The sequence below is a fragment of the Pithys albifrons genome, chromosome 5, assembly GCF_047495875.1.
Source record: "Pithys albifrons albifrons isolate INPA30051 chromosome 5, PitAlb_v1, whole genome shotgun sequence".
Taxonomy (NCBI): Eukaryota; Metazoa; Chordata; class Aves; order Passeriformes; family Thamnophilidae; genus Pithys; species Pithys albifrons.
The window spans coordinates 67897636-68041814 of record NC_092462.1 but is presented as its reverse complement, the minus strand read 5'-3'; the positions used below and the strand labels follow the sequence as shown (position 1 = coordinate 68041814).

General features: G+C 44.1%; 1 protein-coding gene across 6 annotated transcripts; it reads left to right on the top strand.

The window, feature by feature from the left end:
• The first annotated feature begins 60157 nt into the window (after positions 1-60157).
• On the top strand, positions 60158-116640 carry FGFR3 (fibroblast growth factor receptor 3). 6 transcript variants are annotated; one of them, XM_071556968.1, is made up of 18 exons: positions 60158-60272; positions 60467-60696; positions 81588-81851; positions 86212-86265; positions 92269-92438; positions 97067-97190; positions 97615-97805; positions 102258-102402; positions 105031-105218; positions 106109-106254; positions 106348-106469; positions 107673-107783; positions 107928-108118; positions 109532-109654; positions 111239-111309; positions 112721-112858; positions 113333-113438; positions 113523-116640. In XM_071556968.1, the coding sequence occupies exons 2-18, from the start codon at positions 60519-60521 to the stop codon at positions 113685-113687; spliced, it is 2487 nt and encodes an 828-aa protein (XP_071413069.1). In that variant the 5' UTR covers positions 60158-60272; positions 60467-60518; the 3' UTR covers positions 113688-116640. The 6 variants fall into 6 exon arrangements, with proteins under 6 accessions (XP_071413069.1, XP_071413068.1, XP_071413067.1 ...); XM_071556967.1 differs by having other exon boundaries at positions 106106-106254; XM_071556966.1 differs by having other exon boundaries at positions 105031-105225; positions 106110-106254.
• The last annotated feature ends 27539 nt before the right edge of the window (positions 116641-144179 follow it).

The following is a 144179-nucleotide window of genomic DNA, read 5'->3' as shown; positions in this document are numbered from 1 at the left end:
TAAGGACTAGAGGCCTTGCCCAACAGATGGAATTTTAAAAATGGGCCAACATGCTTGAGTTTAAAGCTGAAAATCTTAACATGAAAGATCATCAAGTCTAGAGGTGATTTCAGAAGCAGGAGGATTGTTAAAATTCACATGAAATGCAAAACAATTTTTGCAATGGTTCATTTAGCCCTTACTGCCTTGCAGTGCTGTCTCCCAAGGCTGCAGGGGATGTCCTGCTGGGCTGCAATTCCTCCCTTGGTGCAATCTTCCTTTCCCAGCAGTGCAGTTAAAGTCCTGCCTCCACTGCTGATCCTCAGCTACACCCACAACCCACCTTCATTTTCCACGACTTTATACCTCATTTCTTAACCTTATGACGTGCCAGGGTCAAATAACTTTTGATGTTTTTAGCAACTCAAGTGCATGTCTCTCCACCATTCATTTATGACTATTCAAGCATTACACATTTGCAAAGATGTGACCAGGCCGAGGAAGTACTTACCCTTTTCCTATGCCCTTTGTTGTCACTTGTGACTGGATAAGGTTTGGACATGGGGTAGTGGGGTTCCAGGGTCTTTATACAACCATTCTTATGCTCTTGAGCACTTATAATGAATCATTTATTCTATTGGTATAATGACTGCAAATCTGTGTGAGTGATGAGGTTGTATTACTTTCAGGAAAAAGGATGTTTCTACTTTTAGGTGGAGCATAGATCCATGTGTGTTTATAAACTATTCTTTATGTCTTATCCACAAAGGAAATGAATCTGAGACTGTTGACTTGGCAAAAGGCGTGACTGCAGCCATGGCAGCACAGTCTAGGCAGAATGTTAACAACAGCACTGATGATACTGTGGTGCTGGATTTAGCAATGGCACTGTCAGTAAAGATCATGGTCCCAGGAGAGTTGTCACCAAAGCTCTTGTTGTGGGATCTCCTCTGCTACTGCAATTGAATCCAAATATGTACCATCTGATTCAATTTCCTGTTGGAAAGACAGGCCTGGCTGTAAAGATTGCTGCTTTTTCAAGCATGATACCCAATGTGAGCCCAAACTAAGGGCATCCCAATGGTCAAAGCTGTTCCACACTTCATTCGCAACTTGACTTCTGCAGCATAAACTAAACTCAACCCACAGACACCAGATGGATGAAAGCTCTGTTGAAACCACATGGCTTCACTTTCACAGGACTGCAGCAGTCAGCCCTGAATTCTGAAAAGCCCTACACCCTTTGCAATGCCAAGGTGTTCTGGGGCAGTCACAGAGGCTGAACCAATACTTCCTTGTCCCACTCCGCCATTACATGACAAACAAAAGTTTGCCATGTCATATTGCCCAAGCTGTTAAAGACCAGCATGAAATGACACATGACAAATTCCCCTCCAGCCAATAGATTACCAACATGTAACCATGTGAGATTTAATGACAGGAAAAGAAAACAGCTATTTTGTCTTTTCTAATGATAAATATGCTTATGCTGCTACAGTTATAATGTTTATCTCATCTTGGCCAATCTGTGTCAGTAAATATCATTCAAAGTACCTCCTAGAAAGTGTTGAGGACACTGAAGAGTTTGGAAATTTTCTAGGATAAATCATAAACAAAACAGTTTGCCTTCTAAATTAAAAGCCAAGCTGATGGAGGAGTACAAGAGGGATTTCCAAATTACAAGCTCGCCTGTGTTGAGTTGTACACCCATTATTGCTGGTGAAATAGCAAACCACCTGCAAGGGAAAAATCCTTTCAGGTCCTGGATGGGAGGGTAGATGGGAAAGGAGCAGCACTGTCAAGGCTTGTGTCACTTGATCTGCACCTTTCTTTTCACATTACTGCATAAGCTGCCTGGATAAAGAAGCTGTTTCTCTGCAGCACGAGGGTACTGTGTCTCTGGAAAGTCTCAGTCATTTGGAAACAGAAGTGTCAAATGCTGGCAGTGTTGAAATAGTCATTTTTCCATCACCAATGCTGAAAGTTGTTTTCTGTCTCCAATCTCTTCAACATAAATAGCTCGATTTTGAAAAAAAAAGTATGTGTACGCAAAGAAAACCACGGAACACAATAGGAAGAAAACTTGTTTAAAGTGCTGCCATAACTTGTGTATTTTCAGCATTCACAGGTTAATTTCTCCATACTATAAAAATCATAGATAAAACTTTAAAAATTCCTGAGATCATCTTTAAAAATCAAGAAATGTTTGAAAAATAGGCAACAAACTCTTACTAATTTGAATTTGAAACATTAAACCGTCATGAACCATATTCTTGGCCTCTTCTTTGCAACCACTGCTCCTTTTTTTGGTTTTCATTTAAAATTTATGATTTTTTGTGTAGGTGCCCATAGGAAAACAGTTATAAAAAGTTCATAGAGACTTTTGGGTTCAGTCAGACGTTTACCCAGACACGTGCAAACAAAAATGCCATGGTCCTACTACAGGTCTCACAACATTCTGTGGTTTTGCTAAAGGTCCATCAGCTGGAATGAAGAGATGTGTATGAAAATTCATCTTTCAGTTAGGAAAAAAAGGAACTTCTAGGCATTAACATTACAGAGAAATATTCATATGTGTGAATACGCTCAGATGATGATTCAGATCTTAAAGACATGACTTTTATAGTGAGGTGTCAACATTTCCAACATTTCCTTGGATCTGAAGACCCAGTTCAGGGGTTAGACCATGGTGTTGGGATCTTAGTGGTACTCCAAAATTCTGAACCAATCTGGGAAAAATCAGATCTGAAGTCAGTTGCACAAGCAGGACACCAGTTTATATTTGTGCTTCTGTTACAGGAACAAGTGTATTAGAACAGAGCAGTCTGTGCATAATTTAAAAACACCTGTGCATTAACAGCATCTAGTTCTGGGTGAATTGAGACTACTGTAATGGTGTAATGCAATGATGGTCCTGGTTTGCAAACCTGGGATGCAAAACAGCTGCAATCAAGGAATGCACAGCCTGGATTTGTCTTAAGCAACAGTGAAATTTGAATCTTAAAGCTGCTATGTAAACAGCAGCACACAGAGCAAGTTCCCAGCAGAACTGAGGCTGTAGCAAACTTCCCTTCTTGCAAAAGGGAAGGGTCCCCAAGCCCCAGCAGATGGGATTCAATCCCAAATACAACAATCCTGATTCAAACGGGGCCTTCCCAGTAAAATGTTTCCCAGTTCATTGTGTCACCCTCAGAGCCATCCTGCTCTTGTAGGAGGATCAATGTTATACACCTTTGAACCTTGCTGTTTGGAGAGTTACTGTAGGAAACTAAGTTCTGGTGCTTTCATACCATCCAGAGACAGAGATACAAAAATCACCACTCAAACACATCTGCAGCTGAGCTCTGAGTCCAGGTCTGAAAGGAAGAGCTCACACCAGAGTGGCAATGATAACCACAGGCTAGCACAGCATCCTGGCACGTGAAAGCTGAGATTTTGTGATGTATATCAAACACTCACAATGAATACATCAAAATCTCTGAAACCCGTTTCCCTTTATGGTTTGTATAAGTCACCAACCAGGTTTAAAGCTACAGTCTTTCTTCCTCAGCAATTAGTATCTGCCCTTTATGGTTATGGTGCAGGTAGCATCTGTCCCCAGTGTTCCCAGTGTCCCCACCAGCACAGGATGACACAGGCATATATGCTTACACAATTACTGGCAGGATGCAGTATGATACCAAGTGCTGTGATTCAGGATATGCTTCCCTGTATCACTGAGCAACCCGCAGACAACAGAATAGTGCCTTTTCTTGTCACTTCTGCATAGAGGAAACAGGCATCACCCCATCTCCAAACAAAAGCTGAAAAATGAGTTCTCCTGTGACAGTCACAGAGAGAGATTTATCAGTAATCATAATCTGTATGCAGTGTCTATATCATAGAATTGCAGAATGGTTTGGGTTGGAAGGGACCTTAATTATCATTTAGTTCCAAGTCCCCTGCAGGGACACCTTCCACTAAACTAGGTTGCTAAAACTTGCATCCAACCTGCCCTTGAACACTTCCAGGGATGGGGCATCCATGACTTCTCTAGGCAACCTCTTCCAGTGTCTCTCCACTCTCATAGAAAAGAATTTCATCCCAATGTCTAATCTAAATCAAGTCTTCTGCAGCTTAAAGCCATTTTCCCTTGTAATATGGGTATGTAGTCCAACACCAAAAGAAAGGTCCAACATCAGGCTGCTGATATAGCAAACTCAGCTTGTGTTTTCTGAAAGCTGTGGATGAGTCTGGCTATGGAGGGTCAGACCTTTGCTCAGCTCCTACCTTGGCCTGCAAGTACCCCATGAAAAGCATTTGTTAACTTAGGTGTCAAACAGGTGAATGATGGGCAGCTCCTCCACAGGGCAGAGGCATGAGGTCATGGCTCTTAACACGGCAACAAACAGTACATCAACATTCAGTCCATGATGCAGAAGTGCTGGGTCTTGCACAGCTGCTAGATGAACACATTCCTCCCAGTGGCTGCAAAGCCTCTTCAAACACAGGCTGGAGCTGGCCTAGCAGCCAGCAGCAAGGCCAGCTCCTGCTGCTGAGGAGGAACGCAACCTACAGCCCTGGGGTGGAGCAGCCTGAATTCATTTTCCCAGAGTTTTCTTTCGGGGGATGTTTTTGTTTATCCAGCTCACCCTCTTGCATTTGCTGCTTTGCCATTTCATCTTATAAGAGCTTGCTAAGCAATTCTTCCTGGCTGCAAGCATTGGCAGGGTGCACCCTTCCACCAGACGGTTGCTGGGACTCTTCGCCAGCTCTGTGGATGAGTCACTTCAGCATTCTCTCCTCCCCTCTACTCTTTCTCCCTATGCACAGAGACATTTGTGAGACACAAAAGGATAAAAGTCCTCCTGTGAACTGCCAGGCTAGTGCTGACACTTAACTGACAGGATTGAGTTTATGAAAATAAAACTCAACAATGAAGCGCTCAGGAGATTGTAAAACTCAAAAAGAAGTCTTTTGGAAAGCACCCTCCTAAGGGATTACACCCTGGTTTACTTCTGTTGAGCAAAATTACTTTCATTTTTATCAAAACAATTTCATGAAAGGGGTTTGATTGAATGAAAAATTTTAAAATTGATTTGAAAATGTCTTGCTTCCCCTCAGTAGTTTATGCTAAGGTTTAATCAGCCTTACTGTTTTAATTGGTTGTACATGCTTTATTTCCCCAGTGAATTTGACTGAGCTTCTTACTGGTTCTTGTTGTGCTGCTCTCTGTCTGAATTTGAATAGCCCTTGTAGTGCCTGGTATCTACTTGGACACTTCACCGAGTCAACTCCTCTGTCTTCCTTTCATCGTCCTATTTGTCTGGGGGACAGTAGAGAAATCATGGATATGGTGACAGCCCCAGAGAAGTCACAGGTGGGGCTCTGTGTACCACTGGGGGCATTACCAGCAAGTCACGAATCATAGAATCAGAATCATAGAATCGATTGGGTTGGAAAAGACCTCCAAGATCATCAAGTCCAACCCTTGGTCCAACTCTAGTCCATTTACTAGATCATGGCACTCAGCGCCACGTCCAATCTGCGTTTAAAAATCTCTAGGGATGGTGAATCCACCCCCTCTCTGGGCAGCCCATTCCAATGCCTGATTACTCTCTCTGGAAAGAATTTTTTTCTGATCTCCAACTTAAATTTCCCCTGGCAGAGCTTAAGCCCATGTCCCCTTGTCCTATTGCTGAGTGCCTGGGAGAAGAGACCAACCCCCACCTGGCTAGAACTTCCCTTCAGGTAGTTCTAGACAGTGATGAGGTCACCTCTGAGCCTCCTCTTCTCCAAGCTAAACAATCCCAGCTCCCTCAGCCTCTCCCCATAGGGCTTGTGCTCCAGTCCCTTCACCAGCCTTGTTGCTCTTCTCTGGACTTGCTCCAGTACCTCAATATCCTTTCTGAACTGAGGGGCCCAGAACTGAACACAACACTCAAGGTGTGGCCTCACCAACACAGAGTACAGGGGAAGGATCACTGCCCTGGTCCTGCTGGCCACGCTATTTTTGATACAGGACAGGATCCCATTGGCCTTCTTGGCCACCTGGGCACACTGTTGACTCATGTTGAGCTTCCTGTCAATTAGTACTCCAAGGTCCCTTTCTGCCTGGCTGCTCTCCAGCCACTCTGTGCCCAGCCTGTAGCACTGCATGGGGTTGTTGTGGCCAAAGTGCAGAACCCGGCACTTGGCCTTATTGAACTTCATCCCATTGGAATCAGCCCATCTCTCAAGTCTATCCAGATCCCTCTGCAGAGCCCTCCTGCCTTCCAGCAGATCGACACTCCCTCCCAGCTTGGGGTCATCAGCAAATTTGCTGATGATGGACTCAATCCCCTCATCTAAATCATCAATAAAGATGTTAAACAGGACTGGACCCAATACAGACCCCTGGGGAACACCACTGGTGACTGGCCGCCAGCTGGATGCAGCTCCATTCACCAGCATTCTCTATGCCCAACCCTCCAGCCAGCTCTTAATCCAGGAGAGGGTACACTTGTCCAGGCCATGGGCTACCAGCTTTTCCAGGAGTATATTATGGAAGACAGTGTCAAAGGCCTTGCTGAAGTCCAGATAGACACATCCACAGCCTTCCCTTCATCCACCAGGTGGGTCACCTGATCGTAAAAAGAGATCAGGTTGATCAGACAGGACCTGCCCCTCCTAAACCCATGCTGGCTGGGTCTAATCCCTTGTCCACCCTGAAGGTGCTGTGTGATTGCACTCAGGATGATCTGCTCCATAACCCTGCCAGGCACGGAGGTCAGGCTGACAGGCCTGTAGTTGCCAGGGTCCTGATTGCAGCTCTTTTTGTGGATAAACAAAACATAAATGAACATTCACTTGTGGCTTTTTATTTGCAAGTCAGAAGTACCTGGGAACCATTGTGGTGAGGGCTCCTTTCTTGATTGACTCTGAAAACCACTCCTGTCCTGGGGAGCATGTAGGTGATGTTACAAGGAAAGGAAGTGACATGATGGCATAGCCTCTCAGTGACAATGGAAGACCTTAAGCCAGGCTCAGTAACCAGTACTCTCTATCAGGACTCCATGCTTTGTTTTCATTACTTCATTCCCCTTTACACAGCCAAACAATGACCTTCCTTTGCATTGGCATCTTTAGCCTCCAGGTCTCTTGTCTTCAGGTTATTGTCCTTTCACTCTGACTCCTGGACTACAGATTCCTAGGAGAAGGATCACTATGTCTACACAGGCACCTGAGGCATGTGCTGCAATGTGGCAAAGTTGTATTCCCATTGTGAGACATACTACTTGTTGGTGCATGTGAGCCTTGAGCCCTCCTACAGTGCATTGCTCTTCACATGAGTCTGCTTGCTGACTTGTCTGGCAACTTTCTGCTGAAGTAAGGGTCTATGCCTCAGTTTTCCCAGCCAGTGAAAGTATTTCAGTGGGGTTATCATTGCTTATAAGGAAGGCATACACTTTCCTCATGGAAGTGGTACCAGAGGTCTGGTGAAGAGGTGCTCAAAGTGGTGGCACTCAGATATGGGCTGATTGGTTCTTCAGATTTCATAAGGAAAGGAACAGCACTTGTCAATGTCAAAAAAAAAAAGGCACAGAAATCCTTCATTTTGCAGACCTTTGACAACTGAATTTCACACCCTTTGACTCTGAAATGGACCTAGGATTTCTTTCCTCATTTTTTCCTGCCTCAAAATCCAGGTTGGTTTGTTGAAATAAGAAGCAAACATAGCGACTTTAATGGGATGAGCTTGCAGGGCTGTTGCCTGACTGAGGCCACCCAGCTAGAGTTCAGTGTGAGACAGCCTGCACCTTATAAGGCCAAGAGATGAAGGCATTTAAAACAAAAAAATAAAGGATCTGAACATGTTATTTAAATCATGGTGAAGGCAATTTTTTTAAATTCTTTTTTCCCCCTTCTGGTTCATGACAAAAACTGATATATGCAAGTGAATATAACATCTAACATTTGTTAAACCCAGACTGAAGGCCAGCCAGATAGCACTGAAAACAAACTGTGAATATTTTAAATGGAGTGAGATATACATGATGGAGTAAATAAAGGGCACATACCACATAAGAAAAATTGGACAAAGCTCAAATGCTATTCATCTTAGAGAAAGCCTTTTGAGCAGAACAGCGTAGTTTGGAAACACTTGCATGTGCATTAGGGTGTATTATGGTCAGCCAGCTTTTGGGGGCAAGGGGAGTTAAATCATTAAAAAGAAAGATTAAAAAAAATGACAGCTCAGGTATTGCGTGGTATTAAGTAATCACAGCTCTGAAGAGCTAGAGAAAGAGAATAAGGGTTGAATTAGGCAATAGATGGAAGTGGTCCAGTATGTCAAGAGTTCAATGCTACTTCTAGGACTTAAGTGCTAATAAAATAAGCTTCTAAACTGCTGAAGGCACATGTCCAGCCCCAAATGCTTTCCAGTTCTTTAGCAGCTATTATTTTTTCTGTCTGATATAGCATTTTTAACTCTACTTCTCCAAGGCCAGAGATAGTCCCAAATTTGGCTTATTCTGTCCTTCTCTGGGTGCTTTTTGAGTTGACACAACTTTGGAAATTGAAACCCTTGAACTGAAATTCCTGCTGTGCATAATGCCACTTTTCCAATGTTTAAAAACTTGTCTCACTCTACTTGTGGATCTGGTGAGAACGCCAGCTATGAAAAAAAGGCAACACACACAAGTCTAAAAAGTGCATAAAATTTAGCCATGTATCAGGAGTTTGATCTGTACAAGCAATACGTCCAACTCTATGACTGCAGAGAAGTTGCTCAAAAGAAAAAAAGAAAAAGATTTGTGAGAAAAATTTTTGGAAATGTTAGGACAGGGCTTTGGAACTGGAAGATATAAGTGGTAGTTCAACACCCCAGTACCACTGGTGGAAATTTTTAAGCTCACCACAGAGTTGAAACAAGCTGTCTAGGGAAGTTTGCAAGGAAGTTTTTTCTAGTGAGAACAGGAGACATGCTTATGGGGCAGCAGGAGAGTTCACAAAACTCCACCCGTGACTCCTGAGCCATCCTCACAGCCGCTTCCCCAAAACCTGGTGCATCAGTCTTCTTCCTCAGCCAAAAAGCTGACAGCTCTTGGCACCCCAGCTCAGCGTGGCTGTTGGTTTTAATCAAATTGCTTAATTTCTGTTTTCACTCCATGCTCATGTGTCTGTTGCCCATGAACTCTGCATTTCAATAGCAGCACATCAAAAGAGCTGTTCAGAAGCACTTTGGTGCATGAGCAAGGAACACTCATTTGTCATCTTCCACAATATCAGGCATCTCAGGCCTGTTTGACTATCTCCACGGGACCTGTTTGCCAGGGTAGAAGGCGACAATATTTTTCCAAAGACTCTTCTCTCAATCAAATGACAGGGGTCTTTGTGCTACCTCATGGGAGTCCCTCTCACCCCACACTGCCCTTGGAATAAAAAAGCAGAGAAGCACACGGTTTAAATATGCATATAAAGCTCGGCTGCACAATAGATTAACCGCCATCAGCTTTCTATTTACTGTGAGGAAAAAACAGTAGAGATTTTTAATTGATAATTCAGAAAGACACTCCATTGAATGGTGTTAATAATTACATCTGCCTATTCTGAGCTCTTCATCTACACAGGGGTAATAGAGCCTTGTCCCTCAGGGACTGGAGCCCAGCTGAGAAGGCGGGACACCAAGCAAAGGAGTTGTAATTTGTATTTTGTCAACAAAAGCTGCTTAATCCTCCAGAAAGGCATCCTTCAGAGAGGCAAGCCTTTGTCCCAGGGTTTTCAGAGTGGAGGGGGAGGATGGGGAGGGAGGGAGAGAAGGAGAAAAGGGAATTACTGGCCACATGTAATTTATGGTTGAAAAGGTTCATTTATAGCTATCCCACTGTTGTATGCTTAGCCTGAGACCCTACTAGCTTCTCATTCCCTCATCGTTTGCCTTTTGTGGCTATACGAATGGTAATGATTTGAGGAGAGGTTGGTCATGGTTGTTAAGAGTCATCTAGCATGATCAGAACTGAAGTCTCAAATTGATATTCATGTTTAAATACATTTCACCAGCATGAAATCTGGGTCTCCCTGCAATAATCATCTAGGAGCAGGCAATCATGATACAGTAGTATGCATATATGTATTTATTAGCCAGCTTTCAGTTAGTTTTCTTAGCTTCAGATGACACAAAGGGTCTTTAGCAAATGACAGAAATTATTAACTGTATATGAGGAATAAATAAATAATAAAAATATCTGAACTGGAAATTAAGCCCTGTGAGCTCTGGTGATCTGAACATACTGTCCAGTTCTGCATTCAGGTCAGATCCAAACCAGAACTCTATTTTAGTAGTGTAGTTTGGGTACAGTGAGAACCCCTGAAAGAAGGGGTTGCAAGAAGCATGAAGCAAGAAGCCTTGTAACTGCAGCAACTACTTGACATCGATGGCACACAGGGCTGGCATCTCATGGCAACAGACCTTGAAGCAGCATTACCATCTGACTTCCAGCCTGGACAGTCTGTACAGGTTCCCATCCATAAGACAGAGCATTGTATAACTTCATGGCAAGTATATCAGCAGAGTGGCCACAGGCTAACAACAGAGCTGGATGAAGTTGTAGCTCTGATGTACCCACCCTGAACCTTTGGCAGGTGTGATTCCTCATGTGTGGGGTCAGGCTCATGCCCAGAATGGTGCAGTGAGGATCCTCTATCCCAGAAGTCTTTCTCCAAAAGGTGCAAAATAGCTCAGAAGAAATGACCAGGAGCAATCTGCAAAAAATCTGGGCTGAAGTCAACAAAACTTCTGCCATCCTCAGCTTAAAGTCAAGGGCTCAAGTCCTTTACTGTGGCAGCACTTCAGAAAAGCTGTTTAGATGCACTGTGGATCATCATCCATCCACTGATGGCTAGGCTGGTGTTAGTAATACATCCTTTCTTGGCTATGGGATAAAGGCTGAGAGAGGAAGATCCTTCTTCAGTACAGGACAAAAAAGATGTTGGCAGCAAGGAAGGGCCATATCAGCATGAGACAGTTGCAAAGCACAACCTTGGCCAGCAAAATGTTTACTCTCCTCCATTCTCTGTGAGTTCAGAACAGGATATATAGAGCTATGGCTTAATGATTGTTCAGGCAAGAGAGAACGTGATGCCAAACTGCACATCTAAACACACCCAGATCGGAGGACACTTGAAATCCAAACTTGCACCTTGAACTGCATTTTGTCATGAGGCTCTGGGTCTGTGACCAGCCCAAAAGCCTCATTTCAATATATATCAATTAACAGCATAAAAATCTGTTATTTAAAGCTGGGCTGGTGCCAGTGTCAGCCAGGCTTCAGAAATGGATCTGAGCTTGACGCTTTTGATCCATCTTTGTATGCTTTCCTTCCTTCCAGCTTCCTCCTTTCTTCCTTCTTCCCCCACATCCTTCCCATTTTCCCTCCATCTTTCTAAATGAAATCGCACACCCTTGTCCCATTTCTAGATGATGACCTTGTCATAGAAACTAATTAATATGAAGTTCACTGGCCCAAGTTCAAGAGTAGTTGTAGGGTTTCCATTCTCTAAAAGAATTCTGTTTTAAAGGATGAACAAAACAGGAAGGGCATTTCTGGGGCAGAACAAAAACGCACTTTACAAACCAAATCAATAAGTGTTCCTGCAACAGACTAATCATTAATTTATGCATACGGCATGTTCATCCCTCAAACAGGAAACTCACAAACCAGAAGTTATCCTCCTCTTTAGTACATATAATGGATAATTTCTTCACTCAAAGGCATTGTTTGGGAGATCGATGGGACTAAACCACTGTCATGCCACACTTATTGCATCACCTTAGTGAACTTCTCACCCTCAAAACTTCAATGAGGTTTTACCTGGCTTGCAGACCTGTAAGACCAGTGCTTCTTTATGTCCTGACAGCTACCCACTCTGTAAGCATGTTAGTTTGCTTTTCCATCTCACTTTTTAGCAAATCAAGAGTTTAAGTCCATTGCCACATCTCTATATACTGTCTGGCTTTTTCTCACATTTCCCAGCAGATTTGAGTTTTGTAACTGCAAACAGGGACAGTTAATAGTATGTGCATAAGAACAGGGTAAAAATTATTTCTTGAGAGAATCTACTGAAGGCAAATACTAATGTAAAATCATTACCCAAATACTAATGTAAAATCATTACTTCACTCCTTCTGCATTATCCCTGCTAATATGTGCAGTAAATACCTCTGAGCAAATGTCTCTTAGCAAATGTCTCCTAGCGATGGGTTGTCATTCACTTCTGTGTTTTAACACAGCGGCTCCCTTGCCCAAGCCTTTCTAACCACCTTTGATCTTGCATTTGAACCATTAGGAACAGATTATTACCTGGTTACTAATCTTGCATCTGTGTAATTTTTCCATGGCATTACGTGAATTAAAAACTGAATCATAGGAAAAGAAGCACAGTGCTTCATGTAACTAGGGCAGAGACCTGGGACACATATGGCTGAAGTACATATGGTAATGGCTTATGGTACAGTATTGACTGCTATTGATTTATGTTTGCGTTGATACACTGCTCACAGTACTAGGGGTTACTTGTCTATTTAGAAGTGTCACGCTTGGTTTAGTCACTTTGGTCATTTAGTAACTATTTGCTTTACCTTTCTTTGCCTTTATTATTACTGAAGAGGGACCAGTTTGTACTTAATTGCAAAAAAAAAGTTCAGCAGGTACCTGAGAAACCAGAAAAACAGGATGGGAACAATGTCTTGAGGGAAACATACTGTTCTGACAGAGCCACCATTGACTCGGTAGAGGAACTGCTGAAAACAGGACCAAGATCTCGTCCTCCCAGTTATTTTCCTCGGTATCCCCATGTCTCCATGGAGTGCAACTAAAACCTGAACAGAGACCTTTTATTTTCTGTCCTCTCATCATTCACGAGATGAACATCAGATCACTTAAAAACCCATTAACCAAAATCCTTTTGCTCAGGCAAGAACAGAATCAGATTGACCAAAACACGCTGCTCTGCACCTGCGTTTGTGAGACTCCAAATAACACTTGAGGTTTACTCACAAAACAAAAACAGCGTGTTTCTGCTGAGCCAAAACCTGTTTAAAGATTTCATATGCATCAGACAAGTTTCAGCCAAAGAGACTGTGGCAGACTGCTGAACTTGCTCAAACTTTTCAGTTTGTCTAAATCAAAAGGGAAAAAAGGCACTTTCAGCAAGGGAATTAAATGTGCTAATTTACCCTTTCCCTGTTTTCCTTATGCAGTATGTCAAAGGGAAGTCCTTGTTCATGTTTTCAATGGGGAAGGTGAGAGAAAGAAAGAGATACATTAAGTTTATCCTTTCATAACTTACCAAATGCTGTCTGCTCATTGCTGGCAACTGAGGTGGTCCCTTTCCAGATTTATAGAATCTTGCCCAGTAAAATTTTTCTGGGTTTTATTGTATTTCAGGGAAGAAAGCTCATATTGTCATCAAGAAATGAGGTTTCGGGTCATTCCCTGTTCTGCTATCTGCTTCTTATATAAACCAGAAAAAACATTTCGCTGCTACTGCACATTTCATTATTTGTTCTTATTCTGCTGGTTGAAATTTTCTCACTATTTATTTCTATTCCATGAGAAATTATTTACCCCAGAAGCAATATTTTCCCAACAAACTGCCAGCATTGTTACAGTTTCCCATCTTCTTTCCTTCCCCCCTCACTTGTTAAGAAATATTTGCACTGACAGATGAAGGTGGGATAGCAGGATTCTCCCAGGGTCCTGAATTCAGCCCCAGCTCTCAGCACATGCCATCCCTGCTAGAAACTGCCCAAATGCCATTCGAGCTCAGTGCAGCCCTCAGTCCCTCCACTGCTGCTGAAAGCCTGTTCCAGAGCAGCACTGCTCAGGTGGCTGGAAAACATCTTCTAATTTCCTGACTATGTTTATTAGTGACCAGTTTATGTCCATTTGTTCTTGTGCCAACCCTGCCTTTTGCTTTAATAGCTCTTTTTCCCTCCTTCGTATTTACATCCCTGCTATGTTTATAAACAGCAGTCATGTTCCCTTCATCTTGCTGGGCTTAACAAGCCAATCTCATTTAGTCCTCTGTCATGAAACAGGCTTTCCAGGCCCTGATTATCTTCCATCCTAGTAGCTTTTCTCTGCACCTGTTCCTGTTTGAATTCATCTTTTCTGATAAAGTCAAAGTGGTTTAAAACCACTGAAATATCCCAATGATGGAAGGACCGGATTTGATTATGTTTTTTCCAGCCAGAAGCATTTTAATAAAGCTTGATACTATTTTATAAGAGCTATAAACAAAAGCTCCTTTTTTTTAGGTTTAGTTATAATCTAATTATTACTTGAGGACAACAACACTTATTAAAGCTACTATTCTGACTACCCAGGAGACACGTGGCCATGATTGGCATGAAGCAGATGCTTGCTCTGCCTGTGACATCACTCCATTCATTGCTGGGGGAGAATCTATTTATTTCACTTTACCAGTTAAACCTTTATTTTTTAAGGTTTGCCATATCATCCATCAAATTGGGAGGATTGCTTTTTACAGGTGCAAATGAGTCATCACATGTTTGCCATCCTGGAAAACATTTAGAAAATTAGCAGCTACAACTTAGGGGGCGGGTAGGAAAGGAAAGCAAAAAGGAACTACAGTCCGTCTCAGGCCCTTGTTTTGTGGCTGTCCTGCAAGAAGCAGAGATGGGTTTTCTTCCCTCACAGGTTTTGTGTTGGTTTCTGAGATCCTTGTCAGCAAACGTCAGTGGCTCTAAAGCTGAGCCCATCCCGTAATGAAGCAGTTATCCCAGCCTTAAAGGCAGGATTAGCTACCCGAAGTGGAGCAGAGAGCCCCTCTGCACTTTTTAACATCTCATGAAGAGATCTGGCTGCCAACAAAAGGAAAATCCTAATGTGTAAAAAATGCATAATAATAAGGACTTTGGCTGAGTGGAATTCCATCACGGATCAGAAGAAATTGCCTTGTGCAACTTGCTGAGGGCTCCATGCTATGCTAAATGACCTTTGTACCATGTAAAATGGGCACTGCAGCAGGATGTGAGGAGGACCAGGGGCTGGGCTGCTCTTTTATTTTCCCCCCTATGGAGCTCAAGCTTGTCAAGAATACAACAAAAATGAGAGGGAAAAAGAGGGGGAAGAAACATCCCATTGATTTGTTCATGAATGATTTTTGTCAGAGGAGAAGAAACATCTGTGTTTATGAAAGGTCCAGGAAGGGGAAGACAGTGAAAGCAGGATGCGACCGTCTGGTCCTCGGTACCCAAGAACATGTGCAATGCCTCATGCCAGTGGTAAAATCCAGCCTGTGCTGAAATTTAAAAGCTACAGCTGAAAAGATCCCTGCCTTTGCCCTCAGTGTTGCCTGCCTGAGGCTGCCAGCTTTGCACTTGTGAAGCATCAGTGATTGCCAAAGGATTTGGTTCTGAGGTTCAGTGGGTCCTGAGTGCTCAGCACCCTAAAAACCAAGCCCTTGCTGCCTCAAAATGATGAAAAACCCATGACTGCCCCATTTGTTGATGTGTTAAAGAATGGCTGTTGAGTGACCAGGCAATGTCATGTCCCTGTCCACACAGGACTGATTGTCACCCAAGAACATTCATGGGTGCCTGCAGAATCCATGAGGAGCTTTTCTTTCTTTTGGCTGAGGTTTCCTCACCTTCCTCAGAGGCACCTGAGGCTGCCAAGAGCTGGAAAGGTGAAGCAGGGAAGAATGTAGGGACTGATTCTCACTGAGGTGGTAAACACTGTCTTGGATCACACAACTCAGGGCTACATTAGGGATTCAGAAATCAGCTCAGACTGACAGAAGCTGTGGGGCTCTTTCCTTTTGTTTGAAGTAAGGGCTGTGAGCCTTTCTGTAGAGTCAAGGGGGAATTTTACTTAACGATTTCCCTGCTATGTCATGACTGAAAATGCCCTTGAGCAATCCTGCATCTACTGTGCAGCTCTGAGTCTTTTGACTGTAAGTCTGCAATTTGTTACTAGAAGCAGTGAAGTGTTTTTTATCCCATGGAGGTATAGACACATGAAATAGCAATTCAGTGGTGATTTTGGGACTGGATATGTGTTGCAGAATTGCCTGTAGTGAAGAAGAACTGAGATCAGCATGCCTACTATCACTTCTGCCTCCATACTCCACTAAGGACTGGGACAGATGTGCTTCAAAACAAATTTTTTTTCACCAGAGCTCACCAGATCAGCAGCCCCTGAAATTTTGCCCGGGCAGGGTGATGAAGGGCTCTGAAAGAAGCAAATTGATTGCAGGTGCAATGCACCCAAATATCAGCCCTTGAGTTGTTGTCAAAACTTGTATTTCTGATGTTGCCTTCTGCTCCCAGATAATCCTCTACTGCCCACATGTACACACCCACGTACCCCCAAGGGTGAACAAGCCTGAACAAGCAGAGATGAGTATCTGCTCAATGGCATTAGATAACTGAAGTGCTTCAGTCTCCCAATAGCTCTCCATGCTGCCTTGCTTCCAGCTCTTCAAGTAAAGAGATACAAAACTCACAAAGCAGACAGTATTCCTGACTGTCTAATGGCACAAAGAAAACAGCCAGAGAGGAGTAAATGGAGCTGGAGTCCTGGGTTCTTTTTCTAGCCACTCCAGTACCATTTTGCATAACTCAAAGCTGTTTGTTCACTCTACATCCAAATCTCTTTTCATCTATCTGTGGAATTCATACCCACCTGCCAGGAATTTTTCATGAGTTAATTTGGTCTGGGAATGTTGGAAGAGCTGTTACTGAACTGCAAAGGGGATTTTTTAAAACATTATTATTTTTATTAAATCTTGTTCCTCCCTCCACCTCTTCCTCCACCCAGTGCCCATGGCCAGAAGGTAACTCTGTACCTTCTGAAAGCATTGCAGAGTGACTGCTTCCTCAGTCTCCCTGGAACTTTCCTCCTCAATAGCTGGTATCATACTGTCAGAGATCTGATCCATCTGGAGATAACAGGAGTAATTTATCCTTTGTGACAGCTCATCTCATTGCCTAGACATCCCCAGTGTTGAAACAGGTTGGAATCTTTCCTCCAAGGACAAGCAGGAGAAATTTCCCTTGATGCCTCTTTTGCTGGTGGCAACAGCAGCATTTGACTCCATTGACATCTGATATCCCTTCCCTTGCTAGAACAGCCATGGAATGGACATAGGAAGGACATGTGTTGGCCTCACAGCTCTTCCTCCCATGCCAGTCTCCCCTTGGAGTGGATTTGCTCTTTAAACAGAGCTGGATCTCTGGGCAAGAACTTAAGGAGAATGGAGGTCCCCCCTGCCCCATCAGTGCTGCTCATGGGACATACCCACTATACCTAAAGTGACAGCCCCAGGGCAGCTGAGCAAGGTTCCTCCAGTCCCTGATCCTGGACAGTGGGTCTCATATGTCTTAGGAAGGACCATTCCCCAGGGACATGACTGAACAAACAGTCCTGTTACTATTTTTTTCCCAGCACACTGTAAACATCTCACTGTGCCCCATGGTGCAGAGTTAATGGTGCTCTTCCAGCTCCCATGACTCCATGGACATGGCACGTTTACCCACACGGCGCCTTCAACCCACACCAACCAGTCCCTGCACAGCAACCTCTTTCTTCTTCAGTTCAAAGTGCTCTGGCACTTCATCTGGAAAATTCTTTAAATCTACATTACCTCTGCCTTATTTAATCTTTTCGGGAGCGCTGACATCCAGTGCATGAAAAAAGAGATTTTAAGCTGAAAAGAAAGCAGACCCTGACCACTTCTTGGGGCTAAGTTACAAACTGAATTGGAAACTAGAAGGTGAAAAGAATATGTTACCTTTTAAGTGTCACATTTTTCTCTCAAAAAATGCCTTTTAACAGAGCTGTTGCAGAAAGAGTAGAAATAGCATCAAGCCATGGCCTTAGATTTTGTTCTGTACTCTATGCTTTAAACAGGTGCCTTTGGTGTCTGGCTTTGTTTTTGCAGAAATGGGGGCCACCAGACCATTACTTGGAATTTGGAAATCCTTCAGATTTGGGAAGCTTTGTATTTCTATGTTGAAGCACTGAACTGCAAGTCGCCATTGCTTACAACACTTCATAGAACAAACCACATCCATCCTCAACATGAGCAGCACAGGGATAGACCTGGACACTTCAAATATCAGAAAGAAAAGAGGATTTTGTAGGAAGAGCCAATATAGCTATCATCATAAATCTCTATTTATTGTACCTGAAAGCTACAAACCACAATGTCACTTGGAGCTTACCTGGTTTTACGCTGAGATGTGGGTTCACCGTGCAGGTCAAAAGCAGATGGAGGGAGAAGAAAGGCTGAAAGCAGTTCTCCAGTGCTGTTTTTACCCTGTCTATCTCACAAATACCATCTTCAACACCTTCTCTGCATCTGCACCACAGCTGCACCGGGGTTACCTGACCAGGCTCACATCCTCAGATCCAGTCCCTGGGGAAGCTCCTACCTGCTGGTTTCCTCTTGGACCCCTTACCCCTCCCACTCTGTCCTCATGTTTCTGAATTTAGCTCTGAGAAACTTTTGTGTCTGACTCCTTTTCTTTTTTTCCCCCAGGACACTCACCTGAGCTGGGATCCATCGATTTTGACAGAACTTAACTTTAGAAGGAATTTTGCCCAATTCAGAAAAAGAAAGCCACAGTTTCCCTACAGGAAAGATAATCACTGTTGTTTATGAGCAAACAGGCTGAAGGACACTGATAAGAGCAATGTAATAGAATAAAATACTATTTATATATCAGACAGGCTGGACAAATGTTGATTAAAATGTCTCCTTTCACAATCAAATGGCAAATATAAAGACATATTTTCTTATCTGTTAAGGAGCGTTCATAGCAGCCCAGGGCAGAAACCCTTTGATAGTGAACAGTATGTATGTGCTCTTTGCAGAAACAACCCTTGTTGCAGGAGATTTTGGCTTGGTCTTTCCCCTGATAGTGACTTGATTTAAGAGGGCTTGATTCAGTTGTTTATGCACAGGCATCCAGTGCCATTGGACACAGCCTTCAGGGTCCCTCAGGCCTCCAGAAGGGCACAAATAATGTGTTAGTCCCCTTCAGGTGTTTGACAGACTCCCAGTCTTGCCCAGAGCAACAGATAACATAACCAGTATAAGGTGGTCAGATGGAACCCGTAACCCTCTATACATCAAATTTTCAGTTTACAAAACTTGAAATAACTTTTGCTCCTTGTTTTTTAAAACATCCTGTGAGATTTGAGAATGGCATCTATAGCAGAGCACATAATTAAGCAGGGGCAATCATGTCCTTCTGTAATACACATACCAAAAGCAACCTAGAGGAGAGCTCTTTTCCAGAGCACTGACTAAAAGTTTGTTGATCACCCTTGGGATGCTGGAGAACATCCTGTGTGTGTACCTCCTCTGCGTGCTGTGGGCCCACTGAGTATCAAAACAAAACACAAATAATAAGGAGTAAATTGCTTTTTATTTATGCAACAAAGTCACAGGCAGGCAAGGCAGAGGCAAAGGAAGCTCCATCTCTGGCTGCTGAAGACCTCCCCATGAGCATCGGGTGGAGCCTGCTCTGCCCTCAGCCCAGCAAGGCTTCAACTCAATTCAGTAACTCCAGGTAAAGTGCTGGGGGGCAGTTAGTGAAAGGAAGGAAAGAGGGCGAAGCAGGCTGTGTTTACACCAGAGTGCTGTGGCTTGCACCCTACTAGCTTTGGCATTACAAAAAGAGGTAGATGCATGTGCAAAAACTTGGGAGCAAATCCCACTCCTGGACAGATGCAGACAGCCCAGAGCCGGAATCACGTGTCTGCTACCAAACCGGTAGGTCTCATGAGGAGGGGCTGGTTCCAGCAGCTCTATCAGAGCAGCCTCGGGACAAGCTCCTGTGCAGACAGCTCTGACCCACCAGTCCTCCCAGCTTTGCCCTGGAGTGGGAGGGAAGAGTGAACCTGCACAGCCCCACAATGATGCTGTGTGTTCCCCCACTACAGCAGCTGTGTGGAGATGTGAGCAAGGGAAGTAAGAACTGCTCATTGCTTGCTGCTCACCGTCCTTTCCATCCCATGTCTTGCACAGACAGGACAAACACAAGTCCTGCTCACTTCTGAACCTACATCCAAGGACACTGAATGAGGTGCTGGGTGGCAGCAGACCAAGACCAAGAGACTGATGGCATAAAAAGGTGGAGGCAAAGCAGTGAGCTGAACATAGATCCCTTGGGGCAATTCACCCACCTGGCAGGAGACCTTCCTTCTCCTCTCTGAGTGAAAGTACTCCAGTTGAACACTTATTTTTCCAGTGTTTATGCATGCCTGAGTTTGCCAATGCCTCTCATCACCCTCACTGCCTCCCTCTCCTGTAGCAACCTAAATGTCCAATTCATACCTGGAGCTGCCCGAGGGAGGATGAGCTTGGCTCCAATGTGGAGCAGACAGGTGAGTTCTGATGGTACTGCAGCTCCTCCAGGGAAATGACTACCTGATTTATCTCCAGCCAAATCCTCCCTGATTTAAATTGTAGAAGCTCTCTTGGCAGGAAGTCTCATCCCCTTTATATAAGCTGAAATATTGCCCTTTGAGATTTATCCATTACTGCCAGACTGCTGAGCCGACTGTCTTCAGCAAGGGCCCCAGAAGAGGAGAGGATGGTTGTGTTCATACCGGTTTGTCTGTGCAAGGTAAATATTATTGTGCATTCTCTACTGTGGCAGAGAGCCCAGTGTCACTTGGACTGAGATTCCTTCACTCTGTGTTGTGCTGAGACACTGTCTGAAACAGTAGGAATTCAATTTGGTCCTGTAAATATCTTTCACATTTAAATGTTTGATCTTGGGCAGGAGGGAAGTCTCTTTTGGGGGACTGAAATTTATATACATGCACAGAGAAAAATATTCCTTAAGAAAAATTCAAAGCAGCAAATCGCTGTGTGTATGGGAAATGGCTATTCAGTAAACTGTAATCCCATTCCCTTTCAATCCTTCCTCCCCTCCTTCCCACCCACAGAGATAGTCACCCACATATGCACACCCAAACACCTCCGGTCCCCACTAGGGACAAACAGATACCCAGGCCCTGCCTGGATGCTCTCCCACACAACCAGCACCTCTTCAGTCATTTGCGTCCCTGTTTGCTGAAGGGATCTGCTCCCCATCCCATGCTCCCACAACAATCAGACTGCGCTGTTGGGCCAGTTGTGTTTGGAGAGGCATGTGTTTAAACTCTCAGAGAGCTGCCAGGCCCAGGAAAGAAAGGCAGCTATTCCCTTTGCAGTGTTCTGATAAGACCAAGGGTTTGGCTGATAGATCTGGAGGGACTGATGGAGTCTGCTGAGTTTTGAAGTGCTTGTTACACAGCTGCAGATTGCAGAGGAGAACAAACTGTGCCCAAACTGTAAACACACAGATAATGACAGATAGCCTGAAATTACACAGGCTGAGACACTGTTTCCCTCATTTAATTTCACTTAAGCTGCCATTTGAACTTAAAACCACTTTCTTGCATTGAGGTTTAATAGGTGCCCTGTGGCTGTTACCATTACTGAATCCACTGTTGAGCAGTGGCATGAGTAGAGAAGCTCTCAGGCAGAGCCTGGTCAGGCCTTCCTGAGTCAGCAATGATTCACAGCCCTGAGTAGCAGCTTCCACTGAGAGCTATTGTCCTGGAAAGGACTCCTCTTCCTTTTCCATCCTTGATGTCCCGATCTCATTCGGAAAGATACCTTTCAGCTCATCCTGCCCAACCCAAAGCTTTGAGCTCATCTCCTCTCTGCCATCCCAACAGCACTGAGGCAAACTGCTGCTTCTCCAAAGGGAAGCTGGCTAGGATGCACTTTTCTCTGGCTGAAAGGGCAGCAGGGAAGCAAATCCCTGGCTGTCACAGCATGAATTGCCGTGTCACTTCCTGGTGCATCCTCTATTTTGCACTTCTCATGACAGACCCCTTTGCCACCTGATTGCAGGGAAGAGCCTCACCTGAACCTCCAGGGTTTTGAAGTGTGAGATCCTGGACTAGGTAAACCCCAGCTTACAGTAAGAGAGTCCCCAATCCCCTTCAGTGTGCTGTCATGTTTCTCAAGGGCTGGGGACCATTGTTAGAGAACAATGCAGCATTTTTATAAAAGAGGAGAGCACAGTTAATAAGTTCACTAACTGAGAAAAACAGCCTTTTAATATCTCTCTTTGTGACTCATAGTGTGAGAGCCAGCTGTTACTACTGGAGTGAAATTCCTTGCTGATTAGTCTTTTAAAGGGCTTCCCACATAATTAAATAATTATTTCTTTCCCCATTCATTCTAAGTGACAGGAGAGCCTGGCAAACCCACTAAGCATGGAAGGGCAGCATGTTTTCCCAAGCCTTATAGGAGCTTAGCTATTCTGTGGTTAATCCGGTGCTTAAACCAAGCCACAGATCCCAGCACCAAGAGACAAGCTGTCCCACCTTCATGGTGCACCAGGGTGATTTGGGTTTTGCTTCCTGAAACCCTGAAAACAGCTTTTAGGACAGGGCTGTGTTTTCAAACATGAAAATAGGACAGGAAGGATGATCTCACCTGGGCAGACAAATCTTTGCCTGAGCTTCCTAAATAACTAACTTTGTCCTGGGGTTTGCATGAGCCTAGCAGACAAGGTGAATTAATCTCTCTCTGTCCTTCCTGAATTGTCCACAGGGCCACAACTAGAATTCGTGAGTGTCTGATATGGAGGACATTTGGGGGGATTTCTGGGATAATCTGGTCCTCAGCACATCCACTACATTTCCAAGTCATGGCATGAATCGCAGTGATTTGTCAGGCAGGCATTTCATCCATGCAATTATGTGACCTCTCTCACTACAGCTCCACTGATCTGATGGAGTTATTCTGGATTCTCTTCAAAGCATAACAGGTGAAGGACAACCTGTGTATTCTCCAGGTGAAACCAGGTGTAACCAAGTATAGCCAGTCAATGCAGGATTTGGAAGCAGACGTGTCTACACTTGAGTAACTACATACTCAGTTTCACATGTTTGGCTTTTAGAGAGGCTTCTTACCTCATACCTTAGCAAAATCAGTGGGAAATTTCAGGACTCAGCAATCTCTGGGAAAGTTAAGGTAAAAAATTAAGGTCATCACTTACAGGAAAAAAGATAGCACATATTTCACTGAAGAACAAGACTGGTTCATAGCTTCAGTTAAGCTGAAACATTTTTTCCAGTGAGCAGATGCTTTTATTTAATTGAAAACCAATCAGAAATATCATCTGAGACAGAAAAACATTGACCAACCATATAAATAACTGAAAATGAGCTTGCAAGTTTTGCCCATTCCTAATTGAGAATCTGTTCTCATGGTTAATTGAGAATCTGTTTAGGGGCAAGACAGGGGTGGGATAGATAGAAGGGGGAAAATATTTAAGAAGCAAGTGCTTTATCAGCAGCATACTGTAATGTGAGTCTAGCAAAAAAAATTAATTTTATTTTTTTAACTAAGAGCCATCTGGCTATCTTGGCAAGGACAAAGAATGCATCATTAGCAAAAGAGTGTTTCTGAAGAAGTTGTTCCAACCTCAGTGTAACCCATAACGGATGTTCAGGCACTTGGAAATATTATGGATTTGTCCTCCCAACACCAGTTGTTGATCATTGAATTGACAGGCAAACTGAGGCAGAAAGTGCTTAAGTAGCACAACTGTAGAACAAAACCAGCCAGTGGCAGAGACTGGAGTGCTTCTGCCTTTCTTTGCTCCAATGCTGAAGGAAACATCACCCAGCTATAGTGAGAACTGGAGATGAAGTTAACTCTCTGATGACAGGCAGCTTTGGATGAACTATCCCCCAACCTGCAGCCAGGAAGGCAATGGGTACTGCAAAACTTTCCATGAAAGCCTTGCTGGGGGAGGATTCTCCAATGGAAAACTTGCATTTAAATGGCATTGAGCAGTTAGCCTGACAAAAGGCAGGAAATTCAAAGCAAAGGGTGACACTGTGTCTTTAACTTAAGTTTTTATGCCTTTCAGTAGTTTCTTCCTCCACTGCTGCAAATTAAGGATGAGGGGTCAAATTTATCCTAAGAACTCAGTTCACTCAGTGGTCTTCCACCTGAAATGGTTGGTGGCTCATATCACCAGACTAAGCAACTTCTCCTGGGAATAGAAAACTCAGCCATGATTTTGTGATTTATAGTGCAAAATACCTCCATAGTCACCCTTGTTCAAGGGGATACAGGGCTCCCAGCAGCCTGGGTCCCAATCTCTTGACCCTGGAGAAAAGGTTAGCAAGACAAAGGTACTGGGAGATAGGAAGAAACAAGGATGCTTTGTAAGCCGATAATGTTCCCTTTGATCTGAAAAGAGTGAAGGAAGGCAGAACCTTTTTTAGATAACCCATGGAAAGACAGTCCAGAGCAGGAGTTCTGAGCTTCAGCAGAGGCTGGAAGAAAGATGCACCCCTTGCTAAAAGATAAATGCTTCAAAACCCCAAAGCTGAGCTTCCTGGTCAAGAGATAGCTTCTCTATTATCATCTTTAATTCAAAAAGTTACATTTTTACATCTCTTGAAACTGTTAAAAGAATTCTAAAAACTCTCCACAAAACTAGCCTGAATTCTGAGAGTCCTGAGCCTTGAGAGTTCAAATTTAAGGTCAAAATGATGCCACCCCCAAAATTTCTTTTTATTAAATATGCCCTTAGGGGGAAAAAACCCTTTTAAGCATCACTATATCATTTGCTACATGACAGGTCTCTGCTCATCTGTCTGTATGGTTTCTAAGGTCTCTCTGGGGACACAATGAAGAAGATGAGGGACTCTCCTGCTCATCTCACTTGGCTCCCCATGCCTGCAGCACAGCCCTGACTCCCTTGAGCTGAAAGGTAGGGATAGTGTGAGTACTCTTTAGTCTGCTCCTCTGCATAGACCACATTCCCCGATGGATCAGGAGAATCCTTGCTAGCAGTTTTGCTGGATAGCAGAATCAGCAGTGTATGCAATAACCCCCATTGGGAGTAAAGGCTGGCTTTTAAGCTCTCTGCTGTTTGCAGATGTCCCCATGCCCTTCAAGTCCTCAGAGGACAGTTATGTTAACAGTTTGAGATGAGCCATTGCTTTACTCACATAGTCCTGAAATGGGACAGCTTGTTTTCTCGTATGGCCTTAAACATACACGAGAGCCCCTTTCTTCAGAGAACTGTGCCAGGAATCACAGGGCAAGTGTTGAGGTGTAGAAGTAGAGCAAAAGGATAGGTCGTAAGGGTAATCATGTCCAGAATACTAGGGGCAGATTTGGGGACTTTGATAGAGAGGGCTGTGTTTGCAATGTCTCTGCACCCCACACACCTATGAGGAAAAACTGAAAGAACCATCAGCTGTCCCATCCTGTGGTCAGCCAACACACTGAATAACACATCAGAAGATCTATGCTATGCTGTGAAATGTGCACTGTGATGAAGTTTCTACCACTGTGGCAGGTACACAGGACAACCTCATTGTTCTGAGCACTTAGTGCCATTGGGTGATGCTGCAAGGCCTCCTAGTTGTGCTGTTCTTGTGCACTGAAAAGTGGATTTTTCCAGCACAAATCAGCTCACTGCAGAAGGATGGATTTAGCAATGGTAGTTTTGCAAACGGACAGTGTAGCACAGCACATGCTGACTCTGACACTGAAAGAACCAAAGAGGCTTTCACACCAGCAGAGAGACCCTTAAAAGAAATTGCATTGCTTTTAGAAGAACACTGGGTGAATAATTATTCTAGTTGAATCTTGGCCTTCCCAATCTTCACAGTCCCTTTTTAACTGCACGAGGGACCAGTTGTGCCACAGTGAAGCTGTTCATGTTTACAGGGAGAGCTGCACATCCAGATAACTCTCCTTCTGTTCACCCACCAAACACAGCCTTGGCATTGTGGCTGCCAATAAAAGACTGATTTTTGATGCCTTTGACTGCTTATAGTGAGTTCCCAACAATCTCAGCTGGTAATGTATTGGTAAAGCAGTGAAACCCTGAACACAAGGAGAAGCATCTTATTCAGCCTGGGGATATAGGGTGGGCTGGGGTTTGGTTTTGTCTTTTTTTAACTACCAGGAAAAATAATGATCAAATATCTCTGCCACTCTTAATTAGCAAAGGAAAAAAGCAGTGGAAGAAATAATTAGCAGAGGCAAATTTCCTTTAATACAAGACCACAGTCAGCCACCCCAGGCGATCGAAACACATCTGACCGTGCAGGGACATTCAAAGTCAGCTTCAGAAGCAGAGGAACTCCTCCATATCCTAATGTTACTGCCCTCCTTATATTGCACTATAAAACTGGGGTGTCAAAAAGGCTAGAGATTTTACACTTAATGTCAGTGTTTTATAGTCATTAGTCTAATTATGTTGGTGTTTTTACCACCTTTATTCTACTAATTGGCCTAAAAGCCAAACAGGGACATCATTACTTTATACAAACAAGCAATTATTGGGCTATAAACACACCCTGTTTGTGTTCCCTGGGTGAGGAGGGAGCTCCTAATGCTCTCTCTGTGGTGTCTGCCACAATAACCGGCATTACTGATGCACTTGACTTTAGCTCTGCTTACAAAGAGGCCTCAAAGCTGCTGATGCACAAGAGAAACTGGGTGTTTGTTACCTCCTACAAACAGATTAAGGAAAATGGCATAACTCCAGGTTCAGCCCATGCATCGCTCTTTCAGTGCCAGGGTAGCTTGGCATCATTTTTGGTTGGGCTTCGTTGTGTATTTGCTCTTCTAGAAAGGGACAGCTTAGTGGATGTGGCCAGGAAAATTTATTTATTAAACACTCATGAGAAATATTTTACTTCCAGGAGATTTGGTCTTCTTGCCGGCTACTGGATGAAACACTACCCATGACTTTCCAAGACTTGTCACTGCCTAGAACTCTGCAAAATACATCTGCTCTGCCCGAAAGGACAAAATCTTCCCAGGTTACACTCACTGGCAGTTCTTAGGTGGCTATTGCTCTCCCAGCTGGGCTGTTTCAGTAAATGATTCCAAAAAACAATGACTGCTCTTCATTCCTCCTTGCATTCCTGGGAAGGCCATATCTGCTGGCTACAGCGTTTTGCTCGAAGGTTTGGTGCACTTCATGCATGCAAGCACTGACTGTGCTTGAAATTGCACTGATGGGAGAGCAAACATTTGCATGCAGTTAGAAGAACTGGGTTATGTGTGACCTGGCAGCAGGACTGCCGGGGCTCATAGATCTGGGCTCTTCATCACTCACAGCAAAGATTTGCATACTGTACTTCCTCACAGAACCCCTAATACTTCAGTGACTACGTGTGCAAGGGGTTCTTCAGAGAGACATGGGGAAAAAGACCCCAAACAAACCAAAAACAAAGAGAGAAATCCACCACAGTATTACCACACTGGCAATATAATAACGGTCAAATATACCATGCTCTAAAACTTTATTTTACCACCATGGAGATGGCTGCTCTTCAGATGATGTTATAAACTGACTTTATCTTTGAGTAGAGCAAATGTTGACTATTCACTGTCTTTAAGAGGCCATAGTGATTTTCTGTAAGCACTGGGATATCAGGGTAAGATTAGGGCAGTTTGGAAGGGGGAGGTTTATCTCAGGCAAAGCAGAGAATGACCTTGCACCTCCCGAAATTCCCTCCCCAGTTTCTCTTGGGTGTGATAGTCCTCAACAATTATTCAAATGTGTTTCAACAAATTTAAATGCAGCGTTGTCATGAACCATTAAATAATAGATGTGCTTCCTACAAGGAAAATCTACTCTTAAATTGTTTTTTTTTTAAACAATCTGTGTGGTTAGTCTGAGTTCTGATGCTGAAAACGCCTGTGTTTTGCCTAAATAAAGTGCTTGGGACTGAGACTTTTTACGTTGCTGAAGGGCTTTGAAATCCTTGTGTCCTTACCGTGTCACTGTTTTTCTAAGCCCTTCCCATGAAGGCTTCATCAAGGACTCTCACTTCAAAACTGATGACACAATATGGTTCATTAGAGTTAAATTACATATAAAGCAAAAGTCAAATGCTCAGTGGTTCACAAATATTTTCTGTAGCACTACTCTGGGTGCTGTATTTATCAAGAACATCAGATCTTTGACCCTACAGTTTCTTAGACAAGTCAAGTTTTCGTTTTATTTTATGTTCCATAAATCCATTTAAACTGAGCTATAATGGTTAATTTTAAGCTCTCTCTCAAGTGTTTCTAAGGGACTTCTGTAATATCCAACAGAGCTGGCTCCTCTCATTTGGAAATAAGAAACTGCAGTTTCAGTGAGAAACACTATCTGAACAATGTCTTCTTTAAACAGCCCCCAGAAGCACTGCATTTCCAACTCTAAGGGGAATTTGCATGTGTTTCAGCATCAAAGGTTGATATGACCCCTATCACCTAGGGACTGTCATGTTAGAAGTGCCCGCATATCAGGAGCACGATAACATTGTGTGGTTCACAGCTGTTGCAGAAGCGACATATTTTCTGAATTAACCTAGGCTCGCATTTATATAAACTATCCCTGATAACATCAGCCCAGGACTCTCCTTTGAAAATGAGCGGAGATCCTGCCCGAGCGGGCTCGCTTCTGCAGCCGGGAGCAGACAAAAAACCTAAGCGCATCCCCTCTCCCTGGAAAACGCTACTCTTGCATTCGTGATGCGCACCCCAAGAAACGGTGGAAAAAGTGTTTAGCGGCGAAGGTAGAACAATGAAGATGTCAAGTGGCTTCTCGGGAGCGAGCCGCTGTGTCTTGTCATGCTTGGACATGAACGGGGAAAAAATGTCTTTATTACCCGGCGCGGTAACCCCGCAGCGCGCCGCCGGCTTGATCCTATAACTTTCCCATTAGAAGAGGGCGCCCGCAATCCTAATGAGGCACAATAAGTAGATTATGGGAGTCCTTTTGTTTTGCTAAACAGCCGCTTTTTCTGCCGGGGGTATCACAAAGGTGTGCGGGGCCCCGGTGCGGGGCCGGGACCGGGACGCCTGTGTCGGGTCGGGCCGCGGAGAAGAATCGGCGGAGCCGCGGGGCGCGAATGTGCGCGGAGTCGCGGGGGGCGATGCCGGGGCCGCCGGAATGAGACTCATCAGTACGAGGCTCTGCCCATTGTATCAGGGCTATAAAGCTGTCAGAGCAGCCCGATTCAATGTTCTCCCACTCCTACTCTGACGCTTCCTCCCCTCTCAGCAGAGAGCTAAGCCCCGGGATCTTTTGTTTGCATGAGAAACCACTGGCATCTCACATTTACAAGGACTTTTAAAGCTCTGCTATGAAAAATAACTCTGACTTAAAAATGCAGGGGATTTTCTTGTTGTTGTTGGGTTTCTTTTAATCGCATGCAAACCAGCCAGTGAATTCGTGCGCTCCTCTGAGAAGTTATTTTTACAGAGAGATCCGTGGTTATTTAGGATGCAAAGGAGTGCACAGCTTTTCACCAGGCTGCAATCTTTCCACCTTGCATATTCATTTCGATGACTGCTTCAGGGGGAAAATAGCAGGGATGGATTCCTGCCTCTGTGAAGGGACTGGATCTGTTGGAAAGATAAGAGGGAATAGCAAGTGAGCCCATCATCCCTGAAATGGGCTTCTTAGCTATGTTCCTTTAACTGTTCCCATGCGGGACAGATGTGGAAAAAGTATTAGGAGCGTGAAAAAGGTGACAGGAATGATCAAACCAACTTGTAGGCTGAGGTGCAGTGTGCAAAATTGCATTCTCATTTTCTATTGGTTTTAATTAGGCCACCCAACCTCTGAGGATTGAGGTTGAGGAGCTGCAGGTCAAATGAGGACCCCGTAGTGTGGCTGTTGATGTGAAAGGAGAAGCCAAGCAGGAAGGTTTCATCACAGCCTGCTCAGATGTTAGTTGGTTCCTTGTCATCGCTCTGGTTGAACTGGAAATATATGGAGAAGAGTCTCTCCTATTCTGCTTTGGTCTCACATGTGAATCTGACAACATACAGAGGGAAAGTATAAATCTTGTGAAAACAAGTAAAAGTAGCTGGGGTTTGACATCACTAGAAAGCTCTGTTTTCTGTTACAAATATACTCTTGGTGCACCATCAAGGCAGCAAGGTTGCCCTGGTCTCTGGACCTACCTGTCCAGAGGGACATCTGTTCATGTGCACATCAGCAAAAATCCTCACTTCACCAGCAAAACACTTGAGTGTCTGGGCATTAAGCATGTACAAATATTTTCTCAGACTAGAGGCAAACTTTCATGCATTCAACTCCCTTGATGGACCTGGAAATATCTGCTGAGGAGTTTCCCTGCCAGTCCTCAGTCTGGAATTGCATCTTGAATTTTTCAGTGGATATTCCTGTGGAATTTTATTGAAATTCTGAGGTTTGTGATCCCCCAGAATGAGTGCAAGTGTTTGTACTGCACTGGGACAGCAAGAGGGGGAGGAAGACATTCAGTGTGTCTCTACATGCTCCTTCTTATGTATGACTAATATTTATTATTTAATGCTGGTATTAACCCATCATGGATTTAGATCCCATTATGTGAACCCCTGTACCAAGGCAGAGGGATGTCAGAAAGCCATCTCTTTTCCCAGAAGAGCTCACTCGAGGCACCAATAGCCAAACATGAAGCCAAGCAACCAACTCTGCCACTTCCAAGAGCAGGCATTTGTGTATTTAGCCACTTCTCACAAACCAGGAAAGAAGGCTCAGTTAATTGGTCACATCAATCAGCAGGTGAATCAATGGCTGGGATCATCTCAGTCAGCTGGAATAAAGTCCAAAATGAATGTGATGGAACAGGTAAAGACATACCAAAAATACTGCAGAGAAGGATTTTAGATGTCAGATATTTTAAATTTCTTCTGAATTTGAAAAAAAAAAAAAAGAAAAAAAAGAAAAAATCTAAAGTAATCATTTCATGCCTGATCCAAGCAGCTGGTAATGTTTGTTACTAACACTGAGACACAGGTGTGTTTTTGGGACCTACCAGTCCATTTACCGTGGTCTTCATTTGGACCCAGGTAGTAACAATTGATTGAAAAAGCCCTTCTGGATGCATCTTATCCTTAGACTGTATCAGTGAAGTTTGAAGGATTTTCCCAAATTATTTTCTCTTTCATCTCCCAAATGCCTCATTGGTTTTACTTTCTTTTTCCCCTTACACTGTCTACTTCTTGCTCTGCAGTGCCAGAGAGTTCTGGGAGCTGCCTCCTTCCAGTGCTTGGGTGAGGACTCTTCTCACAGCCATGGTAAAGCCTCTGCATCCTGGCAAACACATTGCAGAGCATCACAGTACATGCTGTGCCATATTTTTAAAACCTCTCTTTCCATGAAATTCAAGAAAAACCCATCACAGCCTGATTTCTGAGAAACCTGGGGTGTAATCCTGGGCTGTGGGTAGGTTGGAGAAGGGTACCCAAAACAGCAGCATAAGCAAAGGAAGTTTTATTACCCACTCTAAGATCTGCTCATCCTTCTCAAATCACTCCTGAGAGTCTGCCCTGGACCTCCTGGGAACAGCAACAGTTGGTGGGAATCAGCTGGGGATGTTGCAGCACCAGCATTTTCCAACACACAAAATGCAGCCTCAGGCTACCCAGGCACACCCTGGATTTCTCCATGGAGCATCTAGGGATGTGTTTAGATAAAAGATAATTGTTGAGAATAAATCTTGCTTTACAACCATTTTTATTCTTGGCAATGGGTGGGCCATTGGAAAAGGGACTGTTAGAAAACAAATCTGAATCTGTATTGTTGGCCAAGGCAGAAAACCATTGTCCAAAATAAAGCATAAAGCTTGTTAACAAGCAAAGCACACTATCGGATTCAATGGCAACAGGAGCAGGAAAAAAATATGAAAACCTGCTCTAGGCACTCTGAATGCAGCCCTTATGAACTAGAAGCTTTCAGAGATATTGTTTTATTTCTTTCTCACCCCCCACCTCCCTTTTTTTTTTAAGGGCTTTGTTTTATTTTTAGCAGCAATCCTGTTTTTTTTCTTTTTCTGATATTTTTCCGTAAATAATAATTGGTTCTTTTGTGACACCATTTCCACATTGGCAGTGGTGTGTAGTGCTTTCTTGGAGGTGGCAAGAAAAAAGGGAGTGATTTGTTTCAATGGGTTATTGTTGAGTGAATGCAAATATCTGCAGCCACTGGAGCAAATAGGAGCAGGGGATTAGGTGCAGGAAGCTGGCTGAGTGGCACAGGCCATCTGTCCCGGTCCTGAGAAAAGAGGAATCTCGTTTGCAGTGTATGTTAATTAGTTAGCTGATTGGCTCAGCTGTCACCTTTGCAGAGTGAAAGCACACGGACACAATTAAATTCATGTCCATATATGTTTATCAAAGCACATGTTTTTAGACAGCTTTGGTTTTTAGGTGTAATTTTTGTCTTCTCAGGGACCAAGAGGATTCTTTGCTATTGTGCCTACAAATGGAGGGGACAAAAAAGGAAGAAAGAAAGAAGAAGAAGAAAGAAAATACCTTAATTAAAACATGATCTGGATTGTTTGCTGAAGCGTCTCTGGCCACATTCTTTAATGCACTTGAAATTACCCATTTGCATCAATAGGCGTTAGCTGAATTTGTTTCCATTCAAATGTATTCCCTTGATGTTTCTACAGAAGGTGGAAGGTTTGGAAATACATGTATGACAAGTTTGGGCTCCTACGGTGCCCCTATTCAAACACAATGTCAATATCCTACACTTAAAAGGGACCCGTTAGTTAAAGTAAAACGCTCCATGGTTTGGGGTGGGTTTTGTTTTTGTTGTCATTACATTGCCATCTCCAAGGCAGCATCCCCAGTAACTTTCCTTGGGAAGAAGTTGTCTGCTTGCAAGCCCCAGGGAGTTATTTCCCATGGTGTCATTTCAATTATTTTTGATTTATTTGTTTACTGTCTTCCAGTCCTCGTCAATGCACAATGGGCCACGTCTCCCCCTCCATGGGCACATCGGGCCCTTGCCTGCAGGGTTTCAGGACGCTGTGGAGTGATAGAGGAGCCAGGGACATCTGTCTGGCCACTCACACACTTCAGGGGCTTGTGCAGGGAGGGCAAGCAAGAGGAGAGGGCAGGGCAGGGGCGAGGGACCCTGCCCAGCCCGGGACACCAGCCTTGACCTTCATACAGAGACATGAAAGAGCTGCAGAGGCTCTTGGTCCCAGGATGGAGGAGCAGTCAGGGAGATGTCGTCCTGAGGCTGCTTTGTAGCGATGGAAGATTTATTCTTTACTGGTCTCGGAGGAGAAACCTGTCACTCATTCCACTTGGCTCAGGCAAGTCCTGGGGAGAGAAGCTGCCTAAAGTGCTCCAGCCCAGTGCCATCATACTGTGTTCAAAGCCCCAGCTCCCTGGAGAAGAATCCATCCTCTGCCCTTCCCATCCTCTGGCAGGGTGTGGCCATGACGTTTCAGGCTACAAAACCAGACAAGGGCCATGTCTTTATGCTCTGGAGAGATGCTGTGCCTCTTGATTGCCTGTGTCTGCCTGCAGGGACTACCCACAAGCCAACAAGTTGATTCACAAGGCAGGGAGGGAAAATAAAATGCCAAGAACTCCCTTATTGCAAAAACCATTCAAAGCTCCAAGGGCCAGGAGCAGAGGAGGAAATGTTTATATCCAAAAATGGCAGTTCCTAGTTGTGAGCCAGGAATGCACATCTTTATGCCAGGGGCTTGCATACAGCCCAGGAGTGAAGCGGAGCAGGGATATGAGAATATCTGCATAGTGATGGGGCTGTTTCCTAGCTGAGGGAACATTTTATAACCCAGCATGTTTGAACATTCATCTCTGCAGAGATAAGACCTTCCTTCCTTCCTTCCTTCCTTCCTTCCTTCCTTCCTTCCTTCCTTCCTTCCTTCCTTCCTTCCTTCCTTCCTTCCTTCCTTCCTTCCTTCCTTCCTTCCTTCCTTCCTTCCTTCCTTCCTTCCTTCCTTCCTTCCTTCCTTCCTTCCTTCCTTCCTTCCTTCCTTCCTTCCTTCCTTCCTTCCTTCCTTCCTTCCTTCCTGCCTTCCTGCCTTCCTGCCTTCCTTCCTGCCTTCCCTGCCTTCCCTTCCTTGCCTTCCCTTCCTTGCCTTCCTTCCTTGCCTGCCTGCCTGCCTGCCTGCCTGCCTTGGAGTGCAATTCTCAAGTTATATGGTGCCTCTCTGGAAAGGTGAAAGCTGGGTTGCTTGAAACCACTCACCAGGATGCTAAATCCCACCAGGAGAGACATGTAAGAAATGTCACCAATATGGCCTTTCATTGGCATCAAACCCTTACAGGTTGTGTACGTAAATGTGTGCTTTCTTCCTTTTTAAGACAAAGCACTATATCAGCTATATTTATAGAGGATCAGCAGATGGCCAGCAAGCTGGGGGGAAAAATGGTATTTGTCAGGCTTATAAATCTGGAAGAGAAGTTAAAGCAAAACTCCACAGCACTTGATGCAATTAATTTTTGGAGTGAGATTTTGTGTCTACAAAATTATCCCAGGCCTTCAGTGCACAGAGGGTGCAAAGAATTACATGGGTGACATAACAGCAGCATCCAAGTGCTGCTGGGGTGTCCTCAGAACCCCCAAGGGGGCACAGTGCTGCTGTACTCACGAAACAGAAGAAAGAAGAACTGGACTGCTCAAACCTGAGCTCAGAATCGCACAGCAAACAGGGAAACTATACTTGGGTTAGGTGTGAGATGAGAGACCTGGGGTGAGCACAGCCTTTATTCACCAGGTTCTCATGGCTGGTGCAGTACATCTGTGCTGACTCTATGGTATTTAACTCATTGACTTCTGGATATTGGTGAACCTCCCATACCTTTCAAGGGATTTCAGGGAAGTCTGGGAGAAGCCCCAGTGTGAGAATAAAGAGAAAAGCTGGAGAGGCTGATGTGGGCAGATACAACCTGTGCCTTGTCTGTCACTGAGGGAAAGGTAGCAGGCCCCTAGGAGAGAACAGATGTGCTCCCAGAACGATCTCAGAAACGGCACTACTGATGCAAGACAAGTTACCCCTTTTTATTTTAATCACTTTGCAAAATGTATTCTGATTGGCATGGTGTGGCATTGAAATGTTTTCTCTCATGTCCTGGTTCACCTATAACCAGTTTACTCTCTTTCACAGGGTCTGACAAAACAGGGCTTAAAAAAATACATATGACGTATTAGTGAAAATTGCCAAAAGTCCTAATTAACATGCATAAAAACTGTGCATTAACATCAACCAGTCAGAGCAATCCCTGGGAGTTCCCCTCAGTAACACAGCAGGTATGAAAATATAACTTGTCCCCGCTATAGGAGGCTTTGGGTTGCATTAACTGAAATGCTTTTAAAATACACTTTTCCTTCTAATTTAAACCAGCTTTCTCCATCAAGTTATTTTGGAGTCACAGTTTTTACAGGCAGAGGGTTGTTTTAGGAAGGGTTTTAACATATATCAGAACATGAGATGATGAATTAGTTCAGCCATAACTGTGCTGGGGAGATGTGCTGAGCACCCGCTGATCCTTCCTTGCAATAACTCCGTTTCCACTGAGGAGGAAGAGTAAGTGCATGTGCAAAAAGAAAGCCAGTCCTCCATGGTCATTACTCTTGATTACACTATTACTTGGATCAGGATTACCACAAAATATTCCTGATTTGCCACTGCCTTACTCAGACGTTTAAACCAGCACAAATTGAGTGCTAAGTGGGTGTAAATCAATACCAACTTCTGAGCAGAGATTTCTGGCCTGGCAAAGGTTTATATTCCATTTCTGTGGCAGTAAAGGACAGTGGACAATCAGATCCTCTCTCCCAAATTTTACCTGGGAGACCCCTAAGATGGTGAGCAGCCCTCACTTGCCAGACCATTCCCAGAGGTGAATTTCTTATACTCACACACGATTTTCCTTGAAAATCTGAGCTACTTCACTTTTTCAATCCTTGGCCCTCAGAATTCTAACAGTAAATGATAGCTCTGCATTTCCGAGGCTGTTTGTCTCTCACAGAGATTGGCAATGCTCTGTTTCACTTTAGAGCCATCTCACAGCAGCCAGAGTTTTCCTCTGAAAAGCCCTTTCCAAAACCCAGCAAGAATCAAAGCTAAACTATCCAGGAAAGTTTATTCCTTAGAAAGGACCAGTGAAGTTGTTTCGGAAGACAGCTGCTGGAGGTACTGCGAGAACATTGATATCCAAAGCTGTTGTGTATTTAACCCTCAGAAAGTAGGGCTGCCCATCCCTTGTGTACACTGGAATAATACTAAATTGGGAGAGGGGAAAAAACCACTTGTTGCCCTTTGGAAGGGGGACACAGGGCTGCAGCAGCACTCCTCAGCCAAGCATGCAGGCAGCATAAAGATCAAAAGCTGAGCTCCAAGTGCTCCCAGTCAGGAGCTTTTCATCTGCAGTTCTGCAAGCCTTTAGAGATGAAAGACTTAGAGTTTCACTGGGAATGACGAAAAACATTCCTTAAGACCTCTCTTGAAAGCATGGCTGTCTGCAGAACAGATTTATATTTAGGTTTTGTGCTCTTTTTACATTTCGTGATCCCTAGGACTTAAATTATACGTGTTGGCCCAAATGCAGTGGTAGAGAAGCTGCAGGCACAGGAGATAGTGGTGGGATGCAGGATCTGCTCCACTGGCTTTGAGTTTCCATCCCAGCCTCTTCAAGCTGACCTAAGTAGGGCTGTTTTATTTCTGCCCAAAAGAGGGTCTTGGGTTTGATCTTCTCCCTCTTTGCAGGTCTCCTGGCTGTTTCCAGGAAAACAGACAGGGAAGGAGGTGAGCAGACTGTGGCTACTGTGGAAAGCATCGGGTATTCAACTATTCAGCGAATTCTCGCAAATGATCGTCTGTTCTCAGAAATCAGGATAACTCAGCATACGCTTCACAAACAGGGGGAGATAAATCCATGGGATAATTTATTCACAATGAATAATTCAACCAGCAGAAGTGACTACTCCAAAGATCGGGTCAAAAGTTGAGTACTTGAATAAATGAATTGCCCTTTCACAAATGTAAAAAGCAGAAATCTCAATATTTATCATTTGCAGACACACAAATATTCCAGAACAACATTTTCTAATGAAGTGGGGAGAGATATTAATAATAAATTCTATTGATAACAGGAGTTAGAAAAGCAAATAATAACTGACTGGAACATGTTTATATATGAAAAGTGACTTTTCAAACAAACTATCAACAGTGGGCTGCATTATAAGACTATTAGGAAATAGAAACTCTGTAAATAACTTGTCTACCCCAGCAACTACTGAACCTACTGGCAGTAAATAAGCATTACCCTGGAGCACGAACCAAGCTGTCACAAGCTCAGAGACATATGGTAAAAGCACAAGCAGAGAAGCTCGAGATCCACAGCTGAGACCAGATGCGCAGTCAGCCAAGGTGAAAAATGGGAACCATTGGAGTCCCCTCCTGGTGTCAAACCCCTAGAGGAGTTGCATCCCCCCCAGCTGGGTGTGAGATGGGTTTTGCACCTGCTGCTGCCCAAGGACTCTAAAGTGCAACCTGGGCAGTGTCCCAGCACAGGCATCTGGGTCCCACTGTAGGGTGGCCAGAGAGACCTACCTCCAACCCAACCAGCATGGCCAGCACATCCTTTGCACCAGGACCAGACACCTTTAGGCTGCTTTTGGTTGGGGCAAACCAGGTGAAGCATTTAGTTCCTGCCTTATCTTCTGTCTCTCCATGGTAAGATGCCCATGGCTCACTGCGCTTTCTTGGAAAAATGTTGTCCACAGTTCCTTCAGAGCCACGAGAGAGTCTGTCCTCATTGTTCCACCTACTATGCCATTGGGGTAAACCTGCCCTTTTCCAGTAGTTATAGGGACAGATCGCAGTCCTGTGGTGTAATGGAGAGCACTCCGGACTCTGAATCCCAAGGTCATGAGTTTGAGTCTCAGTGGGACTGTCCCCTGGCAGTTCAATGCCTCCCTGCCATTCGATCCCGTCAGATCTCAGATGCTCAGCGGGGTCAGCCCCGGTCAGTACTGGGTGCTGTGACAGTCCTGAGGACTTCCCTGTCACTGTCCAAGCTTGCTCGGCCATGGCAGATGGACCTTAGGACTTAAACGGTGGGGCCAGTTCTGCGCACGCTGTGCCTCACCTAAAAAATCCACTGCACAGGCTGGAAGGGCACACCCACATGGGGAGAGACCTTCTCAAATCTTCGTTCACAAAGTTTGGCCATACAGGATAGGGACAGATCAATTTAGAGCTCATCAACTCATTTCACCTATATTACTTGCTCATCATACTTGCCCATGGCTGAACTAAGCTGTGGCAGGAATTCCTCAGCCCTGGCAACCTTGCTGTCAGCAGTAACCAAATTTCAGCCAGACTAAAGGGAATTTTATTCAGTGCAGTTTGGACTGATGAAAATTAGGGTGCAAGTCCTGTGGGTTGTTTTACTCCAAGATGGAGGCCATTCCTTGAGATCACTTTTGTGAGTGGAGAGTGAAATTCAATTTTTTCCCTACACTGCACATAGCTGTAGTGAGCAGAGATGTTAGCAGAGATCAGTCTCTGGCACATGGGGAATGGGAAAAATTACTTGTGACATGAACAATCCCCCCAAAAAAACAGGGAGAGGAGGCTGATGAGAGGCAGAGGCACAGCTAGCTGGGGTTGGAGTCAGGACACTGTTTTCCTTCTGCAATGGGGGTGCAGACTAAAAGCATCTCAAATATTGCCTTCCTATGAGGTCCTTTGCCTGCCCCAAAGAGTGGACATCTCCAACTACATCTGAAAACCAGCTTGGTATTACTGAACTACAAAGAGCTGTGAAACACTGCCAGGATGGTTTGACAATGCAGTCAGGGTTTATGGCCTGGAGCAGGACCTAGGAGCAGCTCTGCTGGAACAGAGAGCCTGGGAACACTGGTGTGCTGAGCATCACTTTACTCTGGAATAAAGCCCTGCCCACTATGAAGAGCCATGGGCCATGCAGCAACTCAGGGGCCAAAGCAGAACTCTCACCCACTGCTTCAGAGTCCTCATGCTCTCACTGCAACCAGAGCACAGTCTCTCCACTGAAGTACAGATTCAGATTGCAAGAAAGGTACCCTGACAGGATTTTTAAAATTTCCTTTTATTTCTGAAGAAAAAAAGAAAATGCCATTTTCAACTTGGCAACAGGAATAACAAACATATGAGAATGAGAGCTGAGAGCCTTAATTTATGGTTACATTTCTACAGCTTCATCTCAACAAGAATTCTGAACACAGGGGAAGCAAATAGCACTCCTACCCTATAAAGGAGGTACAGGGGGGAGGAATGTGGTCCAGCAATTATAGAAATAGTCTGGAGTCAGAGGGACTCTACTACGAGCAATTAAAAGGAAAATTAACTGTAAGAAAAGTTTTCTTTTGGTTTTATAGCTAAATCCACAAATAGAAGAAATATTGTACAGCTGAACACCAACAAACAAGCATGCCTGATTTTAATGAGCAAAATGAAGGGCTTGTTTTATGGGATATGTAATATAATAGTCCCATGGTAAGGGAGCCTATTTCTCCACTGCTCTGCACTGCATACAGTTATTCCAAGTGGTGTAAAGTGGATGTAAAATGCTACCAAACCCAAATGTCTTCCTTTTGTCCTCCTTCAGTCATCTTCTATACCCCTTGAATGCAGGTGGGCTGCATGTGGATCAGCAAATTAAAGGGAAAATAGTTCTGTGGCTAGGAAAGGAGGGGAAGGAGTGAGGTTCTGGGATCACGGCCTTGCCGTAAACGTCCTTCGTAGTCCTGGTTGGATCACTTAATTCTGGCAGAAGCTCAGATGGCAGAGCTGTGGCAGTGGTCCAGAGGTTCAAATCACTGGTGAAGGTGGGATTCAGGTGACTGGCAGATAGTGAAACATTGGTGCCATGGCTGAGCCACACATCTTCCCTCTTGCTGCTCATTAAATGCCTCTGTGGAACTCCAACTGTGCTCTCAGGCACCAAATACCACTCCCTGTACTCACAGTAATGTTGTGTGCCTACACCCTTCAAATATCCCTCTAACAGGGGTGCACCAGAGGTTGTAGCTGAACTTTGTTATTACTGTGGCAAAAGATACTGAGGCCTGTGAGAAAATAAGCAAAAATCTGGCAGCAATAAGGATGAGCTTCAAATACTCGCTAGGGGAGCTGCAGACATTTGGGGTCTCCCTGCATGCCAGCAAGGACCATAGATTGTCCCATTTTTCCATGTGTGAGAAGCATACAGCACTATCCCACACAACGCAACCTCATCAACCCCTCCTTGCATTCATGGAGCTCTATCTCACATCATAACAAAAAAAACTTAAGTATGCTTATACCCCCCACCACTCCCATCACCCTTTGCCCCACAAACCAGTCCGTTCTTACTTGCCCAAATGTACTGAAATAAAAAGGCTACTTGATGTTTATAAATGCAAAAGAAAACACATTACTTGTTTCCCACAGAAAAGGTCTTAAGGCTATATAGCAAGAATTATTTCCAGTTGACTCTTTCCACCCCATCAGTTTCAAAGAACCAATTTGTTGGCTACTTTGTTGCTTTATTCAGAGAAAAAAATATTCTCCTTCTCACATTTCATGTCATTATTCTTGTGGGTAAGAACAGAGCAGGGACAATACCAGCACAGAGAAGTGCGAAAGGTCTGAGCAGCAGCTGGATATGAGTGAAAGTAGTTATCTTCAAGGCTGGCTTTTGTCTCTCATAGCCCATATGATATGTGATGGGGATGTCATCGAGGGTTCATGCTCCTCCTTTTTCTCTCTTCATTTTGGGTGTTGCTGGGAGAGGTTGCCCTGTTTAGGGACACAAAACCCAGGGTTGCATGCCTCAGGGCATAACATGTGGTGAAGCTTGCTGTGCTGCTCAGAGCATCCTGGACTGCACTTTCCAAGGTGGTGACATCCCAGGGCTTTTTACCCAAAAGATGCACTTGGCTGCACAGAGAGGCCAAACAGCCAGGATCAGCTCCACAGCCAGGCTGGATGGGGCTCTGAGCAACCTGGTCTAGCAGAAAGTGTCCTGGTCCATGGCAGAGGGGTTGGAACTAGATGATGTTTAAGGTCCTTTCCACCCCAAGCCATTCTATGATTCTATGCTCACAACCTCACTTGCCCTCCACCTGGTATGAGCAATAGGCTTTTTGCAATTAATATTGAGCCCCAAATACCTCCTACCTATATCTAGGGCCATGGCTGATGCTGGTGAAGTGCATGTTGTGCCAAGTTGCAAACCATGTGGCACTTTCAGCCAAGCAGCAGCGGGCTCTGAGAGAAGGACTGTCTTCTACAAACAGCCAACAAAGCTCAATAAGCAAATGCATTGCACCCTCAGACTGGCTGGAGTTGCTGCTCCCCAAGAATTTCTTGGCGATATGAAGCAGTAATCTTACCAACTGCACCACCTCCATCCCTGGGGGGTGCCTTGCTTTGAGGTAGCAAGAAAGTCACCTTCCCAACCAGTTTTGCTGCAGGCTTGGAGGGCTGAAGATAGAGACAAGGAGGCAACACCAATTTAGCACTCACATCCCCCAGAGTGGGAGAAAAACCATCTTGATGTAGTGGTTGCAGCAGAGGTTTAAAAGGCAAAACTATCTATTGCCTGTGTCCCGGGCCAGTGCAAAGTCCGTTTCAGAAGTACCCAGCTGCTGTTCTCTCCCCGATCCATATCTCCCAGCATTCAGAATGGGTTCTCACAGGTACCGCAGTGCATTTCTTATTTGTTTTTATCTATGTTGGGGTTTGGGCTTTTTGGGGTTTTGTGTTTTTTGGTTTTGTTTTTTTTTTTCTTTTTACACTAAGCAAATAAGCTAGAAATTAAAGTTTTTGGAAGATTAATTTCCTTGCAAATTCAGGGAGATCTGAGCTAATGGTTTCAGCCAGAGGGTGGAAAGAAAAGAAGGCAAGAAAGAGAAAAGAGTGGGAGGGGAATTCTGAAAAAATTTCAAAACATATTGTTTCAACATCTTCTAAACAAAATGGGTTGGGTTTTTTCTGAAATACCAAAATGTTTCATTTCAACATTTTCACATTCGTGTCTCAAAACAGCCTTTTTGTTTTACAAACTAATATAAATCAAAAGAAAACAATTGAAAAGGTTAATAAATAAAATAAAACATCTTGGATTTGCACTGAAGAAACTATTTGGTCGTGACCCTACAGGAATCTTTTCCTTTTTTTCCCCAGTTTGCCAAGAAAATGCAAATAAATTGTTTTGGTTTGACCTGAAGCAATTTATTTATCATTCTTGGAACATGAAACACCATTGTTTACCTAGATCAACTCATCAGCTACCTGGCACTCTTTTCTTGAGGGAATTAGGGAGATCAAGGGGATTAAGGGAGACCACATTGAGCTGGCTGCCAGGAGGGTTGATGTGGGGTCTTTGCTTTTTAATGCCAGGCAGGGTGGGTTAGGTGCTGTGGTACCCACAATGCCCTCAGGACATGAACTAGATGTGGGGAGAGGCAAGATTTTTTATTAGGCCAAAATAAGAGATCTAATAAAAGATATTATCTGCACCCACAAGACTTATCTTGCCTGGAGGATGAGGTACAGTCACTGCTAAAGCACAGCTCTGTCCCAAAGGACACCATAGCATCCTGACAGAGTAGATTTTAGAGGTTTGGGAAAGAAAATCAAGATGATCAGGTTTCATTGCTTGCCTTCTGAGAAAAAAGGCAGCAAACCCCATCCTTGTCCATACACAGAGAGATATCAGCCAGACCCAGAGACAATGTGGAGGCTCCCAAAATGGGACTGGCCCCAGGTCGTGCTCCTCACCATGTCATGCCAGGGGCTCCTGCATACATCTGATTGATTTTGGTTGCGTAATACTGAGCTGTAAGACCTCATCAGCTGCTACTCATTACAAAGGCAGAGCCCTTCTTGAATAGAAACCATAGCAGAAAATAGATCTCGGGATGTAAAACCTGACATCTTGAATTCATAAACCAAGCGACAGCATTCTTGTTTAGAGTCTGAGGGTGGCCTGTTCTGAACTCGCCTTTTTTTATACCAGATGAGTCTAACCTCAGAGCCAGGATGACTCCAGTTAGTATCATTATCCTAAGGCAAAGAAAAGAACATGACTCCAGTCTCGCAGCACTAGAGTCACTACAAAGCGATAAAACAGGGAACACCAAGTCTTATCCTGTGCCATATTACCAGACTCATCAACTCTCTTGACAATCTCCTCAATCCCTCAAGCACTGACAAAGAGTGTGAGTCTGGGCTGCAGTCAGACTGTTTTCTCATACATGATACCCTAATCAGGGAAGTGCCTCAGAAAACCCCAGCCACTAGAAAGAGACAGAAAATAAACCAAGAAAGCACTCTCCTCTCTAGCCCACTACCAAAACAGTTTCACTTCTGAAAGCAGGAATAATTTGTTAACGCCAGGTTAAAGGAATGCTTGGTCTGAAGTTGTTCACATCTAAAGAGCAGTCCTAAAGATACAAGACCTTTTGAAGCACCAGTGTCTCTCAGTGAGGATGTGACAAAACACCAGCTCCACCATAGAGGTTGCATCTTCTTTGCTGCTCTGCTTTAATTCAGCTAAAGAAGAGAAATAATTTGTGCCCACATAAGTAGATGTCCAGCCATAGCTTTCAGAGTGTACTCAGCACAGAGAAAAGCTGCAGGAATCAAACCCCGTTGCCTCCCTGACTAAGGGCTGTGTCAAAGAGAGAGGCAAGACCAACTATTTTCCCGATGCAATGAAGGGGCTGGGGGAACAACTCATTGACCTCTCAAGGTCTTTTACAGCACAATTTTTTTTTATATAATTTCCTACACTTGTTTCATTAAGATGTGACTTTGGGGAGATTGGGTGTTTATGCTGAATCTCCTGTATAAGCCCAGGGAGGACATCTAAACTCTCTCTGCCTTTCTGAACCCATGATAATATGTATTGACAGACCCCTAGTGATGGTTTTGGCAGGGATAGCATTAATTTTCTTCATAGGTGCTGGTGTAGGGCTTGTTTCAGATTTGTGCTGAAAAGTGTTGATAACCTAGGGATGTTTTCCTTATTTCTGAGCACTGCTTGGGCATTTTTTGCTCGTCACCCCACCCCTCCAACAAGGAGGCTGGGAATGCACAAGGAGTTGGGAGGGGACAGCTGACCCCAGCTGACCCAAAAGATATTCCATATCATGTGGTGTCATGCTTGGCATGTAAAGCTGAGGGAAGAAGGAGAAAGAGGAAGGAGAGTGATGGCATTTGTCTTTCTAAGTCACAATTACGTGTGATGGAACCCTGCTCTCCAGGGGATGGCTGAACATCTGCCTGCCCGTGGGAAGGGGATGAGTGAATTCCTTGTGTTGCTTTGCTTGTGAGGCTTTTGCTTTACCCGCTAGACTGTCTTTTATCTCAACCCATAAGTTTTCTCACTTTTACTCTTCTGGTTCTCTCCCACACCCCACCCAGGTTCAGGGTTGAGTTGCCAGCTGAGATTAAACCATGACATCCATTCATGTTAATGAGATACTTAGACAATGGTGCTGGAGACACTGGAGTATCCATCTGGCCAGAGGTATGGCAAATTTGCAGGAGTAATCTGACAAAGTATTAGTGTGTCTCGAGCACACCCTGTCATTGTCTCTAACCTGCCAATATTCAATCTTCTGTGGTGCATCCACCAACAATAGTGAGATCTCTCCTGCAGCTCCTTTTGCAGCTCCACATGCCCTCTCCACACCATCATCACTTTCCAGGACATCTGGCAGTGCAAGCCCCTTTCTCACCTACTCCATGTGAGGGAAGAAATCAAATACAAGATAAAAACACACACTGCAACAGGCTGGCTTAAGCATGCTGTCGCCAGGTCCTGTCTATTTGTTCTTTGCCAGCTCTTACTACTTGCTCCATCTTTCCTCACATATTTCAAATCTGCGTCTAATTCAAGTATTACATCCATTTTTTTAATGTTCTTATTCCCCTGAACTGTGTTTTTATGGTGGGTAGCCATCATTGCAAGCATAGTGCTGAAATAAGGCACTTATTTGCTGCAGCTACAGGGATTTTAACCGGATATCTGCCTTTGTTTAAATTAAGTAAATCAGGATGTTTCCTAAACACCATAAGGACAGAAGTTTAGACTTCTACTGAATTAGCTTTTTGACCTAAAGCCAGCAGTGTTTCAGTCAAGGACATTCCTTGGATGAATCAGAGGAGGCTGAAAATCCCCTTCATCAGGTCCCAGGAGCTCTGCAACTCACCCTGTGGGGGACACCAGTCCCGATCCCTTTGGAGGAGATGCCTACCCCCATAAAGTGCCTACTTGCAGTCACTCAAAATTGTGTAAGATACATTCCACTCTTCAAATCTTTAAAGCATCCGTGCAACCTGGGACTTGCATTTTTAGTCCTTTCTGAAGAACAAATCCAAGGTGGCCCAAATGTAGTCCAGAGGGACCCAAATGAACAGGAAAGTACTGTTGTACCCAAAGAAAACAGGTTGCTGCAAATATGGATTGCTGGGTGAAGAGGGAGGGTGAGTAATTCCTATCAGAAATTGGTTCAATTATAGGAAATGCTGACAAACGCAAAATACAGAATAAAATATGGTGGTTCCCAGCACTGAGATGCTTTCAGCCACAGCCTCAAAAAGCTTTACTGAACTTCAGCCACAGGACACTGACAAAGAAAACAGAAACTGCTGATGAAATTAATGATTAATTTTATGAATTAAACAATTGAGAAAAAGCTTTGTAATCAAATATCCACCTTCCTTTTGTCAAGAAAAACTAACACATTTGCAACACAAGGTTTGGAGAGCAATCTCCCAAGGTCAGTTTTAGATTGAAGAGATTCCCGTTTGAGGCTTTGAGGTGCTTGGCTTGGTTATTTCCATGTGAGCTTCACTCTCAAACCATTACTGGGGCTGTGCTTTTCCAGGCCCTTTCCCTAAAGTCGGTTGATCTATTTAAGGCAAGAGACACTTCTCTCTAGGAATGATGCTAGTAAAACATGACCAGCAGTACTGACTGTGATGTGTCTCCAGAGGTCACTGGTTTTGAAGGACTTGTTAAATACACTTTATTTGCCTCAGCTGATGCCATTGTGGTGATTCAACCTGTCTCTTTATGCCAGCAGAATGAATAAGCATTATTAATGTTTCATATCATGGTGCAGAGTGCATAGTTAAATGCTTTCACACAGGCAACTGACGTCACACAAGGATGTTTTCCTTCACCTCTCCTCTTTGGCATTGCCTAGGAGTTCATCAGTAGAAAAAGCATACATAGATGCAACACAGGCTTGATGTGGCTCAGCAGCAGTGCCCTACATCACTTGAATTTTAGCAGCAGCACAGTTTTTAGGTGAGAGCTGTACTGACATATAAGCAGAGTTCAAAATGTTGTCCAGATCTGCAAAAAACCAAGTTAAATAATTAGCTATTTAAAAAAGCAGACTGAACAAGAAGCCAGGTAATGCCTAACTCAATGTGATATTAGAAAGCAAAGAAATCTAAGTGAGGCAATTTACATATCTTGGCAGCAATGTGCAGCTCAGTAGGAATGTCTGGAAGGAAATCACATCCACAGTCAGCACAGCAGTGTTAACCAAGATTTGAGCCTCAAAAATCCACAGCTTAAATTGCCATCACTCAGGCTCCAGTTCATTTGTTATTCCCATGTTAATAAATGGGTAGAAAAACCAGAAAAATCCTCTGAAGGCCCAGAGAGCCAGCCAAAGGACTTTGGATGCAAATTCCTTGGGAAGAATGATGTATCTGACTAAATAGGTTTACTTCAGACAGTGCAGAACTCGATCAAAGGCTCCTCTATAGTGGAGATAACTTGTAGACAAATCTTGAAGCAGCTTTAAACATTTCAGCAGCAGCAGTCCAAGCCAGCAGCACAGCGGAGTAACTACACACGTACTTACCTGTTCTTTGGGTGGGTTTTGCCTCTACTTTGAACCTGTATGCTGCTAAAGATACATGGTGTGGATTAATCTGCTCTGTACTTCAGCCAGAACAGTGATGGCGGAATGGACTCAGAGTTCATCAGATCTAAGATCCAGCATCACCTAGTAAAAGAGATACAGAGCAGATATGTGCCAAAAATGAAAGCAGAGCATCTGCAGAGGATGTCCTGCCACAAGGCAACTGGAAGGAAACACAAATGGGAATGGCTGCAAGACAAAGAGAAAATGGGATTTAAGCAACTCCAAAGACATGCAAAGAGCAGCTCAAGCTAGACAGGGACGACCAAGAAGTTGCCTTAAATACCCGATGGTTCAGGGAAGCATCCAAATTCAGTTTCTTCAGAGTCTTGTAAATGGGTAACCAGAAGCTGAGGACAAAAGGAAATAATTCATTTTTCAGCTTGTTTCCACTACTGTTCTTCAGAGCTGTAACGAAGTGTCTGAAATTCTGCTGGGTAAACACAAAGCAAACCAAACCCAACTCTCCTGCTTGAAAACATCACCACTAGCTGCTTATTTGCAAGTAGTCTGAGTGTTTAAAACCTGCTAGACCCCGAAGGACATATTTGCATGGATGTAATCCTGCTCCCAGCTGCTAGAGCAACCTGCCTGGTGCTGGCCACCTATCCCTTGAGGTGGACCTGGCCCAGACACAGGGCTGGGAGCAAAGGTCTTCCCCAACACTGCTCTGCCTGATGGCCCTTGAGCAAATGCACTTTCAAGGGTAAATGCTGCCGCTGCCATATCTTTTCTTTCACCTCTTTAATCTTATCAGTCTGCCTAAACCTGGTCTAACAGGCCATCCAAGGGACAGCAATTGCCTCAGGGGTGGACATGCAACCAGAGAGGGAGGCTGCCAAGTATGCAGATGGTTGTTATCTGCAACAGCATTGCTGTGCAACAGGCTAAGCCGGACTCTCCGGCCATCTCCTAAGGAAGAGTAGAGCATAATCCCAAAAGCATAGTGTTCCCATCCTTCAGTCTTTTGAATTTGCCCTCAGCAGAGGTTGCCTTTGATCAGAACATTGCCAAACCCTCTCCAGATTAAATTCCAAGGGGATCCTCAGCTGTGGTAAATCAGTGCAGCTCCCCTGGGGTGGATGGAGTTATGGTGTAACCCCCAGCGCCTGAGGATCCAGCCATCTTTCATTCAGTTTGAGCATTCCAGATAAATGCAGCTAGTTTCGAGTGCTTTTGTCTGTCTGTTGGAAGAATGCTGATTGTGCAATGGGAATTTGCAATGCTAACAAAATCCTGAGGAAGGGCCACAGAGAAAAATAACAGCAAACAAACGACCAAACCCTCTTTAGCTTAGAAGATTCACAGCATCTGAAGGAGGTCATAGCAGTGAGTCAGAGACCAACAGTTCCTGAGCCCTTGTCTTCATTTCATGAGGCAGATCTGTGGGCAAAGGGTACCTGATGTTGCAGAAGCAGTTGCTGGCTGCTTTACAAAACCCTGAAGAATCACACACTCAGGATGGATTCATGCACCATAGCAGTTTGACGCCTGTACTGTTTTCTCCTCACATTTGCACTCACCCTGGACACAATCCTTGCCTTTCTGCTAAGCTCCAGGATTCAAGGGAATCCTTGGCATGCTGCACTACCAAGGTGTAGCATTGCATTTATCAGGGGAAATGATCCCTGTAAAGAATATGTAAGCAGAGACCCTCACTCCACCTGCCCACTCAGCTTCTCCTCATTTTCTTCCACCTTCTCTCATTTCTGAGAAACTCACCCCTGGCTCAATTCCTCAGTTCCTGCAATATCTTTCATCTGAAATTAAAAGTAAAGTTCAGGCAGGCAAATTCTAGACTCACTGTGAATTTGTAGAGGTGAGAAGTGAAAACTAACTTTATACCCATTCTGGCCCAAATTGTCTGGAGCCCGCCTCTTGTATTCTCTGCCCCAGTGAAAACACCATACACATAGCTTTAAGGGTTGGTTACCTTTCAACACCTTCTCACAGGACTGCAGTCCTTAGTCTGTCCCTTGAAGGTCTTTGCATCCTTGGAAAGTAAAATCTATGACACAGAGCAAGGTGGGAAACAGAAAACACCAAGAACCGAAGCAAGTCCCCCCAAAGTAGCACCAGGTGACTTTGGCAAGGCAAGACCCTTCATCTTAGAGGCCACCTGCTTCTTCTGTATCTGCAGAACTCAGCGCAGATCTCTCATAGTTCTTACCCCAGATCCTCTATTGTATCAATCCTCAAGATGCCCCCGGATCTCTCCATAGCCACGGGACAGGCAATGCCCTCCAGCATTTTTTTTCCCCAAAAACAACACGCCTTCTAAATGGGTTTTGTCAGTGGTGACCTGTGGTGTCAGGGCATGGCCAGCTCCCAAAATACAGAAGTTTTATATAAAGTAAACATCAGTCTGCAGGTGTGAAAATGGCACAACCTTTTTATTCCCTTTCACGTGGGTCATTGCAAACACACAGGTGTGGTTGGGGCATTCTAAATGCAGGCGGAGAAAAAGACTGAGTGCAGCAGAATAAAAGGAGCCAGAAGGATAAGTGTATATTGCACACAATAACCAAGAGAAAAATAACATATTCCAGTCTTCCTCCATCAAATACCTTTGACAAGGAAAAAGCTAAAGTCCAAATATTTCTCTTTTTTTCTCCCAAAGAGTGTCACAGTCTCTTGGCGTAATGAATTTGGCCCTGAAAATTTCACTGACCCCAGTTAAAAAAAGGAACCCCCCTCCCCTCGCACACACACACCCCAAACCCCACACCCCACTTGTGATGTTAAAATTGCTGCAAGAGACTGCTTGATTTGGGGAATTTTCCTCATTCTCTCTCAGCCCTGAGCATATGGTTAACATTTCAGCATCTGATGGCAGACGGGGACGGACCAGAGGTGGAACTGCCCAAGCTCTGCCCAGCTGGCACTGGCCATCACCAAGCTCTCTGGATGCAGAGAGGCACTAGTTTCACAGAAAACACAAAAAAGCCTTCAACCACCTGAAAAACACACAGCATGACACCAGCATGACACTGCCAATGGACACAGCCTCCTCAATTCAGTGTGGGTTGGAAAGGGAAGCTGGAAGAAAACAAGGGGAAAGAGCAAACAATGCAGATGGGAAATTAGTATTAGTTGCCTTTTAGACCAATGTTGGACTGAAATCATGGTCTTAAGCTGATGTTTAGGACTCGACATGCCACTGGTGACATGACCATGCTGTTTGCTCATTGAATGCAGGTATTTACAGCAGTTGCCCACACAGGTTCTCAGAGCAGGGTGGCCTCAGGGTAGCACTCAGGAGGCTTTCCTTCAGGATGCACCACCGCAGGCCCACCCAGCTGCCAGGACAACCCTCCATGGATGGAAATGATGCCCCAGAATTCATAAAATCAAAGAATCATGAAGGTTGGAAAAGACCTCTAGGATCATTGAGTCCAGGCATTAACCCAGCACCACCATGTTCACCACTAAACCACATCCCCAAGCGCCACATCCACACACCCTTTGAACACTTCCCTGGTAATGACTGAACCACTTCCTTGGGCAGTCTGTTACAGTGTTTGACCACCCTTTCAGTGAAGAAATTTTTCCTCATATCCTTTCTAAATTACCCCTTGGCATAGCTTCCTTTCATCTCATCCTATCACTTGTTACTTGGGAGAAGAGACCAATCCTCACCTCACCACTGTCTTCTTTCAGGTAAGTGTAAAGGTCTCCCCTGAGTTCCTTTTCCCCAGGCTAAACACCCACAGCTCCCTCGGCTGCTCCTTATAAAATCTGTGCTCCAGACACTTCTCCAGCTCCATTGCCCTTCTCTGGACATGCTCCTCAGTGTCCTTGCAGTGAGGGGTCCAGACCTGGACACAGCACTTGAGATGTGGCCTCACCAGTGCCAAGTACTGGGAGACAATCACTGTCCTGGGTCTGCTGGACATACTATTGCTGATACAAGCCAGGGTGTCACTGGCTTCCTTGGGCACCTGGGAACAAGTGAAACACCACTTCCCTTAGGTATGTCCTGTATTTTAACTTGCAGGTAGGATTTTCTTTGACTTTAAGCTTGGAGGTTCATTCTGATAAGCCACAATACCTTACTTTAAATAGTGTTTATTACCAGTTTGACACATTACACTAATATTTATTTTTCAATCATTCCATGAAACACTTTACTGATACAATTGAAATGGATATTAATTTAATGTTTGGTTTTATCAGGACAAATATTCAGCAGGTTTCTTACATATGCCCAAACATGCTTATAAAAGGGATATTTTTTAAAGCTGAAGAGAGGTAGAAGGAAATACAGTATATTTCACACATTGTAAGAGATTGAGAGAACTCAAAGTTAGAATGTGAGCCCACCTCCTGTCACCAAACTCCCAAGTGCTCTTTTCATTTCTCTGAACACAATATTCCTCCTATAAAAGGATCCATAACCAGACATTTATCAGACTTCAGACCTTCCAGTAATGCTTACAATTTCCTGAAAAGTAAACATTTATTTTCTAGTGGCTGAGTCAGGCCATGGGTAATTTATTGGCTGAAATAAAAACATGCAGTGAAGCATTCTAAAAGCTAATGTATAACTCAGGATGATATCCATAGTGCCATGATGTGTTTTAGACACCAGCAATGATGACCATGATTGTCATAATTTGTTGTGTTTGTGCTTCAATTACTATGTTGTGTCATACACTCCCATGCAGTCAAAATCAGTGTCGTCTCACAACATACTGTGAAAAAGTGTATGAAGTATAAGCAGTGTATTTAGTCATCTAGCATGTCTCTCCATCAACCTTCTCTTTCTTATCTTTAAAGAAAACTATAATTGGATAATCTTTACTTAATGTAAACTTCTAAAACTTGGAAGCCATTTCGAGATTACGGAGATTAACTGTGGCTACCTGTGAGAACATGCTTGAACATTTCAATGAATTCAGGGTGGATAAAATCAAGTATCTCCAGTATTTACAAGACTATTTTGGCAAAGACATGACTGAAAATTTTTCACACAGCCTTCAAGAAAAAATGATACCTTTTCTCTAGTGACCTTGTCTTTTTTATTACCCTCTGAGCCAGTCAGATGGCTGGAAGCAAGTAGTGGATTTAATTTTCTTTGCGGACAGAGTGCTTTCTGCCTCCTGGGTTAACTTTAGCACTGTCAGCTGCAGAAAGGAACATATTTTCAAAGTTTAGATTGTTTGATTTCGCTATCCTTTTTACATGTGCAGATATCTCTTGTTACTAGCTGCACAGCTGTCTGCAGAGAAATCAGCCTGACAGTGATTATCCCCCTTCCACTGTCTAGTAAGATACAAACTATTACAAATATTTTCATATTTCTATGGTTTGAGGCATCAACAGCCACAGAGAAAATATGCCCTTTTCAACCAAGTTCCTACTTGTGTTCTCAATTGAAAGAGGAGCTAATATATTCCTGGCAATATGCAACTCTTTTGTCTTACCACGGCTTATGATTAATACTATGCCTAAAATCTAGAGAAGGACACCAATTTGTTGTCACAAACAACTGACTCATATGAACCAGAGCAGATACCACAGCTGCCTCCTTGTTGTTGTTTACGAAGTGCACAGCTTTGCACTTTTCCTCCCAGAAAATGGGCTTTGCTCTCCAGCACTAGGCTTGAGAGATTCCAAAGATCTGCACTGTTTGCATGCTGTCTCCTGTGAGCCCATCATGAGCAATTAAGAAGCAATTTCTTAGTAAACTACATTAAGTCTTTTGGCAATAATTGCTATTTTTCTGGTTCATATAAAAGTCTTTTCTCCCTTCATTACAACAGGTTAGGAAACTGGTGATTAAGAGGATTAACTTGATTTTGTCCATTAATGTTAGTTCCCAGTTACAGTCATAGTCACATTCCACATAGGGATGCCACTAAATAATTGAAAATACCTAAATAACATTTAGATTCAGCCTTGGAGCAAATCTCTACCCCTCCTAACTAGCTAGCCCACAGATCCCAGATACCATAGAGAGAGAAGTAGACAGTATAAATATATGGCAAAAAAAGCAACATATTTAGTTACAGAAGTAGATAGCAGTTTTCAATCAGTTTCACTGCAGTTTGTGGGTCTCCAGGGTGCACTGATTTATGAATGGTCTACAAATCTTCACAAGAAAAATAAGTCTATTGTCAGTAGTCTGCAATTTAACTATATAAGGGGCTGAAGCTCTGTTGGTAAAAAATGTGGAGGTCTGCAAATGAAAAAGATTGAAAACCACTGACTGGAAACACTGGCTATTCTGGCAGCCTTTTTTTTTTGTTTTGTTTTAAGGAAGACTGGAGTTATGCTGTAAAAATGCCTTCAGAAGTATCTAGTTACCTTTCACTACTACTGAAAACATATTTGAGCGGGATTTGCAAAGAAATTGTGGGGTTTGGGATTTAATGGTGATGCATAAATGGGAAATCACACTGTGTGAAATGGAGGCTGCAGATCCTGACCTCCACCAAGGTGATAGTTTGGAGAAATTAAGCCTTCAGAGACCATGGGTTTCCTGCCTTGGACCACCTCTGACACTTCCAGCCAGTGCAGCACACTCCGTGGAATCCTGTTTCTCTTTACACTCCCATATCTGAGCCTTGAAGTCCCTTCCACCATCAGAAAGCAACACTGTTAAAATTGGGTGAAAACAATTCCGCTTTAACTGCTGAGCATCCAGGATCCCTCCCTTATGAGTAGAAAGAGACAGTCACCATTAGAAGAAATGTAAATGTAAGAAGTCTTATTCTGGAGGCATATAGTTCTCACTGATAAAAGGGACAGCCCAGTTACCAACGCAGATGTTTGCTAACTTCACCTGAAGTTGTATGGGTTTTTCAGCCTAAGCAGACATGGGCAACAAAGTATTGCAGAGACAGGAGATGCTCAAAAAGGGTGGAGAGTATCTAGAGTCACAGTTAATGGCAAACCTGGGGGCAGACCTTGGGTCTTCTCCATAAACAAAAACCTTTGACCTATCAGTGAATCTTTTACAAGGTGCTCAAGATCAGCGACACCTGGCACCCGGTGTTTCCAAATGCTTATTAATGATTCATCCAATCCACTGACCCAAAGCAAAATTAGCTGGGCAAAGCATGGCAAATCCATGCAGGCCTTGCAGGGCTGGTTCTCAATAACACATCTGTCCCCCACCACTTTTCTGGTAATGTTTTAAATGACTCAGGGTTTTCATACAGAACAGATAGAGCCAACATGTTTAAAGTATATGCAAAAAGTATTGGGGCAAAATGCAATAGAGGAGGGAGCCATCACCATGTTTTGTAAAAATGCATTGTTATCAATTTCTTCTTATAAAAGGATAATAAAGGAGAGAATTTCTGTCTCAGAAAGAACTCCCAGCAGAGTACTCTTCTCTTCTAAGAAGCCTACAGGATATTTGTCCAGTTTAGAAAGAAAGTACTCTCGTTTATTAAAAATATTTGTTTGCCCATCTCCTCCAGTGTCACCAGAATCACTGCCTGCCCCTGCCCAGAACAGCATCCCAGCTCCATAGGTGCTGGCAAGGCTGTTTTCATATTTTTAACTGTGCTGTAACTCTAGCAATCAATTCCTTCCCTAGTAAAGAGGCTGCTACAGCATCACAGTGTTTCTGGAATGTTAAGAAATACTTGTCAAAACATGACTCCAGTTTCATTGTTAGTTCTATTAACATTCAAGCATTTCCCTTGCTGATTAAAGGCATTGGCTTCATGCAAAGTCTTAAAGTCAATGCCTACTTGCCTCCTATCCAATTTCTTATGTAATTGCTGCTTTGCACACCACAAATGTTTTTCTCTTAATGGTGAATGATATTATTTATGCCACAATTACTACACAGAGGCCCTTTGGGGCTGATAGAGGCCAAACCTCCCTGACCACAGATTCCATTCTTCATCATGTTTGATCTGGACATCCAGCACGCTCCATGAGGAAATAACATTTCTGCAAAAGCACAAGATCTCTGAGGTAGCTATCACTTTATTGTCACAGAATTGGATGTGGTCCCACAAGCCAAGCTGCAGACCAGGAGCTGGTATTTGGGAAGGCAGTTCACCTTCCTGGACTTTGAAATTACCTAGTGTAGCATGGGGATAATAACATTTAACTATCCTCTATAGAATTATTTCTGTTTGTAAAGACCCTCAGTTGCTTTTCCACTGCAGAACTGCTGAACATGCACATCAAATCTGAAATATATATATTATCTATATATCTATATCTATATCTGTTGCTTCTTATTTCAAAGGCCAGTAAAAGCTATAGAGTCACCCAATTATGTACTATATATTTAATATCCAATATGTATCGGATTCACATGCCTTGTCTCTGTAGTAGAATATACCCAGAATGGAGCTTCTGCAGTGGTCTTTGGAAAAATAAAACTACCAAAGGAATTGCAAGACAGTCATACAAATTGGGGTCTAGATGTGTCAGGACTGGTGTCAAACACAACACTGTGTCAGCACTTGTCCTGCACTATGGCTTGCAGGAGCATGGAGCCTGTATTAAAGCAGAATTAAGAATGACTGAATTGTCCTCATATTCAAACTTCCCCTAAAGTCAGACAATGTTCCACTGAGAAAGAGATAAAAGTCATAGTAATAATGTCCTAATATTGATTAAAATTCTGCTCTCCCTTACAGCTGAAAGACCTCAGCTCATATTTAGTTTAGAATGTGGCTGTTTATTCTGAAAGTTCCCATGCCACTCATTATTCATCCCTTTTCCCTACCTCAGAGTGGGCAGAGCAGGGGAAAAGCCCCTGGAGAATGGAGAGTAAGGATGTGGCTACCAGGCAATACAGTGGGGCCAGGACCTGGGGAAGAGTCCAATATGTAACATCCCTGACGGATTGCAGATGAGGGATGTTTCTGTAGCCCCCTGCTGTAGGTGAGCAGCCAAGGTGGACAGGCAGCAGCAGACAGCTGGTGTCCTTTGGTGGTCTCTGGTCACACCCAGGAGAGAGGACTTCAAGGACAGTCATTGGATTCTCAGAAGCTCATCTTGGCAGTGTATGATTTCTCCTCACAGGGACCAGTCTGGACAGGCTGGTGGGGGATTAAAGAAGCTGTGGCTTCATTTCAAATGCCCCTCAAAGTGAGGTGTCCTGCTACACCCACAAGTGCAGCCCTGAAATGTCACTTTGCCTGAAATGTCCTATGTTGACATGGCACGAACAGCTCTGGCAGGCAGAAGTGATCTCTGTCTTCTCTTCTCCAGGCTCCAGAGCATTATCTTCGTGTACTTCAAGGACAAGAAACACCCAGGGTCAGTGACACCTCTGAGAGCCCTGGTGCAGTGCCCCATCTTTATATGCAGTTGCTGTGCTGAGTCAGCATTATTTCAAGGTCTGATTTTAAACCCTTGCTTCTCACACCCTCCACAGGCTTGCTGCAGTTTTTTTTTTTCCTCTGCTTTCTCCAATTGCTTGCTTTGCTTTCCAGGCTGCCAAATAATTTTACCTCTAGCAGCACCTTCCCATAGGCAGCTCTTGCAGAAGAGACTCGATATGTCTCTCCAGTTCACTCATTTCTTTTTATTTCATTTCAAATCAAACAACTCACCTCTTGCAGAGCCCTCTATTCCTCATCTATTCCATGCTGTTTAGTGGAAAACAAATCCCACAGGATAGGGTTGTGTTGCAACCAGCTTGCAGAGGGTGCAGGCACAGAGAGAGCCTTCACAGGGTGCTTAACTGCTCGAAGTGTTTACCCTGACAATCATTTCAGTTCTTAATCTTAGCAACAATGACTTTTCTGCTTGAAATTCAATACACCAGCCTGGAATTGCAGTTCTTTGGGCTGGCTAGCTAATAAAAAGCGGTTTAGTCATTCCAATGCACCTCATTGATATAAACAGTCAGTGACATGAGTTCTGGAAAACATACCTCAGTGTTGGCATCTACTGATGCTAATTAACCCTTGATGCCAAGGATGGACAGTTTGGGCTTCTACTCATGCACACTGACACTGATCTTTGAATCAATATTTTAATTCAGTCTCATGTGAGCTCATAGCATGAGGTTGGGCTAAAGGAACAACTCGCTACAGGATTGTGGGGCCACAACACTCAGTCTGGCTCAGAAGTTGGCTAACAAGTCCCAGTTTTAACATGAAATATTTGGCAATATTTATTGCATATACCTAACGTGGTACGATTCTGTGACTCATGTGACCGTGTCTCTGATCAAGCTTGCCAGCATATTAAAATTTGAATTAAAATTTCACCTACCTCACTGCTCTGCTCCCACTAGTATTTGATTCAGGAATTGCTTTCTGTTGACTAAGGAAGCAACTCCTGTGAGTATCAGATGTACAGGGGCACCAGTCCCCAGTGTCATTTTTGCCAGATCCTTGCTGAGCCCAGCACTGCTGTGTTAGCTCAGGGTGGTGCCTGAGCCCTGTTGCATGCCGTGCTACATCTGACAATACATCTGACAAGGTGTGCAGGGCAGAGCCTTTACAGTGCACTGGAGGGATTGCAGGAGAAAGGAAAAGTGGCTTGTGGCATTGCACCCAGTCTCGCCACATGTATTCCACCAGCAATGTCACCAAAGATGACACATTGGGATGGCTAAAACCTCTCTCCCCCTTCATGCCCCTCCATAGTCTCAGTCCCAAGGGCTTTGGGACAAGCATCTGATTTGGCTGTCCCATCCCCATCTTCTGGACGGAGAGGCAGAAGAGACTGCTAAAAATATTAACACCTGGAGCCAATTTTGCTGACAGCAGCCTTCATTTAGTTTATTTTGAGACTATCAACAGGTTGCACTTTCGTAGAGAGAGATTAGAGGCCTCCCTCTCAGGCAAGGCTTTGGAAAGGCATGAAAAGAGAGGATGGTTTTAGACATGCCAATGCCCCCAGGGCCTGCAAGGATCCCCAACAACCTTCCCAGGACAGCCACTCTCAGTGGCCAAGCACTCAGTGGGGTCTGGACTGATGGAGGTGTTTGACAGTGACAAGCTTGAACACTGAGAGGACTGCTGATCACGTTGTATTTCAGCCACTCATTCAGAAAAGGACAGGCACTCACCATCCCTGAGCTGCTGAAAGGGAGTTGATTTTCATCACTGTCAGCTCTGGATATTAAGGGGATAAACAAATATAAAGTTCTGGGAAAGGAATGTTTATAAAGGGTAAAAGGAGAACAAACATGTTGGCACAGAGAGTATCACTGCATGAAGGGGGGTACACACTCCTAGCTTGAGGAGGAAGAAAAAATTTGGGGGCTAACATACGGCTTATGGCATAACAGTGCTAAAAGAAATGCAATTGTGTTCTGAAGGCTTTACTAGTCTATGTACATTTTTTTAATAGTAAAAAAATGCCTGAGACACAGTCCAGAGCTGCAGGTTTTGCTGCAAAGCACCACATCCCAGGCTCTGTTACGGTGGCCACCACAGTGATGAAGCAGCATCAGAAAATCTGCGCTTAGTTGGATCTGTGCTTCCCAGCCCCACATGAGTGTGCTGCACCAGAGGTTAATAAATGGAAAACCTAAAAATATCCCACTCTAGGGAAAACTGCAAATCTCAAAGTCCTTCATACAGGACTATCTCAATACTCCTTTGATTTCCTGTTGTAAAAGGCTTCCAAATGTTATAAGCTTTGAGTTTTTCTCCAAATGAAAACCAGTGCAAAACTATTAAAGGGCTGAGCTGACTTGATCCAAGGTGCAGACCTTTATATCTCCCAGCAACCTTAGAACTCCCCCAGGTTTGTATCTGCCTTTTCCATCCTGTGACTCCAGGAGCGTCATGGAAGCATTTGCCTTCACCTGACACAGAGGAAGAGCCGCTGTGGCACTTCTAAAATTTAACATGAGAAACCACACTGAATCCTCACTGATGGTTTTATTTTAGCCGGGGGTTTAGGAAACTTCCCGACCCTCCCTTTGCTGCTCTCCTCTAAAAAAAAATAAAGTCTTATACTTAGTAACAATTGTAACAATACCCTTAAAACAACACTCTTACCCTGGTGAGTTTACTTGAGCACAAAATTTGGCCCTTCTTTTGCAATTTTGTCTAAAAAACGATGACACCAACAACTCCACGACAGAATTATAATTATGCTGCTGTTGTTTTAATTTTTAGTGATTTTCTGGCACCTCCGGCACAGCAGTTATGGAGCAAACATCATGCAGCTTGACGCGCTGCCAAGCCTTCTCTGTAACGGTGAAATAACCATATTTTATTTATACGTCTGCTTTTCCCCCCATTGTTTTCATTTAAACCAACGGTGTCACCGGCGAGGGTCTCTGCTGACATGTAGGATTTCCTCGCCGCAGCCCCGTCTCAATACTTCCCCCACACAATGCAACAGTATTGAGATGTCAGAGTCTCCGTGCCTGATAAAGGTGTCAAGACAGATCCCGGTCGCAGCAACAACAGTGCGAACTCCGAGCCCTCCACAGCGGCCACAAGCGATCTCCGCTGTTTGCCCTTGCTGAAAGCCAAACCTCAACACTGCCCGGCTTTTCCTCTGACCCAAAAAAACTCAGCTTGATTCTTAGGCAGGTTGGGTTTTTTGGGCCCCTTTTGCAGAGTATTTTCAGCTCTGATAATATTTGCGTCTATTTTCGGCGAATGAGCTGCTATGTCAAGTGGGATTAAAGCAGAGCTGTGACTTCTCTGTATGAGGCAGCTCAGCTCGCTGTCAGCATTAACTGATGCATGTCACTTCAGCAACACGGCCGTGTGGGGAGTCTCTGAGACGGCCACAATATCCCAAACCATAACTATGTTAGTGACTAGATCGTTGTAGTCTTAAATGTAAGTGTAACTTTGATATATTTAGTCAGACTTTGTTAATAAGGAGCTAGCCCAGTTAGCAGCAGCAGTCAGAGTCGCTAGAAGGCTGCAATTACTCTCATCAGTGTAGCACAGCGATTATGAGAGGGTGGGTGAAATCAGGGTGCTCCAAGCGGGTGGCTTCACGTCGGGGTAGAGTGTGACAGCCCTGCGGGGCGAATGGGTGCGTGGACCATTTGCTGCCCGAGCCCTAGGATGACTCAAAGCACTGCATGCACAGAGCCACGGCTGATCCCACTCAGCCCCCTCCTGCCGCCTCTTTCCAGAAAACGCGCTGTGAGAGTGCCAGGAGAAGGGGACACGACGGTGTCCCTCGCAGCGTGCGGTGTCACTCGGGACCCACCACGGGAGCGCTGAGCCAACTTCAGCCCCACGCCTACGGTAAGCGGGTGCCCGCTCCACGCCGGGGGCTCGGCGGGAGCAGCCCCGGGGAGGCAGCCACCGCCCCCCCCGCGCAGCCCCGGGGCCGGGCGCGAAGTGGGGCGGGTGCGGCCCCCCGCGGCTGCGGCGGCGGCGGGGCGGGGCGGGGCGGCGGGGCGGGCGGCCCGGCCCGGCGGGCGGGGACATCGCGGCCGCCCCGCTCCTCGCCTGCTCCGCGCCGAGCAGACGCAGGAGCGCCGCGGCAGCGGGCGGGCAGGCGGCGGCTCCTGCGGGCGCTCGCTCCCTCCCTTCATCCCTCCATGCGCGGTGCGCGGCCGGCCTCGGGGCTTGCGCAGGTAGGCGCCCCGCCGCCGCTCGGCACTGGGCTTTCGCGCGGCCCCCCTGCACTTTTTTACTGCTCCCCACTACTTTTTTTTTTCCGCCTATTTTACCATCGTTTTTCCTGTTTCTCCCTCCACGTGGGCACCGGGGCGAGGGGTTCCCTCGTCCTCCTTGCCCCATCTGAGTGCCTCTCTCCCTCTCCCGGCAGCGCGGCGGCGGAGCGGAGCGGTGAGCGGCGGCAGCGATGCGGCGGCCGGGGGATGTCTGAGGCGGGCAGTGCGGCGGCGGCCGCGCTGCCCCGGCGCCGCTCCGGAGGCATGCGGGCGGCCTGGGGCTCCGTCTGGTGCCTGTGCCTGGCGGCGGCCGTCGGCGGGATGCCGGCGGCAAGGCGGGGCGGCGGCAAGGCGGCGGCGGCGAGGAGCGGCGGGCAGCCGGCAGGTAAGGCTGCGCGGCCGCGCACACGTGCTCCGGGGGACGCCTCCGGCGCATCCAGGTTTGGCGTTGAGTCCCCTTCCCTGAGCGAGCGAAGCGGGGCGGATGGATGGAGACCGCCGGAGCCGGCTGTGGAGCGGGAGTTAGGAACGCGGGGCAGTGGCAGCGGGCCGGTGTGGTCCCACCTCAGCGTGGCTCGGAGGAGCCGCAGAGGCGCTCAGGAGGGCCGAACTGCTTTTAAGAGTATCCCTGTCTGACAGGAGCCCTCTCTCAGCCTGTCAGTGCGTGCGGCACCCCGTGTGTAACAGCAGCCGGCAAGATGCCTCTGTGCGTGTGTAGCGGCGCATCTTCAGCGCCCGTCGGAAATGCTCTGACTGCGCGTGGTCGGGTGGGAAAAGTAAGGAAAGTTCATTTATATCCACATCTGGGGAGGAAAAGTGGAGTTGCGGCAGCTCCGGGTAGGCACACGCTGGGTCGCAGCTGAACAAGCGGTTCTGCTGAGAAATGAACTGCATTTCGGGGGAGCCGGTGATGATCTCCCCTCGAGAGGCAGCACCGCAGCTGCGAGTGAAAAAAAGTTAACACGTCGGACAAAAGCTCGTTTTGCGGTTTTTTCTTTTTCTTCTTTTTTTTTTCTTTCCGAATAATATACAGAGGATTTGAAACATCGTGCTTCACTGATCCGCCTCAGCTGCTACCTGAGTCCCTGTTTATTTTTCAAAGCTCTTTAATGGAAGGGAGCCCCCTCGCAGCCCTCCGTCCTCGGGCTTGCATGTACCCGGCAAAAAGTTTCCATTGTTCAGGAAAGGGTTTGAAGCCTGTTTGCCAAAAAAGTGACAGGGGAATAAATGGACTTCGTGGAGGCTGGGGGGTGGGGGCATTAGTTTCATACCCCTTTTGGTTGAAGCTATAAATCAGACCGGGGGTTGGTTTTGTTTTCAAGAAAGTCCTAATAAAACACCAGATTCTTAGTGTAACTCGTTTGGCTCATTTTTCACAGCCCAAAGAATTGATTTATGGGGCAACATCGCAGGGATTTGGTCAGAGCAGATGAGGTCAGCGTGCGGGAGTCATCAGGCAGAAGCAGTGTCCCCCAGTCTCTTTGGTTGAGCCTGAAGTATGTATTGTTGCTGTCACTTCGGCACATGGGGGTGAGCAGCAACCTCGATGGCTGGCTCGGTGGTCCCTGGGCTTCCACCCACACCTTCAGCCCGTAGCTGGAGCTGATGACGTGTTGAAATGGTGCTAAACCCTTTCCGTACTCTAAGACACTTTTGCAGGTTAAAGCTTTGGGATGTTGGAATCGTAGCAAGTGCCATTCTCAGAGGTAACACAGAGGGAAACATCCCTCCAGCAATGACTGTGAGCTGAGTGATGGGTCGGGATTTACAGGACCTCCAGTGGAAATCCTCAGGACACGCTCTCTTACCACTCAGTCAGCTTTCTCCAAAGCAAAGATGTCACAGTCAGCGCTCACTGTGTTCCCTGGAAGTGGAATTCTTCTGTGAGCCAGGAACACCAACCCCAACACCTAGAGAAGTCTCTGAGAGTTGCCCCATCACTATGAGCTGTTGAAAGCTCCCGTGGATGGGGACTGCAAGAGCAGAGAGAGCTTTGCAATGCCAGTGGCTCTCCTGCCACCATCCACGTGAATGGGGAAGCATGAAACTGGTGCTGCTTGCCCAGCTCTCTGCTAAAGCCAGTGGCTCCGCGACCATGAGGGCACCCGCTGCCTGTCCGACCTGGGAGGGGAAAGGTTGTGCAAAAGAAACTGTAAAGAATATAAACCTTCAGAGCCAAGTAAAAACACATTTTACTTTTTCAGTCTTTTTGAATTGAATGGTAAAAAGCAAATTCTTTCTTCTAGTCAAATGGGCCATGGGGTATTGGCTCATTACTGAGGGTTGTTGTTCGCTGGGCTTTGCATTTACAGTCTAAGGCCTTATTTTCCATAAAGAGGCTTGGAAGGATTTTTCCCCAGTGATCTAATTCTCCACACGGGGCTGTGAAGGCTATAACAGCTACTGCTTTGTGCCTATACTCAGCTACATAAAACACACATTGAAGGGAGGCATTCTCGAGGTATGTGTATGTTTGCTAATATGAATACTGGCTATTAGCGGAGGTGGAGGGGGTGCAGGTTTTAACATCTCCGCAGGGAGGTGTTCGGCTGTTGGCAGGAAGGAGGCAGATGGCGGGGCTGTTGCTGAATAGAAGCTAAACTAAAAACACCAGGGGCCTCATCTGGGCTGAGTTTCTCTTCTCTCCCGTTCTTGGGGCTGCTGCAGGAAGAACAATGTCAAATTTCTCCCTCTCCTTTTTTTTTTTTTTTTTTTTTTTATGAATGAAAGTAGAGAGGCGAGGCAGGATTGAATGTGTATGTCATTCAGGGGCTATGACAGAGATGATTAGGGAGGTCAGTGAACTCCTTTGCAGCTTTGAGCATGCGGTCACTCTATTCAGCAGCCACAGAATAGACATCAATATAAAAAAGGCCGTCCAATTTGCATTAGTATTCAGATAAAGATATTACTTAGTACGATTTGTGAATGTCAAGTAATGCTGGCTGTTTTCTTAGAGAGCAGACCAACTGAAACGGCAGTATTTCACTTTTAAAAACTTCTGATAACCAGCCTGTCTCCTGTAGCTCGTTTGTGTGTGTGTGTGTCTGTGTGCGGTATATGCGAAAAAGGCAATTTCTGGGCTTTTTAGGATTTGTCTTGCACTAGTTAGCTGCTGAGGCTGTCTGTGTGCATTGAAAGAGTTGTATAGAGAGCTGCTAATGTTTGATCGAGTTTGTGCGGGAAGGGGAGGGGAGAGCTCTCCCAGTCTGTCAGGAGCAAGAACCGAAGTTTCCTTGTTCAGCACTGGAGTAAAATTGTCACCCGGAGTTAGTCCTTCCTGGGCAATTTTCTAGTCAGGAAGAAGGGCCGTTTTGGGATTTTGCTTAAATTGAATGGGAGGGCATGTACCAATTCCTGTGATTTTTTTTGCTTGGGAGGAACTAGTAATGCACAGTTTGAGGTGTTTTTCATGAAGCTGGTGGTCTGGGCTCTTGTAGCCTTTCATCATGTACCCAGCAAGGGATCCAAGGTGTAGGGTACGGTGATCTGTGTCACTCTGCTTTGTGTATCTGAGCGTTTTAAAGTTCATCCTAAAATTATAAAGGTATTGAAATGTGTACCAAATGGCACTGACTGTTCCTAGAGCTGACCTTAGGGTTTATGCTTTCAAACACTCTACAAAGAGTCATACATTGATGGTGCTGATTACTTTATGCCCTAGATCAGAAATGTTTTAAGATTCAGTGGGCAGCTGTGATAGTTTTGTGATTAAAAGTTGATCCATTTATTCTCATGAACAGCAGCATCAGCTAAAAAAGCTAATTAAAGTCTTTGGTGTTGAGACTAGCATATTTTACTAAGCAGTAAAATAAGAGGACAGAAGTAAAAGATGATGAAATACAACTTCTTTTCAAAAAAATCTATTTCTTACCTAGTAAATAGTGACCTAGAAAGTCTATTCCAGTGCAGAGATGAACTCAATCTATTCAATACTAGCCGTATAACATCAGGTTTTCTACACATATTGACAAGGATCACTCCAATTAAATCTAAGGATTTTTTCTTTTAATTAAGACTTTATTAGCAACTGCTGAGTAGGGAATGTGATGAAAGTAAATCTGAAAATTGTGTAGCAAAGTGTTGATCTGTTAATTAAATCATGTAATTAAAGTGAGCTACTCTGACGTTTATGACTCCCTGCAAAAAATCTTCAGTGCTGTTTGGGAAAGCACACCTCTCCTGAAGCCTGACTGAGAGTGGGTTTTGAAGTTAGGTGAACACTAGTGAAGCCTTGATAGTGGCATTACCACTGTTTCTGGACCGTTTGGATCGAGTGGACCCAGTCTGTTGCCTGGACAAGCTGAAATTTTTCATGAAACTGGAGGAGGGTTCTCCCCCCTTTCTATAAGGCTGAGAAACAAAATGTCTCCTTTTAAAATATGATCAATAAAAGTGAATTTTGATATCCAACTACATGCTTAGAAAGCTGTCCTCCCTGAACACTTACTGTGTAAATCTGCTACTCACTTAAGAGACTCTAAAAGACAGGGAATCAGCCTGGTTTCTGAGAAGTTAATAAAATCTGTTTACAAAAGCGTTGGACCAAGGTGTTTCTGACAGTGATCTGTCAGCTGGCACAAAGAGCTGTGACAGAAGGCGTTTGCTGAACCTTGGTTTTAGCTAAGGTTAGGGCATGGCCTGCTGGTGGGTTTTTCTGGCAGTTGTTGAAGTGCATAGTGTTCAGTGCCTGAGCAGGAGTGTAAGGCTTCCCAGAGAAGTGGCTGTGTTGTACTCATAGTTTAGCTCTTTCAATTTTTACTATAGATAAGGTAGACCCAGTACAAATACAACAAATTCAGATATTTCTACTGAAAATGCAGTTGAATTCCCTCTCCTGGTTGACAAGTATTTCCCAGCTAGGCTGAACTTGATACAGTTAAAACAATGAAACTGACTTCCATTCTGTTTCCCTGTTTGAATATATTTTTCTCTTTTCATATGTCCTGTGACTTTGTCTGGCTCTGCATAGCTGTTTCTTCTATTTTTCTGACCCTTAAGAAACCCTCCAAACTTGAAAATGCCTGCTGACTCAGCACCCTCCAAGCCATTCAGTTGAGTGGTTTGGTGTAGCTGTTTCAGTGTTTGCCGTCTGTTTTAATAGTGGTTAGTAACAAACTTTGTTCTCCATATACCAGCTTGTATGCCAGAGAGGATGGTGGATGGTAAAAATTTGCCTTAACCTTCTTTGTTTTTGCAGCAAATGGGACTGTGGTTCAGCCCAACCTTTCATGGTATGCCACAGCAGACAGCTCAGGGTGCTGGAGCAGTAAATCTGAAAGCACCTCTATGCAAATGGTGGGGTAAAACAGAAGATGTGTACAATGCCGAAAGCACCTTAAAATACTTTGTTACTCCCAACTTTTTTTTCTTGGCCTCCTACATAGCTTATCAGTTTAGCATTTGCCCGTCTTTTGGCTGTTTATTTGGTGATCGTGTTAAAAAAACACACTTTTTCTCTGAAGTAGAGCTAACTCTCCCAGTGCCCCCTTTCTCATGCGCTCACTGCTGAGGTTGCCAGGTGCCATAGATATGATTTAAAGCCCTGTGTGTGTGAAGAAGGGCTTTTATTCCTGTGGTTAATACAGTATTCCTGGTGTGCTTACTCCTAAAGTATCTGCTTCTTGGCTTGAATGACCAGGAAGTTTCTATAGTATCAAAACCAAACAAGAACTGTGAGATATGGGCTGAGTAAAACCTTTAGTAAACTTAATAGTTAAAATGTGAAAGGTAATCAGACGTAAACCTGCCCTATTATTCTGATAGGCTATCAGGAGTTTTGTTCAGGTGGATAGAAACTAGGCAGGAGATGGTTAAATGAATTTTTTTTTTTTGCTGTGACACTCAGGTTACACAATGTAGCAAAGCTATTTTTGAAGAATAGCAGCAGAGTCAAGTAAGAAAACATTCCTCCAGTAACTGTTTCAGTTTCAGATGTATTCATCTAAGAAAAAGGGGTGGTATTTATTGCAGAGGGGGAGATAGGTCTGGTGCTGGCCTTGCTTTCTCAAATCCAGAGAGCAGGGAAAGATAATGAGTTGGTTAAATAAAAAGGTTCTATTAAAACTTGGAAGCAGATTTCTTTATCACGCAGAACTGTATGCAAAACAATTGCCGTGTGCTTACACGTTTAGCATAAGTGAGATTTTGGGGTTGTGCCATTTCTGCAAATCGCAAGGGGTTAAGAGAATTAATGACTCAAGTGAGAAGGGTTCCAAGTTTTTGGGTGAGGAAAGGACACAGCCTAGGACACAGCCTAGGATCACTCTCTGGGAGCAGATGCAGCTCCACAGGCTGTCATGTGTGCCCAAGGCTCTTCCTTGGGAACACCACAGATGCAGGACTCCATCAGTGGTGTTTGCACTCGGGGTTTGTACTCTGTGCTATTGAAGTACCTGCAAATGTCATGCTGACACATTAGCATGTCGGTTTGTGGTTTTTCCCCCCTTTTCCTTTTCACTCAAGAAGCCAAACCATCACTGTGTTCCTGAACTTGAGTATAAGTCTCTTAGGAAAAGGCAGTAACAATGATAGTGTACCATGGCATGTCAGAAACCTTCAGGGGTGGCTTCTCAACTGCTGCTTGTTGATAACTGATGAAAGTGTTCATCAGTTTATCTTCATCTAATACTTATGCCCTGGAAATTGGGGTATTTTGTAGTTGTGTCTTGATTTGCATTGAACTATCTTGTGCTATTTGCAAGGAATCTCACTAAATTAGTTCAGCTGACATAGTTAAATCAGTAAAGCTTTAGAGACCAGATGACTGCTGGTTTATAAGAATTGGACTAGTACTCAGAAGTAATGGATTTGAAGCATTTGGGATTTGACCTGGGGCGAGTTGGGTGTAGGGGAGTCAGCAAAATAGCCAGATATTGCTTAGGGGCCAAACTTTGTGGTGGTGATGTGGTGCATAGGTGAGTTCTCACGGATGCCAACAGGAAGGAGTGATGTAAAGTAACAGGCAAGAAGTGGAGAACTTGAATGTCAGAGAGTTCCAAGGACTGTGATAAGGACGGGAGCATCTCTGAGGCTCCTCTCATCAAAGGCAGGTGACACCTGGCTTCTTTGAAGATGGAGTGCAGACATGTCCTCGTAGCAGGACCCATGTCCCAGGAGCCTTCTGGTCCTCTGTGTTGCCAGTGTGGCTCTGCAGAGGGGACTTACTGTGAGGTTTCATTGTGTTCTGTGGCAGAGGAGGTCATGTGAAGCCCTGAAGGTGTTTCTGTTCCATGGGGTACCACAGGGTAACTGGCATCACCCTGAACTGACAGCTCAGACCCTCTTGCTCACTCTCCCTGGGAAAGGTAAAATACATTTTTATGAAGGCTTTTCTTTTGAGTAAAAGGGAGCTACGGGAAATGTCCCTGGATCCAAATGATGAGGCCAGCCTTTCTCAACCTTATGCTTTCCCTGTCAAAAAACTGAAAAGCTCCCAAGAATTGTATTTTTAATTTTATTTTGATGCTTGACAGAGCTTGTAAAGATCCTTCATAGCAAATTTGGCTCCCGGTTTGGAGGGTCATTGCTTTCTTTAGGGGTTTTGCCATTCTCTGCTGCTTGTAGTCCTGTAAAAATAATAATGAGGTCCTGATCTTGCGCCTATTGAATCCTAGGCAAAAAAAAGCCCCCATTGATTTCCAAGAGAGCAGGCTGAAGCCCTTCACAGATCGTGGTGGGAGCAGCTATTTAGCATAAGCAGGGATTGTTTGGAAAGCTTTCTAATGACCCAAACATTTTAACAAGCAGAGGAAACTCTGGCGAGTAAAAGGGCTCCTGATGTGGGGGTGGGGATCCCTGGAGCTGGCTTTCCGTGACCTCTCATTCCTCTCTAACCCGCTGTAACACAGATCTTCACTTCCTATCTTGCTTTTTATAACTCCGGCTTTGATGCGAGCCAGCAGCAGCAGCATAACCCAAACGCGAGTACCGGAGGCGACGGTGGTGGCCACCACCTGGGCCCCCCATGACTGTGTCGCGAGTCCCGCGTGGAGTCGAGCCGCAGTCCCGGCTGCCGTCCCCTCATGCCCCATCCTCTTTGCCATTGTATCAGTGTCGGCCGGCATTAGCCCCAGCGCTAATAATAGCAGCGAGCCGCACAATGCGCCGGAGAAAGTGTTAATAATCCCCCGCGGGGGTTTGCAGGCGACCCGGGGCTGTGGGGCGAGCGCTGAGCTCCGGGACTCTGCACCGGACAGGAGCCGGCAGAGGAGATTTCCTGGCACTTCATGGGCAGACTAAGTACGGGAAAAAGTTTTCCCATAGGGTTGGTTTTTTTGGTTGGTTGGTTGGTTTTTCTGCCTTCTTTTATATATCCCTGCTTTCATGTGCAAGATTCAAGTACAAGCAATTCCCTCCCAGCAAAATTCTTCAGCAGCTTGTTTGGAGACTGTAGGTTCTGAACCAACTGGTGATTTCATTTTTGTTTAAATTTTTTTAACCTCTCTCGATAGATTTCCCCCAGGCAAGAATTTTGTTTCTAGCCGGTAGCAGGATCTGTGTGAGATGAACTGAGATGTGCCTTGGGAGATGGCGGTATCACAGCTGAATGTGAAGAGGAAAAACCAGTTGCAGGGGGAAGATTAGGGAGTTCTGAGTGTGCCCTGACAACTAGCATGTGCAAGTGAAGATAAATCCTCCATGAGCCTGTCTTTAATTAAAAGAATGATTGGAATTAGGCATTGTACCATCTCTCCTCATCTGTATCATGAATATCTGTACGAATAAAGCATTTTTGAGGAGGGAGAAAAGAAAAACACCAGATTTTAATCTTTCTTTGGTAGCCGATATGTCTGCCTTTTGAAAGGGCATATTTCTCCCTGTCTTGGAGTACCCAGGCTTGTTGACAGTAAGCAACTGTCACTTGGCAGTTTATGAAAGAAGACTGTTTAAGAAAACATGTCCAGTTTAAATAGTTATGTTAATAAGCTGGGGTTTCATGCAGAAGTGAGGGGGTCTGGTAAGTGGAGGTACATGAATTAGCTGGTATTTAGAACCATAGAATCATGATTTGGGCTGGAAGGGACCTTAAAGGTCACCTAGTTCCAGCCTCCAGTATTGACTGTGTAAGAGATGAGCTGAATGCAGTTTGGGGGGAAAAATAAATTAAAAATACTTTCATTTTTACAGCCGGTGTGTTATGCATGATTTCACAGCTTTCTGTGAAAGCAGTATTTATTTTTTTTTCCAAAGAAAATTCAGAAAGCCTCTTTCTTCCAGCATGTGGTGGGTTGGGCTCTAGGAGGCCCCTGGGTGGGAGAAGTCACAGGGCCAGGAACCCAGTGCTCCCACTGACTGGCCAGAGTGCTGCTCCACACTCCACAGGCAGCACTTAGACCTTGCAGCCACCCTGCCTTGTCCTTAGCCTTTGTCTCGCAGGAGTAATCACAAGAGGAGGCTGCAAGAAAACTCTGTCTCCTGATTTGTTAATTGATTAATTACAGAAGAGAAGCGGGGTAAAAAAAAAAAGCAAGAAACAGCAGATGGTGTCCTCTCTGCATCCCTGCCCAAAGTTTCTACAAATCCGTCACTTGCCTTCTCTTGGGTTACATGCACACTGGTGGATGTAGTGAGTGATGAGTGAGCGCACCGTATTTGTTCCATCTCAGCCCAAAGTCATCAGTGTCAAAACATAATAAGTGCCTGGTGTCAGGCACTTGAAATCTGTAATTAAGCATAAGAAATACGTTTCAGGCTTTCCATGCTTAGTTCCCCCAGCTTGGGAAAAGAGGTGTAAGTGGTTACTGGGGGATTCTGGCATTAGCCTTGAAGATACTGGGTAAAATGACCCTCCTGCACCCCCAGCTGCCAATCCCAACTGGGATACAATATAAATACAGTAAGTACTGTGAGGTTTAAATACACCCAGAGGACTGTATATACTATGTTACGGATACTTTCTTTCATCTTTAGGTATCTTGGAGTGGGGGCAGCTTGACATCAGCACCTTCTCTTGTCCTTGTTCCAGGTGGAGAAGAGAGCTGCAAGGGGCCATTGGGAACCCCCAGAGTATTGACTAAAGGGTCACACTCAATTTTCTTTTGCCCAGTGGTTCAGTTAGTATTGCCATCATTTGAACTAGGAGGCAAAGGAAGCACAAACATGAAGCCTCCTACCACAGAAATGCTTTGCCATCTGCTCAGTCAACAACGGAAAATAACGCCTGGAGAGTGTTATTGAGTTGTGCTGGGCCTCCAACCTGTGAATTATTTAGTGAAGGAATGTGATTTCTGCCACATTTTTATGTGTAGGCATGCAGGTATCTTGGGATTTGAGAAGGCACTGGGCTTCTCCAACACAAAAGTCTTCGTGAAGGGATGGGAAGCACAGAGGTGGCAGAGTGGAACAGCAGGGATTCTCTTTTGCCTTGTCTCCATCAGTGCAGGGGCAAAAAGGGACAGGTTTGTATTTAGCACTCTGGTCTCGCTGGTGGGTTGCTGCCTGAGAAACTGAACTGCCCACCTGATCCTGGATCTGGTGACCCAATACGATGCAAATCCTTCTTTGAGGAGCCATCTACATGGTCTGGACAAGGTCATCCTATGGGTGGAATGTATTAGTTCTGGCTAAAAGGTCCTGAAACCTTTTAGCACTCAGGTGCTTTCAAAATATGTGTAAATGTTTGAAGTAGGGGTTTTCTCCCTCTCTGCCCTCTACTCCCAGTGCATAGCAAATAAAGCACAGACAAGTGGTGCAGTCTTTGCAGGAATAACTTCACCCACTGTTTGAGCCCAGCTGTTCTGGGAATGAGAAGGAGCAGTTGGAGGAGCAACATATGCTGTCTCAGGGCAGGCAGGAAGAAGAGATGACCCTGAATTAGCCACTTACCCTCAGAAAGGGAGTGGAGGGACCAGAATGCTGTGGGCAGCTCTTGCTCCATTTATGGGTTATTATTGAGGGAGGATGTACAACTTCATGTCTCCACTAGTAGTACAAGGTGGTGGTTCATCCCATCCAAGGGACCATGGCAGGAGCTTAGCTTTAGTGCCTGACTTTCGGATAAATACATCCCTTTGGTGGCTGCTGGGCTCAGTTTCTATTATCTATATTTGCCATCTGCCAGAGAGAAGTGACTAGGTTTTTTCTCTCTTTGCTTGCCTGCTGCAGGGGCCATTCTTTCTGTCACAACAGCATCCATCTCATTCAGACACTTAGATACTGATTCACAGAGAGAAGGAGGTTTTAGAACTGTTCCTGGTGGGGAAGGGAAAAGCTGGGAAAATCAGGCTTTGGAGGATGGGGGAGGTATCCCAAAGTGCCTGTGGAAGGTCCCTGGTTCATGCAGGTAGGGCCAGCCATGTCTTCTTGTAGGAAGCTGGAAAAGGCCCCCTGCTGTGGGTCTGCATTTCGTTACAGCAGCATTAAAATAGCTTTGCATAGAAGTGTCTAACTGGCTTCTGCCATGACTGGATCCCAACATAGTGAAGTTTGTGGAAGATGATTATTCGGGGGCATTAAAACTGCTTGAAGGCAGTGGGAACCGAGACATGCATGACTTCCTTGAACTCTCTCTTAATTTGTAACGTGGAGTCCAAACCCTGATGAAATAGATATGGTTACAGCGAGACCATTAAAAGGTCTGTTCTGGTGAACCTGATGCCCTTCTGTTGCTGCTGGAAATGATAAACCTCTGCATTCAGGTTGGATGGTATGCGATGCTCTGTGTGTATGCGCATATGCATGGAAGCTGGTAAGTCCTGCTAATTTAGGGATTGTTTTCCAAGTCTGTTTTCTATAACTCAGTAGACTTAATACAAATAACGAACTGACTAAGTTTCCTGTGAGAAGCACAGAACAAACGCTAAGCGTGTGATTTGAATGAAGAAAGGTGAAAACACAAATGTATACACAAACATCAAGTCAAACAAGCTGAAAAAATATTGTAAGGTTGATTTAACAGAGCAGTGAACTCACAGCCTGTAATCTCTTTAGCAGGCTTCTTTAAAGAAGAGAAATAAAAGAATTTTTGACATTACTTCTTTTTGCCATCTCTAATAATGTTGAAGTGTAAGACTTGAATTTAGCACAAGGACAAAGTGCTGCAGCTCTAGTTAGATGTATTTTCTAAGTAACAAAATCTTCATTTGTCATTCACAACTTCAGATTAAACTGGATCAGACTTCTCCAAAGGAGATTACTGTTAAATTTCCCCAATTTGGGTACCTGGCACCTAAATCTCGCCTGAGACTGAAGTAGCAAGCTTGGGTTTGAAAGATGCTGAGCCAGGTCAGGCTCTGCATTTAAATTCCTTAAGCACTCTCAAAATCTCACTATTCATTTTGATGCCTAGATATGGATTTCTGGGCTTAATCACTGACCTTTGCATTTCAAATGTTTGACCTTTGTTTTTTTTTACTAAGTATGCAGACAGAATGGCCCCCAAATTATTATTATTTTTCCCTTTTACACAGCTGAAAGTGGCCATCAGAGTGAAGTTTGCATCTTGTTACTGAGCAATAGGGATCTTTAAAAAATAGCATTTCATATTACTCATGGGAAACTACCAAAAAGGGGAATATTTACTTATTTTCATTCACATGAACATGATCCATCATGTATCTAAACCCCACAATCAGTTAGGGGAAAAACCACCTAAGCTACCCTAAACCTTTGCCCTCTCTTAATCCCTGTACAAGAGGGATTTTTTTTTAAGATGTGCTTTTGCTCCCCCCTTCCTCCCCCAAATAAAGGCAATTGATAGGCTCATAAACAAATACCAAACGTTAAGTCCTAATCTCCATATAGAGGAGCCTGACCCCTTTTATGGAGAGAGAGGGTAGAAGGAGGAAGCAGGGCCAGGAGTTTGAGGTTTAATGCTTATTAAAGTTTTAGTGGGTGGGAAAATGCAATCAATAAATTTTGTTTAATGCCTCAAAACTGGTGTTAGTTTTCACGAGCTACACTGGAGAGTAGTTTTCATTTTGAAACTAGGACACTCGTAGTTGGAATGACAATTAATGTGGAGTGAATATGGTCCCAGTTGGAAGCCGATTTTTTGAATAGCATGAAAACTCCCCCCACCTCCCCGCCTTGGCTCCGGAGTGGGGTAGCTTCCGTTTTTAATTAGCAAACTGGGTAAAATTTAGCTCATTGTGTCTTTCTGCTCCTTTGGCCCAGTGGACACCTTGGATTTCTCCATCTTGTGGTCTTGAGGTTGTTCTTTTTATTTTTCTTCCTTCAGTTTTGGTACGGGAAGGAAGGGGGCAGTGCTCAGGATACTTAGGATTAAAGTCATTGTTTGGGGGTATTTGCAGCCAGCTGCCTGCATTAAATAAAGATTAGAGGAGTACACATTAGAAGTCCAAGGGAAATGCAGGGAACCTGGGATTTGGGAGCTGCATAGCTGTGAACCGAAGGGGAAAGTTTGGGGCTTTATGGCAATTTTTTTCTGATGCCATGTGATCTTAAAGCCCACTTCAGAAAGACATCACAAGTAGCTGCCAGGGCAAAGCTGGCCTGGGAATTTTAAAGGGAATAGGGACATTTGCATCCCTTTAAAACTTAGTCTGAGATAAACCTAAACTTAAAAATTAATCTGCAAGAGCACTTAAGAGGTGGTGAAGGTTTGATAGAATACACTAAATAGCTGAAAACCCACCCTGGAGGTCAAAATCCAACAATATTTAATTTTTGAAGGATTTTTGGAAGCAAATGAGCATGTGGAAGATGCCAGGAAAAATAACTCAAAAGAATTATTCAGCAATGTATGCTTATTCTTATCAGTATTTATAAGAAAGCTTAAAAATATTTTCAGAGATATAGTTGCTCTCCTTTCCTTATACTTTGTGGAGTATTCACTTGCTAAAACTGTTGCACACTTTGCTAAATTTTTTGGCACATGTCACATGTCATATACAAAACTCCTTCATGTAACCTGGTTCAGCGAAGCAGGAGGAAGGGTGTGGTGCACTGATGCTGAAGAGCATAGGTTTTCTGAAAGCTTCCACAGTTCAGCAAAGCCAAGTTCTGCTCTGTTCAGTCCATTGGGTTGCTGGGAAACTTCATTCTGTGCCTCAGTTTCCATAGCTGCCTTCACTGGCTTTGAAAGGGCTTGTGGTAGTTGCTTGCTTGCTGCAATGCTGAGGGTTTTTTGGACTTCCTTAGGCATGTGGAGTAGGAATGTAAAACATCAGCCATTTTGTGGTGGGATCTGTCTGTCAACATCAAGCTGTGATGTGCCTGCTGTGCTTTGCAAAAGCTGAGACCAAGTTGGCCACCATTCTTCAGAAACAACAAAAGGAAGACACCAATAGGATGACAACACAGTCTCTTGTGCTCCACCAAGGATCAGCCCAATGGGTGTCCTAATGCTCTGCCTTGAGCAAGGAGTGGTCTGGGTTGACCATGTTTGGTCACTGTGGTTGGGTGAGGTGGGCTGTGTGACATGTGGGCAAACAGCTATACGGGTGTGCTCATCAGACCAGGCTGGGACTGATGTCATCCCCACTGTGAGTGTGGGCTACTGAGAACTGTTACAGCTCATTACTGCCCTCCTTGAGGAAAGCACCTTGGAGAGCAGGGCATGCATGGACATCCTTGAGCAGGAGCTCTCATAGCCTGGGGACCTCAGCATCCCCATGCTGCCTCCCATCTGCTGCTCCCTGTCTTTAGGGACCATTGATGAAGTGGAGGACATTTCATATCAGTTCTTTTATTTCTGTTCAAAAAGGAGGTACAGAACTCTGAGCTCACTAGATACATATGAGTGGTGATTGCTTCCCTGTTTTGTGTTTGGAGTGGAGAACCAAGGAAAGTGTTTGATTGTACAGTCTCGCCATATTTTAAGGAAAACTCCCCATCACTGTCTGTTCCTTTAAGCCAGCAAAGCCCCAGCAGAAGGCTGTCCTTGGGACTGGCTCTGGGCTCTCAGCAGCAAGCAAAGCTTTGTACTTCTTGAGGGGGTTTACATTCTTATTTTTGTAGGTGTAGCTGGGAGGCCCATTTGATTTGTTCTCTGGTGGGTTTTTGTCCCCCTCAGGACTTTCCAAGTGTCTGAGGAAAATCCTCCTGGCCAAAGTGTTTTTGTAACTGTTTTAGCTTTGTGACAATTTATTTCTTCTAACTCAGCATCTGAATTGGGTGATCTGAGAAAACAGTCCATTAAAAAGAGGATACTGTAGAGTCCTGATGAATCCTGTTTTCTACTTGGCCGATGGAACAGAAAGCTAATTGCCAGTAGTAAATCCATTCAAAGGAGAGCTGGAGGGAGGGAGAAAAGCTAATATTCCTTCTTGAATGCCATTTAATCTCTGAAACCTTTCATGCAGATGTAAATTAGGATTTGCACAACAGAGTCAACAGTTGCTCTGAAGATAAGGCAGATTTGCAACATCTGCTTTTTCCATTCTGGAAGTTCTTCCAAAGTCGCTGTCAGGGATAGCCAAGCTAAACACTAGAGATTTTTTTTATTCCTTTCCATAATCTCTTGTTTATAAAGAAAGCTGCATATGACAGAACTAAACCTGATTATTTTTCTCCTAATTCTCTAGGAAAAAAGTTTACTTTTCTCCTAGAACAGAACTAAGAAAACCCCCACAGGGTTGTAACACAGTGCAGCACACTTACTTGGTAATGTCTTTGGAAGAAATATTGCCTGGTAACAATTGCGTAGGCCACTGTGGTGGTAATACAGTATAGACAGTCTACTTTGCATTATTATCATTATTATAATTATTATTATTATTATTATTATTATTATTATTATTATTATTATTATTATTTTAGTATTAATTTAGTATTAAATTATTATTATTATTATTATTATTATTATTATTATTACTACTACTACTGCTACTACTACTGCTACTATGATGATGACAATGACGATGATGATGAAAGCTGTTTTAAGCTTTTCCAGGAGAACTGCCTCTGTGTCAGCAAACATAGTGCATGAGGTGAAAGATAAAGTGACGCCTTTGAGTGACCTGGCCTAGTGGAAGGTGGTGCCCCTGTCCATAGGGAAGGTTGGAATTAGATGAACTTTAAGGTACCTTCCAACACAAAACATTCTGTGGTTTTGTGATTCTGTGAAATAATGGAGGCAAACCCTTTTTCAAGATACGGTTTCCTAAAAACACATTTTTCTTTCACAGTTTAGGCTTTTATAGATGCAAACAGATGTTTTATTTTTGAAATATTTTATTTCTGGCTGTGAGCCTCACTGAGTAGGAGAGATAACAGACCAGAACACCATTTTGGGAGATGATACTGCTTTGACAAAGCATCCTGTGCTGCTGTGATTGCTAGAGCAGGCCCCTTCCCAGCATGGCTGCAGCCTGACACTAGGAAGAAGTGTGCTGCAATAGGGGTCTTGACCTCAGAAGGGGAGAAAAGGGGAGGAAGAGACAAGACAGGATGTGTATTTTATATAATACTTTCTATTTTATTTATAAAATATGATAGAAAATACATATATAAAAAATGCCCTGTCAGCTCCCTGCAGTGCCGTGAGGGTATGCAGTGACTTCAGGTGAGCTCTCTTGGCTGTGAAGCCTCTCCCTCGATCTTATCTACCCAGAGAAGTCAGGTTCTGGGGTAGACAGGGGATCCCACGATCTTATCATGCCTACCTCTCACAGGGGCTGAGGGGTGCAGGGCCTGGCGTTTGTTTGGTGGTTTTTAATATTCCCCCAGGGCCTGTCTGCCTCTCTGTGGAGACAGAGGGAATGGAAATGTGGCACTGTTCCGTTTGTGGCATGGTTCTTGTGAGGCAGTGGCACTGGGGCCACCTGTCACCCCTCCTAGCTGCTTTTTAAATTTAAACTGGTCCTAAATGAGCAATGTTTGGCAAGAAAAGTGTTTTATTTCCCATCTGGAGTTGGCTCTTCCCAGTGCAGAAGTCCCAAGGTGAGGTGGGAAAGCAGCTCCATCTCAGGAACAGCCACACAGGTATTGTGAAAAAACGCTGGAATATTATTTGCTAGGTGAATAATACAATGGGCCTCTGTTAACACAGGTGGGACACTTAAGTAGAATAAACCAGGGCTAAGTATGTAGGACACAGCGCTGGTCTGAACTGGGAGGTTGTCTACATGCTCTTTACCATCATGACCATGTTCATCCCACCAATGCTGGAGCTTTCCATATCCTTCCAGCAGTTATTCACCATCTCAATGGCTGAATTCCCATGATTCCCCTGGGAACAGGATAACAAACTCAACAGGAGAAAGCTCTGGCATGGCTGTTGCTCCATGATCCTATAATATATCCTGTCACGGCGGATTTGTTGCAATAAAATACATGAACAAGAAACGTTTTCGAATTAACCTGAGGAGAGAAATGCATGGAGCACTGCTGTCTGTCTGCTTGTTAACCTGCCAAATACAGCTTGTCCAGCTTGAAAAGGGAAAAATATGATCCGCTTAGAAATGAGCCTATCCACTCCAGCACTGGGCTGTGAAGCAATCCTGAAAAGGCTCTTGGGGATTGCCAGGGTTCAGGGTGGTGTGAGGAATCTTTTGCTGGTGGTACTGAAAGTCATGTGCATTGAGCCCTCTGTGGAAGGGGGTCCCAGTGGGGTTTTAGTCATGTAGTGGATGTTTTGCTGTTGCAGGATGAAGAAAAATGATGATTATGAGGGATGCATTTACCTCACCAGAGCAGTTCCCCGGGAGGCTCACGAACACTTTGGTGTTTGGAAAAATAGGATTATGGGAAGGTATTCCAGAGATAAAAACATAGATGAAGAGAAATAAATGGATGGAATGGCCTGGAGCCAGGACCCAGCACACTGCAAGGTGACTCTAGGGTTATCTCATTCCATCAAACCTCCCACAGGCACTGTGGGCCTTTGCTGCCTGGGAGCACTGCCCAGCAGCACCTGGAAACAGTCCCTGAAACCAAGGAGGGCATCAGTCAGGTCCCGGGTTGGCCTGGAGTTTTTTGAGGCCATAAGCAGCCCAGTAACAGGTCACTACCTCCACCTCCTTCTCTTTTTATGCCTCAGAAATAAATAACTTGATTGCTGCAGGCGTTAAACCAAAAATAAAACATTTCCAGGCTCAGCCAGAAACAAGTATTGATGTCTAAGAGGAGCAGACAGCTGATGGAAATACTGACACAGTGAAGCACTTGGAGCTGCGAACCACACAGATAGTGAATTATCGCTGGCATGAGCCAAACAGCTACGGAGATGAAGTATCTTATCCTTAAAAGTGAATACATACAAAAGCATTTTAGGATTGCTGGGCCAACTGCTCCTCATTGTGGAAGGTGTTTCCCAGCTGGTTGCTGACCTTTTTGCTCCTCTAAACAACTAGAACGTTGCCTCTTTCTCTGTAGTGTTTGCTACCAGAAGCAGTGATGATGCTGCAAATGCTGGTCTCCATCTGATGTGTCTCTTGGTGATTCTCAACTCATTACTGCCTTGGCTAAACTAATAAATGGTTCAATATCTTGGGAGCCCACAACCTAGATTGTCTTCTTCTCTGGAAGAACCTGTTAAAGATGCAAACATGTTAATCTAATCCCTACTCTGCTGGCAAGTGGCCTAATGAGCTCCTGTAACCCCTACCTGAGTTAACTCCCTTGTAATTTATACCTGTGTGTCATGGTTTCACACCAGCCAGCAAACTTAGCGCCGCGCTGCTGCTCTCTCCACCTCAGTGGGATCAATGAGAGAATCAGAAAAGTAAAAGTGAGAAAACTTGTAGGTTGAGATATAGACAGTTTAATTAGAAAAACAAAAGCTGCCCACACAAGCAAAGCAGAACAATAAATTAATTCACTGCTTTGCATAGGCAGGCAGGTGCTCAGCCATCCCCAGGACAGCAGGGCTTCATCACGCGTAACTATGAGTTGGGAAGACAAATGCCACCACTCTGAACATCCTCCCCTTCCTCCTCTTTTCCCCAGTATTATTGCTGAGCATGATGTCATATGGTGTGAAATATCCTTGGGTCAGTTGGAACCAGTTGTCCTGGTTGTGTCCTCTCCCAGTTCCTGGCTGGATAGTTGGCATCAGAGGGGGCAACTTCATGGCTCCTTCCTGTGTTGGTGTCTCTTGTTGAAAAGGTGTTGGAAACATGAGGCATTTGCAGCTGGAAGGCAGGAAAGACATGCTGAAGTCTGGGCACCCCATGAGAGATGTGAGCTCAGGTTCCCTGCTCTAAACTCCAGCTGTTTTCAGCATGGACATGAGACTGTCTATGCTTTTGGATTTATCTTTGTATTTGAAAGCTATATAAGGAATGACCTTGTTCTTCAAGGTCACAGTTGGGCAAAGTGCCTAAAAGCATCTGAGTGCACATTTAAATACTTTCTAAAGGTCTTCAGTTTGGTCCTGTTTATTTTTTAAGGTATAAGCATATAAACTGAAATTTGTAAAACACTTTGAAGAAGTGAGATTAAGACCATTAGTAACGTTCTCCTTTTAATCCACCACTACATCTTTCCAGATATTATTCCCAGTCAGTTGGAATAAAGTCACTAGGACCAAACTTTGCGTCACAATATGCACTGGAGACTAACTGGGATGACTGAGGGAAGAGATGCCAAAATAAATTTGTCAGAAACAAGAGATGATGCTTCATTCCAAAGAAGAATCTTGAGACACCAGTCAATCTGCTGAGTCTAAAGTGACTTTCCTCTTCATTTCAGCACTCTCTATATACATTTTATAAAAATAGTTTGCTGCTTTGTCATTAACCCAGGTTCATTATGGTTTTCAAAAGAAGAGTTATTTCCTTTTAAATGGCTAAGCAATACAGTTTAGCTTGTGCTTAGTCTGGGCTTCTTCCTGTTCAGTAGGTTTATAATACAAAGCCAAAATATACAGGTATTCATCATTTGGCAAACAGGTTTGGTAAAACTGTGTGTTTTGTGTGTAGAGATTGTGCAGCTGTGTGGGGTACGTCTTCTAGTAGATTAAATTAGCAAGACGTTCCATCAGAGTCAACAAAGTTAGATCTGTACTCAATCCTGCAAGTGTAAAGCTGTACACAGGACTTTTTAATTTGAAGTCAAAGTTGGTACCAGTGAAAAAATCTGTATAGCCTAGAAGAAGGAATAAAAAAACTTGAACAGTTAAACCGGAATATATCTCAACCATATTTCCCACAAGGACGTAGCCCAGCTGCGAAGAGACCATGGGTGAAAACTTGATGTTACAGTAAGTACCAGTCTGATAGGAAGGAGATGCTGGATGAAGCTCAAGTCTTCTTTTTTGATTTACTGAGGGTTTATGCTTTCAGGGAAAATCTTTTATTAGAAGGAAAAAAATGAACAAAACCAGCCTAAACCTTTGACTGTATGAATACCTCAACATTCTATCCAAAACCTAAAATATTTGAGTTGGAATTGCTGCCGGGGTATCGGAGGAAAGGTTCTTTGTAACCCCAGTGAGTGTTGGCTTTGCCTCCTGTGAGACGATACCTCCCATGAAATACCACATTTTCAGACTCCTGGAATTTTTTCTTTCTACCCTGCAAGGCTATTGACTGAAATATTTTTATATTTTTTAATCTTTATATTTACACAAGAATAAAGGTGTGCATGACAAGCAGAGAAAAGCAATGCATTTTTCTGTTATGACCAGCTCCAACTCTTTCACTTCAAGGCAAAAGAGCAGCTTGAAGTCAGTGCTAGATACTCAGGTATTTGGAGCTGCTGTAATTGCATTGGTTTTACACAAAGTCATAATCTGTGAATATTTCTTCAGTTCTGTACTTCTTTGTTGCACAGAGAGTAGTTTCAATATGGAGCTAGTGGTGGTTTCATTTATTTTGACTATTCCAGCCTGCGTCTTCTGTCCAGCCTTCCATGTGTTTTCTTCAGCCCACAGATATTGCCTTTGAGTCACCAAGAGTCAGTTGAGAAAATTTGTGTTATCCCCAGTTCTACTTCTTGTATCCTGTCTTTGCTGGGTCTTGTAGGGTTTATGGACGGACTCACAGGAACAAACAGATGGAGATCTAGAGGCTGAACTGTGAGCTTGCCAGCACACATTTATTTCTGCCAGATCACCTCCCACCACAGCACTGGATGTTGCAATGACCCTGTACAGAGGTCTGTGTTGTTTGTTGTGATGCACCTGGTGGGGTGGCCATGTTTTAGTTAAAGCCATCTTTGTAGATCAGGCAGAGACTCAACCGTAGTGTCACAGTTGCCACTTTGCATTGCTCCTTGCCTTGGGCAGTCAAGCCTTACCTCTGGCAAGGAGGAGGTCTGGGCACATAGAAGCATCAGTAGGGCAAATATAAGGGGATTTTTTAAAATGCTCTTTCTGTGTCTTGGTACCTGTTCTTTTTTATTAATTTCCACTTCTTTCTTCCTTTGCAGAATACTTGAGGAGCGAGACTGCCTTTCTGGAAGAGTTGGTGTTTGGAAATGGAGATACCATTGAACTTTCCTGTAACACCCAAGGCTCTTCTGTGTCTGTTTTCTGGTTTAAAGATGGTATTGGGATTGCACCTACCAACAGAACTCATATTGGACAAAAACTATTGAAGATAATCAATGTGTCATATGATGACTCGGGGCTGTACAGTTGCAAGCCAAGGCATTCCAACGAAGTCCTGGGAAACTTTACAGTCAGAGTTACAGGTATGTGCAAAAAGTACAGCTGTCTCAGTGATTTTTTTTTAACTTTTTTTTTTCTTTAAACTTTTGCCCTTTCACATGTTCAGCACAGATGGTGGTTTGGGGCGTTTGTCTGTACATGGTAGGACTCTGCCTCTCTGGTAACTCCTGGCAGTGATTAGGTTGACAAAACAAACCAGTGGAAGAATTCTCATGTGTCCATACCAAATGTTAAAGCTTGATGTTAATACTGAGAGAGACTTAGAAACGGTGCTAGTCAGATTAAACCCCAAATCCTCCTTAACACTCAAATAGATGCAATGCTACATGTGCCTTTGAAGTCTTTTGTGAGTGAATGAACTATGGCTCAGGGAGGTTAAATGACATTTTCCTCTTTTTATGACAGATCAGTGACAGAATTGTATGTAAAAGCTGGAGGTTCTTAAAAACTGTTTCTCTGTTGTAGCTGATAAATCTCTGCCCTCCATCCCCGTTATCATAAATTGCTGGTTTGTTTCAGAACGAGCTTATCTATAAACTGTGTGTATCTCAAATATGCTCTTCATCAAAGTTACTTGTTGGGATTCATATATGGCAAAGAAGTGCTGTGTTAGCAAAGCACATGCTGTCATTTGCTTGTCCACGTTTTTCGGCATCAGGACGATAGGACAGAAGAGCTTCAAGCTATTCAAGCCTGGATCACTAAACAGAGAGTGCCAAAAAAATCTGTTGTTTCCAGATAGCTAACCACCAACACTAAGGTCATCTCCATAATTTCAGGCTGATGCATTAGTAGATGGATACTCATCACCTGCATGCTCTGCATCTGCGAGCAGATAGAAAACCTTCTGATCACACAGATTAAAAGCCTGAATCTTCAGAAGAATTAGCCTCTTCTGAATCTAAGGTTTTGAAAACTTTCCTTTGCCCTTGTGCTGTGGGAGCTTTTTCAAGCATCCTTGAATAGTAGGTCCTTCCTCCAAAAGTTCAGTTCCCTCAAAAAGTAATGGTCTCTGTCTGAAAACCAAACACAGAGATATTTGTGATTGTGAATCACATCCACTCCATAAAGAGCTTTCTCGTGCCAGCAATAGGATTTTGTGTAAGTGAGAGAATCAAACCATCGTGAGAATAAAAGCTTATTTCAGCAAGTCTTTACCAACATCTGCTTTTCATTGAATGTTACTGGAGATTGCTGTGAATGCTTCAAGGTCATATCAATTAAATGGTTAAAGAAGTATTTGGCCCTTGAAAGGCTTTCTTTAACTAGGTACGATTATTGGAACTATCCAAGAACTGCAGGTTGTTAGAAATGTTACTCTCTGTTTTTTTCTAAGTGACATTAAAACGCTTTTGAGTTCAAGGGGCAGCAGGGAGGTAGGAGAGGGCAGCTGGTTACACGCTCAAATGAAACAGCTGCCAGCACCAAAAGTTCGTAAAGTGAGAAATTGTTTTTAATAGTGGAAGGACTGATAATCCTCTGCTTTTAAAAAGTTTAAGCCCCTGTATTTTTCCTCTTTGCTAATAATAGCTAATAACAACTTAAGAACTAGAGAGTAACCTGAACCTGCTTTCTGACAGCATTATGAGTCTTTGATTCTATTAGCCCACTGTCATTACCACCAAAGTGCTGGTAATGTGGGAGTCTCTGTTTTAGCTGTCAGCAGCACTCGTTTTAAACTTTGAAGCACTGCTTTATGTGGCAATAGTGGCGCCTCTCATATGCTCAGCTATTTCTTCATAGTCAGTATTGATTGCTCAGTGTGGCACTGCAGAGATGAGATTGTTACCGGAGATTTGTGGTTTGTGTTCCCAATTCTTGAAGGTAATGCCAGCAATTAGCTCAGGTGTCTGGTCAGGTGTTCATGTGGGTATCTGATGTTTGGAGCTGGAGTTGTTCTCTGTGTTAAACTGGTTTAAATCTGCACTAACAAACTGGAATTGCTCTAATCTGTATTCTTAAGTGAGCAGAACTAGACTAAGTGTATTTGGAATAGCCAATCTACAAGTAAGTTCCATTTTGAGAGATGCTTCCAGATTCTAGGGGCATGTCAGGACTTTCCTATGCAGCAATGAGATTTTAGTCTGCAACAAATTGACTGTTCTCTGTTGTGCACAGTGAGATGCTTGATGCTGGAAGGTAGAGCAAGGAGATGCTGGAACTGGCATTTCAGGACTGAGAACCAGATTGATTAATCTCTTTAATGTGTTCTCTTTAAAATGCCTCCCTTGACAGACAAGAGTTTGAGTGTTTTGCTAGTTTACAAAAAAGAAACATACTATCCCCTTAAAACCTGAGCACTTGGAGAGGATCACAAGTAGAGGCTGCATGCCCAAACTGATCTCCAGCCTTGTTGGCAGAAGCTCCATTTCTGCAACTACTTCATAGTTGCTATACAGAACAGCCTTTGGATTTAGTGACTGAGCAGCATCCCTGTGATGAGCACAGACTGCAGGCTGGTACCCGCCAAAATACCCAAGGGTAAACATTACAAAGCAGGTGACTAAACAAATTAAGCCCCTTTCCATTCATAATTAAGGCCCTTTTGAGAATATCATCTAACAGTTCTTGCTGATGCCAATACTGACAACTTCTGTACAGATTGCTATTTAAGTAATGATAAACAAATAGCTTATAATTTTTAATCACCTTTTGAAAAAGGTGATGCTACAGCAACCTGAATAGGGCAGTAGCTATGAACATGGGATATTTGATTTTAAAATCTAAGCTACACCTCTTCTCTTAAACACAAGCAAGGTCAAAGACTTCCTTCAACCTCGTGAAAATGTTTTTGAATTATTTTAGACATTTATTTTACTCCCTGGCCACAATGGATTCTTTAGAAAGCAGAAGTAAACTATAATCACATGTTAATATATGGGTAACCAAATCTGAGAGTGCAGAGCTGAGAACGTGGTGGTTTATCTGTCAGTGCTGGTGGGGATTTGGCTCAGTGTCTGCCTTCACCAGGACTTGAGTAAACCTGCTGGATCAGCCGAAACACCTAAACATCCACTTCACTTTCAGCAAGCCCCATGGCATTTCCCTAGTTCTTCTGCCAGCAGGACCTCAACTGTGGATTTGCAGTTAGATATGTGCTGGAAGTCCTTGAGACTTTGCCAAAGAGAAGGTGCAAAGCACAATGCTCTCCTGCAGTCTAAGGCAAAGAAGTATTTGTTGTTACTTTTCTTTTTCTTTTTTTTTACCTCCTTTCCCCCTGCCCTGCTTTTTTTTTTCCTTTTCTTTCCATTTTTACCCCCACTGATGTGGTCAGAGAACAGTAGAAAACTCAAGTGCATCTCGAAATAACGGATATTCTGCCTGGCTTGATCTAAAGCAGTGCTTTGCATTTCTGGCCATGAGTTAACACTCAGAAAGTTTCCTGTTTTCTAGTGTTTAAGGCCAAGTTCTTTTAGCACAGTCTCAGAATATAAAGGCTGCTTGGTTGATAGCATTCTGCCTTTATTTAAAAGAAAAATTCCTGGAGATTATATAAAGTCAGTGATGCTAAATCTTCAAGATTTAGTACAGTACTGAAGTGTACTAACTAGTGTAAACTAAATCAAACACTAAGCTGCTATTTGATAATGGGGTTTACATTTACAGTAGTCATTTGGTGGAGGCAAGAGGGACTGAGACTTTATTGTTGACAGCTTGGAGAAGGTGAGATGTTAGACCACATTAAAAGAAACAGTTCAGGATGTTTTGGAAAGATACAGATGGAAAATTCCCACCTGTTAACCTGTATTCAGTTACAGCCTTGAGATGCCTCTGTGGGAGGAGGATAACCCAAGGGAACTGGTTCACGGAGTAGCCATCAAAGTGTCAATGGAGAGAGGTTTGACTGCAAGGAGAAGTTCAAAAGCTTTGGTCTTAGAGGTTGAACAAGGAGTTAATGAAAGGAGATGCAGCAGGAGTGTATTGAGTTAAAAGAAAAATGCAGGGAAAGTGAATTAGAAATGCTGACCTGTAGTTTTGAGGCATGGTGAAATAAAACATCTTCAGAGTGAATGCTGGAGGGGAAAAAAAAGGCAGTCAGAGAGATTGTTCTGCAAAAAGAATCTTTCCCTTTTGGAATATCTTTTGTATTTATTAGAAGAGCATTTTGCAGAGGGAGAAGTATTTGTCATTGGACCCCAGTTTCTGGTGGTAGAGCACTGGCAAACTCATGACACTTCTCTGCCAGTTCAGAAAGCTCCTGGGCAGTTGATCCTGGCCCAGCAGCATCAGAAGGGTAGGCTGATGGAGCTGCAGGGAAAGGTGACCCATCATTTGAATGTCCTCCCTTGCTGGACCCCACCGTGACACCAACAGTCTCATCCAGTGTGAAGTCCCCACATATCATCCTCTTTCTGCTTCACTTCTTTTTCTGTCTTCTCCTAGATTCCCCTTCATCGGGTGATGATGAAGATGACGATGATGAGTCAGAAGATACAGGTAATTTGTTTTTCTGGGATACAGAGGTCTTTTTCTCTCAAGGACGTGTGGCTCCCAGGCAGTGCAGCTCATTGAGATGTTCATGTCATTGGACAGCAGCTCTTTCTTTGTGTTGAAATTAATGACCTTAGAATGGTACCATGATTATGTTTATATAAAAATTTAGAAATAGCTGCCAGAGTGGTATCGCTGCTATGGCATCCTACAGCAGCAGTAGTGTATTTTCGAGACTTGATGCTGCAAATCTGAATTGATGAGTAGTTATAAGTTCTACTTGCATGCAAATCCAGAGAAACCCACTTACCATATTTCTTTTTTACTGCACTGACATTACACCAGTGTTATACCATTTCAAACCTTGGACTGCTTTGCTTTTAACTTTACTGATTATGATCCTTACCAGTATCTTGATTGGAGTCACAGCATAGATTTACACTAGCCAAGGGCTAAATTTACTGAGGCCATAAGTGAGAGCAGCCCCTTTGGATTTACTGGGTTTTTCTTTCACTTACATGGGGATAGGAGTCAAAAGCTCTCAGTGCTTTTATTCTGAATCTGTTTCAATCCCAGTGCTGGTTTCTTTAAGTGCAATAGCATTAATCAGGATCATTACATGCTTCAGAGGCATTAGTGTTGTGCTTTATTCTGCTCTTTATATTTTTGCAAAGTGACCTGCCTGTATATATGTGGTTTTAATAAATAAGTGTCTTGTATTTGAACTCCCAATCAGCTATGTACATTGGCAGAAGTTCAACATGACTGGAAAATCTCTCCTGCCCATAGTGTTGGACATGCAAGACTCTTTCAAACAGGTTTCCTGCTGTATTAAGTTCATAGTGCTCTTTCATACAGTATGTGGACAGTAATGATGAGTTACAGTGCCAGGCGACCCATCAGCAACAGTTAGTGGTTTTCTGATAGCTTGTAATTAAGGCCTGGACCCTCTGAGGTGATAAGAACCTTTGCAGAGGTGCTCGGGGCTCCTGGTGCCTGCTGAAACATGGTACAGGCAAAGGGAAGGTCTGGTTTGGTCAGGATTTGTTCCTGCTGCACAGCAGCTTCTGATGAGCACAACTAATCATTCTGTACATTTTTTTATGTAGTTTGGAGAGAACTCAATATCTTAGCAACAGGTATCACAAAACATCAGCTGGTTTATGGTACAGAAAGACGTTTTTCTTCACTAAAAAGGAAAACATGTTTCTCCACATGTATTTATAGCCTGTTTTCTGGGTCTTCGTGACTTTGTGGCTGACTCTTTTTTTAGACCCAGAGGTAATGGCTGGCTTTGCTTAAAGATCTCATTATAAAAGGTTGGATTCTCTTCTGCTTTAAAAATGGTTGATTAGCTTAACATGTCTGTGCGGTGAAACCTCCTGGCATTTTGTGTCATGGATGTGCATTATGTTGTTTTCTTTGACATCAGATCCTCCAGTTGACCTTCACAGATCTCTTGATTTTGGGGAGCTGTGTTGTTAACCCTGGCACCACCGCTGTTGGGACATCCCACCAGGAACAGGGGCTGCAGGACCATCCCAGGCAGGCAGACAGAGCATAACCAGTGCCATGTCCTATGGGCAGCCCAAAGACCGGGGTTCTCCATCTTCTGTGGCAAAAAGGTGCCCTATTAATGGGGTGTATGAGCACCTGCTTGGCCATCAAACATAGCCAGTTAGTAGTTAGAGGAGGAAAGGCAATAAATACACTCTTAATGCAAAAGCAAAATAGGATAGGAATCATGGGATGGTTACAGTTGGAAGGGACCTTAAAGATCATCTAGTCAATATAATTAATAGTGTTTCATATTTAGGGGAAGGTAATTCATCCAGGACTGGCTCATTGCCGCTGTACAGCACATCACTGAATAAAGTCTTTGTGTCCTGACCTCTTGTGAGATAAGTTACTTTTCTGGCTTAATTGTTGTTACTGAAGAGAGTTTCTTATCCACATATAATGGAGAACTTGGAAAACTGGTTCCTGTAGCACTATAAGTTTGAAGCCAATCTTGTTAATTTTAAGGTTTCAATGAGCTGGAAATACTAAATCAAGAGGATGAGAGGAAATTTGTCCTAAAAGAAATTAATACTGGGTTCAAAAACTCTTGGAGAGCATGGAGACAGGCCTTTCACCTGGAGTGCCTGCTCTGCCTACCCTCCTTCAAGCTTCTTCTGTGAAGGGCAGTACAGAAATGGCACATCCCTTAGGAATGAGCACTAGGAAAGCATAAGGAGGAACTTGAGCACATTTGTTGCAACCTTGTCACAAACTGTGATCCGCCTTTGCAAAAGGAGGCTTTCCAATACCTCTGTTCTCTACAGCTGTTTTTCCTGGCCCCGAAACAAAACCAAAACTCCCTTTTCACAGACTGCACTTCTGCCCCAGTGCTCCCTACCCCTCTCTATCTGTTTGTTTGGAGCCCCCGCTGCACAGCCCCAGCACCTTCAAAGAGCCCCTATAATCTCCAATTAAATCTGACTGTGTCCTAGGAGGCGTCAGCTGGGAAAATTACACAATTAGGGTTGATTCTGTCTGCCACAGAATTTGGTGGCAGCTCCTAATTGCTAAATGAGCGCTCAGTTGTATTAATTATTCCAAGTATCGCTCTCAGGTTTTTTTTTAATTGGTCATTCCAGTTGGATGGGTGGCCGGTGTCTTTGACAAACAAAATGGACCATGAGGCTTAGTGTTTGATGATGGGAAAGGGCCTGTGATAATGTTTACAGGTCCCCCTTTTTTTTCCACACCTGCACATGCAAAATCATTCCTGGTAATTAATTTAGAGAGAGTGAGTCTTGAGATTTTCCTGTCTTTCATCCGTTCTCCTCTCCCTCTTCCAAAACTCTCCGGAGCTTTGCAAGCTTTGCTTGAAAAGAAGAGTTAGCAACATTTTCAGCCCCTTAAAAAGTGGTAATGAAAGGACTTGGGGCAGAGCAAACCAAAAGCAGAGATGTTTTGTTCACTGCTCCTGCAAGTGAGAACAAAGGCACTGTTTTCAATGTGTAGACGCTTTCTTCCAGTTCCAGTTTAACTTGAGAGCAATGCCCTGTTTGAGTCTTGGCACATTAATCCAGGGGTGCCCAGCCCTGGCAAGCCCTGAATCTCATGGAAGAGCACCCAAACGAAGGGAAAGCACTCAGAGAAGAAGCCGTGTTTAATTGCAGAAGGCACGAGTGAATCCTGCCTTTGCTCCATATGGAGAATATCCCCAGCTGGAAACTTTTCTGGGCTCCATCTTGCTCCTCTCTGATGTCCGATAGCAAAATCCCCCTTGGCTTCAGTGACAACATTTGCAGCCAGTGGGTTAATGGGTCTCCTGTGAGATTCAAACTCATCTTTCGAGTGAAAAAACATGGTGAAACATGACCCAGCAGCACATGCAGCTGGTGTGGAAAGGAGAAGAGCCCCAAAAAGCACAGCACAAGGAGGAGCCTGATGCTGGCACGGTGACTGTGTGAGCCAGTTACACCCCACTGCCCAGATGAGTGTCACCAACACCATAAAATAGAATTTATTATAGGCAGATATGTTAATCAAACAACAAAAAGTAGGTTGTCTGCCTTCCTTAGCGGCAGAAAAGGGGGACTTTTCCATCTGTGACTGTCTTTCCTGTAACTCTCCACTGAAACCCTGTTAACTTCTTATAAAGTCCCTGAGAAATCAGGGTGCATTGCCAAAAGGAAGCATTCAGCCAGAACATAGCCCATCCTTTGGAAACCAAGGACCAGGTATCTCCCAACATGTTTTTTGGAGCTCTCTCCTCTTCAGCCTTCCCAACACCACCACAAGTATCCTTCACCACAATCGCTCCCCTGCTGCTGCGTGGGATTCTGTCCAGCCATTCCTTAGTTTCTGCCCTTTCCAGTTCATCTCAGCAGCAGCATCATTTTGCCATCAAGACCTGCTCTTTCTTTAGGGTTTGCACCCACTCTTCTAACACTTTTGGAATATTCCCCATTTTTGTGCAGTTCCACCATTGGAATGGTAGATGGCTATGTGATGTCCCATTTTAGCCCACATTATCGTATAGTATCTGAGACCTCCCCTGGTGCTGTGTGTTTGCAACTAAGTTTGTAGCTGGGATTTTGCAGGAGCATGGGAATTGCAGGGATTCCTCCTTTTGCTGTTGTTTGTGCCAGCCATTCTCTTGCTGTATCCGGTGCCATACCGGCAAGAAAAGGGCCTTAAGCAGTTTCGTTGTTTAAAAAAATGAGGCGTACGCGGGATGGGTGAGCACAGATCCCTCTGATATGTGGGACTGACTCTGATAGGCATCGCAGCACATTGTGCAAGGCAGGCTGAGGGCAGATGCAAACCCTCAGTACTAGATTTCCCTTATGGGACAGCATTACTGAGGCACCTACATCCAGATGCAGAGGTGTGAAAGCAGATGAGACATGAGAGCAATGTGCCCAACAGGGCTATCTCTAGCAAATGGACGGCCTTCTGGATGTGTCTCCTGACATCCAGTTCCTGGTCAGGTGGGCTTCACAAGGAGAGGGGACCATGATGAGAGTGTTAGCAGGTGCTAAAAATTGGTGTGCGTATGGGTTGCCTTGGCTGAGCTATATGACCTTGCTTGCAATATCCCTGAAGCTGGAATGCAGCAGGGAGCCTGTATGGGGAACACTGGGGACTTAAACCAAGACGGGGTCATCCCTGATGTAGCTGGAATTGAAACTGGATGTGTGTCATGGAGCCAAATGCAGTGGGGCAGAGTACACCGGGGAGTGCTGGGAAAGGGAGGAGCTCGTATGCATCTCAAAGGGATTCAACGACGGGGAAAACTTTGTACACCATGGTCATAAAGGGGAAGGAGAGTACAGAGGCTACAGAGTAGCACTGAGGTGGGGCTGTGATGCTGGGTGGTAGTTCTGAGCACTGAGCTGCAGGAGAGACCAGCAACAATGGTTTCCCAACAGCTTTGGCAGCCATCATCCTCTCCAAGACAGTTCTTGAAGAATCAGGCCTTTCAGTTTGTGTTGGCCAGAAGCACACAGGTCTCTGCAACCAGTGGGTTTGGGTGCTCCATGTCTGTGAGTGCTTCCTGCCCATCTGGAGAAGGTGCCAGTTACCCTCCTTGGCCTCCTTTTTGCTGTTTTATAGCCCAAACACTGTTTGCCTCCATCTGCCTTTGGCCTCAGTGTGGAGCACAGATCTGGGGGGCTGGATGAGGCCCCAGTGTGGCAGGGACACCATGTGCAGCTCTGAAGTGTTTCCTTAAGCAGAAATGAAAGCTTGGGAGGCTTTTTTAAAAAACTTTTTCTTTCTTCCCAGTATAATGAGTTTGCTGCTGCTGCTGCCTTAATTTGGAGTTAATATGTAATGTTTGTAATGCAGCCAAAGAACATCGCTGTACTTGAGGCAGATTATAAAAAGTATCTCATGCTAACTCTGGTGTTTTAAAACTTATCCCTGTTCAAAGGTAACATGAATCTTTAAAACTAAAATCACTTGTACTTAAAGAACATAAACATGATAAACCAGTTTGGCACTGGCACATTTTTTCTTTCCTTCCCTTAAGGAGGCTACACTACATTTGTATTCACTGAGGAGGAACCTTTTCCAGTGCTTTCAGCTCACACTTTTTCTGCTCCTTTGCTGGCCCATCAACATTCTTTTACAGTTCTAACATCTTTCTGGTGTTTATGCTTCTTGGCTATCATTGTCTGTATCTTTTTACACACTGAAGCCAGATTCTCATCCTGATCTGGGATAACTCTACTTGTTGATTTAAAAGCAGCCACTTTAGATTTATACTGGCATTACCAAGACAAGAACCTGGTCATGAACCTTTCATCACAAAACCAAAATGCAAACACCCTGTCTATGTCTATGAGAGTCATTTAGCTGGAAAGCATTTCTGTGTCATTTATCTTAACTGCAGCAGGTAGCAATTTAACTGTCACTCCGCACATGCCAAAGCCTCCTCAAATGCATCTGCTCACCAGCTGATATCCTTCGTGGCAGAAAGGGACCTGTTCACTTTGGTTTTTGCTTTCTCAGGTGTCCCCTTCTGGACCAGACCAGATAAGATGGAGAAGAAGCTGCTGGCAGTTCCTGCCGCCAACACCGTTCGCTTCCGATGTCCGGCAGGTGGAAACCCAACTCCTTCTATCTACTGGCTGAAAAACGGCAAGGAGTTCAAAGGGGAGCATAGGATAGGGGGCATTAAGGTAAGAACTTGGTTTGGATCTCAAGTTTTTTAGTGTTTTCTATCAACTAGAAAATTGTATTTCACAGTGATTAACATTGGTAGATGTAAGAGCACTGTCCTGACCACGTAGAAATGAGGATGGGTCCTGCACCCTTAGGAACTGCTTGACATCAAAGTTTTAAGAAGGAGTGCTGTCCTTTGGGTTTGAAGGCTAATGCCCTCTGAGTTTCTCTATGGTGGTCATTCGGGGAGTCAGTAAAAACAGGGCTGGGTTTGTGGTTGCATTGTGAACAGTGATGACTAATGCAGGAGCAGAAACTTCTGTCTGAATTTCTTGAGATCAGCTCAATGCATTGGGATGTGTTAGACCAAGCTGTAGCTACTCCCAGTTTTCAAGGAGAACCTACTCAGTGTCCTTTGAACGTATAGGAAGAACCTCACCAAAGAGCTAGGACCTCACCAAAACACTGGACATTCCTGCTGGTAGTCATTAGCATTCTTGTGGTATAAATCACTGACCCTTGGTCAAGTGTTAGATTCCCTTGTAGCCAGAGTAATAGCATCTGCTCTTGGGCTGCTTTCTTCTACCTCCTTCCTTTCTACCATGAGGTGTTCTGGAAAATGCTCTGGTTCATATTTATAGATAGAGCTCAGGGACACAAAATGCTACTGCAGTCCAACTATTTAATTAGCCAGAAGTTTCTGTGCTACTGTGTATGAGAAATTATGGCAGGATTTTAAAAGGAAAATCAACTTTTCTCAGATTTTTTTGTTGTTGTTATTATTTGAAGTTACAGTAAGACTCTTTTTTCTGGTTTTATTTGGGGAGAACAAAACTGGCAGCAGCTGAATAGTGACAAAATCATCATAGCAAGAAGGACTGCTGGGCAGCAATTTTTGCCTGTACTCTGCCAGCCCTGACATATCCCTGGGCTACTGCTAAGGAGAGAAGGTGACTTGTAGGAAGGCACCTTCATCAGTACTTGGAATAGCTGTGTGCTGACCTGCCACATCCGTAGTGCTTTGAAGGGGAACCAGGCATGCAAAGTGTGCCATGCTCCAGAAACCAGAGAAGGATTCAAAAAAGTCCTCCCTCCCCACAGTTTTGGGCTGTTTCTTTCCTGTTAGCTCAGACCTGTTCCTGAAAGAGCCTTTTGTGATTGCTTCAGTGAAGCTTTTGAAGCGCCCTCCTCAGTCCTGACCCTGCTCCAGCCTGGATGAGGCTGAGAACACGCTCAGGTTTGGATCTTCTGAAAAGCTATGGAGGCAAAAAAAGTGGGGAGGAAACTCCTGTGGGTAAACTGCCTTTTGACAGATGACGTTCACAAAGCATGAGCATCTTTTACTAATTGCAGGCTGTAAGGATCATCATGAAGTGTTTTCAGGCTTGCGTGCGCTATTTCAACGGCTTTTTACTAAACTATGTGACATCAGCTGCACTAAATTATGCTTGCAGAATAAAATCTAAAGCTGAAAGCAATTCCCCAACCCACTTTCCAGTAGTTTTAATGCATCTTTGAGTTTAAATTGACACGTTTCATCCCCTGCAACACGGTAGTGAGTCTTTGGCATCGTTGTGCTTTGTTTCTCTAGAGGCACCTTCCAGCAACAAGCCAATGCTTAAAAGAGCTATTGAAGGCAATGTCAGGCCAATTACAGGAAGTTGCATATAAGCTCTCTGTCTGTCTAGGTGTAGTTCTTTGTCCCATTCTTGATATAAAGACATCTTTCTCTCTCTGTAATTTTCCTTCCTTTATTTGCTTGCTTTTGCTCATGAGCTGTGGTTAGATGTAAGTGGTGTAAATCTCATCCAGTATAAATATACTGATAGGTATCAGCTGAGATTTGAACCAGAAAAGGAGATTGAAAACCTGCTCAGTATCTCATGTATTTAAGATTTAAATTCACTGTTACAACTTAACTTCGTAACAGGATTAGGCAGCTTGAAAAGAATGGGCAAGAGCCAGATCTGGCAGAGTTTGGTTGGCTTACTTCATCTCGAGGTCTGGTCTTAACCCAGAAATCCCTGAGCTGGGCATGTGGAAGAGTTTAAATGCTGATTGTGAGAAATCTCTTGTCAGCAAATGAAAGCTGACCACTCTTCCACATCTGATGCTTGCACATGGCATTTAGACCCTGTGTGACTGTTGGGTGTAAATCCAACAAGAGAGAAGACTGAGTGTTGAAAACATGAAGGGCAGGCTAACAGAGTTTTGTTACAGTTCATCCTTAACCAGTAAAGAAAAAGAAATTCATATGACTTATCATATGAAATTTCCCAAAGAGCATTAATGGTTAAATCCTTGTTGGAATCTCTAATATTGTAAGCCTGTGTGTGTTAAATGACCCTAGAAGGGAAGATTGAGGGGGAGGGGAGGTGGAGGATTATCCCTTCCCCAGACCATTGCACTGACTTGCATACCAGTCTGGCAAACACGAGGTTCCAAGTGTGTCTGCAAATGTTTGTTTCACAAGGAGCCAAGAATGACAACACCAAATAAACCAGAGGGATTTCCAGTATCTCACTCACTTGATTAATGCCTGCACTAAGTCACTTCATGTTTCTAGTATTCTTTTCGAGTGCAATGACTATCCTAAGTTGGGAACATCCCTTTTTAAATCTAGCTCTCAGTCTCAACCTTAAAAAACAAAAAATTTGTTGCTTCTCGAGGGGTTTCCAAATAAGTTCTGTCCCATGAGTCTGTGCCCCCAGGTTCTCCTCTCTGTTCAGAGTGCAAAGTTCCCATGACAAACCTGATGAAGATAGGTTCTTTGAAAGTGTCATGTAAGTGTCTTTAAAAGTGCATCCTTAGTAAAACACCTAATTTGGACTTGATTTTATAATACGGGTCAGACTAGGGAGTCATCCATGTGTCTGGAGCCCCATTTCCTTGAAGTAGGTCCTGGGGGTTCCAGATACAAACAATTTGCAGTGCTGAAAAGGGGATTAAAAGAAGCCTTTAGACACAACTATGAGACAAGCCAGTATGGAAATGAGCCACCGAGCAGCCACAAATTTGCATTGAAACTTCCGCAACAGTCTGGTATGTTCGGCTGTGAACTCGGGGTGCAGGCGCTCTGTTATCAGAGCTTCTCTTACCCTGTAGTTGCTACAAGGTTACAGAGATGCAGCAAGTGGGATGTTGCTTTGCAAAAGGCATAATGTTAGTTCTGCATTGAGCCCCTCCAGTTGTGCTGTCCTGGGTGGGCAGAGGTGCAGTCATACCTGACCAGAGATCTGCCACAGCTGAGACGTCTGTACAGACTGCTTAGCCACAGCCTCCTATTACCTATAACCTGAAATGAAAGGAAATGCTGTATTGAGTAGTCTTTGAAAAGTGGGATGCTCAGCAGTGCTGTTTTCAGGGATGCAGAGATCTACATTGCTTTGTTAAAATTAGTTTTGCTTGTGTATCTTGCGACTAAGCTGTCTAGTCTTATGATTTTAAACCTTCTCTGCAAAATTCTGGTTTTGATTGCAACTTGGCCCTTTAAAGGGAAGCATGTGGATGCAATTTATGTGTAGCAAAAGAGGTTAAATGACTTCATATTTGAGTTCACCTGCTGCAGCAAGAAACCTCCAGGAGCAATTACACCCTTGTTTTTTCCATCAGCCCTTGACATATTAGAGCACAGCGCTATTGTAATCTCCTGCTTCTGTGTCCTTGGGGTCACCTTCAAAATGTTTAATAAAGTTAAATGTTCTGCTTTGGGCGGCAGAAGGCATCAAATTAAAATCCAGAGATTTGGAGAGGTTTCATATGCTATGCCCCCTGAAGTCATCTTTGTTACTGTTGGTTGCTTTCTGTATTAATTCAAGATTTGCTTTCTGTATCTGTTATTTCCTTTATAGTCATTAGAAATAAACATTCTAGCTGAGCTCACAGGGCAGCAGGTCAGGGTGGAGACACGGGTTGTGCTTTCCCTTCTCCTACTGAACAACCACCAAGTCTTAACATGAGCCACATCCAGAAAGCCAACTAGTATGGAACTTGATGCCAATATAGAAGGGCTGACCAAGCATCCAAGGGACTGGACTTGAGGCTGGACATGTTTTCTCCTGATTTTGTAGGGTATTTAGGGGACTAACTCAGTTATAGACAACCATTTCTGTTCAGACAGATGCCGTGGCCTGTTGCCTCCTTAGCACCCGTATTTTAAAATATGTCATAGGTGGGGTAAGAAGTATGATTTTACTGTTAATGGTCTTATGGGTTATGTGTAGCAGCTGGTAAAGCTCTAAAGCTGAAGAGTACAATATTTTGAGCTGACAGAACCTCTGCACTAACCTGGCAGAGGGGGCCAGCAAATAGGAGTTATCTTACCTGACGCCTTCTCAAGCCATGAGAGGTGCCACATTCAGCTGTCATTTGATTTCATGATTGTGATTATTGTGGAAGCATATAGAGGTCCCCTTGAAATCTCAGTGTGTTATGTTGTGTTGCATCATTTTTGCATTGGTCTTAATGCCTTTTCTCATTAAGACTTTAATGATCCTTGTAATGGGTCCTTGTGATGTTCAGACTTAGTGTGGGGTCCATTCATGCTGGCCAAGTGTGTAGAAGCTCAGTGATTGTTTATTGATTTGAATGGTCTGGTAATGAGGGTACTTGACCACAAACTTGATAGTTTGATTTCTTCTTCTAGTTGCGACACCAGCAGTGGAGCCTGGTGATGGAGAGTGTTGTGCCATCAGATCGAGGAAATTACACCTGTGTTGTGGAGAACAAATATGGAAACATTAGGCACACGTACCAGCTTGATGTATTAGGTGAGATTTCACTGTTTTCTCTCAGCTGCTGTCTGTGGTGATGTCAAATAGCTGTGTGACACTATATGGGAAGCAGGAGCTTGGTTTCTTTCCCAAAGTGCTGGATCATGTGTCTCCTAAAACCAACAAGAAGCTCCTTTTTGTCCAACAATTCAGGCTCAGCTCTGTCATCAGTAAATTACTTAGATGGTTTACAGACGGGCCGGAAAAGAAATGGCAGGGCTGAAGTACCTCTTCTTTTCCCTAATGGTTCTTCTCTGTTTGGCTTGAGAAGCATGGGGTACAGTGGTGGTCAGGACACCTGTGGTGGGCAAACCTTTTTGACACCCTTTCCACTGAAAATCCAGGGGATGTAGGTTTCAGAGAAGAATACTCACTGGAAGAAGGACACATAAAAGGATTTCTCCTCTTTTCTGCTTTTCAGAAAGGTCTCCCCACCGCCCAATTCTTCAAGCAGGGCTCCCTGCCAACCAGACTGTGGTGGTAGGGAGCAATGTGGAGTTTCACTGCAAGGTCTACAGCGATGCCCAGCCTCATATCCAGTGGCTGAAACACGTGGAAGTCAATGGCAGCAAGTATGGACCCGATGGGACCCCATATGTCACGGTGCTGAAGGTTGGTACATGTTGCTTCTTCTCACTCTCAGGGGAATCCTTCTGTAAGCTCATACAGTGGAATACTCTGCTATTTGGAGAGAATGCAGCAAAAATGTCCTAAAAATCTATGTTCCAAACTCTTCTGTTTGCCAGAGATAACACTACTACTGTAGTGGCAGAGATAAGCAAAGTAGTTGTAAGAGCTAAGGCAGTTGTGAGAAATGCAGCATAATAAAAGACCTGTCAGAATGCATTTGACCTAAAATTGTGAAAATAACCTTTTTTATCATCTTCAATAGAGGTATTTTCAGGGCTTAGTAAAATAAAAGGCTCCCAACTAAAACACATTCCTCCTTTTCCAAGTAAACACTCTGCAGCATGCACATACTACATAATGCTGACCAACCAGCACCTCAAAGCCAAGCTAGTCTTGTTCCACCCACTGACATCTGTGAACAATGCTATTATCCATGCTCAGGAGAGACTTTTTTTAATTGAGTAAAAACTCACATAGTAAGACGTTACTTTTCTAAAATGTTTTCTTGAAAGGGAACTTGCAGATTACAGCCAGAATAAAGCCAGAGGGTCTGGTTCCCTTCAACCAATGTAAATATAAGGAGTAGGGAACAGAGAGTGAAAAGCATGTTGAACAACTAAAATTCTTTTTCTTTTTAAATAACTGTGTTGGTGTTTATTAAAATATATAGGGTGAAATGAAGTTTTTCTAGCTCTGCAGTTAGTGCTGAAAGCAGATTTTATCTCTGCAGTTTCAAGCTGCGGTTGTCCTGTGTGTGGACATTCTCCATGCTCATCCTGCTGCACACACCCTTCTTCTCGCCGTATGAAGTTTAAAAAAAACAAACACTTATCAGACAGTATCTACAAAACTGTAACTCAGCCAGATGCATGATAATTAAAGCCAGAGACCCTGGAAATAATTACACAGATTGAAATAACAGATTGGTTGGAAGGAATGGTCGGAGACAGTTCTTCAGGACTGGCAACATGTGCTTCTCGCAAGTTGATAAAACTTTTTATTTCTCTCCATCTCTCCAAATGTGTTTGAATTATGCATATTTGAATTTCCCCCTGGTTTCACAGCCCAGTACCAAGCTCTGAATAGCTGGTTGTGTCACATGCCATCTCGTATAGTCTCCGAGCTCTGTGTGTGGTCCCTGTGGGATAAAGTGCTACCTTTTGGAAGTTCGCAGAGCTGCTACGAACAGTGCGTTGTGTCACAAGCACAAGCTCCCATTTTGCTGTGGCAAAGAACATATAAATAGTCGTATAAATAGTGTTTTAAAATTAAGTTGGAGCGGCACCAGGGTGGCTAGGTAATTAGAATTGCCAAATACCTTCTCTTCTGTGAACGGCAAAGGCTCTACATTCCTCAAAGGGGAGCACAGGCAGGCGTTTGAAAGCACAAGTTTTGTTTGGTTTTATGTTTTTTGCTGAATAGGACCAGCACACGTCTATTTACTACTTCTGGTTAATCAGGAATGCTTTGAATTGTGTTAATGCCGGCATCAGCACTGGGGCACAGAGCATTTCCATTTTGGGATGCATCTTTTGTGTGCCAGTACTGAGCCTCACAGAGCTGTATCAGGCCCAGCTTTGCAAGATTTTTTTTTTAATATGTGTGTGCTTGGTTTTTATAAATAAAGATCTGATGAAATGATCTCACTGTCATCTTGGGGCCAATCCATTGGCTTTATGTTCTTCTCGTCCTGCTGCCTTGTCCCAGCATCCTGGCCATGCTGCCGGAGCAGGGTGCTGTTCATAGCCCTCCCCTGCCCACAGCTGCTTTAGAACAGGCTCCCTCCTGCCCCATGCTGTACTGCCTGCAGGGAGATAAGGTTTTTTTTTTTCAGTCTGCCCTTTCTGCTTTCAGGAGATTTTGTCGAATGTAGAAGCTGCTATGGGGCAGTTTATATATGGGAAATATCCCAGTCTCCATTGCAGCAAGGGGGACAGAGAGATGCTCAGCACACGAAATTGGCCCTCACATCTAAAGAGAGGGTGGACAAACCCCACCCCAGTCCAGATGGATAAGTTGAATGCTGTGCTGTCAACCCATTTTTTAAACAGCCTGACAAAACCAAGCCATCACCTTCATCAGTTCCCGAAAGCCTGGGCTAATTTATGATCAAAGAAAACCCCTTTTTCTTTGCAGAAGAGCACTAAATGCATTCCAGTTACGGAGGGGGCTGGCAACACTGTGCCCAAGCTTTGTCCAAGGGTAAATTGTACATTCTACATTGAAACATGCCCGGTTTAATTATAAACAAGCCAGCAACAGCAGGGAGGCACGTTTCCCCACTAGTCAGGGCAGACAGACTTGCCAGCACGTAAGCCTTAGAGATGAGATCAGGTCAAAACCAGTGATGTTTGTCATCAGACATGGACACTGGGGCTCCTCTGGTGCCTCGTCTAGGTTCAGTTCTTTATAACCTATCAGAGCTGGCTGCCCTGAGGCTTGTAATGGGCTGCAAGTCATATTGGCAGGAGCAAGCCTTGAAATGGAAGGCACTGAGACTGGGCTGGAGAGCATAAGACCAAAACTGAGAAGAGAATTGCTTTATTTTCATTTCCAGAACTGAAGCTTCTTCTGACGCCACTTAAAACAGTTATGCATTTTCAGCCAAAATGAAAACAACTGTTTAGTGTTTAGGGAAAAAACTGATGTGCTGTTGTGGCAGCATGGAAGAAGATAAATAAACCCCTTACTTAAGAGTCTGAAGTTTGTTTGATTTGTATGCACCACTTTATTTAGTAAAGAAGAGGCTCCTATAAGCAGTGGAAAAAATTACTGCTAATTTCTGAAAGGCAAAGTCAGCAGCGAGTTTCAGACCGCCACTGCTTATATTTTGTTTCCAAATTCTATTTTGGAATCTGATAATTGAAACAGTATTTGCTGAGCCGGGTTGCAAGCACAAATCTCTGCTTAAGCCCTTTCTTTGGTGCTCCTGTCTGCAGCGTTATTAAGAAACCAGGGAGATGGAGAAGGAGAAAACTGGTCTGTTTTAAAAAAGAAATCACATGTGTGAAGGGAAGGGAGTTCACCTGCACGTGGTTTGGGGGCCAAATGCAACTTCTCTTCATGACTCAGGTCTTGGATTAGGTGTCTCACCACAGGGTGAGCTGGGGATGTTGCTACAGCCGGAAAAAACTAGCTGTACACGGTCAATCCTAGCTGGTGTAGGTGCGATGGAGGTATTATTTGGTTTACTGAAGTTCAGGTTTCTGTCTATTCCTGCAGTCTTGGATCAGTAAAAACGCTGAAGCCGATGCTAACCTAAATCTGTTCAATGTGACAGAACAAGATGAAGGAGAATATCTGTGTAGAGCCAACAATTTCGTAGGCATAGCCGAAAAGCCATTTTGGCTCCACATTCGCAAACCAAAACCAGGTAAACCATAGACTCTGTCCCAAGGCCCTGGCAACTGCAAGAATGAGCTATAACATTTTTAAGAATCTAGTGATTAAAATTACTATTCATTTTGTATGATACCCTGTCAACTGACGCTGAATGGCTTTATCTTATTTTCTTGCTAATTTTTTTTTACAAGAATGCCTATACAGCAATTGCCATGGAAAAATTCCCACAATAAAATGACTGTCAAATTTTGCTATCAACTCTTCATACTTTAATTTCTTTCCCTTCCTTACAATTGAGTGCTGATAACAGAATTGCATGTTAATGACCTGTGACGTTTAAAGCTCTGGAAAACCAAGCTGTTTCAAGTTTTTCACCCATAAAACTGATATAATCAGTCCCATGGAGAAAAATTATCAACATTGGCTTATGTAAAGCAAACCTGTTAACTAGGGAGCAGCAGCAATCTCATGGGCTCTGGGGGTTCGGCTGCTGTCATGTTCAGTGCCACTGCAGGAAAGTTCTTTACAGGCACCTTCTGGCTATTGACCAGATTTAAGCTGCAGAATCGAAGCCTGGATAATTGATACATGGCTTTGAGATGCCCACTGAAGAAATCCTAAAAAATTCTAAAATTCTGTATTTTTCCATGAACTCATGAACCAAAATGTTTGTATATTCCTCTGATCAGCACTTGAATCTCTCCCCACTACATCTCCCCTCCTTTCTCCTTTCTTTCTGTCTTTCCCCTCTTCTTTCCTCATCTTTCTTTCCCCACCCCTGTACTCACCTTACTAACCCAAAGTCAGTCATATTGTGAGGGCAATTTTTCATTTGGATGCTTTTGCTTGCATGCTTCTTTAGTGGGACAGAGTAAGAACCTGGTGAAGGGAACTTTTTTTTTTGCTTTTGACTACAGGTTGCAGAGGGGAATGAATAAATAAATGTGGAAGATGGGCCATTGGAAAATAAATAAAAAAGAACCACCTTAATCGGCTTTTGAAATTTGCCTGTGGTGTCCTCACACTTGCTGGGAATGTGGCTTATTCTCTGTTTTCCCTCTTTCTATATGTGTGTGTTTTTTTCCCCCATAGACAGCAGGTGTTAACACAACGGATAAGGAGCTAGAGATTCTGTACTTGCGAAATGTTACTTTTGAGGATGCTGGGGAATATACTTGTCTCGCAGGGAATTCTATTGGGTTCTCACATCACTCTGCTTGGCTGACGGTGCTACCAGGTATTTCCTTCTGTGCTGGCTTCTCCTTCCCTCTCCAGGATGCCTTGATGTTTTGCTTTAGAAATGCCAAGTTCCCTCAGACCGCCCTTTGCTCATCAGAGGGCTGTTTTCCAGGTAGTGCTCTTGTCTGAGATTTTCTGCAGATCCCTGTTGCATACTCACAGCTGACTTTTTTGCATTGTATCTCAAAATTTAAATGATTGCAGTAATGATATAAAATCCATGGTATCTTTTTTGATTTGGGTAACAGGGAGATGTTCACAGACTCTTTGTTTAGAGACTATTAGATGCCAAAATAAGGAGCTTTGTCTTCTTACACTGCCAGTGGGAGAAGGAAACCTCCCAGTCAGATAATCCAGGGCACCTAAATTGGACATGGATTGTGGATCATCTTGTGAAGAATCCTTTCTGTCTGACCTCATATCTTAACCTAAAATTAGATGCATAAGTGACTGGTGTGAGTACACCCTTCCCTGCCTGTAGCATTATTTTCACTTCACGGATGAGCAGGCCAAGATAGCGATCTCAAACAGAAGGTCAAGGAGAGTCATCTGTAGACAGAGCACAGGAGTCCTGGCTCCCAGGGGCATTGCATGCTGCTTGCTCCAGCTGGTATCAATGAAAGCTGCAGTGGGCTTGAAACCTGAGGCCAGAGTGACCTCAATTTTGTGCTCCTTTCATGTGCAAAGCTCTTATTGACAATGAAGCCAGTACAGAATATGCAACAGAGGATCTGCTCTCCAAAAGGGAGAATGAGGCTGTGCTGCCCCTTCACCTGTAGAATCTGCCTCCAGCTACAGGGCAGGCTTGAACATGGTCCAGGAAGCACTAGCAATATTCATATTGAATCTCATATGTGCTGTGCCTTGCAGAGGGTGCAGAATGTTCAATAGAACCTTAATAAAAAGGCACCCAAAATCCTATACAGCCCACTTTGACTCACCCAGTCATAGACCACATTTGGGTCCATCTAACAACATATCCATCTCAGGATGTATTTAGGAACTGGAAACTTTGGCATTTCTAATCTTGACTTTATCTGTGTGGGTGATTTGGATGTAATTGCTTTTACTGGGACTTAAGAAGGTTTCCTCCATGCCCGACCCTGCTGCCGGTGGGATCTGCTGATCTTGTCTCTTTATTTACCTGCTCTTTAATAGCTGATCTGATTCCTGTTTCTGCTTCTGACATCCACTGGATGAGAAATCATTTCCTTTGGTTAGAAAACTAATGTTTATGTTCATTTGAGAATCTCATGATACTGTCTCATCCGACTGATACTCTGTTTTTACAATGTATGAATTTTACACCTCTTATCAAAGAATAAGCAGGAGAAAATCCACAAAAACCTGAAGCAGAACTTTATTTTGAAGTCAGACACAGCGAAGGACAGCCATCTGTGCAGCAGCAGGCCCCCACAAAGAGGGTGCAGGATACAGCAGTTTATAAACCCTTGTCCACACTATGGGAGGAGGAACATGGAGCAGAGACCGAGACAGTGTGAGCCAAGGCAGAAGAGCTGTGGCACCAACCATGGTGCCTGGTCCCAGGAGGTCTGGTACCCCTTTCTTATGGGAGGAGATGGCCGTTCAGCAGGATCAGGCCCTCCACAGCTGGCAAACTGGCTGGTGCAGCCCACACTGTCACTGTCAGCCCTTTCCCCATGTGCCCCTGGAGACTACCATCGATGACCTGACATGGAGCCTGCTGCTGCCAGGGAAAGGCTCCTGCTGCTTGCTGAAGGGGATGCTCAGTGATGAATACGATCCATCACTGAGTTAACCATGCTGGCATGACTTCATTATAAAGCTTCCCACCACTGACTGTTCCTCTGATGCCAGCACGCCTTTGGGGGACAGAAAACCAGTCCCACTATGGCCCCTTTCTCTGGTCTACATGCCTGTCCTGAAAGAAACAAAGGGGAAAACACAGCTGAGCTTTGCTGGTCTCTAAAAAGTCTGGCTAGCAGGTAGCCACTGCTGATGGGCTCATGCCATCACCCTCCTGGCTCATGCCATCACCCTTCTGGCTCACCCACCTCTCTGAGCTAGACCTTCCAGCCTCTTCCCAGCAAAACTAACTTTTCACAAAATAATTAAGTAGATTGTTCCCTTGAGGCTTATTCCCTGTGTAATGCCTTCTTACTGGGTCGCCTTGGAGCCCCTTGGTCCCTCAGGGCAGGCACTAGGCCAGTGGAATCTTTGCTAGATAATCTGTCAGCAAAGTGCAGCAACCCCCAGTCCTGCAGCTTTTGCATATCCAAGACATCCAGCTGCATGGTGTGGATGTGTGGGGAAAGCAAGATCTGGGTCAGAGGGACAGCACAGACGTGTGAAGATGCCTTCAGCCTAGAGCAGTGGTTTTCAGTCTGTGGGCTGAAGGCTCTTAAAAACTGAAGGGTTACATCAAAGGGCAGTAAAATTACCCCAAAGAGGGCAAACTGAACTAATGTTTTGGCTACAGCCACAGGCAGAAAACCACTGGCCTGGGAGAGTCCCCTCACTGAAGTCGCTCAGCAAATTGGCATAACTGAGCAAGTCCTCCTGAAATTCTTTGTGCTGCATGTGTGTGGTTGCCTGTGGGTAGCCGCTTGCCCTCTCCTGACTGCTATTTCTTGTCACCCTGCAGCCGAGGAGCTCATGGAAATGGATGATTCAGGCTCAGTGTACACTGGCATTCTCAGTTATGGCACTGGCTTTTCCTTCCTTCTCCTGGTGCTGGTCCTTGTGATTGTCTGGAGGATGAAAATGCCAAACAAAAAAGCCATGAACACCCCTACTGTACAGAAAGTCTCCAAATTTCCACTCAAGAGACAGGTAACAGAAAGTAGATACAAGATTCCTAGTCCCTGCTATGGTATCCCTGTTTCTTTTTTGTTTTTCTTTCTTCCTCTTCTTGGAAACTTTTTCTCTAGGTGAGAAGCTCCACCAGAAAAACATTGCCCAAGAGGGACATAAGTTAACTGCAGCTTAGAAGCATAACCCCCTTTTATTCATTTCTGTGCCAGTGGAGCAGTGGTAGGTGGCAGCTGACTCTGGTTCATGAGCAACCCCCATGCAGCTGCCTTGCTGTTGCCTTTGTCCAAGAGGGACTGGCAGTGCAGCTGTGGGTGCCACAGACAGCACATCTGGCAGAGGAACAGTTCAGTCCAGGCTCCCTGGTGGAGCAGGAATTTGGGGAGAAAGTACATTGAGTTGTGCTCATTCCTGCTTTCACAGAGGCCACTGGTGAACCCAAAGCAGTTCTCCTGGAGGTGACAGAGGGTAGGTCCTCTGTGCAGTTAGAAGCATTCTGCCTCGTGAAATTGCAGAGGGGCAGGAGCAAATGACACCACGTGAAACTCCATAGTGAAGGATATGGATTTCAAGCTTTGGCTGCAAGCTCCTGGTGGGCATTTACAGTGCCAGAATGGGAGAGGTCACTTCGTAGCCTGTATGTGCTGTGGAGATACACAAAGAACAGCTGAATGGATTATACCTCCTGATGCTGGAGAGCACTGGCTGACCTGTCCTTCCTTTCAGCTAAAAGTCTGACCACAGGTGCCTAAATGAGTGCATTTCTGCAAGGGTGGGGACATTTCCCAGTTAGAAATTGACAGAAATGTGTCCTTGGGCAAAGAGAACTCAAACCTCAGTGATCCATCTTGGGCACTGCGTGGCCTGGGAATACAGTTGGCAATAACACTTCATTTGCTCTACCCAAGCAGGTGTCGCTGGAATCCAACTCTTCCATGAATTCCAACACACCCCTGGTCCGGATTACGCGGCTCTCCTCCAGCGATGGGCCAATGCTGGCCAACGTTTCTGAGCTGGAACTGCCTCCAGATCCCAAGTGGGAATTGACACGTTCTCGGTCAGTCAGACGCATGGGTTGGGATCTCTGTGCCTCCTGGTAGTGTCACCACACCAGTAACCCCATAACAATCCTGTTTGTTCCTCCCTGCAGCCTGACCTTGGGGAAGCCCCTTGGCGAGGGATGTTTTGGCCAAGTGGTGATGGCAGAAGCAATTGGGATTGATAAGGACAAGCCAAACAAGGCTGTCACAGTTGCTGTCAAGATGTTAAAAGGTATGCATAGTCCACAGAAGGCAGAACAGCATATTGTGCTGGGATTTCCTCTCTTTGCCTCTCTTTTAAGTCTTTTATACAAACACACACGATAGAAGAAAGGAGGAACAACCTTTCTTCCCTTTCACCCACATAGCCTGAGGGTGAGGGCTGTCCTTGGAGAGCAGGTAAAAGTGCAAATCCCATCAGGAAGAGTGACTGGGAATTAACCCAGTTCTCTGCCAAGGGTTAATAGCATTCCTGAGAAGAGGGGGAACCCTCTTCACTACTAGCCAGCTCCATAAATCAGTCCACTCCTTACTCCTCCCATAACCAGCAATGCCTGTTCTATCAAAAGCTTATGCAGCAAGCTCAGATGGAGTTTTTAGAAACTCACTTGAAGAAACTTGATCCCAAAGTTCCAAGTGGTTAAAGGGAGCTAAAAAGTAGAGTAGTCACTGGGCACCTCTGGATAAGTTTCTGTGTCCCATCCTGCTCCCAGTTACAGTAACCACAGGCAACACCAGCAAAATCATCCTGAGGAGTTCACCTTGAGCAAGCAGGGCAGGTGCTCCAGCAGTGAGCAGCCTGAGCTTGAGGTTACATAGGGTGACATTGTAAAAAAAAAATTATATTTCTTATCAGAAAATTATTTGTTTAATTTACATTTCCTTCAGTCCATTTTAAGCTGGTTTTGGAAGTAGGAATATTTATATCTTTCCAAACCAAAGCATCCTTTTGCAGAGGTTTTCCCCCATTTTTCTACTTTTGTAAAAAGGTTTTTCTGTCTTTGTACAAAAATTGCAGCTTTCCATACAAAAAATACAGTCCTGTAGCCACTCTTCCAGCTCTTCCATCATCATTTACTCTTTGTCCCTGGAGATGAGGGAGGGAAACTACCACAAAAGCAATGTGTACCAAAACCTGACTTTTTTTCTGTAACAGTTGACAGGATGAAACAGAAGTTTTCCATATGAACATTTATCTCCACTTACTTGTTCTTTGGTTGTTTTTTTTTTTTGTTTTCATGATTGTAGGTTTTGTTTCTTTTGATTCTTCTTCCCAAAGCAGAACAAACCCAAATATAGCCATATTTTGAGTATTGTTTCCCCACCAAAGCCCCACATGACTACACAGCAGTTGTAACTATTGTAAGTAGTAACTACTTCCCTAAACACTTACTTTCTTCTGACATTTTTTTCTTTCCTCTCCTGCCTTCTCCAGATGATGCCACAGACAAGGACCTTTCTGACCTAGTCTCTGAGATGGAAATGATGAAAATGATTGGGAAGCATAAAAACATTATTAACCTCCTCGGTGCCTGCACACAGGATGGTATGTAGCAGAGCAGCTCAGTGCTCACAGGGTCGTGGGAGGCTCAGGTTTGTGTAATTACTCTCTGGCTGACCAAAATATCCCAGATGAGATTTTGGTGGCCAGCTCTTCCTCTACTGGATACTGATGTGTTCGTCTTTGCAGGACCACTCTATGTGTTGGTGGAATACGCGTCAAAGGGGAACTTACGGGAATACCTCAGGGCACGTCGCCCACCTGGCATGGACTATTCCTTTGACACCTGCAAGCTGCCCGAGGAGCAGCTGACGTTTAAGGACCTGGTTTCCTGTGCCTACCAAGTGGCACGGGGAATGGAGTACTTGGCATCTCAGAAAGTGAGTTGAGAAACCTCATTTGGTAGTAGCTTTGGTTAAAGCCATGTGATCAAAGGCAGGTAATGCTGGGGGGGGCGGGGGGGGGGGAAATTTCAGGCAAAGCATTGTGGCCTTCTCCCTTTAGAGACCAGGTTTTTCCCTGTGAAGCATCTTGGAGGTTTTGCTGGAGGCCACCGGTATGCAGAAGTCCCTGTATGCTGGCTACATTCATGAACCATGCAGGCTGTACAGCCCTTGCTGTCACCTGCAGGACCACTATCATCCCAAAAATGCCTATAAAAACAGAAACAACCCACTCCTTGGTGCCTTTCCTCACCAGGTCAACCTTCACCCCTAGTAGGGGTAACTGAGCTGTGCAATTCTGAGGCTCAGGCAGCAGTGGTCAGAGTGTCATGCCAAGTTGTGTATTTCCACGACAGGAGACATTAGGCTAGACGGCAGTCAGGAGCTGCCTTCAGCTCTGTTCCCCTCGTCTCCCTTCTGAGATCAGTAAAGATGCAGAGCACTCACAAGGAGGCTGAGATCCTAAGCGTAACTCACATGTTTGCAGCTGTCACCAGCACGTGTAGGCTCAGTGGGAGCAGAGCTGGCAGTGGGTTTGACTCGATGCATGGCTGTTCCCAGGATGCTCCCTGGGGAGCACTTTGCTGGTGCTCAGGCAGCTGCTGCATTTGCTTACATCATACCACGGGATTAATCCTGATTTACCCTGACATCAGCAAGTGGAGAATCAGGTTTTGGTTCACCAAGCTATGCACCAGCCAGCATGGCCTTTCTGCAGGCAAGAGAGTATTATGGCAAGGGCAAGTTCAGTTTCAGATGTCAGATGTTTTGTCCTCTGTCTGTGCAGTTCAGGGTGGATGGTTCATGGTGGCTTTAAACTCCCTTTCTGCACAGTGCAGGCTGATTTAACTACTTTCTCAGCTGACAACTATGATGTTGGGAATTGGACTAGATGAGTTCTAAAAGTACCTTCCAACCCAAATCATCTGTGACTCTGTGTATTTTGGATGTATTGTGGATAGCTTAATTTGAGGATTTCTTTTTCTGCTCAAACATCAATCTGCACTCCTCTTCCTGGAGCAAGCAGTGCAGAAAGAGGTTCATGTCCCCATAAGTGCCCATAGAAGAGGAAATTTGGCTTTCTCATCTGTGCACCATCCCCTTTGGAGAGAAAAGGCGCGTAAGTGGCCGTGTCAGCACTGAGGCTGCTGATTAGGTGTTGCTAAGAGGTGGTTCCCACTGAGCATGCATGATGGGGTGGTGACACAGAAAGCCAGGAGTTAAGCAGTGCCCACAGCTTTATGAGCTCGGGAGTCAATGAAACAGCAGCTCGTAAACCACACGGTGCTGTTGGTTCCAGGCGCGAGCAGCTAACGAGCCCTAATTTATTGACTTGCTCACCTTTCACAGTGCATTCATCGTGACTTGGCAGCCAGGAACGTGTTAGTCACTGAAGATAATGTGATGAAAATAGCTGATTTTGGCCTCGCTAGAGACGTTCACAACATTGACTACTACAAGAAAACGACCAATGTAAGTGCAGAGCTGCTGAGCACATGCAGTTCTCCTGGCATGGACTCTGTCATCCCTGCAACAAGTGGCCTTTGTCCCACATGTCCTTTTCCAGAGGGCATTAGAAGGAAGAAATCTGATGGAGATCTCACTTAGTGAGGGAGTGTAGCTAGGTTGATCCAAGGGGTCTATCCACCATCTGTCTTCTTTCTGATAGATCCTGCTTCTGCTAGCAGATGGTTGTGAGGTCTCAGCTCTGGCCAGGAAGCTTTAGACTGAGAGAAACTGAAGGTTCTCACAAAGGGGAACAGAGCCCTTTTGAGTCTGCTCCACTACTGTTCATAAAGGTCCCAAGGAGCCAACTTCTGTCTCATGAGAGCCCTTGACAGAGGAACATTACTTCTTGTATACCTGGAGCTACATGGCTTTCATGCATTATTCTCTTTTTTCCATCTGAGCTCCTTTACTCTACTGCCAAGAGTGAGAAGATGGTCCCAGACAAGTGCTGAGTCCTGAAGTTGTTTATATTTTCTGTAGAGATGAATTTTCAAATGAAGGGCTGGAAAGAAGCCCTCTGTCTTGATTCAGAGACTGCAGCAGGATGTTGAGCCCTGAGGAAAAGTCCTGACTAGGACAGAGTATGGACATAACAGTGGAAGAGGTTGAGGAAATTGCAGAACCTGAGGGTCTTCGGACTGCAAGGGATTTAAATGTCCAGGCAGTCCTTTGAACCCCTCCACCATGCCCATACTTAACCACTCCAATAGCATATCCGAAATCTCCCTTAATTGCCAGGATTTCTTAATCATAAATTAATAACTATTCTTGGGAATTTTAATCATAGAGGGATTTCCCTGTTCGAGCTGTGTTGGATGTCTGAGAGCATAATCCCATTTGTGTATTCTGCCTGCATCCCATCTCTAGTTGTCTCCCTCAGTGAGACAGTGGGTCAGAAGAGGACAAAGTTCCCCTATAGCCAAATTATGGCTCAAACACAAAACAATTCTTTCTGACTCCCTCCAGGGGCCAAGCAAAGCCCCAGAGAATTATGATTAATCTAGTCTTATTCATTTCATATTTCTCACTTGACAGCCTGTTTATGACCCTGACGTAGGATGGGATCAGACCTCCTCCTTTAGCCTCCAGCAGGATCAGTACTTGTTTCTTGGAGTATCTGGCCCTTGCCTTCACTCTTTGGAAGTTTCCCTTCAAGTTGAGCTTAAGCTGGGTTTGCACTTGGAGTCAACTGTTTCTTCCAACCAAAGAGACAGGAAGTGTTGTCTCATGCTCTGCATCTATGAGCAGTGGATACTGTTCCCGTGCAAAGATTTGGATGCACTGATACGTTAAACCTGCATTGGCAGTGAAATGAAATACAGTCCTCAACAGAGAGCATTTATTGCAAAGAATGTCAGTGAAGATCCAGGGATCAAATGCTCTAATCTGTTTATACGTGGCCACTGCTGCTTTGCCCAGTGACCGGGAGGGCAGATGTGGTTGTTAATGAAAATGTTTCAAACTGGATTAGAAAAGAAGATTCAGATGGTGCCGTTGTGGCTGGGGGAATATGCTGATGGGATGTTCCCATTGTCTTCCTAATTACAGGGTCGGCTGCCTGTGAAATGGATGGCTCCAGAAGCCTTGTTTGACCGGGTCTATACTCACCAGAGCGATGTGTAAGCAAAACCACACTTTTTAAAAAAATTAAAATGACAGGGAAATCGACACCTATAGTATCTTACAGACAAACATACTGCTAAGCATGACCAGGGCTCATTTGCTGCTGGAGTGTCTGGGGAGCTAAAAGCACAGGAATCAGCTCCAAACTATCTTCACACACATGGTTTTATTTTGCCATTATCTGGTTGCTTTCATCTGAAGATCTCTAGTGAGCTGCTGAAAAATTATTGGAAATCAGGCAGGTATTTCTTGTCCAGCTTGTAGATGAGGTGATCCATCCAGCAGTTGAAAAATACTGTGCTAAAAAAAACTCCATGAAAAAGAAATCTACACTCTGTGCCCTCCACGTTTTGCCCCAGATAGTTAACACTTCAGTCAAGTACATGGAATGAGCTTGAAATGCTGTCTGCTGTTAGAATTGATCAGAGAGTATTCAGCAAATATATTCTCAAGATTAATTTTGCTGTGTTCATTTCCTTTATTTTTCCCAGTCCTGTCTAGTTTTTTTAGTGCCTCTGCACAGCAACAAATGGCAGAGCCTGCCTTTTGAATAAGTTGGTGTCACATCTGAATTTTACAGGCTTCACAATGTACACCAGCATTTTTATTGCAATGTTTGGTCAATAATGGCATTTTTACAGCCAGCCTGCCTGCTCCCCAAAGCTCACTGCTTGCAGTTGGACAAATGAATCTATTCTATTTCTGTAGTTTTCCCATACTTTGGCTTTTATTGATCTTAAATCATAGTTTCCATGCTTAGGTAATGCTGCAGAAGGCATGACAGATAAATCAAAGCTAGAGAACGGGAGAGTGAGTGTGTATGAAAGCAAAACACAGACAGATAATCCCTGTTTTTGAAAAGAAAATCAAGAAGGCAAAACGTATTTTTGAAGAAGAGGACTTTTAACTAGAGCACAGCTGCAGGACTGTAGCGTGTAACATTAGTGCTCTGCTGATTTTTGTTGGGGTATTTTTCTCCCAGCTTGGCCAGTGAAATGAGTGTTGTAACAAGCAAGTTTTGGTATCAGCTTGCACAATTAGTGGCCTGTGGTTCCAAGCCTGCAATTCAGTGAAGCCGTGCATGAATAATTTGATTTGTTCCATTCAGTGGAGCTGGTGGAAGACCTAACAAAGAGCTGGGGGTGATAGATGGGCTGTCACCTATCTGATTAAATGCTCATTTCAATTTCAGACTTGGTGCCTGGGATTTCTTTGCTATTGAGTTGGATCAGCAGAGATCTCCAAGTAACTAGTAAAAATGGCCTAGGCAATTAGTCATGCTATTGATGACTTTGTTAGCTATGCATGGCTGCACAGAAATAAAGCCAAGCCGGGGAAGAGGGACATGGCGGGGGTGCTTGGAAAAAAAGCCTCATTGAAATTTAAAGATCTTTCTTTGGTTTCCAGCTGGTCCTTTGGAGTGCTACTATGGGAGATCTTCACTTTGGGAGGGTCTCCATACCCAGGAATTCCCGTCGAGGAACTCTTCAAGCTCTTGAAGGAAGGCCATCGGATGGACAAACCCGCAAACTGCACCCATGATTTGTGAGTGTGTGGTGGAGTCTGACCTCCTGGCACTGCTCCCCCTTTCTTCTGTGGCCAAATACTAGCCCAGTTGTGTTTTGGACTATTGGGGCATCCCCACTATAAAACTGTGCAGCCATGTCCAGGCAGACCTACCTGTCCCAACTCATTTTGGTGCAGCCAGTGACTGCAACTGAGCAACATATGGCAGCTGCCCTTGTTTGGCACGTGGAGGTTGGGAGTATAGCTCTGGTGTGTCATCATCAGGACAGGTCTTCCTCCTGTTTTGAGAGCATGGTTATGCATGAGAAGATCAGTAATGAGGATCACAGCTCCACAAATCCCTCTTTCCAGCTGGCCACTCATCAAGGCCACCATGGCTGGCCTTGTGCTGGCCATAGCTATCCTCTCAGGTGATTTGGAGGTGGGTAGGTAGGCAGGTGGGTGCTGCGTAGCCCGACCAAGGATAACAGTCCCATCTCCCCTCTCATGCAGGTACATGATCATGCGGGAGTGCTGGCATGCTGTCCCATCACAGCGACCCACCTTCAAGCAGCTGGTGGAAGACCTGGACAGGGTCCTCACCGTGACGTCCACTGATGTGAGTGTGGTGGGGTGGGTGTGGGAAAGGGTCTCTTGGTCCCCCCGTGTGGGGCACCCATTAATAGGTCTGTTCCTGTGGCAGGAGTACCTGGACCTCTCAGTGCCCTTCGAGCAGTACTCACCGGCCGGCCAGGACACACACAGCACCTGCTCCTCAGGGGATGACTCGGTCTTTGCACATGACCTGCTGCCTGACGAGCCCTGCCTGCCCAAGCACCCACCCTGCAACGGCGTCATCCGGACGTGAGGACCCTGAGGCAGACAGATGGACGGATGGGCGGGCAGGCAGTGTGCCCATGGAGGTGCAAGTGTGGGCTCCGAGGGTGAAACCGTAGTGAAGGATCTTCCAGTGGAACTGCTGATGGTGCCCGGAGATTTGTATTGTTGAGAAGCTGTTCAGGGTAAAAAAAAAAAAGAAAATTAACTTTTTTTTTAATTTTTTTTTCCCTTTTTCCCTATTGCTGTATGAAAAGTCAAGAAGCACTGTTTGGCCTGAAGGAACTAATCTCTTGCCAAGATGATCTATCCTAGATGATTTTTTTTTTTGTTTACTTTTCATTTTTGGGGTTTTTTATCTTTACTACGCAGAATGTTGAACCTGGGGGGTGCTGACCTCCCAGCCTCCGTGCTTGTGTTTCGAGTGCCAGAGTAACCGTTCTGTGCCTGCAATACAAAGAAGAGAAAAAAAGAAATCTTCCTTTAAAAAAAAAAACAACAAAAACACACATAAAAATGTGTAAAGAATGTGGAAATTCTTGGCTTATGCAATCTGTACATGAACCTTTTTGGTGGAGCTGAAAAGCCACGTTGCCTGCAGGGATTCATATATTTATAAAAATATCTATATTTTTGTTGTCGTCGTTTTTATAGCTTCATGATCGTACTACCCAGCTACATAGAAGGAATCCTTTTTCGGAAGAAGAAAAAACCACAGAAATAAAGTATAAATTGTCATGGAGAAATGAAAATAAAAATAATAAAAAGAGACAGTCAAGTCACCTGAAGTGTCAGCGCTTTGGCCCTTGCACTGGGCTGGGAGTGATGGGGCCATGCCAAGGCAGGAGCAGACCTCAGGGATGGGCAGAGACACCATGGTGACCATGGGGTCCCTGGGGAAGAGAGCACCACCCATCTGAGAGCAGCAGGGTGCCCTGAGACCTGGCGCCTGGGTGCCCACACAGCATCTCAAGGCACACCCTGACCTTTGAGAACAGCCATTTTGGGGAAAAAAAAATCTCACTTTTTGGGGTTTGCCTGTTTTTGCTTGCCAAGAGTGAGTGGGGGGAGCATCTCCTCCACCGACCCCTCCACGCCAGTGTTTTGGCTCCATCTACGTGCAGTGACTCAGAGAAAGAAGTTACGGGTACCTGTAGGCAAGAGCCTTTAACTTATATCAAAAAGGTTTATTCCAGAGAATCTGTGTATATATCTATAAATATATCATGTATATATATAAATAAATATATTAAAAAAAAAGAATGTATAATACTAATGCAACATAAAGCAGTACTGAGAGAGAGTTTCAAAATACAAGCATTGCAATCTAGGATATACTGATCTGGGCAAAAGAAAAGATGTTTTTGATTGTTTTATATCTTCACAGTTTTGTTTTAAAAATTGTACCTTAACGTGTATATTTGTAAAGTTATTTATAGACATTAACATATCTGTTCATTGGTTTAAATAGCATAGCGTTACTGTAAACTTTAAATTTCACCAAGCTTAAGGGTGTTTTTTAACTTATTAAAAGTGGAGAAAAAATATATTAATCAAGTTTTTCCTTTGTGTTTATGGGAAATATTGAAAGAATGTATAGATGTACAGTCCTTTAACAAATTACATTTAATGTTATAAATATATATATGTATTCATTAAAAAAATATTAGTTTATCCTGGATTGCAGTGAGTAAAGGTAAGTTTATTTTTCAATACATCACCAGTGGTTAAACCCAAACAAATAGCAGCAGAGAGATGATTGTTACATATTTCAGAAAAACAAGGCCAAGAATTCTTCCATCAGTTTAACCACTGTGCATTAAGGGGGTGTGGGTGTTTATTTTTCTATTTTCAAATGAAGGTATTCTTTGTGGTCGATTTAATAACAAGTATGCAGCAAAGCAAAATGTTGACTTTGAATGATGTGGGATAGGGGTTTTTTTCCCCTTTGCCAGTACTGTCATATTTTGGGCTTCAGAAATGCCATGTGAGCAAAATTGTGACACAGTTTGCAGGCGAGCTGCTACAGCTGCGTATTTCTTTCACATCTAACACATTGGAAAATGCCAGTGACGCCTGATCTTTGGTGTTTAAAATGCTGTGCTATTTTGTTTCTCAGTGTTGAAAAGTACAAGAGCGAACTAAGGAATGTTAGCATGAATCAAACTCACAATGGGGGAGGTTTGGGCTGAGGATTTTTTGTTGGTGGGTTTTTTTTCTTGTCCAGAAGACTTTATGTACTACTACAAAGAGGCAAATTACTACAAATTGCATCCTGAATTATTTCTTTCAATTTTTCTCTGGTGCATATTACATATCAATGTTGCAGAATAACAGGATGACAGCATCTCATTTTAAGATTTTTTTTTTCTTCTTAGAGCCACAAAATCCTTATCCTAAAATAAATAATTTATAGTTTGAGGTTACTTCAGTGGAAGTTTGAGAAGGTAGATTTCTATAGATTTTTGTTTTGTTGGAATAAAAAGAAAAGAATTTTTGGTATTTTCTTACAAATGTCTGCTAATTGTGTACATTCCAAGTACTCGAAGCAATGAGTTTTCCTGTACTGAAAAAAGAAAATGTACAAAATTGTGCATGATTTAAATGTTACTAGATATTATAAATATATATATAATTTATTGAGTTTTTACAAGATGTATCTGTTGTAGACTTGTTGACTTTAACATTTCTTATTCAATGCTTATATAGTTTTATAGCCTGGACTATTATCTTTAAAAGCTTAAAAAAAATTAAAAATTCCAATTTTGTTACGTTTTATACTATTGATGTTGCAATCCACAGGTTTGCATAGCGTGATTTTTGCAAAGAGCAACTCTGTTCAGTTTATTTTAATACTGTATTTCTGTGCCTGACAGCTGCAGCTGTCAAAGGTGTGAGATGAACACTAAATAAAACTATTCTGCTTTTGTTAACATGGGAAACTTACTTCTACAAAAAAAAAATAAACAAGTTTTTAAATTTTGGGATTTATACCCAGTTGTGAGGGTCCTTTGCAAAACCAAATCTTCCAGGCACTGGGATTCGTAGTTTCAGGAGAGTTTAATTTTTATGTGCTGCTTTGTGAGTCCTGGCCAGCACAGGTTTTGAATTCATAATAAGTTTATAGCAATTTTGGTTGAAGGGTCATATTCTGTATTTGTTAGTAAGTGTATTTATAGCCACACAAGCTATTGTGTGCATAGAAGTGTTATCCCCCACTCATACAGAATTAAGCACACAGCAGTAGCAAAAGGGCAGGAATTGCTCATTAAACCTCCCAGTGGGAGGTTTCTCCCAGCCCAGTGGGACTGGCACAGGGGACTGGCACAGGGCACTTCATCCTGCCTGGCTCCCAAGGAGCAGGGGGTGACCTGGTCCGGCTTTGATTTTGGCAGGGTTGTTAAGCAAGGGAGTCAGCAAATCCTGGCTCTGCTGGTAGCAGAAGATGCAGGGGGATGTTGCAGATTGGGAAACACTGGACCAATCCTACCAGCACTTTCATATATTAGTAATCCATCCTTACAAGTGATCCTGTTGAACTTCATGCCAGACACTCCGATTCTGCATGCAAGTTTCTCTACCCTGCCTACAGGAGCAGATGTTTGTGGTTTAAGTAGCTGGACATGCAATGACATACATGCAGAAAGGTTACTACATCTGTGGCACTGGGACTGGCATCACCACTGTTACATCCTAGTAGAATTAAAAAAGTCAGAATGTTACACAGTGTTTAGATAATTTCCTTGCCATTGTAAGAAAGAAAAACCATTCTTTTAGCACCACTAAGCTGCACTGTATTGTGGACGGAGTCTTGCTACCTGGAGTGAGTTTTTTCCATGCTTTAAGGACATGCTTTGCTGGCCAGCCCTGAGCCCTGCCCCAACAGGTGTAGCATGGGCCAGGGGACAAAGCTCTGCCCATCCAGGGCTGCAATCAGAGCACAGCTTTTGCTGGCTCATGTGGAAATTGCTTCCTCATGGCAGGGTGGTGAGGATGTTGTACAACCATTTGTCACCACCAGGACTTGAAAAGCAGGAGCAGGGCAGGTTGTTCTCCAGTGAGCTGTGGTGTGTAGCATACTTGTGCTTTATTGCTGTCTCCAAAAAAAGTCCTCTTAGCACACACAGAGCACAGAATCAAAGTCACAGAGGAGTCTCTGTCCTGGTGCAGCACTGATCTGCACATGGCGCTGGCATGATGTTTACTTTCCCTCTTGGGTTTCATGATGTCATTCTTCCTCTGCTGGCCTTTACCCGCAGCAGTATTTGCTTGTGGCCTAGGGAGGAGGGGCTAATATTTTGCTTTACTGGCCCTACAATGCATCCAGTTCTTAGCCCAGGATGAATATTTGGCTGCAGCGTGTGATGTGCATTGAGCAACACGCAAAACAATCTCAAGGAACATTTGCAAAGTTGCTCTGTTAGACTGTGTCAGTCACAGAGTGAACATCCCACTGCAGCTCATCTACACTTCAGTGGCTGCTGCCTTCCACCCAAACCCTGTGCCCTTTCCACATGAAAGAGTTATTTTTCAAAGCAGAACAAATGTCTTCTTTCCTCTGCAGGTGACTACATAAATAGAGCCTCTCACTGGCCGCCATGACCTGTCTCATAGCAACATTCAAATAAATTCCTAAAATTTTGATTTATTTCCATTGGTCATGGCTCCATGGTGGGACAGGGAGGATTTGGCAAAAGGAAGAAAAGTCCGTACCCCTGCAGGTGTCTGTAGGAGATGGCAAGTAAAACCAAAATAGCAAAGTTTCCTGGTGCCATTTCAAACTCTCGGAGGTGTCTCCTGCTGGTGCACTCCTTTGAGCAAGTTCACCCCTCCCAGAGGTTATGTAACCTGCAGAAAAAGGAATGTGGAAACATGGGTTATGCTGACATAGAAAAGCAATGTAAAAGCTGAATGATGGCTCTGCTCAACACTGTAGAGCTACTAATAATGGGAGGACACAAGGGAACTACCAGAGGAGATGCCAAGACCTGAAGTGCTTTCTGGCACTTTGGGGCCCAGGACCATGGGCTCACCAAGGGACAGGGGAAAAGATTTGTCACTCTTGCTTGTATCTTCTTTTTCCTCCCATTTCTTTTTCATCACCATTGTGTCATTTTTCGCAAACGGCTCCTCAGGTGTCAACAACATCTCAAACAGAAAAAGTATTGTGCCCTGCCCCAACAAGATTTTTATCTAAAACCAGGAAAGAAATCAATGTTGTAGTGTCCAGTGATACAACCAGCTATGAGCCCTGTAGGGACATTTGTGCTGTGATCAGCTCTCCTGTTGGTGCCCACCAAAGATCAGCCATAACCATTACACCTGTCCCAGGCCCCCCTTTTTTATTTTCTTTTTTGGCGGGATTGGGTGTGTGGGGTGTGGTAGTGGTGTCTAGCAGGAGCAGGGGATGGGAAAGTATGCAAGCAGAAGAAAGATCTTAACAAATGTGCAAGTAGAATTATCTCAGGAGTGATTTTGTTAAAGACCAAAGTCTGCACTGATCACCCACCAAACCATGGCTTGCTCCAGGTTCTTCACCAGGGCAGACAAAAGTGTTTTTTTCATCAAGGAGGGAGGCCCCCAGCTGGGAGAGGAGAGCAGAAAAAAGGGACAGAGCCAAGTGCATCTTCCAGCCAAGTGCTACATTCAAATAGACACTGGACACCAAACTTGAGCAGTGAAATCAAGGGGAAATTTGGCTCCAGGAGAGCATCAGGTACCTCCCTACCTCCATGCCACCACGCTGCACTCCCTACACATTTGGCCAGAAATCAGGCAGCACAAACTAAAACTGATGCCACCCTCTGCACGCTCTCAAGGCATGACAGACTGAGATGTGGTGGAAGGTTGTACCACTGCCTGACATCAGAGGTGGGTGCCTTACATGTCAGGTAGGCACTGTGTCTGGGTTCAGTCCACCCTGAGCCAAAGGCAGTATGGATCTTAGTGTAATCAGAGGCTTCCCAGATGTTAGAGACTGTATTGAAGAGCAGGTTGCAAGCAGGAGTGGTGAAACTTTTAACTCATACCACAAGACCTCTTAACAGGAGAGGAGCAGAACCTGAAGTATGTGCAGCAGAAAATCAAGGCTGAGAAAGGCAATATAAAACATAGCTGAACCCCTGAGGACTCTGCCAGACTGGTAGGACTGGGGGAAAAAACGAATTCTTACAAGTTGTCACCGAAGCTGCCTCAAGGAATTCTCTACTTTGGAGAATAACTTAGTGCTCACAACCTGCTAAGACACAGCATGAAGCTCTGTGGAGAAGTGCTGTCATGCACTCCTGACATGTTCCTGCCCAGCTGAAACATCTGCCTGGACAACCAGGATCCAGCCAACAGCTTTCCACTGTCCCAGGAGCCAGCATGTTGCTCTACGGGATAGTTCTGATCCTACCAAAAAGCCTGAACTCAACACAAGAGCAATCATTCTTTGTCTTTCCTGGGTAGCACGGGTATCTTTTTTCCCAATATAGCCAATAACTTTCTGCTGACCTTCCATCAGATATTCATCTAATCTGCCCAGCAAAGCAGAAAACACATCTATTGGTATCAGTCAATTCTTCCATTTTCACACCAGTAATACAGAGGAGGCAGACAAAAACAATTTTCTCCCAAACAACAAATCAGCTTGACTTTGCAGAAGTTTTCAAGCAGACCCTGGTTTAGACCTGCTTTAGTAGAGCTGACGTCATCTCTTCATATTGCAGGAGACAGAGATATTTTCATCCACTTGTGCCTCCCTGCAGCGTTTAGTTCCCATGGCCATGTCTGTCCCACAGATGGTGCCTGAGGCCATCCTGGAGGAACAAACTTAAAGAGCACTGACAGATGCTCATTGTACATTGGAGGGTTCCAAAACAATCCCCTTTCTGTCCTGGAATGACACATTCACATCTAGGCCACCTAGTGACAGTCTTATGCTTTTGCCTAATACCATATTAGGCAGTTAAATGCCTCCCTGACATCCGATCCCGTCAGATCTCAGAAGCTAAGCAGGGTCAGCCCCGGATTAGTACTTGGATGGGAGACCTCCTGGGAAATGCCGGGTGCTGTAGGTTCTAGTCCTGAGGACTTCACTGGCACTGTCCAAGCTCGCTCGGCCGTGGCAGATGAACCTCAGGACTTAAACGGTGGGGCCAGTTCTGCGCACGCTGAGCCTCACCTAAAATCCACTGCGCAGGCTGGAAGGGCACATCCATGTGAGGACAGCCCTTCCCAAATCTTCATTCTCGAAGCCAAGCCACACACACACACAATACCATATTCTAGGGACGTCTTCTCCCATTTGATGTCCATGTCTTGTCTTAGCAGATAGTCTTAGCAGACTGTCCTTCACCACACCAGCCAAGGAACTACAGCAGGATGCTGACTGCAGGGCCATGGATCTGGAGCTCTTACGAAACTGCTGAGTAGGCACTGCTGAACACGTCAGCACAAAGGCACTGAGATATTCAGCTGGGGAGGACAGTATGGAAACCAAAGAAGAACAGATACTGGCACAGGGATGGTGAAAACTGAGTCATCTTCATAAAAGGAGGGAAAAGACTGAGCTACCAGCTGTTTACTAAGAGAGATTAAATGCTTTTCCAGGACTTATGAGTTCACACACTGGGAATGTGCTACCATCAGAAAGGGCCACTCATTTACTGCCTGCATGTGAGAATTTCGGAGTTATGGTAGTCTGAATGTCATCTCAGGACTTGTTATACAAGTCATTCAGATTCCTGGTGATATTCTTTCTTGGACAGAAACCATGCAGCCAACTCTAACCTACACACGAGATGGAGGTAAATTTTAGGCCTGTTTGATCTGGCATAGTAAAATGCATTTGTGGAAACACCCTCATAAATATATACATTCCTACCAAGTGCTTCTGTTGGAGATTTATGGCTTACACATGCAAAACCTCTATAAATACCTCCCAAAGGCATTTATGGTCAAACTCTTGGAGAATACCAAGAAAATCCAGAATTAGACCATCTTGATGAGACCTTGCAGACTCTTCAAAAAAGCCATTCCACTCAGAACAACCCTCATCACCTCAGCCTGGGGTGTATAAACACCCAAATAATAAAAGTCATCTGCCAAGAAGCCCTTCACAAACTACCCAAGGAAATATTCATACCTTGACAGGAGGAATCTCAAAAATATCTGAAAATTAAGTAATGCCTTTGCAAGTCTTATCATCTTCCAAATAGCTCAAGAGAGGAGAAGCTGTGCAATAAAGCCGTGATGACCAGGGATTTTCATCTGGCAAGGCAACCACCAGGGTCTGGAACCACCATACTTAGCTTCTGGGCAACACAGTGACTGTAAGATTAAAAAAAAAAACAAACCAAAACAAAAAAAAGCAGACAAATACAATACACATTGTGAGGCTCATGCTTAACCAACACCAAGATCCAGACAGGAGTGCTGGTTCCAGGCTGCAGGGCAAGAAGGCAAAGCAGCTCCCAGCTCTCCTTGTACAGGCTGAGCAAAGGTCTTTATGGTGGATGAGTGGAGCTGACCAAACTCTGGATGTGTTCCAGCCTCATAATAGCAAAAAATTGATGTTTCTTCTGAGATTGATGTCTGTGGAGAGGGCAGGAGAATGTACCTGGAGCTGTACCAGGTGGGCATCAGCCCCCCTTTTCCCTGCAACAGTATTGCTTCTGCTAGTTAAAAAATGCATAGTGATTAATATATAGTTATATCTACTTGCTTGCTAGTTAGAATTTCAGCATAGCAAGAGTTCTGCTGTTAGATAAAAATTCTGGGAAAAGAGATTCTTTTAGTATTGCTTACCAGTTTTGTTGGTGTTTACCATTAAGATCATAATTCTGCCTTAAACTGGAGGAGGTCTCAGATGGGTTGAATATTTTCGATGCACTTTCTCCACCTCCACCTGTGTCCCCTAATTGTTAATTACTTGTGATGAGATTTTTCATCAAGAAGGTCTCAGAGTATAGGACATACATATACATTCTATTTTTATTACACGTTACTATTTATTTGTGATGATCACATTTTTTTCTCTTAAAAAAATAAGCAGGAGTTAAGAAACCTGAACCAGTAAGAGTCACTGGATACCAAGTCCATTTCATGCAAAACCCCACTATCAGCTTTCACTCTTTGAGAATGATTTTAATGACATTTTCAGGAACTGAGTTTGCAAAAGCAAGGCTGTTACTGGATATTCAGAAAGCAGAAAGCTAAGTGCTATATTCATTATGACATTACAACACTATGTTAGCACAGAAATAGTCATGACTTTTCTTTCCATCAGCCTTGTACTTCAATATAGAATTTAAGAAATTTTTACAAGGTAGAGAAAAGGCAAGAAATTATTGGCAAAAGGGGTGGCTCTGAGGTTACAGAATCCAAAATGGGTTTGGTTGGCTGATCAACAGCCAATTTTTCTGAATGTGCCACAATCCTCCTGTTGGAGATACTAACTCTTATTTGCCTTGCCCAGATTGGTGTATCACATGGATTTTATGAGTAGAGAAGAATTTCAGGGTCAATGAGCCAAGGAGAGTGGGCAGCTTTCTGAAAGGGAGACATTCCTTTTCATCGTTACGGTCAGTCCTAAGGAACCACGTAAAGGGCCGTAATTTCTGCTGTTAGACAAAATCTCCAGCAAAGCCAAGAGAGGTTTGCTTGTGTCGGAGGGACTGGAGAAGCAAGGCCTCTGTGCATGTGTGAGCAGGGCAGAAAAACATTTGTTTATGCAACATTAAAGTTGAGAAATGAAGCAGTCAAGCAATGCAGCATTAGGGGTGAGTGCTCAGGTGTAATGTTGCCTCCTGGTATTTAAGTGTCAGTGATCACAGAATCTCTAAGGATAGAATATACCTCTAATATTATTGAGTCCAACTGTTAACCCAACACCGCTGTGGTCACCACTAGACCATATTCCCAAATGCCATATCAACCCGCCTTTGTGACATTTCCAGGGGGGTTTTGCACATCACTGTGACTCCACCAAATAACCAAGATCTGTGAAATATGCTGTAGTTGGGGTTGTTCGGTGACAAATCAACCTGTGATTATCTTGCAGAGACACAAAAAGGAAAAGCAACACTTATAATGAGAACTTTCTTCTCTCTTTGAGAAACTAGAATCTGTGGCTACAAAGGGACAGGTCTCCCACATCCCTGTGCCCTTCAAAGTTTCCAGATTATTTTGCATTTAATTCCAAGTTATCAAATATAATGCTGATCTGATCTGTGTTTATTTTTCTTTCCCCAATGTCTGAGTGATACATTTGGCTCAGAAAATGGATTTAGCTATCTTTTCAAACAACTGCTAATTACAGTGACTGAAACCTAACACTTCATTCCAGCCTTAAAGGAGCTAATGGTTCACATTAAATATCAGATGAGGTGAAACATCTCAGTTTAACACAGCTATACATTTGTCAGATTTCTGTGCAGAATGCATGCATGAGCAAGATACAAACAAGACAGAGGAAATCAGACCTCACCAAGCTCTCAATAACACTCAAGAAGCATAACTCATGCCATTCATCTTAGGTGCCTTGAAGTTCAGGCAGCAGATTTTGGGTGAGAAGGTGCAGAGAGTAGGAATTTCAGCAGCAAAATAAATTATTAAAATGATAGAACTGTTTAGTCAATCATTAATCTCTCTATTTTCATATCCTATAGGTGCTGAAGAGGAAAGACTTCTGCAAATTTAGTAGAAAAAGAATAATGCAAGTTCAAGGAACAGGATGAGTTGGTGACATATTTCCCAGGTAGGCAGAGTCCAGTGACAAGTGGGGGCACCAGGGGAGCATTTCAGCTCTCTGTATAATCATTTAGGATGGTGTCAAGGCTGTCAAACTTGAAAGATGAGTTTCTACAGCTAATTGCCACAGTTTACAGATGCTGGAGCTAAGGCATGTTATGTTCAGAAGGGCTGAGATCTCCAATGTGGTGCAAATTAATAGCTTCATTAACTATCTGACCATACATGCAATGCATTGCAACAGTAACCCTAGAAACTGGGGCATGGGGACTAGACTGGCAATGCAGCAGAGGATTAGCTTCTGGACTTCTCAGCCTTTTCTGGGTGAGGCAAAAGAGATATTTCATATTTTTCAATCACTCGGTTGCAAAAATAAAATAATTACAAGCAAAAAAATGGCATTTTACTATTTCCAATGAACATGTGGATTTAGCTGGCTCATTTTCAAATGCTCAGGTTTGAAGTTTTTTACAAACATTTTTCCACCTGACATTAAATTTCAGAAAGCCAAACACTTTCTATTGATGAGGCTGTAAACTGGACACAGATTATCCCAGTAATCCCATGTACAACCATCCCAATGAGCTCTCTCAGTGGGAAACACCCAGACGCAGCATTTCAAGGGTTCAGTCACATCCCAGCAGTTATTTTTCCTGCAGTCCTGCTTCATCTGTGACTCTTACACTGCAGTACACCTAACGCATTCAGCTGCCCTGGAGCCAGGGCTTTACCTCTCCTCATTTGCCACAAAACCCTCTTGTTCTGTGGGAACATCTGCTCATTTGTGCTCCACCCAAACACCCCACACATTCTTCAGAAATTTTTCTTTCCACAAGTCTGGCTGCTTTTTTGCCAGCAGCAATGTACATGCTTGACATGCTAAGAAAAAGCATTTAACAGGAGGGAAAACATGTTCCTTGTAAATTGTTCTCACTACAGGATGAAGAGAAGCAAACTAACACTCTTGGACTTTGGGAAGCCATTTGCAAAATGAGAGAAGCTAAACTGAGTCAGTTCAGGTGAAATACCTGCCATTCCCTCTCCATAATGTGCTTCCAAAAGTGTTTAGGGTAATTAACCCAGGTCAGTATTGGACTGAGTGACTGGGTGGCTACAGAGCACCCTGGGAACTGCATTCCCCCCGCATGAATCCATGCTCAGTGAGAGCCTGGGGAATGAATTTCTATCTGGATTTCCACCTTGGCTTTTGTTAAATGGGCTTTCTGGCCAACTATGACAACTCTCCTTAGCTCCCTGGTGGTGATCCATCCCTGACAGCAAAGACTGAATTTCTGTGGAAGAGTCCTGCCTCGGTGGGTGTGGTAGAAGACACTTTACTGTGCCAGACAAATGTAGGATATGGGGTTAATAGCAGTTTTCTATACTAATAGACACACACATTCACAATTCCAGTCCAAAGAAGCAGGAGTTTTAATTCTGATCACTTTTCGGTCTAAGTCACCAGCTGGAGATCTTTTTATTTGACTTCTCATTGTTTAATTTGGAAGGTGCTTTCCAGGGGCTGTTACGGCTTTTCTTCGCAACACCTAATCATCATTTAGTGTCACAACACCATTACCTAAGGTTTCAAAGAAAGGAAGCAAAGATAGCAGTTCCCAACTGTGCTGTTCAACTCACATTTAAGACAGTGTAAAATTGATTTTTTAAAGACTATTTTCGGATATGAAAATATCTATAAGTTTTGTAAAACTAGCCAATGGTTCAGTTCTGAATGCACTTCCCCCTGTTTCCTCCTCTCTAATCCTGATGTTGCTTGGAGTAGAGCAGCCTATTAGATGTGTGGTGATGCCTTAGGGGGTTTTGATTTTTTTTTCATTTTTATAGATTTTAGAAGTACTTGTAACTGTAGCAAAATGTCTCTCAAGGCATCAGTGGTTCTGACTGGCCACTTAAGCTTTTGTGAGAGATGCGATTTCAATCATGTCTGTGCGTCATGCTTGATCTTCAGCCATATGAAAGCAAGTGAGTAATACTTTAATACTTTATGTCTTCTTGTGCTGGATTTGTAGCTAAAACTTCTCTTGGATGACCCAGTGCTCTTGCGTGGGAACAGGCTGCTCAGTGAAGTGGTGGAGGCACCACCCCTGGAGGTACTTATAAGATGTGCAGATATGGCCCTTAGGGACAGGGTTTAGCGGTGGCCTTGGCAGTGCTGTGTTAATGGTTGGACTTGGTGACCTTAAATGTCTTTTCCAACCTAAATAATCACGATTTGATGATTCTACTTTGGAGCTTCATTTTGAGATTGCAGTTTCCATGTGTTGTTCTCATAGGGATGAAAACAACAGTCTCTGTCTGAGCAGATATGAACAGAAAGCCATCTTAGTTTATTTATCACAAGACTGAAAACTCATAGCACTGTGCCATGTACAAGGGCATGGTACCCAACTCCTGTCCTCTAAGTGGCTGCTATGGCACAGGCTGACATGAAAAATCAGGCTGTAGACAGCACAAAAGGAAGTCAGGCAATGAACATAAGCCACCCAGGATCCAAAATACCCAGCTCTGACCTCCAGATCCATCTAGTTACATCTCCACAAACCCTTTTACTTATCCTTTGCAGAGTTACCCAACTGGTCCAAGTGCTGGACTAAAGGGGTCAGTTGTTGAGCTATCTTCAAGTCAACTGGTTACCCAAGAGTTGTCGCTGGTGGGAGGTTCAGCATCAGGAAGGTTTACTGGACAAAACTTCTATAAAATCTGTTCAAAGAGCAGCAATGCATTTCTTCCCTTTACTCCTGCAGCTTCAATTAATCCAGCTTGATCTAATATCTCATAATTGTGCTGTGTGTTTTGATTTAACTTTGCCTCCAGTCTCCTACCAATTAGTACATCCAGGCATAAGCGATGTTGGTACCTCAGACCTTGCTGGGCTGCCTCACTCAATGTTCCATCACCTTCAGCCACTAAAATGGTCCAGGTGGCTGCCAGAGGCTGAGTGAGGGTATTTCTTCCTCAAATTCCAGACAATCTCATGAAAAGCCTTTTGCAATCACAAGGACTGCCCTGGAAAAGCTCCATGTGCAGGGAAACCCTGTGCAATCACCCTCAGAGCCACATGTCTTGTCAGCCACGCTTTTCCTCTGTGACTCTCAGAAGTGGTTCCTGTAGGAAGTGATGTGCCGACCTTGGCTTGCAGGAGTAAGTTAAGAGCAAACTGTTACTAGTTGTTTGAATCCAGTTCAAGCTGCATCTCCATCATGTTTAATAACCTCCATAAAAAGCTTAATTTCTCCATAAGATTAAATGGGTAGTTGCACATGTATTTCTCCAGCTTTCCTGGTACCAAAGCAGTAATCATAAAATCCTAGAATGTTTTTGGTTGGAAGGGACTTTAAAGATCATCTAGTTCCAATCCCCTCTGCCGTGGGCAAAGATGCCATTCACTGGATCAGGTTGCCCAGGGCCCCATCCAATCTGGCTTTGAACACTTCCAGGGATGGGGCATCCACATCACCATCATTTTTCAAATTCACTTTCCTGACTCAAGCTAGAAGATTTACAGAATTCCTTAGAAGTATATGCATTGCACAAGGTCAGGCCAGCAAAAACAAGGAATGAGGGGCCAAGAGCACACTTTTCAGCTTCTTATTCTGTGCCTACAAAGACTTTTACAACCTTCTTAATGCCTACATCCCACCTGCCCTGAGGTTGGAAGAGAAATTGAAGGAGCAGCATTTTTTTCTCTAAGTTCTCAGAATTCTCTGCAAAAGCAGCTGGTAGTTACAACCATAATGAGCAGAGACACCAGTTAGAGATGAATCAGTTATATATTCTTTTATTTGTCTGGAACTACAGATTATGTCTGCAGTGGAAAAGTTCATCTTGTAAAAGTTCATCTTAGAGAATATATTCGTTAGCATGATTAGATCAACACCACCACAATATTCAATATTACTTTGCCTTTGGCAGCAGCAAGGACAGCTGGGCAAAGCAGCATTTAATATGGTGCTAGTTAAGGCATGTCAGATTATATCCTTTCCAACACAAGGCAGTCTCCACAACAGACAAGCCATAGCAAAGGAACCAGTCTTGGTGGTCATTGAATAAATTAAAATCTTTCTGAGGTTATATATGTGTGGGCTGGGTCAACACCCTACCCAGCAGCAGCCTCTCACAGCAGGGGCAGTTTTACACAATGGCAGCTTACAGAACAAACCCTGCAGCACTGTGCCACTGGCATCAACAGGAGCTCTGCACACTCCCAGCAAAATTCCACAGAATAGCACATTGCTGGGAACTCCAGACTCTCTTGGGAACTTCTGGAGGCTGGTTACCAGCTGAATTAGTAGTGTGAAATACAAAAGGCTAACTGGACACCAGACCAACCTGTGCATGTTCTGTAGTTGTGCTCACAAGAACAATTCTCCTCTCTGTGCGTTTTCCCAACTATCTGCACCCCAGTCCCCATAAAACTGTCCTCCTTATACTGTGACTGCTTTCTCAAAGCTGATGTTGCTTAGGTTTCAATTGCAAATGCTCTCTCATCTTATTCACTTGAAGAGCACACAATCCCTCTCCAATTGTTACAGGCCCTCTACCTGTGCAATCACGTAGCAGATGAGGTGTAAATGCTCCAGCTGAATATACTACATCCTCAGGAATAATTTCTTAGTCAGAACAGAAGGAACTAATAAACTTTTCTGGGTCTGTAAGATGTTTCCTTAAGCTTCTCCTTAGCCCATACACACAGTGAAAAGTGCCTGTTGGGTCCAAAGTACACACACCCACTCTGTGACCTATTTGGGAGATATAAAAGCTACAACAGTGTTTTATTGCAGCATAGAAAATACTCTTCAGCCATGGCAGGGCTCAGCACACATCAATCAGCGCAGCAGCATTAGAGCAATGCTGGAGAACCAAGCAGTGAGCATCCAGTCCACTTGGGCTACACTTGAGGAGCAACCAACTTTGGCAAGACCAACCAAGTCAATGCATAGGCCATCATCAAAGGTTCCTGTCATCATCTGAACTACACCTATACGAGCTCACTGTCACTACTGGCACTTTACCCAGATGTAATCAGGTCCTTGTACTGACAGAGGGAATTGTCCTGCAGTGATTCTCCCACACCAGAGGATTCCCCAATCCATGGAAACGCTTCCCCTTAGCAGTTTAGCCAGTTTTTCTGGTTTGCTTTGCATTGCCATAATGGGACAGAGCAGCTGGCATGGCTTCTCTGGCTGATGGACTCCTACACAGCTGGCGAGGAAAACTACATTGGAAGCAGACATGGAAGTCAATGGTTCAGAAAGATTTGTCCTGGCTTGAGAAAAGTCAGAAAGATGCTGTTGCAAAGAGCTTGGGCCAACAGGCTGAAAAATCCATGCAGCAGAAGTTACCCCCCCCTCACAATCAGGAGAAAATTCTAACCAGCATTTCAACCTTTGCCTTATCTGCCAGCCCAGGTATTTTGATGGATCCCCCAAGCAGAAGGTCTGCACACTGCAAAGATATGCCTGGATCAGTGCTTTCTCTTGCCTTTGTTTCAAAGATGGCTAATTAAATCACAGACTAGATTGGTTAAGAAGCAAAGACTCTAAAAGGGCCTGCAACAGAGTGGAGATGGGAGCTCAGTTGAGCATCACTTTAGGATCCTCACCTGAATCCATCTGTCCTCCACAGTGGAGAACCTGAGCACGTTGTCTGAATACCTACACACAGGATGTGCTGCTACAGATCAGCATCCCAACTCTAGACTGAAAAGGAAAGAAAGTTCTCTACACAGCTTTGTGAACTCTTTCTGCCAGTAAAAATATGCAAACCTTGCATTCCTTGCTATTAAGACAAGAGAAAGTGAGTTATCTGCATGGATACAGCCCCTGCAGGCAATCATCTCCCTTTGCTGAGATTAACTCTTGTTTACACCTCTAAGTCTTCCCCCCCCCCCCCCCCCCCGCCCCAGGTATCAAACATTACCAAGAAGTCTACAGATTTCTCAAGAGACCTGAGTTCCCAGGTTGCAATGCCAGAAGATGAAGCCAATTTAAGTCATGATCTTTGAAACCCTGGGGCATCACACAACTCCTCATCTGCTCTCCCATCTCCTATTCGCACATAGGCTATTCCACGAGCTTATTCAATGCCCTTGACCAGCAGAAGAGTAATCTACCTCTTAAGGCATTTGCTGGGCTAGGAGTGAACAGCTCAGAGAGAGGGCTGTATGACCACATAGCCCAGGGCTGTCCTTGGATGAGCTTTGGGATTGTCTTTGGATGGGCTCTTGGGTTCTCCTGTGAGGGGATTCCAGGCTGTCCTAGGAGGGACTCTCCTTGCCCTTCAGCTGTTTTCCATTCAAGTGGATAGGCCAGGTTTTCCATCCTGTGCCACTATTGCCATGCCAGAGGCAGGGATTTTCTCCCTCTGACTGGGAACAGAATGGAAGGCAAGAAGCCACATGCTTCAGGAGAACCTTGCAGCCTAATACGCAAAGTGTCCCCAACAGAGTCATGAGCTATATCCAGACAGCTACCCCCCAGCATCAGAAACAGCACTCTCATAAGAGAAAAGTCTTTCCAGCCATAGCTTTCAAAATTACTTTTATCTGCATTGCACTGAATTGCCACTGGCAGGGATTGAATCTCAGGAGTTAATGTACTGCAGGTTTGTGGTGAAGGAACGCTTCTGGAGCCATAATTCATGTTAATTGACAGAAGCTGTCTGCAACGCTATGAAATATGCACATCATAGCTGTGAAACAGGAATCCCTGTGTGCATCAGAAAACAAACAGTGCCTTTTGCTTCCAAACACCATGATTGCTACTCTTTTTCACATCAAATAAAAACTTCTACTTATGTCCAGGTCTGAAATGAGGTGTGAATAGTCAAAGACGCATCGGTAACAAACCCACCAAACACCAGAACTGGGAGAGGAATGTACCTGAGGAACAGCTGACCTTTCCCATCCATGCCTTACTTTGATCATAAAACACATAGAACAACCAGTTAGCTCAGGGCAATGAAAATCAACAGGCAATTACCCCTTGTGTCACCCATTTTCATCACTTCATTTTAAAACAGGGGCCAACTGTGAATAACTGGCTTAGCTCCATTGACTACAGCACAATCATCCCCCTAAGACTAATTTGGTTGGAAAATGCATATACTCTGTGAGTAGATCTGTTTTTAATGGCTCAACTGGATTTACAGCCTTAAGATATGTTTAGGAGAAGAGGTTCAGTTTCTCAGGGAGTGAATTAGTGAAATGAGTGAGGGGATGTACCCAAAGATCTTTACTGGGATCACTGAGTCATGGATAAGTTTCTTAGAAATAGACACTTGTGAGATTTCAAATGTTGTACAAAGGGATTTCAAAGCAGTAAGGGGAACATTTGAGTGCTGGAACAGGCTCCCCAGGGAAGTGGTCACAGCACTATACCTATCTGAGTTCAAGAAGCATTTGGACAACACTCTCAGGCACATGGTGTGACTCTTGGAGTGTCCTGCAGAAGGCCAGGAGTTGGACTTAATGATCTCGATGGGTCCCTTCCAACTCAGCATATTCTATGATTCTGTGAAAATCTCCATTCTCTCAAAATGTGTCACCACATGAAAGCACAGCCACCCTGTGAAGACATTTAGGTTTGACAATGTATTTGGGGAAGAAATCTTTTCTTCAAGACTGAGGAATCTTTATCTGAGAGGAATGCAATGGTATGGTGTAGGGGGGTTTTAAATGAATTTTTTGAGCCAAACCCAGTAATGTTAAAAAATTCCATTTTAGGACACCACTATAAAGCAGCTCCATCCTGTTCCTATAAAAAATGAAAACTATCTTTGAAGCTATCTATGAACTAGATGAAAATATCTTGGAACTATCTATGCAAGCTGTGACAAACAGAATTATCTGCTTATATAAATAGCTGTAAGGGACAATGTTAGAAAATTCATCTTAGACCAATGAACCCAGCCAATGCCAGTCAACTCTCACTGCAGTTTTAATTAGGTGGGATTTTTCTCCTCATTCCTCTCCCTATTATATTATTGAACCCTAGTATGTTTAAGGAAATATGTGGGGAAGCAAAGTCCTCTTTCTAGATTATACATGGTGAAGGTGGTTTTGCCACAACCAAACACATGAATACAAGCAGTGGCTTAAAGGAAGGGATGTTCAGCAGGTCTCCTGTCTTTTTCCAATGAGTGAACAACTAACCCCACCTGGCTCCACCACCCAAAGTATCTATCTGTCACCTAGCCTGAGACCTGTGAAAAACCCCATCCTTGGAAGTGTTCAAGGTCAGGTTGGATGAGGCTCTGAGTAACCTGTTGTGATGTGGAAAGTGTCCCTGCCTGTGGCAGGGGAGTTGAAACTGGATGATCTTTCAAGTTCCTTTCAATCCAAGCCATTCTAAGATTCTATGATTCTGTGACTTTCTGTTGGCTGAGTTCCCCTCCCAGCACAGTCTCCCATCTTCAGCCCAGCTCCTATGAAAGCAAGGTGCTATGCAGCTCCAGGCTGGCAAAACATGGTCTGGGCAGGTGTGGGTTGGGGCATGGCATGGACAGGGAGGAGATAAGAGGTGATGTTGTTCAATCTGGGAAACTGCACAAGGTTCTACCAGATTTCACACAGAAATAAAACTTGCCATAGCCCTGCCTTAATTTTTGGACCTAGCATCAAGCTTTATATCTTACGATCCTTATGAATCCTGCGGAGCAGTGAAGGATCTTGTTACTCCTTCGCTGACTAATGCCAGGACTCCACCAGTCTCCTTCACAATGGGCTGTTCCTTATTCCCAAGAGGGGAGCTGGTACATTCAACATGATCACCAAGGACTGATGTGCTGTCAGTGAGCTCACTTCAGGCAGGATTCAGTCCAGACAGGATATTATTACTGAGCCTTAATTTGACCCATTTGTTAGTGGAGCTGTTCTGCTGGTTCACTCTTGTGACTAGTGAAGAAAACAGGGAATGATGATTCCTTACCCAAAAGGCCTGAAACTCGAGAGCCCAGCCCTGCAGTCATCACTCCCACAGCATTTTCTTTCCTTACACAAGCAGTAGCATATGTGGATGAGGTTGGAGGATTTTTGGGATGAGACCTCAGGTAATCCTGACATGACCTGACTCACAAAGCAGGAGGAAGGAGCTCAATCCAATTGGCTTGAGAAGTAGTTCACCTTGCCAGAGGTGCATGATGCCAGTTCCTTTGAAAATAAAGAAATCATCTTTCTGATTAAGTTTAAATACTCTGAGATGGGCAAGGAGAAACTAGTCAAAGCTGAAGACACCATCAGAAAGGAGTAGAAGAGGAAGATAGATGTTGGGACAAATTGTTCTCATTTGGAAGCTCAGCTGAAAGGTGTTAAATTGCGGGAAATCAGTGTTTGCTGCTAACAGCCTGGCTTGTGAAGCTTTCCTCTCCCAGCCTAACCCAGATGCTGAGTGAAAGCAAACAAGACTTTTCACTCATTCTGAACCTGATTCTGCACTATTCAAATCAGCCAGGCTTTGTTGTTAGCCACGCATTCCCAGGTCTGGGGGGAACACAGCCCACCATGTACTGCCTATGCTGACGGTGGCGAAAAGAGCATCTCTGAAATGTGTCAGCTAAAATATTTGAAGAACCAGGTTTTCAAATCCCAATGTGGACAGAAGGAGCTGTTTTTTAGCAGGTGTTAGAAGGAAAAGATAAAGCTGCTCAGTTGAAAATATGTCATCTTTTATTTGGAAATGTGTCAGTACAAGTGTGTTAGCACCTTTGTGCCAAGTCTGGACAAGCCCTAGATGAGGAGAATGGGTGAACTAGCAAGGAGAAGAGGTGGAATGTGCTCTGGAGGCAGCCTGGTGCTGCAGTACAGTTTGGGTACAGGAGAGGAAACAACTGTCCTCTAATGGGAGCATTTTTATAACCAAGGGCAAAGGAGGTCACAACTGCCAACATTTTTACACCTGCTCCAAGCAAAGTCTAAGGATCCCATTTGAGGCAGGCCACATGGACTCTTTCCTGCATTAGGATTCCTGAGGCTGATGCTATTGTAGAAGCTAAACTGGATTCAGCAGCAGTGGGACCCCTAGAGGAGCCAGAGTCAGGTGGTCAGAGCCAGAAAGGAAAGGGATCACCTTCAAGAGCTCAAGCTTTTCTTATACTAGTCCCTGCTGCTTTAGCTGCTTTGGCATTCCAGCTGGCATTTAGGATCCTGCACACTGAGAGCAAAACCCAGCCTAGGCATCTTCATGTCCCTCCATCAATATCCATGGCAGGATTTCAAGTACAGGGTTTGCTCAGCTTGTTTTTCTCCTTGTGTAGGGGCTTCACAGTCTCATTCACTTGGCACTTGCCCAAGCAGCTGCTGATATAGCCCCAAAGAGACACAATAAAAAGGCAGGGGAAATGTACAAACTCAATTTAATGTGAAGCGAGGGACAAGTTAATCTGATCCCTGAGGAACTCAAAGATATTTATTTTCATGACATTGTTCCAACACAACAGCTCTCATACCTTGGATCCACACTCCCTCTGTGCAGACATGCCCAGATATCCATACTAACTCCCAACCTGCTGCTTGCAACAAGATTTTGTATATTTGAATCTCTCTCTTTGGCACAAAAAATGGGCGTAAGCCCAATCCACAGAGACATCTAACAGAAGCAAAGATAATGTGAATTTGGATGTTCTGATTTCTGTTCAGTTTCCCCATGGTTCCATTCCCAGCACAACAAATCCAACGTGAAACATCAAGCGGAAGATTATTAAACACATTCTTGAGTTCTGAATGGAGTTACAAGTAATAAATGGCAAATGTCATTTCTAGAGCTATATTCCAACCCACAGATTGCAGAAAGAAATATTTAACCCTTGTGCAGAGTGAGCAGAATGATAGAAATATTAGTTCTGATGGGTGTCTGATTATTAGCATCAGCACTAATTACTGTCACCGCAGCTTTCACTCCAGCCTGCTCCTCCAGGTCTACACATTAGGTCACAGTTACCCAAGTGAAAACTGCAGCCTTCCCTGCCTTGCTGCACAGCACTGCCAGGTCTCCTAACCCTCATCTCCACTCTCTGTGCCACAGGTATCCGGATCCTGCTGTGTTGACCCCGCATTGGGTCATCTGTAATTGTGTTGCCACAATACTGGATTAAAAACAGAGTGACCCTGAAGGTACATCTTGTTTTGAATTTCCTATTTAATGAAACAACAGTTGCTGAAATAAATTACATTTTCATCACGTTTAAGTGGGTGATCAAAGTTCTGTTACTGTGCATGACCAGTGCTACCTCTTCCTTGGATAAAACAGGAAAAAACAATTTTGTGCCCAAACCCACTTGAGATACACAAGTTCCCTGAACAGGGAACTCTACCAGCATGTAATGTCAGGGCCAATTGAACATGGTGTGCCAACATGACACACAGCAGCCACTGGCACCTTCACCAAAAACACATCCCAAGGGGGAGGTAGAAACTCTCAACGCCATGGCAGCCATGGCATCAGGCCAAGAAACAGCAAGCTGGGATTCAGTTCCTTCCTCAGGATGAGTGAACTCAAAGATATTACTCCCATGAGACTGCCTCGGCCACCATCCTGAGGAAAATCCTAAGGGAGAAACCTCCAGCACAGGAGTCAAGACCTCTTTGCAGCCAGTAAGTGCTAAATGACCATCACAAATGAGAGCAGGAAAGGAAGAGCTGCCTGCAGCCTCCAGACTGCAGTTCTCAGCCCTCAAATAAAGGAAAATCAAAAAATAATTTAAAAATCAGCCCTTTGGGATGTACAAGACAGTGTTAATTCTTTACTGCAGTGGTTTTAATGGAATTCAGACACTTCAAGTTCCTCAGACACCAAATCCTCTGAAACATTTTGTAAAGGTTATGCATGGAGCAGTTTTCAAAGAGCAGGCAGTGAGTGTATGGGGGCCTTAACACTTTCCAGAAGTTCTGGTTTCTTTTAGGAGCAAAATGTATTTTTCAGTGGCAAATGAAGCCACTTCCAAAGAAACCCCTTCTTCCTGACACTATGGAGAGCCCACTTGAACAGCTGTGCAATGCCAGGAGTGTCCCTGCAGAGGCAGGGCAGGGTGGCCATGGAGACCAGCAGAGCAGGGCCAGGCTGGGCATGCTGGCTTTCCTCTGCCCACAGCCCACACCTGGCAAAGGGATCCCCTGATAGCTCTGGACAGACCATTACTGATACTATGAAGGAGAGGATAAAAAAACCTATGGTTACCCCAGGACCAAAACTGCTTTGTCTCTACATAGGAAAGGTTCTCAGCAGTTGTGGAGAAATGGTATAGCAGGATCTAAGCATGCCATCAATATGAGCCCAGGTGAAATAACATGGCAGTGCAAGCTCACACATGGATCCAGGGTAACATGCAAGGCTTTTCAGGAAGAAGATCTGGGCCTGAGCTCAAGCACCAACCCATCAATAGATTCATGATGACAGAAGACCTGCACCACCTCCTTACCAAGAATGATGAGATACTCTGACCTTCTATGTTAGTTCAGTGTCCAGGTAGCCTGAAACATATTGAACATATTTCCAGTAGAAGACAACTTCTGTTTTCAAGGAGTTTTTAGCCTAAATGCACCATACAAAGGGTAAGCTTCACACCATGATGCATGGTAGGTCCATGGTCAGCCCAAACACCAAGGCCACCCAGGAGGTCACACTGGTCCTTCTGAAGTCCAGTGACTCAAGCAGATAACAGGAACTTCTTCCCATGAGATAAGCAGTTGTTCTGAGACATGTAGGGACAGATTTAAATATGTGAAGGAGGCATGACAAAACCCATGTGTCATCCCTGTGGCTATGTGGCAAGGCAAAGCAGCTCATCTACTACCCTGGGACACAAGAAGGGGCAAACCCTGTCATCACACACAGCTGTGTCAGGTGCAGGATGAGCCTCACAGGGCATAACTGAGTACGTTGTAGCTCCCAGGGTAAAACTGAACGAGCCCTTCAGGTCCTGTGGGCCTTGTGTGGCTTGATCCTCTGCATGGTGAAGCCAAAGCAGGTAGACTGAGAGTCTAGTTCTCAACAAGACAAAGGAAAATTCAGGGGTTGATTAAGAAAAATGATGGAGCATGAGTTGTTTAAAGCAAGGATCATCTTTTTCCTTTACAGTTTAGGGGTACTGCAATTTCTGTTGGGGACCATAATTCCATAATTCCACTACAGTACAGGGGACCACTACTCCTGACTGGCAAACAGAAGCACTTAGGCAATGAAATGAGGGTAATAGCAACAAGTACTGCCATTTTAAGATAAATGAATGAAATATAACTCATTTAGTCTGAATAACAGTTGCTGTCTCCAGACTTCCTTTAATAATGGAGTAATTTGTCAAAGCAAAATAAAGAAGTCAAATTTCAGAAGATTTTATGGACACTGGATGAAAGACGACAAAATGCATGAGATAAAATCTCATATTAATAGAGGTAAATGAAGGGACTACATATTTTTTTAATCTCTATTTTCTGTGCTTGCTCAGTCTTTTACTCAAGAGGATTATCTCTATTTTACCATGTTAACATTAAGATTGCACACTTCTCTGAAAGATACAATTCAGTGAAACACAAAGTATTGAGCTTAATACAAAAGTAAATGGGTGATGTTCTGTGACCTCTGTATTTTATTGGGGATGAGACTAGATGATTTAATAGGCCCTTCTGGTCCTACTGGCTGTAAGTCCATCAATTAATAACTTTTTAGAAGTGATTTTTATTTTTGGATTCTCTGCAATTCTTTCTGCATCTTTACCGGATGATAAGAGATTTGAGGAGACCAAGTTTACTTAAAGATCCATATAACAATAAATAAATAAATATGCAGTGTTTTTGCTGACAAATTGAGGGTATCATGGATCAGCAGTTTTATTATAGTCTCAGAGAGAAAAGATCAAAAGACAGATCAATGCATCAGCTTTTAGTTGGGTTTCGATGGCACACTAAGGGATTAAGAACTCAAAGGATTTCCCTTCAATCTCAGAGAGTTTCCAGAACATGTAACTGTTTTAGGTCAAATTATAATAATTAACTTGAGATAGCGTGTTGACTGGAGAGGAACTTTGCCAAAAACAATTTTGCACATCACTAAATACTGACGTTTGAATTCAGAAAGGAAACTTGTTTTAGCTCACACACAAGTTTATACAGGTTCAACCATTAAAAGGAAGGTTGGTCTTCATGAAAAACAAGAGGTGAAAGGTGTAATGCTTCCCAAGTTGGACTGGGAGTAGTCTCAAGAGGATGACGTATAAAGCAGCAGAAGGAATGCTTAAAAGTACTTGGGACTGTGCTGCTCTGTGTGTATGCATTGCCTCTTAAATCTGATAATTAATCAGCAATAGGATCGTTAATCAGCACTTCTATGTTCTTTACAAGATTCTCAGGACACTGGCAAATGTAAATGCCAGTGCTTATTTTTAGTAGGCATCTCATCTTTGATAATGAATAAATGGATGTTTGGCAGGAAAAGAAAATTCAGTCTCAGCTCAAAGTTGAAATTTTACATTCTTATTAGAGAGCTGCTGTATGTCAGCCAGGTGGGATGGCCCTGCTGCAGAAGTCACTGAGTGATACCTCACAGCCCACATTAGATAGAGAGTAAGGCTGTATTCAAAGGAAAAATAGTCAATTTTAAGGTCACACATAGCTGATTTTTAAACAGAAAATATCCATTCCCTATTGCTCCATATTCAAGTGAAGAAGCAGAGGGAAGCTTAAATATCTGCACTGGCCAGATATAAATTTCATTCAATTTTATTTTGTACCACATTCCTCAAACTTCAAACTGTCAATACTTCCTGATCAGTCCTGCAGGTTGCTTCACCCCTTTAGAGGAGAGGAGGCAGCTGGAGAAAGTCATTTCATTAAAATAAAACAACAGAAAACCCCCCCAAGAAACCAAAAGCAGGCATGTAGGCTCTGGCTTGAAGAATTAGACAGTCCAACAATCGCTGGGTCAATTCACATTAAGCTGAACAAAGAACAGACGGCAATAAGAAGATGAGTTAAATGGCTCGGTGGCTGCTGCCTGTCTCTAATTCTCTGTTGACTTTCGCCAGCGCCTTGTCACAGGGGGACTGCAGCATTTGACCCCCCGTTTCCAGGCGCGGGCAGGGAGCTGGGGACACATGCGGCAGCCTTAAATAGGTGGCTTCATCCCTGCGTGCCCCGGCCCTGCCATGGGTGACTGCTCTCCCGAGTCAGCCTATCAGGAATTTATTGCCTCTTCTCCATCACCCGGCAAAGAAACTGTCTCACAGATGTTGGCATTGTAACTCATTCAGTGTCACCGTGGGGTTCTCCGCCATTGTGTCCCCGCACAATGGGGCGGCATTCAGGGCAGGGCACGGCGGGGCTGCAAAGGTAGCCCGGGGCCGGGGCTGTGCTGATGCGCTCTTTGTTGGAGCTCCTCAGCCCAGGGTATCGCCTGCCCTTGCACTCCCCTGCGCTGGAGGCGAGGCCTGGAGAGGAGCTGGCAGGAAGGAAGGATTTTCTGCCTTTTGTGGGCTCTTTCTGTGCTATTTTTGTTCTCCAGGACAGCTTTTGTTGCCCAAGGTAATGATCCTTGGCCCTCATTCATATCTTTGCTTTTGTCCGGGGTCCTTTTGTAGGCAATGCACTGGGGGTGAAACCCGCCAGACACAGCACCGGGGCCAGTCCTGCTATGTATATGGCTGTAAATAACGAGCTGTGAGTAGTATAGTATGAAATCATCCTTGTCAGAGCATTGGCAGCAGGTGGTGCGAAAGGTTTCACCAAGACGCAGCAGATGCATCCCGGCTCTGGAAAGCATCCCAAGAACACAGACCACTGACCCTAGAGGTGACAGGGTGACCAGCAGTATCCCAAAGGCTGGTTAGGACAAGTGTCTTCACAGGTTGTCCCCCAGCTCCTTGGAGAAAAGGCACACTCTGACCTGTAGGGAATGAAAAAGGGATTCCAGGAGTGATATAAACCAAAAAAAGCTCTTCCCTCAAACATCTGCTGAACCTCTTGGGATGATGCTCTCACCCTTTCTGTGTGCTCCTCCCCTGGTGCCTGCAAAGGGGCAGGAAATAGCCAGAAACATGCACACACTGCTCTTTAGGCACACTCATATGTGCATATAAGTGTAAAAAAGTAAAAACATGAATATAAAAAAGTTCACATAAATGTAAAAATAGCTTCAGGCCTTATAAGAAGAGAAGCTCCAAGGCCCCATCTTTCCCCCTAGTGCCAGGACCTGTGGCATCTTCATCATGCTCAAGCCAGAAAGGCAAAACACAGGTGACACACTGAAGCCTCCCCAGATGCCCAGGGCCAGCGTTGCTCCAGCTCCCCACACAGAGCCCTCTCCTGGGCCCCAGACCTGCAAACAGTTATACAAGTTCGTACGTGCACACTATTAAGCACATTTGTTTTTATTTTTTCAGGTTCAAGGCCCCAGAGTGTAAGCTCCGGAGGGTAGGGAGGCTCTGCTGTTCAGACATCTAAGGCACCACACCCAGCCGTGAGGAGGAGGGATTTTTTTCTTTTTTAATACATATATATATATTATTTTTTTTAATCTTCCATCCATCAGCTCAACAGCAAAAATGGTGCCAAATTAAGTCTTTCCACTCATGCAGTTTTTGTGGTCTAAAATTCACCACGTGTTTAACCACGACTCCTTGGCCAGTCCCCGCAGCACCCAAGTTCCCAGGTGGTCCCCCATCCCAACACCAGCCAAGCCTGCAACTGTTTAGTTTCTAAGCTCAGGGCAGTCAGGCCAGAGTGGATACAGGCCAAATACAATATAGACACACGCAGGCCTATATTATATAAAATACACACACATACTTACACGTTTTTTATGCACATACATATACATATGTATATAAAAATATATAAACTCACACACAATGTGTATGTTTAAAATAGAAACTCCCAACCAGAAAATAAAATATTTCATTGCAAAGCAAATGGATTTTTTTAATGCTTAGGAAAATGTGCTAAAATATAACTAGAACATTAATGAATCCCAGTTCAAATGCCAATGAAATACAGTGTTTCTTACTGACTATTCGAAAAATTTTTACTGTTTATTTATACCACTACTAATAGGAAAATATCATTTGGAGTGAAATATTATACTAGCTACAGAATGGGCCTAAGTCTTCATGGCCCACCAGGCTGTCCTCAGGAGCAAACCTATGGCACAGAGAGTCTGGAAAACTCATGGCCTCCCTGAATACAAACTTGAAAATGAAAACTGAACTGGAGCACACAAAGTTCATCCTTCCGGTTGGATCCTTCTGTCCTGTTGAGCCAGGCAGTTTCCTCTGAGCCTGAGCTGGGGAAAAGCCTTCCTTCCACACCAGCCCCCTTTTTTAAGCTTTCCCTTTAAACAGGTGCCATCCACTATGGAGAACTGTCTGGAGTCCCCAGAGGCAAGGTGACTTCTCTGAATACAGTACTTCTCCGTAGCCCTAACCTCTTGTCCACAATGCTTGTGTTTGAAGGGAGGACCACCTCCTCTTAGCAGACTCTGCTTTTTGAGGGACAGACCCGGGTGGGGTTTGCTACTCAGCCAGAGAGGGGTTCTTGATGTTGGTAGACTTTGAGATCTCAGACCTTCAAACAAAAGCCACAGATTGTGTGGGCAGGTTTCCTGAACCACTACACCTTGTTATTAGGGCTTTCAGCTGGGAAGGAGGGGTAGACCTGGACTGCTCCACTGGCAATTTAATTATTTTATACAACTGGGAACATCTTTAAAAGTTTCAGAGTCTGGGAGAGGTTTTGAGAGTTGCATTTGGACACTTCTTTGAGAAAAGCAAGTTCAAGTCCCGTCAAGTAGAGAAAAACCACTCAGGGAAGTCTCCCATATCCCAGATGAATACTTTAATTATTGGCCTGGGCATAGGGAGGAGTGGGGAATGCATAGCATTACACTTTCTCCAACTCTTCAACAGACAGAAATTATTAACTCTTCTTGCAAATCAGACCAAGCTTTGGGCCTCCAGTCATAACAGACACCTCTAGTCCATGCAGAAATAACTTCCAAAGGCAGTGGTAGACACTTCTCTGAGGTGACTAGGGTGATAAGGGTCCCACTAAGTTTCCCTTATGGTCAGTGGCCACAGATGGGCCTCTCCAGAAGGGAAGTACAACTACTGAAATGCTAATTCCCCTCTGGAGGGAAGGATGAGGGATCCCTGGCCACCAGAGTACTAAGGCAGGAAACATTATCTGGTGCTGAAACAAAGTGGAGTGAATCACAGAATCATTGAATGGTTTGGGTTGAAAGTGGGAAATCTGGGAGCTGAATCTCAGTGTTTCCTCAGCCTTTTCCCTTGTGAAATTCATTAATACCATTCTGTAAGACGCCTGTTGCGTGGTGTGGATGTTCAGTTTCGGTGCATAAAGATTATTCACACTGTGACCCATAACTTTGGCCAGATGAGAGCACTAACATATGTGAAGGACTGAGCCAAGCTCTTGGAAGCTAACGGGAAAGAAAACAAACTAATATGCTGACATAACATTTTGATACAGAGTAATCAAGAAAAAGAGCAATGCTAACATGGCTTAAACAGTACATGAACTATGTAATGCTGACACTGAAATGCCTGAAAAATGGTGTGAAGAATCCCTTTTCCTCAGAGTTCAGAAGATGGTGCCCTGGACTAGCTGGGAGCGGCATCCTGCCAGGACAGGACAGCACAGCAGAACCTCTCCAAGTCTGTTAAGTAACTAGTTTTCACCAGTTTAAAAAAAGACAGCTTTCAGCATGTAGATACAATGATGGCACAACCCGAGGAGATAAAAGAAGGCGGCCAATGTGCATAGTCAAAACAGGCTGATCTGAGTCAGTTTGTTATGCTGGATATACCTGATATCAAGCAAATGTGATTTGGAGATTCCCTGAGTAATCTTATGCAGCAAACTTAACTAATGGCTGTGCTCTGATTTTGTGCAAGCTCAGGTAGTTGCACCAAGAGGAAAAATAACATTAAAAATAATTTTGCTTTGTACAAGTTAGTTTAGAACAATAATATAAATACTGAGGTTCCTCAGGGAAAAGGCTTTCTTAAGCAAAGTTACTGAGCACAAGCTCACATTGATCAGATACCTCTGCAGCTCCAAGAGATCTGGGTTCAGTAACTCAGGCTTTTCAGCAGCAGCTCGTGCCCAGAACCATCATTTGAGCAAGAGTGCAATGAGAGCTAAGTCCCAACCATAAGTGACTGAGTGATAGTCCTGATACCTTCCATCAGCAACCAGGGCAAACACCCACTGAGCTGCTGGAAAGAATCTCACTGACTTTAGTGGTCTTTGGATCCTGTTCCAAAGGGGAAAGCAATTTCTATCACAAAAAAATGCCTGCCAGAGAGCTCATTTATTGCTCCTTTGTTAAAAGTACTACAAAGACTCACACAGTGAAGTTCCAGAATTCATCCAGTATCAACAGGTTTCAGCTGGAGTGATTAACCAAATCCCAGGGACTTGGAGAGCAAGTGTATTAATGTCTCCTGGCCACTAAATCTTTTTAGCCAAGCCATAAAAGAGCCCCCAAAAAGCTAAATAATTAGGAAGTTAGCACAATGACTCCAAGTCCCACAGAGAGTTCACTAATTGTTTACAGAAGATAGACTGCAATTAAGGGATGATAAGAAATATGTCAGCTGCAGGACTTTGATAGCAGCAAATCTGTCTTGGCAGAGGAAGGGAAAGACTGCAGAGAGGAACAGCAACAGCAGTCAAATAGGCAGAGGGCAAAGTATTGGCTGCATAGTCTAACAGATTTTGCAAGTAAATCCTGCAAGTATTTACTGTATGGGCCTAAATGTAAGA

Bases quoted from the DNA above. Each gene is read 5' to 3' on its own strand.
- FGFR3 (XM_071556963.1), top strand. From the start codon at position 60,519: ATGTCTGAGGCGGGCAGTGCGGCGGCGGCCGCGCTGCCCCGGCGCCGC. The intron at 101,197-105,030 runs GTAAACCATAGA...GTCACCCTGCAG, and splicing joins CATTCGCAAACCAAAACCAG to CCGAGGAGCTCATGGAAATG. The intron at 113,439-113,522 runs GTGAGTGTGGTG...TTCCTGTGGCAG, and splicing joins TCACCGTGACGTCCACTGAT to GAGTACCTGGACCTCTCAGT.